The sequence below is a fragment of the Equus asinus genome, chromosome 20 (genome assembly GCF_041296235.1).
Source record: "Equus asinus isolate D_3611 breed Donkey chromosome 20, EquAss-T2T_v2, whole genome shotgun sequence".
Classification (NCBI taxonomy): Eukaryota; Metazoa; Chordata; class Mammalia; order Perissodactyla; family Equidae; genus Equus; species Equus asinus.
Window position 1 is genome coordinate 27118315 of NC_091809.1, and position 134595 is coordinate 27252909.

The 134595-nt window shown below is 61.2% G+C and overlaps 7 protein-coding genes and 2 long non-coding RNA genes across 23 annotated transcripts; 2 read left to right on the top strand and 7 right to left on the bottom strand.

Annotated features, from left to right (window-relative positions):
• The first annotated feature begins 762 nt into the window (after window positions 1–762).
• Window positions 763–3799, top strand: MISP3 (MISP family member 3). The gene is made up of 3 exons (XM_044752899.2): window positions 763–2596; window positions 3095–3168; window positions 3419–3799. The coding sequence occupies exons 1-3, from the start codon at window positions 2014–2016 to the stop codon at window positions 3434–3436; spliced, it is 675 nt and encodes a 224-aa protein (XP_044608834.2). The 5' UTR covers window positions 763–2013; the 3' UTR covers window positions 3437–3799.
• A 3065-nt stretch (window positions 3800–6864) lies between these two features.
• C20H19orf67 (chromosome 20 C19orf67 homolog) lies at window positions 6865–10117 on the bottom strand. 2 transcript variants are annotated; one of them, XM_014861696.3, is made up of 6 exons: window positions 9445–10117; window positions 8676–8820; window positions 8450–8550; window positions 8190–8375; window positions 7722–7856; window positions 6865–7260 (listed from the first exon to the last, which is right to left on the bottom strand). In XM_014861696.3, exons 1-6 carry the CDS (start codon window positions 9783–9785, stop codon window positions 7086–7088), a joined length of 1083 nt encoding a protein of 360 aa, XP_014717182.1. In that variant the 5' UTR covers window positions 9786–10117; the 3' UTR covers window positions 6865–7085. The 2 variants fall into 2 exon arrangements, with proteins under 2 accessions (XP_014717182.1, XP_014717183.1); XM_014861697.3 differs by having other exon boundaries at window positions 8676–8817; window positions 9445–10031.
• An 824-nt stretch (window positions 10118–10941) lies between these two features.
• Window positions 10942–15085, bottom strand: SAMD1 (sterile alpha motif domain containing 1). 2 transcript variants are annotated; one of them, XM_070492216.1, is made up of 6 exons: window positions 14633–15085; window positions 12883–14002; window positions 12172–12466; window positions 11986–12082; window positions 11777–11888; window positions 10942–11679 (listed from the first exon to the last, which is right to left on the bottom strand). In XM_070492216.1, exons 2-6 carry the CDS (start codon window positions 13843–13845, stop codon window positions 11521–11523), a joined length of 1626 nt encoding a protein of 541 aa, XP_070348317.1. In that variant the 5' UTR covers window positions 13846–14002; window positions 14633–15085; the 3' UTR covers window positions 10942–11520. The 2 variants fall into 2 exon arrangements, with proteins under 2 accessions (XP_070348317.1, XP_044608959.2); XM_044753024.2 differs by lacking the exon at window positions 14633–15085.
• Window positions 15086–15456: 371 nt separating this feature from the next.
• On the bottom strand, window positions 15457–31246 carry PRKACA (protein kinase cAMP-activated catalytic subunit alpha). 3 transcript variants are annotated; one of them, XM_044752397.2, is made up of 10 exons: window positions 31086–31246; window positions 23465–23526; window positions 22885–23013; window positions 21369–21467; window positions 20322–20404; window positions 19396–19522; window positions 19220–19315; window positions 19008–19130; window positions 16986–17150; window positions 15457–16580 (listed from the first exon to the last, which is right to left on the bottom strand). In XM_044752397.2, exons 1-10 carry the CDS (start codon window positions 31129–31131, stop codon window positions 16455–16457), a joined length of 1056 nt encoding a protein of 351 aa, XP_044608332.1. In that variant the 5' UTR covers window positions 31132–31246; the 3' UTR covers window positions 15457–16454. The 3 variants fall into 3 exon arrangements, with proteins under 3 accessions (XP_044608332.1, XP_044608333.1, XP_070348318.1); XM_044752398.2 differs by lacking the exon at window positions 31086–31246 and adding an exon at window positions 25688–25822; XM_070492217.1 differs by lacking the exon at window positions 31086–31246 and adding an exon at window positions 23633–23999.
• SMIM46 (small integral membrane protein 46) lies at window positions 25778–25930 on the bottom strand. Its single transcript, XM_070492218.1, has one exon. It carries the CDS (start codon window positions 25928–25930, stop codon window positions 25778–25780), a length of 153 nt encoding a protein of 50 aa, XP_070348319.1.
• Window positions 31247–33129: 1883 nt separating the features above from the next.
• ASF1B (anti-silencing function 1B histone chaperone) lies at window positions 33130–41353 on the bottom strand. The gene is made up of 4 exons (XM_014861692.3): window positions 41038–41353; window positions 36717–36832; window positions 34679–34855; window positions 33130–34303 (listed from the first exon to the last, which is right to left on the bottom strand). Exons 1-4 carry the CDS (start codon window positions 41144–41146, stop codon window positions 34097–34099), a joined length of 609 nt encoding a protein of 202 aa, XP_014717178.1. The 5' UTR covers window positions 41147–41353; the 3' UTR covers window positions 33130–34096.
• A 13152-nt stretch (window positions 41354–54505) lies between these two features.
• On the bottom strand, window positions 54506–92855 carry ADGRL1 (adhesion G protein-coupled receptor L1). 6 transcript variants are annotated; one of them, XM_044752042.2, is made up of 23 exons: window positions 92193–92855; window positions 79435–79594; window positions 76409–76622; window positions 72736–72845; window positions 65198–65998; window positions 64012–64326; window positions 63190–63293; window positions 62712–62897; window positions 62385–62423; window positions 62056–62239; window positions 61771–61893; window positions 61066–61280; window positions 60598–60768; window positions 59936–60145; window positions 59628–59848; window positions 59386–59452; window positions 58940–59031; window positions 58223–58391; window positions 56852–57007; window positions 56601–56766; window positions 56379–56507; window positions 56228–56245; window positions 54506–55790 (listed from the first exon to the last, which is right to left on the bottom strand). In XM_044752042.2, the coding sequence occupies exons 2-23, from the start codon at window positions 79502–79504 to the stop codon at window positions 55048–55050; spliced, it is 4503 nt and encodes a 1500-aa protein (XP_044607977.1). In that variant the 5' UTR covers window positions 79505–79594; window positions 92193–92855; the 3' UTR covers window positions 54506–55047. The 6 variants fall into 6 exon arrangements, with proteins under 6 accessions (XP_044607977.1, XP_070348320.1, XP_014717173.2 ...); XM_070492219.1 differs by having other exon boundaries at window positions 56601–56697; window positions 92193–92851; XM_014861687.3 differs by having other exon boundaries at window positions 56601–56697; window positions 56879–57007; window positions 92193–92845.
• A 1472-nt stretch (window positions 92856–94327) lies between these two features.
• Window positions 94328–98079, top strand: LOC139041310 (uncharacterized). The gene is made up of 3 exons (XR_011496225.1): window positions 94328–96681; window positions 96983–97112; window positions 97943–98079. It is a non-coding gene; the product is annotated as an uncharacterized lncRNA (long non-coding RNA).
• Window positions 98080–98392: 313 nt separating this feature from the next.
• LOC139041309 (uncharacterized) lies at window positions 98393–109588 on the bottom strand. Of its 6 annotated transcripts, none has more exons than XR_011496224.1 (5): window positions 109275–109588; window positions 108258–109017; window positions 101728–106879; window positions 98990–99062; window positions 98393–98528 (listed from the first exon to the last, which is right to left on the bottom strand). It is a non-coding gene; the product is annotated as an uncharacterized lncRNA (long non-coding RNA). The 6 variants fall into 6 exon arrangements; XR_011496220.1 differs by having other exon boundaries at window positions 108258–108318; window positions 108745–109588; XR_011496222.1 differs by having other exon boundaries at window positions 101728–104621; window positions 105472–106879; window positions 108258–109588.
• Between the last annotated feature and the right edge of the window lie 25007 nt (window positions 109589–134595).

The following is a 134595-nucleotide window of genomic DNA, read 5'->3' on the forward strand; positions in this document are numbered from 1 at the left end:
CCAGAACCCAGGGGAGAAGTCAGAGCGGGGATGCACGCTTGGGAGACACCGCACAGAGACGGCGTTTAGAGTGTGAGACTGGAATTCATCAGGGTGCTCTGGAACTGAGTCATTGACGAGAACTTAAGAAAGAGTCTATTTACAAAGGTGTGAGGAGCCAGTGGAGGCACAGCGCACCCCCGGGGTTAGCACCCGGGGGAACTGATAAAAGGGGAGAGACCACTCTTTCCACAAGTATAGTTTTAATCCTCATCACCTCCCAAGGGACTGGGTTCTGCGACCCCCATTTCACAGACAAGGACACGGAGCCTTGGAGAAGGCGGGGCCTGGCTCAGGTTAGGAGTGGGATCAGGTGGGCCTGATTCCAATTAGGCTAATGGAGTCAGAGGGAGGAGGGAGGTCAGATGGCCAGAGGGAGGAGGGCAGCAGCTTGAGACCGGGCTCCAGGAGAGAGGAGAATGTGAGGGGGTAAGGGGAGGGGGTCTCCAGGGGTGGCAGAGAGTTGGGTGAAGGAGTGATCAGATAGTTGGATTATGGGGGCTCCCCACTTTCTCTAGATAACTCCCGGGAACCCCATATGGTGGGAGAGGGGCGGGAGAGTGGATTTGCAGCGAGCCTGGGAGTGGAAGATGTCCGCGGGGGTGGGTGGCCGGCGTGGGGGCGTGGATCCTGCCCTTGCACGCGCGCCCTGGCCCCAGCTGCAGGGAGCCGCTCTCCCCAGGCCGAAATTCCTTTCCGGGCCTTCCCGGCTGCCGGGGCTCAAGGTGACCGCCTTTCAGCCGCAGCCGCTCGGCCGGCCCTGGGCTCGCTGCGGCCGTCCCTCCCTCTTCCCTGAAGCGGGAGCGAGTTTGGCCGCAGATGCCTCGCAGACGTTTCCCGCAGGGCTGGGGGAGGCCGCCTCCGGGCTTGGCGCGGGCCCGGCCGTCCCGCTGGGAGCCCCGCCCAGCCCAGGCGCTGAGAGGGAGACTGAGGCGGCCCCTGGCTCCCCCTCCAGCCAGAGCTGTGCGTGGCAGGGGTGGGACGTGTAGGGGACAGCCCAGAGGCCCGGGGCGTCGCTACCCGCCGGCTGGGCGGGGCTGGCAAGGCCTCGGAAAGATGGCTTCGGGGGACATCCCCACCAGAGGGCCAGCCCGGCGCGCAGCTGGGACCAAGCCTCCAGGCAATGCCGGGGGCGTGGGGCCGAAAAGGAACCCAGGTGGCGCCCAGTGAGTGGACACGGCACCCAGACTGGCCCCCCAGGTAGCTGGCAGGGTCTAGGGAAGCGCTCTTCCAAGAAGTCTGGTGCCCTGAGCTGACCTGGGGCGCGCCAGTGGCCGAAATCCGGTGCCTCGCCTGGGCGCCCCCGCCCCGAGGGCGGGGCCGGAGTCCTCCCGGCAGGTGCAGGGGGCGGTGCCCGGCCCTGCCCCCGGGGGTTGTTCTTGGAGGCCAGAGGCGGGTCAGAGAAGCGGCCGGTGCAGGCGACGCCCTGGAACCCGCGGGCGGTGACTGCGGCCACAGGTGCCGCGCAGAGCACCGTGTCCCAGCTCTGGGCATCAGAACTCCGGCGCTGGGAACTAAGGCTTCCGAGCTGCTCCCAACCCTGGACCCCAAGGCCCCGAGCCGGAGAGCGGAGCCCTGGGGTCGTCTGAAGCTCGGGGCCTCGAGCCCCCCGGGTCTGACAGCGAAGTCCCAGGGCCTGCCGCAGAGCGAGACGCCGAGGTCCCCAGGCCGGGCGGCGAAATCTCTGCACCCTCCGCAGAGCAGGGCGCGGAAACCCCTGAGCGAGAGAGCGAAGTCCTCGGGCCATCAGCGGGGCAGGACGCGGCGCGCCCCGGGCCGGCCGCCGCTGGAGGCGTGGAGAGGCCTGGGCCAGGCAGCCGCGACCCCCGGCCGTCTGAAGCCCGAAGCGCCGCGATCCTGGAGCGGTATCCCCTTCAGGGTCCCGAGACCTCCTCCTCAGAGTCAGACTCGGAAGCCCATCAGCATTTTCCATTGCGCCCCGAGATCCCCCAACAGTCCTCAGAGGAGCCGCTCATGGAGCCGCTCATGGAGACGCCCATCGAGCGCGAAATCCGCCGCAGCTGCGAACGCGAGGAGAGCCTGCGCCGGAGCCGAGGGCTGAGCCCCGGCCGTGCGCGCCGCGAACTCGTGGAGCTGCGCGTGCGGCCGGTGCTCAGCCTGCCGGGCCCCGGCCCCGCGCTCCCGCGCGCCGTGGAGCGCGCGCGGGCGGGCGCGCAGATGCAGCGGGACATCGAGCGGGAGGCTCACCGGCAGGCGGCGCTGGCGCTCCCCCCGGGCCCGGAGCCGCGCGCCCGGCAGCCGCCGCCGCCGCCGCTGGGCGAGCTCAAGCGCTTCTTCGAGGCCGCCGGCGGCGGCGGCTCCTCGCCAGCGGCGGAGGGCGGCGCGGGCCTGCAGCAGCTGCCGGAGGCCGGAAGCCGGCCGCACTCGGCGGCGCAGGGCCGGTGCCCGGTGCTGGCCCGCGCGCCCTCGCCCCTCGCGCCGTCCCTGCTGGAGCAGGAGGTGCGCGAGGTGCAGGAGCGCGAGCGAGAGCTGCAGCGCCAGCGGCTCAGCGTCTACGGCACCGCCGAGTTCCGGGACCCGGCGCCCAGCCTCACAGGTAAGTCACGGGCGGCCCGGCGCCCGGGACCCCGGGGCTCCAGCCGCCCTCACCGACTACCCGACTCCAGTGGCCCCTTTTCCGGCGCTCTGATTCTCAGGGTACGCCCTCTTGGCTCCCACCCCTTCTCGACTCTCCGTTCCTGCCCATCCCTTCTGGGCTGCCCGTCCCTGTGCTCCACCCCCGACTCGGAGTGGTCGACTCTCCGATCCACCCCCACCCAGGCTCATGGTGGGGAGGGAGGAGGACTCCGGACGTCTTTGTCGGATTCTAGGGCACCCTCCCCGGGTTTGGCGCACCTGGATCCCCTCTCTGAACTTTCTGGTTCCTACCTCCCCTCTCTGGGCTCACCTCCCTCCCCCCTCGGAATGGAGGCCTCCATGAGGAGGAGGGGGGTGGACGTCTGTGTGTGTTTAAGGGGCGCGGCCGGCCTCCTTGTCCCGGCCTCCTCCAGCTGGTGAGAGGAGGGGCAGCTGGCTGAGCGCGCCTTCCCCGCAGCGAGCAGGGGTGATGGAAAGCTGGCGGTGATCTGGCCTCCGCGCAGAAAGGCCTCGGAGAACGGCCTGGAGCAGGTGGGAGCCCCTTTCCCCCCGTGCCTCAGGCGCTTGTCGCTCCGCCCCCCGCCCCCCAACGCCGGGCGCCAGAATGCTGGGCTGGGGGAGGAGCCCCTGGGAGGTCACTCTGGGCTAGGACACGAAGCAACGGGCGCAGACCAGTGACGAAGAGGCGATGGTCTTGGGGCCCAAACTGCCCCTGCTCCTTGGTGTCACCCCGGTGCGCGGGTCCCTGAGGCCGGCCTTCCGTCTGGCCCCCTCTCCCCAGGAGGAGCGGAAGCCTTGAGGTTCGAGCCGGCTCGGACCCCCGGCCGGACGGAGCATGGCCGTTAGAGGGCCCGGGCAGGGGCGCCCGGGAGTGCCCTCGGGATGGGCCGAAGGCCTGGAGGGAGGGGCCAGCGGTCTGCGCCGGCGAAGATGACACGGAGCAGCCCATCCTTGAACTAGACTTTGTGAAACTGACCAGTCTCTTCTCTAAAACTGTCACTCCCCCTGGGACACACCACCGCCACAATCCGGCCGGAGAGACTGTCCAGCCCTTCACCTGACCGTAAGGCAAACCAGCCCCTCCCGCCGGCTCTGACCGTCGGAGGCCGGGGTCACGGCCTCGCTACCCCTACTCCCCAATAAAGCCCCTTGTTTCTGGGCAGCGCGGGCTGTTTTCTTCCGTGTCCTTTTCGTCGGGGGCGGGGGCGGCGCAGTCAGGCCCGCGGAAGGCGCAGGGCGCCGGCCGGCGCGCGGAATGCGGAACGCGCCCTGGGCGCGCGGTCCCGGGGCTGCAGCTCCCTGGCCCGGCCTGGCCCCTGGCGCCCCCTGGCGGCGCGGGCGCGAGCTGCGGCGTCCGGACCGGCCCCCCCGCGACGTCGTCGACGTTTCTGGGCGCTGGCGGGACGGAGGGGACAAGGGGTGGTTCCTGCCCTGGGGACGTAAACAAGAGCTACCAGGAAGCGGGTGGGGAGGCTGCAGGCTGCATCGTAGGGCACGCTGGGCCCTTTACCACCTGCCCCGCAGGCAAGACCCTCCCGGTCTCCGGCCGCAGGCGCTCCTTAGAGACGGAGCCGGAAGGCATGGCTGTCTCCAGGGCCTGGGGGGTTCCTGTCGGCGGTGCCACCGAGGAGTGCGCCCGGTGGTCAGGAGCTTCTGCTTTGCAAAAGCAGCTGGAAAACCAGCCTTGAAAAGAGAAATCTACTGAACTTTAGTTTATTGTGACTATTGAGAAAACTTTTAAAATGGGGGGGGGGTGGGCAGGAGGGGGCAGCAAGCAACACCCGTTTGCCATAGGGCTGTGGCTGTCAACTGGCAAGCCCTCCTGAATTTCTCTCTGTCCCAAGACAAGGGGTTCAAGGCCCTCCTGGATGGGATTCAAGGGGGTCTGTGAACACCCCAAGCTGAAAAAGCGTGTCTGTGCAGTTATGGTCTGCGGTTCGGGTGCACCAGCTTCTTAGAGGTGCACAGAGACCCAGAAAAGGCCGAGACCCAGGAAGGTTTTAGAATCACCGTTAAACTCCTCCATTTGTCCAACTCAGTATGCCCGGGCTCCAGCAACAGGCTCCACCCTTCGTGGGGACAACAAATGGCTAAAGAAGGATGAAAGAACGCTCACAACAGTATTGCGGACCAAGGACCCAACCCCTGACCCCATCAGCCACACACTGACCACGTGCTTGGCCGCGACCCCGGGTGGTCTGCAGAGAAGGCAGGAAAGAGCTAGGGCTGCCCAGGTGGGAAACGGAAACGCCCAGAGCCTGGTGGTAATTCCCAGCAGGGGAGCTGAGAACTAAGGACATAGAGTTGACAGGAGTTTGTGAGGGTAGGCCTGGATTCTCGAACTTTCCTACAAATTAAAATCACCTGAGGCACCCTTATGCCAAGTAAATCAGAATCCGACAGGGGTCTGGCATCAATACTTTGTAAAGCTCCCCAGGGGCCGGCCCGGTGGCGCAGCGGTTAGGTGCGCACGTTCCGATTCTTGGCGGCCTGGGGTTCACGGGTTCGGATCCTGGGTGCAGACATGGCACCGCTTGGCAAGCCATGCTGTGGTAGGCATCCCACATATAAAGTAGAGGAAGATGGGCACAGATGTTAGCTTAGGGCCAGTCTTCTTCGGCAAAAAGAGGAGGATTGGCAGCAGATGTTAGCTCAGGGCTAATCTTCCTAAAAAAAAAAGCTCCCCAGGTGCTTGGGACTGGGAGCCAGGTTTGAGGACCCAGATGGAGGCTCGGCCAGCAGTTCTCCCTGCAGCAGCAGCGCTTGGGAGCATGTTGGAAACACGCATTCTTGGGCTCATCCCAGACTTCAGGATCAAACCCTCCACGTGATTCTGAGGCACGCTAAAGTTGGAGACTCACGAGTAGTAGACAGTTTCTGAGCAACAGGACCCAGGAAATCAAGCCTGTTTCCTTCCTCTCTCAGTAGGGTCACCACCCACAGGAAACTTTTAGTCTTAAGTGGCCTGTGAATTTGTCTTAAGGGAGACAGTCTGAAGCTGCGTGTGGCTCATTGGAATTGAAATGCACGGGAAGTGTAAAAGGCACGAGAGATTTCAAAGACCAGCACCCCCCCAAATGCAAAATGTTAATTTCTTACATTGATCATATATTGAAATAATATTTTGGATATACTGAGTTGAATAAAAGTATCACTAAAATCAATCTGACCTTATTTCGAATGGGGTTACTGGAAAGTTTGAAATTACACATGACTCGCATTTGTGGCTCCATTTAAATTTCTGCAGGACTAGGCTACTGTTAAGCATCTCATAGCGGGTGTGTGTGTGGGGACTCACAGGGGCTACCTCCAATCAGAATTAGGGCGCTTCAGCATCCCTTGGAGGCACTCCGACCTGGCTGTGGACTAACTCACCCGTGACGCAGTCAGAGATTGTCACCAGAGGCCCCTCCCCCCTAAGGGTTTGCTGTCCACTCCCGATTGATGACACTACTACGTGCCAGGGACTACCAGGTAAGCGAGTGCTTTGCCAGAAAGCATAGAGTCAGGCTTCTAGGTCTCTCCTCCGACGCTGAAAATGCTGGGGGGAACCAAAAGGCACCCCTTGGGTTAAAGGGGATGACACCCGGCTCAGGAAGGACACCCTTCCCGTCGCAACGGACCAGCTGCACTCAGAAGGACCCAGGCGGGCCCAGGCCCCGCCACCTGCTCGCTGCAGCGCGGGGCAGGTGGGTGCACCTCCCTCAACCCCGGTCTCCTCTCCAGTCCAAGGCTGCGGTGAGGCCCAGCGATCCCAAGTTGGAGTGCTCCCCCACCGCGCCTGCGGCCCGGACACCCCGCGGGTGCAGCCCCTGCCCACTCCACCACCCCAAAGCTGTAAAAAGATCTGACCTCCGCCCCAAGGAAATTGATCTCAGACCCTTTCCTGAAGCACGCCGGGAAATGTAGTCTTTTACGGTACAAAGAAATCATTTCCGGGTTAATACATGAGCGTGGGCGTGGCTGGGGGGGGGGGTCCCTTCCCCCAGTGGGCGTTGAATTTCCCGGCTCCCCGAAACCCGCGGTTTGCTGGGTTCCGGTTGTTGACAGGAGCCGCTACTTCCCTTTTTGCTTCATGTGCGCCTCTGCGCATGCCCTGAGCTCCCGTCCGCCTGCGGGCGGGCTAGGTTTTGTAGCCAAAGACTACATTTCCCAGAAGGCCGCGCGAGTGGGCGGGGCCTACCCGCCCCCAGGGGAGGGGCGCGGCGCTCCGAGCGGACGCGGAGACTGTGACCTCTTTCTTTATTTAACACAAAACTGGTGAGTCGGCTCGCAGGGCCCCCGGCCCGACCGGCCCCGGAGCGCACCGCCCAGCTCGGCCCGGCCCAGCTCAGCCCGGCCCGGGGAAGGCGAGGCCGAGCTGCACCAGCAGAGCGAGGGAGGCCCCCCGCCCCTCTCCAGGAGTTTGCAGCTGTCAGGCGCCAGCTTTCCCCGCTCGCTCTCCGGGTTCAAGGCCCCTGCGCGGCCCACGCCGCGGGCCCGGCTGCTCTCGGGGGCCGTGCCGGGCCCGCCTGGCCCGTGAGCATCTGCACCAGCAGGTCGGTGGCCAGCGTGTGCGACGGTTCCTCGAAGCCGATGGTCAGCAGCTGCTGGTAGTCCCCAAGCGGCTGCGGGCACAAGATCCTGGGACCGGGGACAGACAGGCCGGGCCGTGAGCGCCCCCTGCTTCTCGGGAGCCCCTCCCCTCGAGTGAGAAGCTGTGGCTCAAAGAGGCTTTGTTTCAGCTGGGGGTGGGAAAAACCCTGAGGGAAAGTGGTTTCCTTGTTGATGAGAAACCTAGAGGGTAATGGCTCTGGGAGGCTGAACAACTCTAGCCCTGACCTGGTCAGCCACTCAGCTAGCTGTGTGTCCTTGGGCAGGTAACTTAACCTCTCTGAGCACCTGTTTCTTTCTTTGTAAAATGGGGCTGGGAGTATAGACCCTAATGGATTGTTACATGAGTCTGCATAAAGCACTTTCAGGGCACAATAAAATGCTATCGTTATTACCAAGGGAAACAGTGTTGGGGAGGTAGATGCTCTTTGGTGGGGTTCTGGCCCTCCCTCCAGAGCCCAAGCCCCCCTTGCCCCGGCCCTAGCTCCTACCATGAATACAGGTCATCCTCGGCGGGCTCGAGCGGCACCCATCGGCCAATGGACCACAGCTTCTGGATCTGGGGGCACGAATTGGCCGGACTTGAGCCTGTGTCTTCCCAGGTGTCCCGATAGCACAGGAAGTAGCTGGGAGGGGGAGGGACAGCGATGAAGAGCGAGCAGTTTCCGAGGGCTTTAATTTTGGAGGGGAGCTGGAAACTCATCAGAAGTTGCCCTCAGGGTCTCAGGTAGGGATGTGACCCAACACCGAGGACTTTCTCTAACTGCCAGCCTACTTTTAAGATGAGGACTTTTATTTTGATGGAAGGATGAATTTTTTTTTAAAGATGAGGATGGCCTTTCAAAGGTCCTTGGTTTCCTGCTTGCCGTTCCATGCTTTGCTGGTGGCGGTGGTTCAGAGGCCCATACTGACATTCTGCATAGAGAGGGGAGGACTTAGATTCCGGTAAGGGGACTCACTAATCCACGTAGGAGTCTTGCCCCTGGACGCTGGGCTCAGGGGTGGTTTCCAGGTTCCAGCGCATCTTCTTATACAGGTATCTGGGGAAGCGGCTGGCAGTGTAGGCGGCTGGGGCACAGTATCTGAAGATGGACACCTCGTGGGAAGGGCTGATGGCAAACCTCCCGCAGAAGAAACAAGAGATGCTGGCGGGAGATGGGAGAGGGGTGATGAGGGTGGACCCGGACTCCGGCTCCCAGCCCAGTCTCCTCCCTTTTACCTCAGGGGGTCAGTCTCCTCCAGGCCCACGAACCCAAAGGAAGCGTACATGAGGACCACCTGTTCCAGGCGAAGGGTCAGCTGTTGGGAGATCTCCAACAGCTGCAAAGAGGCACATAATGAGACGAGTTGGCCTGCCAGGAGCACCCTGTCCCCACCCCCAGCCAGGCGCCAGGTCCGAGGGATGGAGATGGGGGCCTGGGGTCTAGGAAATCGGCTGCACGCACCCCCTTGCGGAGCAGCTCCTGCAGGGCTCCATAGATGGGGGGCACGCTGCGTGCGGCCGCCTCTAGGTACAGGAAGTAGGGCTCACATATGTGCAGGAAGGTGGGCATGGCCTTCACCAGCTGGTCCTTCTGCACCCGGTCTCTGCTGAAGGGAGAACGGGGCCTTTGCCTGGGGTCCCCCCGCATTACAAGACCCCTTCGTGCCAGGACTTTGTCAGAGCATCTTCTAGACCACCTGCATCACTGTCATTTGGGACACGTTAAAATGCTGCCACCTGTGTCCCACGATGGACTTTGACTCAGACCTCCACGCAGGGTGGAGCCCAGGCATCTCGGGTTTCCACAGCCCCCCAGGGGATCCCTCCCAATGGACACTGGAACGTGGGACTCAGTCTCTCCCCTTGCCTGGCCTGGGAATCACATTATCCATTAGGATCTCAAACTGGTGGCCCACGGGCCAAGTCTGGCTCAGACAGCTTTCGTTTAGCTCACCCAGGGTTCAAAACCTCAGCCAAGCAATTCAAGACTGGGAGGAAAGTCCTAGGGATGTGGCAACCCCGGGAGCCCACATAACCACAGGTGCTCCCCGACCGCAAATTCCACACAGTCCTTACCACTCTTCCAAATTGGATTCTTAATCAGCTAGCTTCATTTGCTGTCTGCAGCTCCTAATGCTTTTGAGTTTGCAACCCCGGGGTGTGCCGCCTAGCCTGTCACCCTCTCCTCTGTCTCCCTGTCCGTGGGGACCTAGGACCCCGGCCTGCATCACCTGTAGAGCAAGTAGCTCTGGAAATCGTCCGCCTTCTTGAGCAGGTAGCGCAGCTGTTCGGTGATGGGGCTGAACATGGTGTCCAAGGGCAGGCGAGGAGGTGGGTGCCCGGGGCCCGGGGCCAGAGGCTCGGGGTAGGGCATGGAAGTAGAGGCCTCGGGCAGCTGCCCCTGGACGTCCTGGTCCTGGGGCTCCGCCTCGGGTGGGTCCCCAGGTCGGCCAGGGGGCGTGGACCACGAGAGATCTCCGCAGGGCTGTGCCCCAGATTCCAAGTCGTCAGGGGGCGGCGTCTCCCCGGGGCCCGGGGGCAGCGGTCCCACGAACCACTGCTCCGTAGCCATTGGTAGGCGGGGACCAGAGCTCTCTTAAGCCTCCGCCGCTCGCGTCGGCGCGGGTTCGACCCCGCCCCGGGAACGTCGGACTCTCCTGGGCTGGGAGCGCGGCCCCCTCCAGCTCGCCTCTGCCTCGACCTCTCTGCCGGCCGTCGCGCCGCACGGAGCGAGTTCGCGTCGTTTGAATTTCAACACGCGGCGGGGGTGGGGGACCGCCGCTCCGGTCCGCGCTGCGCGCCGCGGGGCCCCGTGCACACGCGCGCTCCCGGAACCTGGCGAGAGGGCCGCGTCCCAGCGCGGCGACCTGGGCCGGCGCTGGCGCGGCCCTGTCCTCGGGGTGCGGCCCGGGCGCCGGCGCCTTTCTCTCTCCGAGGCGGTTTGCTAGGGAGGAGGGGTCTCCACCGCGCATACAAACCCGGGGGCATAGGTCTAGAAAGGGCGGACCCCCGGGCCCCGGAATCAGTGTATTTTCTAAAAACCTCTAACGGAGTTGAGAAACTGCCTTAGAACTTAGTAGGCACTTGTGATGTAATAGCTGTTCCTACTACCACTAATAAAAATCTTGGAAAAATTTCCCATCCCATGATCTCATCTGATGGTCCAATCCCTTCTGTTCCTTTTATGGAGAGGACCTGAGGCCTGGAGACCCGACCACGGCACAGAACAGACCCCTGCCCCCAACAGAGGTAGACAGGATTCTTTGTAGCCTATGTAGTTATGTAGCCAAATAGATTAATTATGCTTAAAGACTCTGGGTAAAGAACTCAGACAGGTGTCAGACCCTGCCCTGTGTGACCCTGAGCAAGCATCTTTGCTGTTCTGAGCATTGCCTCGTCTGTAATGTGGGTTTTTGTGAGCTCTCAGTCTCATATGAGGCAGCGGAGAGAACAACCAAGAAAATGCTTGTAACGCCCAGAGTTAACAGCTAGTCACTCCACAAACATTTGAGCACCTACTGTGTGCCTGGGCACTGTTCTGGGCATGGGAGAATGACCGCTCCAAGCAAATACCCCTGCCTTCCTGGAATGGCCGCCAGGCAGCCCCATCACTGGCCTGTCTCCCTCCTCAGGCCATTCAGTCCTGGCCCCACACTCTCCCTCGAGGCTGATGTGGGTCTTCAATGCCCCTCCCCCCATTCATAAAATGGACTCCGTGGCACTTTTTTCTTTTCTTTTTTTTAAAACTTTATTTAAAAAACTTTCGGTGCAATATTAAAAAGCAATACAGCCAGCTGGAGCGACAACCAACAGAAAGAAAGAGAAAGGGTAGGTTAGGGCCAGGGACCCCACCCCAGCCACTCCCAGGGGGCTGGAGGCCAGGGGCAGACTGGGGAGGGGTATGGGTGGTGGGGGAGGGAGGAAAGACCCTCACCAAAATGAACAGGCAGAAAAAAACATTTATATAGGAAACATCTGGCTGAACTGAGGAGGATCTAGGAAGATGGGAAGCACCCCCCCCCTTTTTTTTTTTCCAAAAATGTCCTAGGCTGGGGAGAGGATTGGCCTCCTGGGGTAAAATGCGCAGGCCCTGTCCCACCCCACACTCCCCTATCCTGGAGTGCGGGATGTGCTGGGGGCCTGATGTGTGTGTTCGGGGAGACACAGGGACGAGATGTGTAGGGAGGAATGCCCCCTCACTGGAATCTGTTACGAGGGCCGAAGGTGTCCCCGTCCAGCTCCTAGACTTGGGGTCTGCAGTGAAAAGGGGGGCTGGAATGGGTCGGGGCGGGGGCCAGGCTGGGCCCTCAGCCTAGAAAGCCATCGGGGTCGTCATCCTCAAAGTGGCCTTGCTGCAGCACCTTGATGTGGTGCTCGTAGATCTTCAGGGCCGGCCCGAGGCGGATAGACAGGCCCGTCAGCACGTCTGTGCGCTGCATGAGCAGCAAGGACTTGCCATCGATTTCCTGAGGGGGAAGAGAGACAGAGAGCAAGAGAGTGGGGTCAGAGCAGACCCCCACTGAAGCCCTGGGATGAGGGGCCATGTCGAGGTGTGGGACCCACCTGCTCTTGGAAGGCTGTTGCCTGCTCTGGGAAGCCGGCCTCGGTGAAGTACTCTACCACGTCCATCACTGTCCACTCCACGGGGTCAGCCGGCTTCTCCTTGCGCCCAGAACTGTGGCAGAACAGAGGGCACGGGTGAGCAGCGATGCTCTTCCAGGTCTGTTACACACACCTGGGCAGCACCCCGTGTCTCCAACACCCCAACTTACGGACAGCCAAAGGGGGTCCCATCGGCCCCAGGTAGGGCTGGTTTTCCTGGGGGCAAAGGCACAGGAGATGGGGAGTCTGGCCCAGTGGCAGCAGAGGCTAAGAAAGAAAAAGCCTATTTTTGGACCTTTGTCTTGGGGGCTGGCTTCCTCCTCCCCAGGCCCCCTCCCACCCAGAGGAGTCCTTACCTGATCCTCCTTCCTTATTCATGGCTGCCATGGAGAACACCTGGCGGGTGCCACTGCCTGGTGCCGGCCCCCTGCCTTCATCCTGGCCCTGGTGGGGTCCGCAGGGTGTCCACTCCTTGACCCTCTCCTTGGCGCTCTGAGGGCCCCGCTCGCCATTAAGCTGGTGGTGCTGGGCACCTGCGGGACGGTCACCCTCGGGCACCTCAGAGCCCTCAGACACATCGTCCTCATCATCTTCATCTTCATCATCTTCTTCCTCCTCTTCCTTCTCAAGCACTCGCTCTTCCCCACCTCTCTGGTGCCAGGGAGAGAGGCGCGCAAGGTTAGTACCTCTTTGGCCTTGAGCCCAGTCTCTGGGATCAAGGACCAAGTACCGCACCTAACGGCCACCTTTAATACCAGCCCCGACTAACTTTTACGCAGTCACTTCGTGCCAGACTCTGTGTTCATAAAGCCCTCAACAGCCAAATCTCACTAAACTCGCTCAACAACCCCAAGGGGTCGCTACTGTTATTAAATCACATTCCACCGCGGAGGAAACTGAGGTTCGGCAGATTCAGACACTTGCCAAGGTCACCAGGCGCTGAGCCCGCAGAAGAGACGCGCAAAGCCCGGGCCGCCCGCCGCCCGGGTCCTCCGGGACTCGCGCCCCCGCCACCAACTTCGCCCGCACCTGCCCACCGCGCGGCGCCCCCTCCGCGGCGCGCTCACCTTGCTCCGCGACGCGCGGGCGCTGGCGGCCGGCGGCGCCCGTCCGGGCCTGTCCCCGCGGGGCAGCGCGAGCGCTCCGAGCCGAGTGCGCTCCGGGCGGCCCCGCGCCGCCGCCTCCTCCTCCAGCAGCCCCTGCACGCGGCCGCGGGTCAGGCGGCCGCCGGCGCCGCCGCTGCCTCCGAGGTAGCGCACGACTTCCCGCAGGCTCACGGGCCGCGCCGGGCCGCCGGCCCGCGCCGCGCCCCCCTCCGGCGGCTGCTGTGGCTGCGGCGGCGGCGGCGGCGGCTGCTGCTGCTGCTGTGGCGGCGCCGGCGGCTGTGGCGGCGGCGGCAGCGGCGGCTCCCGGGCGGCGACGGCGGGCGGGGGGGCGCGGCGCGGGCCGGCCGGGGGCGCCACCGGCGGAGGAGCGCCGGGCGCGGGCGGCGGCGCGGCCAGGGGCGCGGCCCGCTGCGCGCGGGGGCCCGGCTGCGCGGGGCCGGGCGAGGGGGGCGCTGTGGCGGCGGCAGCGGCAGCCGCGCGGGGCGCCCGGGTCGGGGCGGCGGCGGCGACGGGCGCGGGCGGTGGCGGCGGGGCGGGCGTGGGCGGCGGCGCAGCGGCGGCGGCGGCGGGGCCCCCGCGGGGGGCGCGCGGCGGGGCCGGCGGGGTGGCTCCGCGCCGGGGCGGCTGGACGCGCGCCGCGTTGCGGTACGAGATGCTCCCCTTGTAGCTGACCCGGAGCACGGCGCGCTGCTGGATCAGTTTCTCGAGCTCGGCGCGCGTGCGCTCCGGCTCCGGGCCGTGCCGCCGCCGCACCATCCGGCAGATGCGCTCCAGGTCCGGCCGCGCCTTGCGCGAGCGCAGCGAGTCGATGGTGTCCAGGATCCACTCTTGGTAGTGGGGGGAAGCAGCGGACGACGAGGCAGCGGCCGCCGTGGTGGCGGCCGCCGCCGTCTCCGGCGGGGGTAGGGCCGGGGGCCCCGCCATGCCTCCCGCCCGGCCCGGCTGCACCGTGCGCGCTGCCTCCCTCCCAGCGCGGCGCCCCCCTCCCCGGCTCCCCTCCCTCCGCCGCTGCCCGCCTCCTCCGCCTCCCCCCCCCCGGGGGGCGCAGCGCCTCGGTGGAGCGGCGGCGGCGCTGCTGTTTCTTCGCAAAAAAAAAAAAAAAAAAAAAAAGAGCGAGAGAGAGAGAGAGAGAGAAAAAACAGTGAGAGAAAGAAAAGAGAGAAAAAAATATGCACACACTCACTCACTCGCACGCACGCACACACAGACCCGCTTCTGCTGGGCGCGCGCGGGGCCGGGGATGCGAGGAGGGAGGAGGGGAGCGCGGCGCGGCCGGCCCCTCCCCGCCGCCGCCGCCGCCGCACGCGCGCCCTGCGCCCGGGACACTCCGGCCCCCCTTCCTTCCCTCCCTCCCTCCACCCCGCCGCCCGCCTTCCTCCCTCCCACCCCCACGCGCCCGCTTTTAAGGTGGAGCCCGGGCCCCCCGCCCGCCCCTTTACCCTGCGCTCTCGCTCACTCCGGCTCGCTCCGGCCCCCCCTTACAACTCCCGCGCGCTTTTTAAGGAGGCGCCGCGGAGTTGGCGCCGGGGCGGGGGCGGGGGAAAGCGGCGGGCGGGGGAGGGGGAGGGGAACGCCGGGGGGAGGGGAGAGGGGGCGGGCAGGCGGCGCTCGGCCGCCCTCCAGCCATTGGGCGCGGGACCCAGACGTCCCCGGCGCCCAGCCCCCCTCTCCACGCCTCCCCGGCGCGCTCCGCTCTCGGGACCGCACTTACCGGGAACTCGCCGCCCGCGGGCCGGGCTGCCGCGCTCGCCGGGCGCCGCGGGGACCCTTGGACCGCCGCCGCCCCCGCGCCTCTCGGGCGCGCTGGGCTCCGCACTCTGCGCCGAGGATGCGGGTGGGGGGCGCGCACCGTCTCCCCCACGCCTTGCCCCCCCTGCCACGCCCGCCCCCGCCGCCGCTCGGCCTCCCGGCGCGCCGGCCCCAGGGTCTCCCCAGAGCGCCCTCTCGGCTGGGGGCTGGACGCAGAGGGGGCGCGCCGCAGATGTGGGGGCCCGAACCTGGGGTCAAAGGGCAGCTTGGCGCCCCCTTCTCCTGCGGGGCGGGGGGAATTGGCGGAATTCCAGCTAAACCAGGTTTTAGAAGGATCAGCCGGGTCCTGATCAGCCTGGACGCTAGGGTCCGAAATTCCCTTTCCAAGCCCCTGGGGGTGTGTGGGTGGGTGACCGAAGTCGCGAACACCAGAGACTCTTTTTTTTAAACAAAACTTTATTGGTAATAGTTTTCAAATATGTTTACAACAGCACACTCTTCAAGAGGAAGTCGCGTCCTTCGCAGCACACAGGTTGAATCGCTCCCGCGCCCACCCGGGGCCCCACCCCGGCCTGAGAGCTCCCCCTGGGATGGGGAGAAGTTATGAGAGGACAAATATGCGGAGGGATGGGGTGGCTCCCCACTTTTCTGTTAAGAGAAAAAAAGCACAAATGGGGGGGGATGGACAGCTGACAGCCAGGCAGAGGAGGAGCGCCCAGGATGGGGGGCGGAGGCTGCTGGGTGAATGAAACAGGCAGCCCCTCCCAGGCAACCCTGGCCTTGATCCCGGGCCAGGAGGGGGAGGGGGCTTTGCCTCCTTTTGGGGCGGGGTTGCCTTCCCTCCTGAGTTGAGAGGAGGCGGGGCATTAAAATCTAGCTGAGAATAAAATTAAGGAGTTTGGGGGTGCTACTGGGAGGAGCGGCCCCCCGCGGCCCCTCTGTCTTTGGAGACGGCTCCTCTTTGGCAGGGAGGGGGCAGCTGCTTCGTCTGGGTACTGAAGCCCAAGGGTGAAGAGAGGTCCGTCGGGGCAGAAATGGGCAGGGGCTTCCTACAGGGGCTGAGCCCCTTCCAACCTGGGCGGGGGTCCCCGGGGGGGCAGACGGGCAGCGGGGACTAGCAGCGTGGGGCAGAGGTTGGAACCCCAGCTCCTTCCTTTACAAACTCAGTTGCCTCCCAGCCGTGTTAAAATGGATTTGGGGCATGAAAAGGATGGGGGTAGAGGAAGGAGGGAGGGAGGCACTGGTGGAACTTAAGATTGTAAATGTTTTTTTAAAAAAATTCTAGCAAGCAGCCCACTGAACATGTCACTAAAACCTCTCCCCTTCCCAGGCGGGACTGCTCCGGAGGGAAGGCTGGACTTTCGCTCACTCGCCCTTAGGAAGTGGCGCCTGAGGTTGGGGGGTGGGCCGGAGTTAAGTTTGGGCCCCTCTTTCCACACCCTGTCCCTGGATACACCAGCAAGACCTGGTCTCACTGGAATTGAGAAACTCGTTTAAAACAGGCAGAGGTGGGCTGGGCTGGGCTGGGGGCCAGGGGGAAGGGGGAAGGCAGAAGCGGTGGGGGGTTAGGAGGGCAAAGGGGGTGAGGGGGAGCAGCTGGTGTTTCTGTCCCTCCGAATATCTGGGCTTCCTGCTCCCCCTACTCTGGAGGGTGGGGTGGGGGTGAAATTAGATGCAAGGAACTCTGGGGCCCTCTGGCTGTTCAACCCACCCTCCCACCCTCCCACCCTCTGACCAAAAAAAAGAAAGAAAGAAAGAAAACCCACAGGGGCACAGGCACACCCCTAAAACTCGGAGAACTCCTTGCCACACTTCTCATTGATGGAGACTCGGATCTCTTCCTCCTCATAGTCGTCAAAGTTACTCGTGTCCCCAGGGCCTTTAAACTTTGGTATGAAGGGAGCTTCCACCTGGAGAGGGGTCAAGAACCACTCAGACCTCAGCAGCCAACGTAATCACTGTTACAACAATAAATGTGAATGGCCTAACATTCCTGAGGTAACCTACTATGACCCAACCCTGAGTTCAGCATTAGGGTATGGACACACCTTAACAACCCAAGGATCTTACAGCCAACTCACCAATGGGGAAATTACTTTCCAAAGAGGTGTATCTCCTGCCCAAGGTCACAGAGTGGCAATGACCCCACAGTCCTATTTCTAGACATCCACTGCTCTAAGCTGCCTCATTTAGATCAACCCAGAGCCCTATTTTCAAATTCTTCCTCCCTTTCCATCTCCCCATTGGCAGCCCTCCCTGGCTCTTGGCCTCCCCCCAAAACCATCTGCACACCAGGGGAGGGGAGGGGGACCCACCTTCCTCTGGTAGATGGCGATCCAGTCAGTCGTGGCAAACCACTTGTGGTTCTTGATATCATTGACCCCATTCTTGAGGTTCCCGAAGCGCTTGGTGAGGTCCACCTGCAGGAGGTTCCGCAGCAGATCCTTCAGGTCAGAGCTGAAGTGGGACGGGAACCGCACCTGGAGTGGGTAACACAGGTGGGGACTGGTCTGGAGCTTGGGGAGCCCAGAACAGTGCCTTTGCCATCCAATAGTCCTGTTGGGCAGAGGACCCCAAGCTGGAGTGTGCGTTGGAACCCCATAAGCCCTGCTGGCATTTATGACTCAGGAGGCTGGGGCGGGGCCTGAGAACCTGCATTTCTAGCCAGTTCTCGGCCATGCTGATGCTGGAGAGGGACCACTTTGAGAAGTGCCGCTCTAAGGTAAGTACTATGATGGTCTCCTTTTTAGACAATAAACTGAGGCTAGCAAGAGTTAAAGGGCTTGCCAAGGTCACGCAGAGGAGCAGGACAGTGTGGCTCCATCTTGTCTGTTGGACTCCAGAACTTTCATTCTTTTTTGTGTGTGTGAGGAAGATTGTTGCTGAGCTGACATCTGTGCCATCTTCCTCTATTTTATGTGGGATGCTGCCACAGCTTGGCTTGATGAGGGGTGCTAAGTCTGCACCTGGGATCTGAACCCGCGAACCCCGGGCTGCCAAAGAGGAGTGAGCGAACTTAACCTCTGCGCCACTGGGCCGGCCCCAGGACTTGCACTCTCAGCCACCGCTTCCCAAGGTGGCTCTGCTGGGGCATGGGGATGCAATGTTAATGCTTAGGAGAGAAAGGATCATCTTTCCCTTTCTCTCCCCACAGCTAAGGCTCTTCTGTTTTTTAAGGCTTGGTTCAACACTCCCAGAAGCTTCCCCACACATCCAAGCCTGCAGCCTTGCACGCGAGCAGTCACTGTGCTCACAGCCCGAGAGCCAGTGCCCAGCATTGCTCCGCCTTGTACACGCTGTGCGGCCTTGGCCACGGTCCCTGACCTCTCTGGGCCAGCGCCTGCCTCTGTGGCATGAGGCAGACATCCCAGCGTTGCAGGAGGGAGACAACACTGCTGGGGGTGTGTGGGAACTGTAAAATGCTACAAAGAAAAGAGTTACGTTCATCTTCTCCTCTTCCCTTTTGGAACCTTCTAGGGCTTTTTCTTTTTTTTTCCACTTGGGCCATTTTCTTGACAATTTCTCTTTTGCCTGGTGGCAAACACCTCATCTTGCCCTCTTTAGTGACCCTACTTTGCAGCTGGTGATTTCTCTCCGCCTCCCTGAGAGGCAGGCAGCTGGCTCCCCAATTCCCAGATGGGTGAGAGGAGGCTCAGAGGGGTGAATGCACTTGCCCGAGGCTGCAAAGCCAATGGGTGGCAGAGCTGGGGCTTGGAGCCAGGAGCTCTCCCACCATTTCCTGGGCCCGGGGAAGGGACGTGGGTCCTCGGAGTGTGGTGGGGGAGCAGAAGTGGAGTTCTGGCTGCTCTTGGTCCCTTTAGTGATGCTGCAGGGTGACCTCGGACCCCACAGGTCCCCTCTGTGCCCCTGAGTGCCGGGTGCCACTGCAGGGGCCTCTGGGGAGCTGCCACCCAGCCCGCGCCCTCACGGTGAGGTCTGCATTTGGGAAGAAAGTGCGGGCTGTGCACCCTGAGTACTCCAGGTGGGCTCCGGGGTGGCACCTGGGAACCTGCCACATTCGCTTTTCTGCTGGGAAACTTGTGGAACTCAGGCCAGGGGGACAGCTGGGGACAAGCAGAGCCCCACTGGGCAGGGTGGGGGCTCGGCTGAGGCCTGGGCTCTGGAAGCTCTTGAGATTTCTGCCAGGGGGTCCAGGATGAGGCAGCGAGGTTGTGCAAGGCGTTGGCCTCAGTGAGCATGGCCGGTGCGCCCGGCTTCACTGCCTGGCCTGACTTAATGAACTTCTAGACTGTTCTGACAAGGAGCAGAGCTCTGCGGTAGGAGGACAGGCGGGGAAGGGTCTGTCCAGGGGCTGTGCCCCTGCATCCGGGCCTCACCTTCCCGGAGACAATCTTCTCGTAGATCTGGATGGGCTGGTCGGCAAAGAAGGGTGGGTAGCCAGCGGCCATCTCGTAGATGAGAACCCCCAGGGCCCACCAGTCCACAGCCTTGTTGTAGCCCTACAGGGAGAGGGGGCACGGGGTGAGGGGAGGCGGGGGGACGGGGCCCGGGCCTCAGTGCGGCAGGCGGGGTCGGGGGGAGTGCCTACTTTGCTCAGGATGATTTCCGGGGCCAGGTACTCGGGGGTCCCACACAAGGTCCAGGTGCGGCCTTTCACGCGCTTGGCGAAACCGAAGTCTGTCACCTGTGGGCACAAGAAGGGGCAGTTGGCCGGGCCAGAGGGGTGTCGGGCCGGGCGGCTGGCTGCCCGCACACCCCGGGCACCTGGATGTAGCCATGCTGGTCGATGAGCAGGTTCTCCGGCTTCAGGTCCCGGTAGATGAGGTCGAGCGAGTGCAGGTACTCGAAGGTCAACACGATCTGGGCCGCATAGAAGCGGGCATGGGGCTCACTGGGGGGACAAGCGGGAGGGGCCGGGTGAGCAGGGTGGCCGCGCCCAGTGGGACCTGCCCGCCCCCACTGGTCCAGCGTGTTGGCCTCTGGAGGAAAGCGTACAGCTCAGCCATCTCAAATGCGCCAGCAGAGAAAGGGGGAGAGCCCAGACGTCCGTCAACAGAGGGCCAGAATCAGAGTGTGGCTGATACACACTGGACTCGCCCCAACACCACCTCCAGGACAACCGGGAGCTAGCTCGCTGGCGAGGCTGGACCGCCAGACTGCTGTGAGAAGCGGGAGGGGGCGCCACGGCAGGCGACCAGTGACTCTGCTTGTATCAAGTGCAGACCCAGACCAGACATGTTTGGTGTTTGAAGCCGGAAAGGACAGTGGCCTTTGTCGGCTGGTGGTGTGCAAGAAGGGCGACTGAGGGGCTCTTCTGGGGTGGCAGAAATGCTCTGTATGGTGTTTTGGGTGGTGTTACAACAAGTGTATGCGGATGTCAAAGTTCACGGAACAGAACATTGAAGACCTGTGCATTTCATTGTATGGAAAGTGCATATCTATATAAAAAAGTAAAATAAAACAATAACGTAAACTTAAAAAACCACATAAAATTGCCAGCCTACATGGTGAAACTTGTGTCCCCGTGCCTGCTTTGGGTCATGGTGGTTGAGACAGCCTGGATTCCTCAGCTCACAGGGAACAAGAAGACACAGGGACCTGGAGAGGCCATTCCGCGTCCCCAGACGGCTTGGTTATGAGCTGCCGCCTGTGGCCAGCCCCAGGCCCAGGGTGGTGGGCAGCTGGCTCACCTGAACCTTCCGATCCGCCGCAGGTGTGAGAACATCTCCCCGCCAGGCACGTACTCCATGATCATGTACAGATTCGAGTTGTCCTGCGGGAAGCAGCTGCTGATCAGGGGCCCGCTCCCCACGTCCTGGGCCCCATCAAAGGCCTGGGGTCCTCGCCCCCAGGTGTTCAGAAATCAAGTGACAACATTCTTGGCTCACTGAGCTGCTGCCTCATTTCCTTATGCCCCTAAGAATGAAGGGACGCTGTCATCCTGCTTATGGGGGTGAACGTGAGGGCTAGCTGGAGGTGTGCAAGGCACCCGGCCAGCGTGCCCGGGCTGGAGAGAGGACTCCATGGCAGCCTGTGTCTGTCTTAAGAAAGGCCGTTGGGGCCACAGTTTTGTGATCTGTAAAAGGGAACCAGGATGGCCTACAGAATTTGTGGGGTCCCCCCACCAAAATAAGTTTGAGGCCCCTTAGTAAGAAAATGATTATGAATTTCAAGACGGCAGCCACAAGGCCTTAAACCACCAAGTGCAGGGCCCTTGTGACTTCTTATGTCGCAGGCCCTCAGTGGCCCTTCCGGGTTCTCGTGGTGATGGCTTAGGATGGCACCCAAAATAGCTCACACAGGGCGCTCACGGTGTACTTGGAACTGTCATGGCAACGCCACCAGGTGGGGGCTGTTATGATCCCAATTTTACAGATGTGGAAACTGAGGCTCAGGGCAGTGAAGTCCCTGGCCAGGGTCACACGGCCAGGAAGCGTGAGCTGGGATTTGCACACAGGCTGTGGCCCTGGCCCTGTGTCAGGCTCTTGCTGTAGAGGGAGCGCTGCCTGCAAGGGATGCTGTCCAGGTCGGGTGACTTGTCCAAGGTTATGGAGCTACAGGCTGGCTCAGGAGCTGAACTTGGTCCCCCAGAGCCCCAGCTGACTCCTGCCCCACATCCCCCCGGCGGCCTCCCGTCAGTGGGCCCGCTGGCTGTCCTCGGCTCCAGTTCCAGCTCCGGGAACCCAGAGGCTGCACTGCCCAGCAGGGGCCCTGGCCCCCGGCCGCTGGGTCCCCACCTTGAAGGAGAACTCGAGTTTGACGAGGAACGGGAAGTTGACGGCTTGCAAGATGCGCTTTTCGTTCAGGGTGTGCTCGATCTGTTTCAGCTTCACCACCTGTTGGGGGGGGCGGGGAAGACGGCATGTGAGCGGGTCCTCATCTCCTCCAAGGCGGGGCTGGGCTGCTTCCGTCCAGGGCCTACGGCCTGCGGAGCCCTGAGGGCTGGGTGCTGAGGACGTGCTAAGGCAGAGGCTGCCTGTGCCTCACGGCCCACAGTTCAGGACAAGAACACAGGAGTCCGCCCAGAGGGGTCAGAGCCAGGTGAGGAAGCTCGGGGCCCGAGGATGCCCAGATTAGGCACCTGGGAAGTCTGAGGGAAGGGGTAGTCAGAGCAGGCTTCCGGTAGGAAGGGGCGGCTGAGCTGAGACCGATCAGACAAGTGGGAGCAGGCCCAAGGGTGGCGGGTGGGATATCCCTTCCCTGCTTCTGGAGCAGCCCCCCCTACCTGAGCCCCGGGCTTAGTCCTCCTCAGCCCTCAGTGGTCCCTGCAGGGGCCTAGCACCTGGTGACAGGGGCACTATGGGGTCTCCACTGTGAGCACACCAGTTTGGAAGCCCAGATGCAGAGAGGGGAAGTGACTCGCCCAAGGTCACATGCAGTGAGCCCACATGAGGCCGCTGCCCGGGCCCTCGGTCGGCTCCCAGCCACACCCCTCAGGCTGGCTCCCACGCTGTCCAGCAGCGGTCACGCTCGCCATGGCGACTGCCGAGCGCTGGGAACAGGGTGGAGCGACTGGGAGCCGAATTTACAATTTTAAGTATCTAAAGTGAAAATTTAAAAACTCATACTTGATGTGGTTACTGGGCCACTTTTAAGCCTGTTTGGAACAACTTGGGCTGCATGCTTTTTCAACTTCTCTACTGTTTTTTGTCTTTTCACTGAAAATTTAACATCCAAATGAGATGTAGGGTAAGCATAAAAGACGCTGGATTTCGAAGACTTGGGACAGGGAAAAGAACACAGAACGTCTCATTAACATCATTTTTACACTGGTTACATACATTGAAACGATAACATTGTAGATATAATGGCTTAATTACAGTATATTGTTCAAATGAATTCCACCTGTTTATTTTTACTTTCCTAATGGAGCGTCTAGAAAATCTAAAACCGTGAGTGGCTTGCGTGACATTTCTGCTGGACAGCTGCGCTAGAGCAGTGCCTGGCACGCAGTAGGACCTCAGACAGGTTCGCAGAAGGAAGGTGTGTGTAAACGCCACCTCCCCAGGAGGGCTCCCGGCTGCCTCGACACAGGCAGGTACTGACCATGCGTCCTGGGGCTTGGGTCTGCACGGTGGCCACCTGGAGGGGAAGCTGCGTGAAGGCAGCACGGTGCCCTTCTGGCCCTTGCGTCTGGCATGTCACAGGGGCTCAGGAAAGAGCTGGTGAGTGGATGGTGGAGAGAGTGCTCCGGCAGCAGGAAGAGCGCGGGCAAAGGCCTGGGGGCCGGCTGGGTGGCTGGGCTGGGCTCACCTTCTGTTTGTCGAGGATCTTCATGGCGAAGTGGTTCCCCGTCTCCTTGTGCTTCACGAGCATCACCCGCCCGAAGGAGCCCGTGCCAAGGGTCTTGATTCGTTCAAACTGATCCAAATGGGCTGTATTCTGTGGGCCGAGGGCGCAGAGACTCACGGACCCGCCCCTCCAGCCTGCTCAGCTGAGCTCTGGGGTGTCCCATTGGCCACCAGCAGAGGGGGCCCTGGGGAGGGGGGGGTGAGGGGCTAAGGATGGCGGAGGAGGGGGGGCGGAAAAACAAGATGGCGAGGTTGCATTCCTCCAGCCAGGTGGCAGGGGCCAGATCCGGCCTGGCCAGGGGCCCAGGAGCCCTGGCAGCTGCGTGGGGGGCAGGGGCCTCCGGCTGGAAGCGGTAGTGGGGTGTGGGAGCCTGGCAGTGGGCACTCTGCCTAGGAGCCCCCATGGGTGTCTTGGGAGGAAACGGGGCAGGTCTGGAGCCTTCCACAGGGCCCTACAATCCTAGCCGTGTCACAGGGCTGCAGTTGGGGGACAGGGGGCCATCAGCTCACCCCTCCCAGGGCTCTGCACCTGCGGGGCTTACCTGAGCAGGATTTTCCCATTTTTTAAGAAAATCTTCTTTGGCTTTAGCTAAGAACTCTTTCACTGAAAGGAAGAGAGGAGAGTTAGATGGAGAACCAGCTCCTCAGGGCAGGTCCAGGCTATCCTGCGGAGAGGCCCACCTGTGGAAAGCGGGGTGCCGCTGTCTCACCTGGACTGACCTCCCAGTGCCTGCAGGGGCACTGGTTGAGCGGAGGGCAGCTTGGGGGGCCCTGCTCTGGGCTGGAGCCTGGGCCCCCTTGGGCCCCCTTCACTACTGAGGGGTGGGGTCCAGCCGCAACTCCATCCAAAACGGGGTGCAGGGTGAACTGGGGGTCACTCTCAGGGGGACAGAGAGCGGCGCCCAAGCCAGCCCGCCCCCCTGTCCCAGTTCTGACCGACATTCCAGGGCCAGGGCCGCCGCCGGCTGAGGTATTTATAGCCCCGGGATTTGGCTGCTCCTCCGGCCCCTTCTCGGGGGAGGCCGGCTGGGGGAGGCCTCTGGAGCTCGGGTAGCAGGCGCCCTTGGGGGGCTCAGCTGTTGCCTTGGCCCCCAGCTGGCTGTGTTCCCGCCTTTGCCAATGGAGGGGCCCTCACTCTAGAGCTGGTTCAAAGACAGCCTCGCCCGATGCCCGCCCCCCACGGCCCCCTCAGCACCCCAAGGCGAGCATCCCCATCCCACTAACATTGAAGACTGCCCGCAGCCCCGGGGCCCACTGCTCTGTCTCCTCTACCTCATTTGCTTCACTCGCCAACTTTCCTTTTATCCCTTTTCCCAGGTGACACCCTAGGAAACTGAGGCTGGAAAACAGGCATTCCTGCCAGCGCCAAGGGGCAGGCGGCAGGGCAGTCAAGGGCCAGCACTCTGGGCCGTGACTGAGTTCAGATCCTGGCTGGGGCCCTGAGTGTTCGACCATGTCTCATCTTGCCTCTGCGGGCCTCAGTCTTCCCCATCTATAAAACGGGGCAAAGGACAGGGACGACCTGGCCAGGTGCTGGTGAGGACCGAGTGAGCTAACCTTGGCGAAGGGGACTGGACAGTGGGCGGCCCTGGGTTAGGGCCATGGGAACGCCACCCTTTCATTTTGCTTTTAAGTATTTTCCTAAATTGAGGGGGCTAAGAGACGGGTGCACTGTGCGCTCAGGTCTTCAAGGCTGATGGGTTCTTCCATGACGGCTGTGCCCATAACCAGCCCCCAGGCCAGGCCCCTGCTGTTCAGGGACTCTCCCTGTGCCGAGTGCTAGATCTCGGCTTCCTCTCTCCCCTCATGGGTGGGGCAGCTGTCACTCTCACTGTCCAGATGAGAAGACTGACCAGGCCCAAGGTGGCCTGCTGGACCCCAGTGCCCACGAGATTAACTGCTTCGCTCCTGACTGGTTGCAGTGACCAGGGTGGCCCACAAACAGAGCTGTCCTCAAGCCCCTGATGTCCCTGCGATGTTGCTACCCTGAGGGGTTCTGCACAATGGTACTTTGGTGTTGCCTGTCATCTGCCTGTCCCATCCGTACTCAATGCCGGGAATCCCACATGGCCTCATGGGTACCCCTCCACTGGTCCCCCAGGCTCTCCCTCAGCATTCGGAGAGAGGAGCCTTCTGTAGGATACAAGAGTGGCAGACAGAGGAGAGACCGCTGGGCAGGAAAGCCCCACAAAGAGTGACCGGGCAGAGAAGGGGCAGTCAAGGAATGGCCAGGAGTGCTAGGCTGGCGCCTAGCTGGGCCACCCACTGTCTGAGACCTCTCTGGGCCCAGGGGCTGCACCACATCCAAAGCTTTCACCAGCAGAATCTTTCCTGACACACAACACCTTCCTTGGGAACCTCTGAACGTCCACACTGAATTCTGGATGAAGGCGGGGGAGGGTATCCCACGGGATCTACCTTCCCTCGTTCAAGGCAGAGAGGAGCAAGCTCAGAGGAATCCAGAAGGTCTGGGCCTGCCTCCCCTTTTGCTCTCAGTGGTCCCTGAGAACTGCCATGTCCTGCTTCTCCCAGACTCGGGGGGCCTGCACCTCTGGGTACCCCACTGAAAGGCTCCACAGCACCCTGATCCTAGCACAGTCCTTCTCTGGCCTCTCAAAGTGTAGAAGGGCCCAGGCTATGTCCCCTCTGGTGCCATCAGCTTGACAGATTTGGGGATGGGGCATGGGGAGGGTAGCGCCAGGAGAAACGAGAAGACAAAGAGGGATAATGATGGGGGAACCCCAGCCAAGAGCCTCCATACTCACCTCTGCTTCCTGCCTCTTCTGGCAGAGGGTGCAGTGGGGGGTGGAGTGGGATGGGGTGATCTGGGCCCATCTGCCCCTGGCCAGGGAGGCTCAGGGTGCTGGCTGTGGCTTAGGTGCCCAGAAGGCGTGGCGCAGGTAGCTCAGGAAACGGACAGTCAGGTGGGCCCAGAGGAGCAGCTGCAGCCACAGCTGGAAGGTGGTCTCTGAGTCCCCACCCCAATCACTGCCTGACCCTGGATCCATCCCAGGCCGCCCTGGGCTCTCCCAGGAACCTTGCTTTTACAGGGGTACCAAGACTACGCAGAGCCTCTGAGCTGGCTTCCTGGGAGGGCCTCGGGGGACAGGGAGGAGCAGCTGGTTGCCAGGGAAGCCTTTAAAGGTACCTGCTCCGGGCCGGCCAAGGTTTGCAGAGGCCCTCCTTGGCAGGAGGTGGTGGGAAGATTCTCAGAGGGTGTCCCTCTCAGCTGGCCTGCCTGCCCTGGAGGCGGGGTGCTAAAGCTGACTTCCCGTTACAGGCACTTCACTGCTCCGGGGCTGCCAGGCCCTGCCCTCCTCAGTGGGGCCGCATGACTTGGAGGATGGCCCCTGACGTACCCAGGGCAGCGCCCCCTGGGCAGCGGGGAAGGGGTTAAGGCTCAGGCCCAGGCAGCAGCCAGGGGCTCCCCGGGGGCTAAAGAGGCCCAGAGCTCCGTTAATTAGCTCAAAGAGCAGCTGAAGGGAAAGGCCAGGGGGGCGAGAGCCACCCTACCTCCTCCCCCGAGGCCTCTCTGAACCTGGACCCCTCAATCCTGCTACCCCAAGAGAGAAACGGGTACATCTGGCTTTGTCTTGCTCCTGTGCAGGGGCGGAGAGGGGAACGGCATCCCGGGATGTCCTTGGCCTCTGTCAACCTTGCCCTGCGCTTGGCTCTGCTCTCACCATGAAAGTCCAAACCGGAAACAAGAGGCTAAACCCAGGGGTGGGGGAGGGGGAGGCAGCTTTGACCATCTTCCTCCTTCTTTCCAGATCCCCAAAGAAGTGGAGGATCAGTGGCAGCTTCTCCCAGGGTGCCTGGCACCTGTGGCCCCTGCTGACAACAGGAAGTGGCAAAGAAGGGACATCCAGCCAGTTGTTGGCTTGTGGAGCCTGCCACCCTGCCTATGTCTCCCACAGCGGGGGTGCCAGCCTCCGCTTTGGTCCGGCTTCCATTTGGACTCACAGAGAGAATCCCAGAAAACCCCTCGAAAAGCCCAAGCTGCAGTAGGAGGCAGGAACCCAGCGTCAGATCCCCCCAGACAACAATGTCAGGACCCTCTGCTCTCCAAAATCTGGTTGTCCTGGGAATTCTGGGGCAGGGGTGCCGAGCGTGGGCTGGGACTCTTACTTCAGGCTGGTTCATCCCTCCAGTCTAGCTTGGATCCCCTGCTCTGGGCTCGACCATCCCCCAGTCTGAGCTGGACTCCATCGCTGAGCTGGACTACTCCCCAGTCTGATGGACCCCAATTCTGTACTGGACCAGCGTCCAGCATGGCATGGACTCCATCACTGAGCTGGACCATTCCCCAGTCTGATGGACCCCAATTCTGTACTGGACCAGCGTCCAGCATGGCATGGACTCCATCACTGAGCTGGACCACTCCCCAGTCTGATGGACCCCAATTCTGTACTGGACCAGCGTCCAGCATGGCATGGACTCCGTCGCTGAGCTGGACCACTCCCCAGTCTGACGGATCACCATTCTGCAGTGGACCATCGTCCAGCGTCACGTGGACTCCAGCACTGAGATAGCCCAACCCCCACTGCGAGCTGAACCGCAGCACTGGGCTGGACGACCCGACCGCCCCACTCTGAGTGGACCATCCCCCCTGGTCTGAACTAGGCCGCCCATCGCCCCCCGGCCCCCCGCTCCTCCCCAGGCCCCCAGCCCAGGGCTGTTAGTAAGGCAGGGGTGTTCAGGGTCAGCCACGGGTCCACGGGTTCTTCTCCACCTGCTCCCCAAACCCTACTGCAGCCCCTCCCTGACTCGAGGGGGAGAGAGTGCCTGGGAAGTTGCTATAGCAACAGGCCTCAGCCTCACCATCGTTGGGGTTGGAAGCCATCACTCAGTCGTCTTCTCGAGGCTCCCGGACTACGGTGGCTGGGAAGGCTCATGAGACCTGCCGCACCAGCTCGGCTGCCCACCCCCAGAGCCCTGCCTACAGGGGGAGCCAGGGAGATGACGGGGTGGTGGCAGGAAGAGAAACGCACACTGGGGGCCAGTGGCTGCAGGGGAGGGCCAGATAGGCCCCTCGAGCTTCCGTAGGCCCAACTGCGCGAAGAGAAAAGCCGGCTCGGCAGGACCCTCTCGGGCAACTGCCCGTACAACTGCCACTGCGGTTGCCGTTTGCCCCCCGAAACTTCTGCAGGATGTTAGCGGGCGACAATTCTTCCCATCCAGAGACCTCTTGGGGGCACTTCTCTCTCAGAGCTGGGATCCGCTTGTCCCTGTGGCCTGCGGGGGGTGCCGGGGGGCTCCCTCTCGCCAGCCCTGCCCCTTCTCCCGGGGGCCAGCTCCCAGGGGTGCCTTTGGCCGTCCCCGGGGCCTCTTGGGGCCACTGCCCTCTCTCAATGCCTCCAGCTTGCTGAGAGCCTGGGGTTGGGTCTTTTTCCCCCTCCCCTCTCAGTATCCTTACCCCGGCCCCTGCCAATAGCTTGGGCACCTCTGGGTACAGATTTCCCCCCACGCCACCCCAGGGCTTGTTCTAGATCCCCACCCTCTCCAAAGGAGGCGGGGGCTGTCCCGCCCTGGCACAGAGACGGCAGCACAGGGGGCTGCAGGATGCCTAACTAACTAAAATGCCTAAGGCATTTTCCTTACCCCAGTCGGGCTGGCCTCTGGCAGATGAAATTCAGGTGCCCCCTGCAGGCTGGCCTGGCTACTGCCCCCGCCTCACGCCCCACCCCACTTACAAGAGGGCAAATTTTGTAACTCCATCCTTACAGAATCAGAGCTTTGAAGTAAAGAGGGGCTTCCTTCCTCATCCTATTTCCTTCTCTGAGAGCCCCTGCAAGAAAGACTCTGGAAGGAAGACCAGCTTAGGGCATTTTCCAAAGGTGATGTGAGTCCCGTTGGCAGGGCATGAAACGATTTTAGGTATGTTTCATTTTTCTAGTTACATTGTATTTTAACGTGTATCAGGCAGAATATAGCCGGCACAGCAAGCTCAGGATTTCATTTGTATTACTGCTTAGAACAAAGTTTACATCTGAACAAAGTGAGTCAAAGTTTTTATTTTAAATTAAAATATAAGTGAGCAGAGTAAAAATCGGGGAGGTGGCTTGAGAATGTCTGGGTTGGGAAATTCTGGGATCCAGGAAGTTGGCTGATAGGCAGATCTGGATGTGAATCCTGCCTCTGTGACATCATGGATGTCACACTAAGAGAGTTCGTTTGGAAAATTCAGGTAACAGCCCGTTATGAAAATCATTTGAGCAGACAGAGGTATGGAGACCATTCAGCCTGGCACATCCTAGATGTCCCATAAAGAGTGGCTCTGGCCTGCACTCTGAGCAAACAGCGGTTCCTTCCAGAGCCTCTGATCTTTTTCTTGGGGATCCTTTTCCCTGTGTTTCTCTCCACCCCCCACCGCATGTGTTTGATACGCCTTGAAAGTTTTCCAGGACTATGTCATCTCCCCAACTTTCAGCTGAGCCACTGCAATATCCAGCTGCCTGTCTCTACCTTCCACCTTCCAGTGGCCTCACCTGCTGGGGGCCCGGCCTTCCGCCACCCTGCCCAGTCCCCTCCAAGCTCATGCTCAGACCTTTTTTGGTCACTACCCACCTGCTCCTCTGTCATCAAGCGTTCAGCTACAGGCACTGGCCTCCCCGTCCCCCGCCCATCGGTGACATGTCAGTCCTCCCCATGGCTGCTTGGCGACTCTGAGTTCTGCCATTTGAATCAGGTGGGAATAAAGTTTCCTGGCTTCTGCGCCCAGGGCCTTCTGGGAGCGAGCACTCAGGACACTCAGATGCTGGGGTCTGTGACCAGTCATGGGGAAGAGCGTATGTGAACGTGGCTTCCTCTTCAGCTCCAACTATTTCTAAGTAACAGGAAGGGGATCCTAGCCCAGGTCTGGCTTTAGGCCTGGAGTGATGACAATTTAGGAGCTGGAGGACTGAGGAAGGGGCTCAAGGCCATTTCTGAAGGCATTTCCAGATACAGAATCTTTCTCCGGAGGACTGGAAAAGGCCAACATAATTTGGGGGCTGAGGGGAAAACAGGCCTCTCTCTGACTGATTCCTGGGAATGATCAGAATCTATTTGTTGCCTGGCAAAGCAACTCATTAGATGTCACCCGCTACTCTCCCCGACTGCCATCCCCCAAGTCCCCTGTCTCACCATCCTGGCTCAAGCTGAATGAGTGTTGCAAAACACAGACACTCTTCATCTCCCACTTTCCATCCTGAGTCAGGAGCGGGTGAAGAAGCCCAGGGGACTGGGTGCATGACGGAGCCTCAGTTGTGAAACCACCATGTATTGAGGGGCCTCCAAAGCGCCCAGAGCTCAGTGCACAGCAGGAGATGGGCGGGGGCTCTGCTGTCGCCCCCCCACCCCAACCAGGCAGAGGACGCAATGAATCCCAGCAAGATCGGCTCAAACTCAGCTCTGGAAGCACTGAAGCAGTACTCTAGGTTCATAAACAGTCTGCTACCCCAGTCAGGGACAGACGCTCGCTTGGAGGAGGGAACACAAGCAAAGAAGCAGAGTGACAGAAAGTGAAAGGCTGAGAGAGGGGCAGAGGGACCCAGAAAGATCCTGTCCCCCATGCCAAGTGACAGAGAAGGGAAAAACAATGCTGGAGGTGGCTCTGGGAAATGCTCAAGGGGCCAGAGGGGGTTTAGAAGGGGGCTGTGGGAAGGTGAAGAGGGGAAGGGCAGGAGAAAGATAGCGGGGGCTGGAGGGGGGAGGGGTGTGGTCACCAAGTGGCCAAGGTCCCCGTGGGGTGGAGGCAGACCCCACAGGACTCCCAGACTGGCAGAAGCCTGCGTCGGGGTCTGGCAGTGGGTCCCATCTGCGGAAGAGGTGAGTGAGGAAGAGGGGGAATTAGAATCTGGGGAGAGGGGCCAGGAAAGGAGGGAGTGGGGTGGTGACAGGGCCCCAAGTGGGGCCCCAGCGGTCATACGTGCCATGGTCGGCAGTGACAGCTGGGTGGGGGGGCACAATCTCTGCAGTGGGGGGCGGCCTTTGGCGAAGGGGCCCCTACGGGAGTCTTCTGGGGGCCCTGGGCCCCAACCTTGGACAGGCAGGGGGAAGGGGCGCTGAGCGGTAAGCGGAGAGAAACAGGGGGGCGCGCGGGGGGGAGGGGCCAGGCGATGATGGACAGGGCGGGGGCTGGCGGCACGGGGCCGGGATCCGGGTCACGGCCCGGGCACTCACCGCTCTCCTGCTCGCTACCCTTCTTGGCGGCGGCGGCGTTGCCCATCGCGGCGGCGGCGGCCGGGGCCGGTCCCGGAGCTGCGGCGCGGCGGGTGCTGGCGGCGGCCGGCGGCCCCGGAGCGCGCTGGGCGGCGGCGGCGGCGGCGGCCGCTCGGGTTGGCTGCGCTGGCTGCGGCGCCGCGACCCCCGCCCAGCCCCTGCTTCCCGCGTCTCTCCGCGCCCGCCCGCCCGGGAACCTCAGCCCAAGTCCGCTGCTGCTGTCCGTGACGCCCCCGCAGCCCCCCGCTCATTGGTCCAGGCCGCCCAGACTGACGGCGCCGCGCCGCCGCCCATTGGCCCTCCGGGACCCTCCCGCGCCGCCATAGGGTCTTGGCCCCGTGACGCGCGCCGCGGCCGCCCGGCCACTCGCGCGCTGGCTAGGCCTCGGCTGGGCGGGCGGGCGCGCCTGATTGGTCGAGGCTCCCGAAGGGGCCCAGGACCCGCCCAGCGAGGCCGCCCATTGGCGGAGGCGCGCCGCCCGGCCCGCCCCCCGCAGAACGTTCGGTGTCAATCCCGGGGTGAGAGGGCGGGGCGGAGGCGCAGCCTGCTGGCCGGGCCGCGGGCGGGCGGGGCGGCCGAGGCTGGCTGGCGGCCGCGCGGCGCTCTGAGGCCCAGGAGGCGGTCCCGGCGGGCGCCCGCCCCGTGTGCGCCGCAGTCCCCCGCCCCCGCTCAGTGCGGCAGCGGCCGCCGGCCAGCCGAGGTTGGCGCTGTGCTCCCCCCGGCGCAGCCGCTGTCCACCTGCCAGCGGGGGAGGGGCGCGGCCGGCGCGCGGGTCAGAGGTCGCTGGGCCGCTGGCCGTTGTCATGCACGACGCCTGGCGCAGGAGTGCGGCGGCAGGCCTGGGTCCAGGCGGGGGTGGGGGGCAGCTCCTGGGTCTCCGCTCAGCCACAGCCCGAGCTTCAGGGGGATGCTGGGCCCGGGAGCGAGGGGCACTGGGGAGGGGGCGCTCGGAGTCCCGCCCTCTGCTGGGCGCCCGCCAGCCTAAGAGCTGGCGCGCCCGGATGCTTCGCACCACGTTCCGATCCCCTGGGTACTAGGATCGTCGCTCCTGTTTTACGGAGGAGGAACGTGGGGCTCCTCCAGGCTGAGGATTCCGTCCGTCCGGGCAATGCGAAGGGAGCTGCCGCCCCCCAGCAGCGAGGTAGCAAATGCCCCTTCCTTCGGGGTGCCCTGTATGTACACCCACAGCGCGAGGACGCGCGGAGTTCCCCACCCACCGCCGCACTGCTGACATTTGCGGCGGGTCAGCCTTTGCTGGGGGGCTGTCTTGTGCACTGTAGGGTGTGTAGCAGCATCCGGTCTCTACCCACTGGACGCCAGCAGAACCTTCCTCTCCTCCACTAGTTGTGAAAACCAAAACCATCTCCAGACGTTGTTCACTGTGCCGTGCAGGCCAAACTGTCCCCAGTTGAGAACCACAGAAGCAGAGGAGGGCCCGCCTGGGAGGTGCCCAGAGGGGCAGGGGGCTGGACGAGCAGCTCTCCTAGACTCGGAGGGGCTAGCGGGGCTCAGGCCTACCAGCCTATGGGCTTACAACCTGCCCCTACCAGCAGCTGTCTGCACCCACCTTCGTAGGTCCACCACAGTCTCAGGGAGGGGAGAGTCGGGGCTCCTCCATGAATTACGGGGAAAGGTTCACCAGCCAAGCCACGCCCCTTTGGGCTGTGAGGCTACCAAGTAAGGTGAAGTAAAATGTAATAAAAGAGTTGCTCCGTGTGTGTCCCTGGAGCACACAGGTTAATTCTCTCCTGTGGGTCAAGGTCAAAGTCTGAAAAATCACAGCTTATGCTCTATCTACAGAACAGCTGGGTTGCTTAAGTTTTGAAAAAGAAAAACTCTTCCCCAAACCTTAGTCCAGAATACAACTATCCAACCAATTAAGACTAGAGTCAGAAAGCTGAGCAAGGGGACGAGGCAGGAGGCCTCCACGTCACCAGGAGAGATGGATGAAGCCGTCTCAGCCCACCTGCGCCAGAGGCGGAAACAAGTAGTCTACATCAAGTGCTTTTTATTTTTAGACCAACCAAACATATTTAATATAAAAACCCTTTAATATACAAACTGCAACCACAACAGCATCCATGTAGCAGCAAGGGGGTGGGGCGCGGCGGAGAGCATGGTGACAGGAGGGGGCTTTAGGGTCCCTGGGGCTTCCCTTGTCCGCGATCACTCTGAGAGCTTAGCAGACGGCAGACCAAGGCAGCCAGAGGGGCCTAAGGCCAACACTGGGACAGAGCGAGCACAGAAGGTCCCTCCAACATGCCATCTCCCCACAGCAGCAGCCGCCAGGGAAAGGCAGGTCCAGCTAGGACACAACTGGAGGGTACCTGTCACTGAGAAAGTCAGCCATCATTCCTCAGCATCCTGCTGATCACACTTTTGGGAACAGAGTTTTCCAGGGGCTGTTGGATTGAAAAGACCTAAAAATCATTGAGAGAATGCTGGAAATCGTGTCCAAGTCCACCTTCAAACCAAGATTCCTTGTCCCAGACTCCAGAAAGCTGGGTGGATTCTGCTCAGATGTTTGGGAAGGGAAAGGAAAGACAGAGCCTTTGGCCCAACAAGGCCAGAGCCTTGCCAGGCATTGACCAAGAAAGCCTCAAAGCAGGCCAGGGAGGTCTGTGGGAAGAGCTCCAGGTCAATGGTACTCACGGGAGCAGGGTGGCACAATGAGCTGCAGGTGGAACTGATGGTGGGTGTGGAAGACAGAAAGGACACGAGTCAGAAGGAATGAAGAAATGCAGCCCCCGCTTCTCACAGGCCTGGCAGGAGAGGTGAGACGATCCGGCTGGGCTGGGCTGGGCGACGTGAGGCCTGTTCCCTCCTCGGAGCCAAGTCTGACCAGCCTGGATGTAGCCGACGGCCCTAAGGCCTCCACATGGGACTCTCCGGGAGGCCCGGCCACCCCCTCCCAGTGAGCCAGGAGACGGGCCGCGGTGCCAGTTGGGCCGAGGCTGGGCCTGGGTCCCCAGTTAGATGCAGTCCATGGAGTTCTCGGGGAGGAGGCCAGGGATGCAGCCAGGGAGCCCCAAGCCCTTGACAGGAGTGCAGCTGAGGGCGGCACCGCAGCCCAGGGCAGGGGCCTGGTTCTCCACGGCCTCCAGCCTGTCCGTGGTGTTGTCCCAGTTGATGTGGAAGCGGGTCACCCGGGGGTTTGAGGCCAAGATGTTCCGCTGGAGCTGGGGCAGGAAGAGGAACGTCAACCCTTATCAGCGTGCCCTCTCATTATTCCCACAGAGCCAGGGCACCCCCAAACCCCTGCCCCACCCCAGGACAAGCAGACCCTGCTTATCCCGTCACCACCACAGCTACAGACGGAAGTCCAGGGAATGCCCGCGTGCCAGGGTTGAGGGCCAGGATCTATCTAATCTGGATTCAGCAAGGCATGCTTCTGAGAAACAAAGGCCTTTCTCTCTCCTGTTCTGGCCTGGTGCTGCGAGATCTGAGCACTACTTGAAAACCTTAAGAAGTGACCTTGGCTCCCAACTCCAACGACTCAACTCCCTGCTGTGCAGAGCTGGTGCCCTGGAGCAGGAGTGCAGAGCCAAGCCCACCTGAGAGAAGTCTGGCTTCAGGGGCGGGTGCTCCCGCAGCTCGGGGGTGAGGTACTCGTTGTTGACATAGTAGCCCACACGGATGAACTCCTGCCCATGGTACGTGCAGGTGATGAGCACCACGGTCACCCCCACGGCGTCGGTCTCGGGGATGAGGGACGGGTTGGGGGCATCAGCCTGGAGGAAACAACCTGGGCCTCAGCATGGGTCACCACAGTCACACTCCATCAGCAACAATGATTCTCAAGTAACAGTATCTCCTGAGCCAAAAGTACGGTACCTGCCCTCGGGAATTTTCAATCAAGTGGGGAAGACAATCAGTCCTGCAAACACCTGTCAAGTGCTGAATGTGACAGGTGCCACAAAGGAGAAGTAAATGGCACTGAGGAGGAGGGTAGCAAGCAGGGGGGAGGGTGGCATAGGCTGAGGCTGGACAGGTGGGCAGCAGGCCACCCAGGGCCTGTTGGGCAGTTAAGGGCTGGGAGAGAAGCTGCGAGAATGTTTAGCAGGAGGGCAGTGCTGCAGCTCTCCCGCGCTCTGCAAAGCCCGTGGCAGCGCGTGGTGCTGTGCGGGAGGAAGGCTCCATGGAGCCGGGAGGCAGGAGGAGGCTGCCACAGTCATTCTGGAGAGAGGACAGCGGCCCGGACCAGGCGGTGGGGAAAGAGAGGTGGCCAGATTCAAGGTGTGACGCATGGAGGGGACTGGTTGCACAACTGGTGCGAACTGAGACCAACACAAAATGAAGACCCGGGGCTCCATGTTCCAAACTTAGTACGCTTCAGCCGGCAGCGCCTGGGAGCGGCCCTGGAGGTGGGCGGGCTGGAGGGGGTGGCTGTGGACAGACGGGGGGAGGAGGTACGACAGGGCGAGGTTGCCTTGATTGGGGCGGGAGCAGCAGGGGTGAAGTAGGGAGTGGGTCTGAGCCGAGGCTTTCAAACTTAAGTGCGAGCAAGGGTCACGCTAAGTCGGCGCTTCTGATGCCCCTGGTGCTGGGGGGGGTCTACCGGCAGCCACGGCAGAGCCTCGTATCTGGGGCTTGGGATTGGTGAACCCGCCTACTCATTAAAGTGTATCTGCAACCCCAAATCAGTACTTGGGGCGCTCTTACCGTCACTCGACACGCAGAATGGGGGATCTGAGTGGCTGGATGTGCACGTCCCCAGCTGAGGCCCCACGAGGCAATGCTCTTTCTCTTGTTTCAGCTCTTACTCTAAATGAATTGTGTTCTCTTCATGGCCTATTTAGGTGTTTGTTGCATTTTTGTGCTTTTTGTTGGTGATTTTGCCCTTTAAAATGCCCCCAGCATGGTGCTGAGCACTGTCTAGTGTCCCTAAGCACAAGGAGGCTGTGCTGTGCCTCATGGAGAAATACGTGTGTTAGAGAAGCTTTGTTCAGGCACGAGCTACGTGCTGCTGGCTCAGAGTTCACTGTCAGCGATCAATACTACCACTAAATAAGGTGTCTTTAACAGAAACAGACATAAAACAAGGCTTTGTATTGATTGGCCGACAAAAATGTGACTTGCAAGAACCCTAACCCTGGATTTCCTCTAGGGGCGATGGTTCAGCATTCAAAAATTCCCTAACACAGTGTTCGCAGGGACTGCCCAGAATGTAACTACTGCAAATAACGAGAGTCAGCTGTGAATCAGTGGCTCGTGGTAAGAGCTCTGACCAAGGTGGAGGAGAGGGAGGGTGTGAAGTGCCTCGGAGAGGTCAGGTAGTTCTCGAGAGAAGAGCCAGGATTTCAGCCTGAATTTGTTTTTTTGCGAGGAAGTTGGCCCTGAGCTAACATCTGTTGCCAATCTTCCTCTATTTTATGTGAGATGCTGCCACAGCGTGGCTTGATGAGCAGTGCCAGGTCCACGCCTAGGATCTGAACCTGCAAACCCCGGGCCGCTGAAATGGAGCACACCAACTTAACCACGCCACCGGGCCAGCCCTTGAACCTGAACTTTTGACCGGTGAACCACACTGTGTGCTTTTGGGTGGAAGAGGATGTTTCTAGGTGTCAAGGCCTAAGGCTTCATCTTTCTTACCTGAAAGATGAACATGTGTCTCCCTGCTGGGACAGGGCCGACCAGCACTGAGTCTAGGATCTGGTCAAACTCCTCGCTCTCGGCTGAGCCGACGTAAATGATCTTCCACTCCAGGTCTGCAAGGACATGGGTGTTAAGGAACTGAAACAGCTCAACAAGAAGAAGACAGGGAAAGAGTCTTCTCGTGTTTTAGTTATAGACAGACGCTTCCTACAGTGAAAGATTCTTAGTCTCAAGAAACCTGACATCCACTGGGCACCAGGTGCCGGGCACCGGAGTCCTGGACACTGGGGCAGACGGGCAGCTCTGACTTCCAGTGGGAAACTTCTCACATGGGCTTAGCTTTGTCAGGCAACCTTGACTCTGCACCTCCAGGGAAACTCGGGCCTCTCAGAGCCCAAGGGTGAGCCGTGTGGCAGAGGCTGAATTAAGACCCGCGTGACAAGGCGCACCAAGGAGGGGACAGCGGGGAGTTGGGCCATTTCAGGGCCCTGCCCACTAGGTGCTGGGACAGGAAGCAGCATCCCCTTTCACACACAGGGACCAGTGCCAGCAAACTCAGGAGATCCCTCGACAACTGAGCCATGGCAGCAGATTCCAGTCCACCAGGAGAGCCAACCCACAGGAGGCAGAAGATGAGGCCACGGGGGAGCCAGCCAGACCCTTGGGCTTCCAGATCGGGCACCAAGTCACACCTGCTCATGGACATTGGGGCGACAGCAATTCAGTCAATGAAGGCAGCATCATAGGGAGGCCCCATCCTGAGTATGTTCAGTCCAGATGAAATGAAAAGTGCTTACGGAGCCCCTGCCCAGCAACCAGAGGAAATTCCCAGTGACCGCTGCCTCTCACAGGAGGTCCAAGTGTTTCAGGGCAAGGTCATGCCAGTACAGGGACGCTGGCAGGAGATCTGAAACTTATTTTAGGTTCTTCGAAATTACACAATCTACAGCTCCCGCAGCTGGGGGAAGTTTCACAAGCTGTGATTTTCACGGGAAGCAAACTCTCTTGGAAGCCGCCCTGTTCCCTGGTCCTGTGTCCCACAGGAGCACCCAACTCTGGAAGCACACTGATGCCGGGCATGACCGCGGAGGTCTGTCACCTGAGCCCCAGGCTCTTCCTTGATGCACTGGTTTCCTGCCCTCTGCAGTTTCACCTGGGCTGCCTACTCGGGATCCCTGGCAGGTCTGTGGGGTGCAGGGACTGTGGGTTTCCTGGGGCTCAGTCAAACGTCGGGCTCTTCTGGGCAGGGAGGAGTCAAGTTCATTGATTTAGTTGGTTACAAGTAGTGACACAACTAGACATAACCCATTTCTGGATGAACAGGAAAAAAGCTAGCTCTGCTCTCTAATGCGGCTCTTTATTTTGGTATTTTTCCTTCTGGCCCTCCCCACTATCAGCAGTCAGGTCACACGTGTGCATTTGACTAACGTGCTGGAAGGAGACAAGGAGACTGAGAGAGAGCAGGCCCCGGTGCCCGCCATGGGCAGCTGATGTCTAACTCTGTTTGCAAACGTAAGACTGTGGGTGCTGACCGGAGAGAGACGCACTGTGCAGGTGGCCAGGCACATGGGCGGCAATGGCTCCCTCGACGCGGGCCAGAAAGAGACCAGAGTATTAACCGAGGGCCAGAGAGAAGGACTGACATGAGAGTTAGTGGAGCTGGTAAAGTCATCTACAGAAACAGAAGATGACTGAAATAAGGAACTCCAACTTGGAATCCTCTTAAACTTGCCAAAACGCTTTAAGCCGAAGCACACCTAAGTGACCCTGTTTCTGAAGACAACCCTGCTTTAGAATTGACCACGGGATATCAGTCACCGATACGGCAGAGCCTCATTCCCATGGAACTGAGGACACGATTGCACACAGGGCAGGCATGGACCTGACCCTCTGGCGGCCTCAAGGGTAACTTGCCCGCAGTCCCCAACTCTCCGATCCCACCACTGCGCCGGACGTGCCCCACGAAGTACGCGAACGCACCCCGAACCAACGACCCGACCAAAGTTACGCAGAAAACCACTGCAGGGGAGCTGGCGGGAGAAGCTGTTCCCTGCGCTTTTTCTTCTTCAAACTTACCTAGTAGACTTTTTTCTGCTTATCACTTTCCTTTGATCACGATCGCACAGCTGAACCTTGGCCTGACCACAGTGTGTCAGCTGTGGGTCAGAACATCTGGCTCCGTGACTTAGTCAAGCAGTAACTGTTGAATTTCTCAGTGAAACGGGAAAAGCTCACCTACTGTAGCAAATGTGGACCCGCGCCTGGGAGAGTCTATTTCCAGTTGTTGAGGAGAAAAGAGGAAAAGGGGTGTGGCACCCTTGGGAATCGGTGGCGGGAACGTTGTCACACTGCCAGTTGCCAGTGTCCCAGGGCTGAGACTGGCTCTGAGACTTCCACAGCCAGACCCCCTCTGTCTGTTTGGGAGGCAGGAAACGGATTCTCTCTGCTCCGTGGGAAGAGCGCCAGGAAGAGGCAGAAAGCAAACTGGCAGGTCGGAGGCGTGGACAGCCCTGGGGGTAGGGCCGAAGAGTCCAGATTTCCAGGCCAGAGTTTGCTTTCCAACTTGAGCTTCTCTGAGCAATGCTGTCTGGGTGTAACAGCACCCCTGTGCTCTTGAGAGGGTCCTGGTGTGGAAACGAGTCCCACATCAGCCCTATTCACAAGACAGGGGCGCGTCCTTTCTTTCCCAGGTTACAGCAGAGATAAAGGATCCTGGAGCCAGAACTCAGAGACACACCCTTGCGTCAACACTGCGACAGCCTGGCTCTGTGACCTTGGAGAAGTCATTCCATCTCTCTCTATTAAAAAATAATGACCAGCAGGTGGCCTTTGGCCTTTCCTGCTCTGATTCTAGAAACAGATTAGTAAAAGAAGAGGGCAGGGGCTTCCTAGGAATGAAAGTACTAGATGGTGAGCATGCAACCAGTTTCAAATGCAAGGAGCGCAAACAGGCGGATTGAAACCCGATCTCCAGCCATTTGGGAACTGTGAATCCCTTAACCTATTAGCTCCTGATATCTCCTGGCTTTAAAATTAAATCTTATTCCACAGCGTCATTCTACACTTTGTTTACACCCTGCCTTGTTCCAGAAAGGATTTAACTGGGCTTATTCTATAGTTAGTCACAAATAGACTCCTTAATTTAAAGAGGAGAGAAACCAGGGAGAGGCTGACCACTTGGCCCAGCCCAAGCACGCACACATCTCAAGCTCTGTCAACCCCAAGCTAATCCAAGCTGGTGGCTTTGCAGGCAAATCACCCACCTGCCACAAGAGGCGTTACCTAGCACACCCTGGCCTCACAGATCTCCACCTCCTAAGCTGCTACCTCTTCTCATTTAACCACTAAGTGGAGAAATGGTCTAATGGAGCACCTTGTCCTGAAAGAGGTGCCAAGACTTCCCTGGCTGACCTTAGATTTCAAATTTTTACTTGACCTTTACTTGCAAGGTCTTTCACTCTCTGTGGCTCCCGTCTTCTCATCTATGAGAGGAGAGCCACGTCCACCTTTCCGTCACACAGATGGACAAGTGCATCCGTGAAGGCACCTTGGAAAAGATATACAAAGATTGTGGCCTTCCAGCAGATTGAAGCTGGATACCCTCACGGCTCAGCCCAAGCCGCCTACCCATTGACTAGGGCAGACGGTCAAGAGCGTTTGTGGTAAGACCTGCGGCAGCACTCTGCCAGAATCTGGCAGGCAAACCGCGGGAACGGCCAATCTCGCCTGGCGATGCCACCCCAGATTTGCGTGTGTTCATGAGGGCCCACGATCAGAGAATAGGAGGGACCAGGAGCTGGGGAGACGATGGGGCTGGAAGCGGCCAGCTTCCCAGGTGGGGCTGCAGAGTTGGGTGGGGCCAGGAATGTGCTTTGGGGAGAACACAAGCAGAAGTGGGTGGGGTGGGGTTGTGTAAATATCAGCAGGTTGAGGAGGGGATCAGTGGGAGACGGATGGGGAAATGGGGGTGAGTGAGGTCTTGCCACGGGAGAGAGGAGTCTCACGGGGGAGAAGGGAGGGACCCTGGGGGAGAGGGCTCCACAGGGAAACTGGGGGAGGGGGCTGGGGTCTCCAGAGGGAAAATGAGGGACTGGGGTGTCCATAGGGAGAATAAGACGGGGTTGGGGTCTCCATAGGGTAGAGGTGAGACGGCAGTGTCTCATCACAGCGCAGTGGGGAAGGGTGGGAAGACTGGGTGCCTGGGACGGGGGGTCTGGCCACACAGAGATGGAGGGTGGGGGTCCGGGGATGCTGAGGTCTACCCGAGGGGCAACGGGGGGGACCGTGGGGAGAGGTCCCCCCACAGGCCCAGCCTCACCGTCCGCCAGGGCCTCACTGCACTCGAAGCTGATCTCGAACCGGAAGGGGCTGTGGAAAGGGCTCGGGTTCTCCAGCACCGCCACGTTCAGCACCGACACCTTGGCCATCGCCTCGCTGGGCCGCGGCTAAGGCCAGCGCCGGGGCCGGGCCCGCCTAAAGGTCCCTCGGGTCGGCGGCGCCCCGTCAGGCAAGACGCCCCCGCCTCCTCGATCCGCGGACTGCAGCGCGTCTCCCGTCCGCGCGCCTCCTTCAAATAGCCGGCCCCGCTCTCCGGCCAATCACCGTCAACGCTCCCCGGCGGCGCGAGCGCCCCCTCAGCCAATCAGGGAGCGCCGGACGGCGCGCGCCCAGACTCCCCGGACCAATCCGCGGCGCTCCCTCTCCGGGCTGCGCGGGGGAGGCGGGACCATCTCTTGGCTCCTGCGGGTGTCCGCCGGGAACCAATCCCCAGAGTCTCCGACTCGGGCGTCAAGGGCGGGGGTGGGCGGAGTCAGAGCGCGGGGCTCCTCTCGGCCAATCCCGAGGGTTCACGCACCGGCGTGGCCGGCGCTTCGCCCCGCCCTCCCTGGAGGCGCATGCCGCGGGGAGCAGCGCTGTCAACCGCCGAGCGGTGGCGCGCGGCGCTCGCTGAAGAGGGCGGGTAGGGCGGTGCTCGCGCCCGCGGTGATTGGCGGGCAACAGTGGGGCGGGGATAAAGCCAGCTCTTTGAGATGTGACTGGCTGACTTGGCCTAGGGGGCGGGGTGAGTGAAGACTCGGCTGGGGATTGGTAGGAGAGGAGCGGAAGTCGGTCGCCGGCGCGGTTGGGGAGGGTGTGAAGACGGAGGAGGAGCGTTCGCGCCCTCGGCGTCTGTCTGCGGGTGATCGTTGCCTGTGCTGCTGTGAGGGGCTCTGGAGTCGTGAACGTTTGACTTTTCTGAGGGGAGACGGGGCGGGGGCCACGCGGCGCGCTCGGGCCGGGGCTCTGGTTCGAGTCATGCTCTCGCCTCGCGAGGGCCGCGCGGGGGGAGTTCTCTGGGAGCGCGCCGCGGACAGAGTGTGAGGGCCGCTGGGGGGACGGGGACCGCGGACGGGATGTGAGGGCCACCGGGGGGCCGGGGCCGCGGGGGGATGGGGGCCCCGGACAGGGCGCGAGGGCCGCGGGGGGACGGGGGCCGCGGACGGGGCGCCGGGCTCGGGGCGCGCTGGTCTGCCCGGTGCTCCGGAGGGGCGTGCTGTGGGCAAGCCTGTCCCTGCCCGCGCCCCGCGCTCACAGCCCGGGCGCAGAGCCGCGGAGCCCGCTGTCCCGTCCCGTCGCTCCGGCTCTGCCCGAAGCCCTGGACTCCCGGCGGCGCCCGGCCCCGGAGCGGGAGCCTGAACCTGAACTGCCGGCCTCCGCGGGGCCTCGGGCCTCTCATGCTCGGCTTTGTTTGGATCTAATTTCACGTGGTTAAAAAAACTTATTTTATGGTTCAAAAAATTGAAAGTTTTTCTCCCCTTTGAAACGATCTGGCTGCAAGAAAATCCGCATTTATGGTCGGCTGCGATTTCTTGGCAATCGTTGGGCATACTTGGGAATTTGGGGGACTGGAGGAAATCTCATTTTTGTCTCGTTTCCTGGTGTGGCTCCGTTGTTGTGAACGCCAGATTTAATGGTGGTTGAAGCTGCCGCGATGTCATGTTCTGCAGACGTTTAATTAAACCTTTATTCACTGACTCGGTGGTGTTCTTTTTGCATGTGAACCTTTTCCCTCTTGTTCCCGGCTTCAGCCGTTGCATTGCCCCTGAGACGCTCGTCAGCCCCAAGCGCTGGCTCTGTCGTGCCCATGAAGAGAGCGGCCTGTCCCTAAGGCCTCCTCCCTGCAGCTGGCGAGTCACCTGCAGTCGTAAAGCAGATCGTGTCACTGTGCTGCTTAAACCCGCACGGGCTGGTCCTACCTGGAGTGAAACCCAAGATCTTTCCTGTGGTGGAGGAGCCCTGCACCGCGGCCTCCACTGATCCCTCTGGCCTCGTCCGCCGGTCTCCCTCTGGTCACAGCTCTCCAGCCCTGCTGGCTTCACACCCGCGTTTCGTTGCGCGGATCTTGTTCCCGCTGCAAGGCTTTGCACTGCTCTCCCTCTGCCCGGAGTCTCTTTCCTTCAGACGGTTGCGTGGTCATCTCGTTCTCGTCGTCGGTGGTTCAGCTCACGTGCCTCTCAGAGAGGTCTTCCTGGACCATCCTAGGGGGGAGCAGCCCCTCCTCCGCCACCTCACCCCGCTCTGTGGCCCATTGCACCTGTCAGCACCTGTGGGTTGAACTGTGCTTATGCTCTCTCCTCGTCCCTCGGGGGATGGAAAGCTGATTGAGGGCAGAGAGCTCACCTGGCTCACGCTGACCCCTCCACATGTTTCCAGAGCTTAGCGCAGAGCCTCGAACATAAGGAGTCTTCAGGAGATGGTGTGTGTGTATGTGTGTGTGTGTGTGTGAGAGAGAGAGAGAGAGGAAGGGTGTCACTGAGCTAACGTCTGCACCGGTCTTCCTCTGTTTTATGTGGGACGCCACAGCTTGGCTAGACACACGGTGCTAGGTCTGTGCCCGGGACCCAAACCTGCGAACCCTGGGCCGCTGAAGCAGAGTGCAAACTTAACCACTGTGCCACTGGGCCGGCCCCCAGGAGATTTTTCTTAAAAAGAATAGTCTATCTAAAGTGTTTAGCATAGTGCCTGGAATGTGAAAAGCACTCAGTAAACATGAGTCATTAGTAGTATGTGGTAAGGAGGAGAGAAGTCTCCGTTCTTAGGTGCTGCTACAGGTGTGCACATGTTCAAAGAAGTGTAAGAAATGCTGTAACAGTGTAGGTTTTTACCCCCTGCTGGCTGAAGAAGTAAGTCTTCTTGAAAGGCCTGCCACACCCCTGCCTCACACCCATTCCTCTCCTGTTTCCCTCAAGTGTGACTACAGCCCTGGATGTGGTGTTTATTTTTCTGTGCGTGTTGGTGCATCTAGGTGCACGTGTCTTTAAACAATATACGGTATTGTATATCGTGTTCTACAATTTCACATAAGTGATCTGTATAAAAAAGCGTCGCCATAGCAGGCCCGAGACTGTATGCTTAGAATGGCCCCTGCTAGGTTGGCCCTTGCCTGGTGTCTGGGAACCTGGACTTCAGGAGGGCGCCTGCCAGTCCCTAAATGAGAAGAGTAGCTCTCGGGCCTGAGCTGTTGGTACACGATGTGGTTGATGGTGAACACTGCTTTCCTTCTGGAGGCGGGGAACTTGCTTCTCACCCGGCCCTGAGAGATGCCTGGGGCACCCAGTGACTAAGGAGCTCCCCGGAAGCCGCCGTTTCACACATGTTGTCACAGCTCTGCCGTGGGAGCCGAGCACGCCCTCTGTGACCCACAAGGAGAGCACTGTGGGAGGCTTGTGCCTGGTCTCCCCGGGCTGCTTTGTGCTGTGTCCTTCTCTGTAAGGAATCACGCTGTGTGTCCAACTGTCTGCTGACTCCTGCGAGTCTTCCTGGGTAGTCACCGAAGCTGGGAGGTCTTGCAGCCCCCCGACCCAGTATCCTACTGAATATATCCTGACAGGGCTAGAGCTGGTGAGGCAAGTGAGGCGCAGAATGTCAGGAGGCGCCCATGCTCAGGGCAGTGTGAGTGCCAGCCTCTACCTGCCTGGCCCCGAGGGTGCGCGCCTCCAAAAATTGCCACTCTGGACGCCTCGTGTACCCCCCTCTAGGCCCAGCCCCGCCTCTGAAACAGCGGCCACCACACTACTTTTGAGGTGCATCTCTGCTGACACGTGTGTAGCTCAAATCTGTTTCCGCTCACTGCTGGATCGCTGTGTTGTCTTACGTGGCGGGCATTAGCCACGTGTGGCTGCTGGGATTTCAGCTGGTCACAATTCCGTAAAGCGATCAGTTCACCTCCCCAGTCACACTTAGCCCCACTGCACCGTTTAATAGGCCCCTGTGGCTGGTGGTGCCGCCTTGGACGGTGTATATTGGGGACACTTCCACCTTCACGAGAGGTTTTGTTGGAGGGTGCTGACATATCTGTTTACCTCTTGCTTGATGTTTAGGTTGTTTCGGGTTTTCTGCTCTCGTGGACAGTGCTGTGGCGCTGGTTGTTGTGTGCGTCTCCTTGGGCACATGCGAGCTTCCCTGGGATCTGCGCTGAGGGTGTGTGGCTGGGTCGTGGGAGTGTTCACCTTTGCTAGATGTTGCCAGTTGGTTCTTAAAAGGATCATCCCACTTCTCACTCCCACCAGCAGTGTTGCTGTTGCTCGGTGTCCTTATTGGCACTTGGCATTGTCCGACTGTCACATTTTTGTCTTTCTGGTGGGTGTAAACTAGTGGTTTCTGTTTGCGTTGCCCTGATTACTAGTGAGGCTGAGTTGTTTTCCTCTGTTCGTTGACCATTTGCCTTTCTTCTCTGAATTGTCTGTTTATATCTTTGCCTATTTTCCTGCTGGATTGTCTTGATCATATTGAGTGCAGAAGTTCTTCTCACATCTGAGGCCTGTTCATGTGTATGGTGTCTGTTGAGGTTCAGAATTTATTATTATTATCGTTATTATTTTAATATCATTAGATGATCAGTCTACTTCTAGTTTGTGTTTTTTGTGCCTTACTTAAGAAATCTTACCCTGAGGTCAATAAGATATCCTACTGTGTTTTCTTCTGTAACTTTTACTTTTAATATTTAGCTTTTTAAAAAACAGACCTGGAATTTAGTTTTGTTTGTTATATGAGGTAAGACTGATTTGATTTTTCCACACAGATAACCACTTGTCCCAGTTCCATTTATTGAGTAGTTCGGTAGTTTTCAAAATGTGATCCCCTGAGAATCCCCAAGACCCTTTCAGGAGATCCGTGAGATAAACTGTGTTCATAATAATTCTGAGGCATTATTTGTGTTTCTCATTCACATTGTCAGTACAAAAGCAATCGTGGGTAAAACTGCTGGTGCTTTAGGCAGGAATCAATGCAGTGTCACCAAACAGAAGTAGTAGATGTCCTTGTGCCCTCATCACCACACACTCAGCGTAAAACAGGCATGTTTCACCTGAGCGTGCCCTGGAAGAGGCTGTGGGCGGTGCTAGAGCTTAGCCCTGGAGGAGGCCTAACGCTCTGCGCTGTGCGATGAGAAGTTTGCGGAGGGCACGTCTGCTGAGTGCTGGTGGAGGGTGGAGGGCAGGGCATGCGCTTACTGCCACAGCTATTGAATTGAGGTGGAACTGACGACTTTTTCATGGAATGCCGTTTTTACGTTAAAGAATGACAGACTGTGCTTATTCAGATTAGGATGTTTGGCAGATATTTTCTCAGAAATGAAGGAAGTGAGCTGATCACTTCGAGGACAACTGATGGTTTGTTGCCAATGATAAAATTTGAACTGTCAGAACTTAGACATTGGGGCCGGCCCAGTGGTGCAGTGAGTTCGCACGTTCTGCTTTGGTGGCCCGAGGTTCACCGATTTGGATCCAGGATGTGGACATGGCATCGCTTGGCAAGCCATGCTGTGGGAGGCGTCCCACATATGAAGTGGAGGAAGATGGGCACAGATGTTAGCTCAGGGCCAGTCTTCCTCAGCAAAAAGAGGAGGATTGGCAGCAGATGTTAGGGCTGATCTTCCTCAACAAAAAACAACGACAACAAACTTAGACATTTGGGAAACTTTTATTCACCACCATGAACCTGACAGCTCATATTTAAAGATTTTTCTGATGAGATCAGTGGTGATATGAACAAATAAGATTTTAAAAATATTGTATAGTGAAATGTAGTAACTAAATAGATCAGTAGCTTCCAAAAGACCAATGCATGATGTTACAAAATCCTGCATGGGTAAAAGATCAGTTAAAATTGTGAGGTAGAAGGGGCCGGCCCCGTGGTGCAGTGGTTAAGTTCACACGTTTTGCTTCAGTGGCCCGGGGATCAAGGCCTGGTTCCCGGGTGTGGACATGGCACCGCTTGTCAAGCCCTGCTGTGGCGGGCGTCCCACAATATAAAGTGGAGGAAGATGAGCATGGATGTTAGCTCAGGGCCAGTCTTCCTCAGCAAGAAAAAAAAGAGGATTGGCAGCAGATGTTAGCTCAGGGCTAACCTTCCAAAAAAAGACAAGAAAGACAATTGTGAGGTAGACCAATGGGTTTCGATGTAACAGAGTGTGGAAAGCTCCTTCACACAGTTTCATATTTCACCTTGTGACTAACTTTAACATAGCACCACTTGTTGAGTCATGGTGTAGTAACAAAGTAGAATATCCCCAATTAGTTGAAAAGGTTATAACCTCCTCTCTTTTCCAACTATGTATCTGTGTGAGGCTGGATTTTCTTCATACACTTCAACAAAACAGCGCAGTGCAGCAGACTGACTACAGAAGCTGGTGTGAGAAGCCAGCTGTCTTCCATTAAGCCAGACAGCAGGAGCCTTAGAAAATGTAAAACGATGCCATTCTTTTCACTACCTTGTTTTTAAAAAAGATAGTTATTTTCCGTAAGATAGGTTATGTTAACATTTGATTTATTAGCTAATTTAAATTAGTTAAATATTTTCTTAAATTTGTCAGTTTTAATTTCCAATTCAGTAAGTATAAATAGATATAATTCCTTTCTTTCCCCATAAACAATAGATCTTTAGAGTCCTCATTAACTTTTTAAAAAGATTTAGGTTTTTTTAGAGCAGTTTTAGGTTTACAGCAAAATTGAGAATAAGGTACACAGATTTCCCATAAATCCCCTCCCCTCCACGCATAGCCTCCCGCACCATCAACATCTTGCCAGAGTGGCACGTTTGTTGCAGCAATGGACCCACACGGATGCGTCGTGATCCCGCAGAGTCCGTAGCTGGTGTGAGGGCTCACCCCCGGTGTTGTGCGTTCCACCGGTTTGGACAAATGAATGACACGTGTCCATTATTATAGTAGCACGCAGAGTGTTTTCACTGCCCCCCAACCCTCTGTGCTCTGCCTAGCCCTGCCCCTCATTAATTCTTAGGGGGGTAAAAGGATCCCAAGACCAAACAATTTGAGATCCTCTGGATTAACCCATCCTTTCCCTGGGGATTTGTAACCCCTGTCGAGAGCAAGTTCCCATCTAGTCACAGGTCTCTTCCGTGGGCCTGCCTGTCCCTTCCCATGCTGACAGCACGTTGTCTTAAATGTTACCACCCTCTCACCAGTCTTGGCAAGGCGATTCCACCACCTTATTCTTTCTCCTTCCGGTTGTGTTAGTTATTCTTGGCCTTTGTTCTTCCACAGAAAGTAGGACACACACATACTTTTTTCTATTACAAAGGTAATATGTTTAATGGAAAAAATTTAAAAAATACGGAGTTGCAAGAAAGTAAACATTACCCACTACAGATGAACGGTCAGTATGCTGGTGTACAGTTGTATATTCTGCATGGCAGATGTCCATACACATAGGCATATATGTATGTGTGCACACATGCACAGTTTTACACATGTAGACACACACTTTTTGCTTACACTTGATAAACATATATATATGTATATGACAAAACAAAACAAAACTTGGGTCATACTTTGTCTCTTATATCCAGCTTTTTATTCGAAGTCTTACTATGAATAGATTTCCACGTCACTTAATGTTCTCTGCATCATCGTTTCTAGTGGCTGCATGGCATTCCGTCTTTATGGATGTGTATTATTTGTGCAAGGATTTTCTGTGCTGAGACTTCAGATCATTCCTTGTGTTCCACTCTCAGACGCCTGACTGCCCCAGATTTCCGTGCTGCTGTCTTCGTGCGCGTGCGTGGTTCTTTGGGTCTGCGTCCTGGGAGAGGCCTGGCTGGCTTAGAGTGAGGCCTTCAGTTGTGAGAAGCTGGGACCACTCGGACAGAGGTGGAGGGTTGTGGAGGACGGTGGACAGGACGGATGGAAAAGAGTGACAGTTTCAGGGGTTTGGGTGGAGGAGAGTCCCAATGAAGTGAGAAGTGATCTCGGTGGGGGAGGAGGAGCCAGCAGGGCCATCCTCAAAGCTGGTTGCCATGACTGCATGTGTGAAAGGCTGAGAGAGCAGCAGAACGAGCGAGCGTGGGATGTGTGAGGTGAGGGCTAGCCCCGGCCCGGCCCCTGGGCCTTCCCAGGAGCTTGTGGGAGAGAGCCAAGGCCTGTGCTTGCAGTCCTCCAGGGATCTGAAGAGTCCTCTGTATTAAGGTCCTCCCTCTGCTGGGCTCCCGCAGGCCCTCTCTGGACAGTCTCATCCCAGGTGCCAGGGTCCTCCAGGGCATGGTGTGGTTTGTGGGCGTCCCTTCTGATGCAGGGAGCCTCCCTTCTTGGGTGCCATGCAGGGCTGGCGAGCGGCGATGGCACGTGGGCAGCTGCAGCCCAGCGCAGACAGCCCTAGAAGCAGCCCTGGGTTCAGAAGGCCACGCTGGAGGCCTGTCCGCTCGCTCCTGTTAGCCGATGGATGCACATGCATCCCCTGACTGTTCTGGGCGTCAGCTTCTGCAGCTGTAAAAGGGGGCTCCATAAAACCTGCCTCTCTGGGCCGTGGAAGGGATTGAATTGGCAGCATAAGGAAAGCATCTTCAGGGTGTGCGGACGGCTTAGTAATCTTATTTGAGAAACTAATTTAATTTCATTTGTTAATCATTTAATTAATAGTCCCACTTCAGTTTCCTCATCTGATAAATAGGGATTATAATACATACCTTGTGATCATTAAATGAGGTGAAATGTAGGAAAGAGCTCTGAAATGGTAAATCTCAACATAAATGTTACTGTTCCCGGGCACGTGCGGGTGGTTGCCCCAGGTGTGGACAGGCACCACTAACAACCGCCTGTGGGTCGGAGGTGGTCAGGCCCAGCAGAGTAAGCCGTGTGTGTGGTGGAGAAGGGTATGTGTTAGGCAGCATCAAGGGCCCGAAGGCGAGAGAACGGCAGAGTTGTAGCCTCTCAGCTTATGCCAAGATTAGATTTCAGAATCGGTGTGAGGTCAAAATCACATATATTTACATTGAACTACCCTTATAGCCCCTGGACTTGCTCACAGAGCATCTCTCAGGAAGTCCAGTAGAACCAGTTCCTCTCCCAGATCAGGAGCAGGTTGCCTTTTCTTGGGTTGGGCACTAGCTAAAATACTGAGCTGCAGTTTCAGGTCCACGCTGAACGAGAGCCTTAGCATCACACAGTGAGAGACCGTGGGGACTGAGACCAGCTGAGGGAACAACCGAATCACAACTGCCAGCATTCTCAGCTCTCATCTCAGGCTCAATTCAACTCTCCATCCTTTAACAAATATTTATGATCAGCTGCTGTGTGCCAAACGCTGTGCTAGACAGTGGGGAACAGCAGTGAACAAACAGACCATCTACATTACCTTCTAGTGGTGGGGGCAGACAGTAGAAAAAAGATGGTTTGTGAGATGGGAGTACTGTGGGAGACAAACAAAGCAAGAGGGGTCAGGGGGCAGGAAGTTCTGGAGTGGCCCACTGCAGTTTCAGTGGGGCAGGGGGGAAGGCCTGCTGAGAGGCTCTGATTTTCAGAAGCCCTGCAGGAGAATAAGGAGCCCTGTGGAACAGCCAGTGCAAAGGCCCTGAGGCAGGCAGGAGGGGTCTACATGTTTATGGACAGTGAGGAGCCTAGTGTGGCTGGAGTGGAGGGAAGGAGGAGAGCTTTGGGGATGAGATCTGATGCTGTAGGGCCTTGTGGACCCTTGTGCTGACCTTGGTCTTTCATCGGGGCAAGAGAGGAGGCTGTTGGAGAGTTTTGAGCTGAAGAGGCACAAAATATGCTCACCAAGATCACTCTGGTTTCTGTGTTGAGAAAAGCCTGAGAAGGGACAAGGGAGTTAGTTAGGGGACTATTGCAGCAGTCCTGGTGAGAGACTGGTGGCTTGAACCAAGGTGGTGAGAACTAGTTAATTCTGGATGTTGTGAAGTTAGAGCCACCACTGAGTTTGCTCCAGGTTAGAGGAGGGATGAAACAAGGGGAGGAGTCTCGGCATGGCATGGACTCAGTGGGGAGGCCGGTGGGAGGAGCTGGGTGGGGGGTCAGGAGCAGCGTTTAGGATGGGTTAGGTTTGAGGTCCTACCAGACACAGACACCCAGGGCATGTGGAGGAGGAGGTCGTTGGGTGTGTATGGACCTGGAGCCCGAGGTAGAAGTTCGGGGTGAAGCTCTCTGTTTGGGAGTCGTCAGCGGATAGACAGTATTTAAAACCACCAGATGGCACGAGATCTCAGGGAGTGAGAGCAGGGAGGGAAAAGGTCCAAGGCTGGGCCCCTGGGCCCACCGACATGCAGGGGTCAGATGAGAAGGAGCCTACCAGGGACTGGGAAGGAGTCACTGGGGAGGTGGGAGGATAAATGGGAGGGTGGCCTCCTGGACACAGGTGTTGAACGCAGAGGGCTCGGGAGAGGTGCCTGCCCCATGAGTTGCCATTGTGCGTTGTGAACAGGGGCAGTTAGAGCTGAGAATGTGAAGTCCACGTGATGCAGTTCCACTGTGTTGTCGTGTTTGAAAACGTACCATTCCAGCAGCCCGCGGGAGTCGAGGAAAGGCGGTTAGAATCAGACCAGCCGGGTGGGAAGCTCCTGTGCTCTGCTCTAGTCCAGCCTGCGGACAGGTGTCCGGGCCAAGCAGGGCTTCTGAGACCCAACATGGCACAGTGGCCTGGGCCCGGGGGGCCTGGGTGTGCATCCAGGCGCTGTAAGCCTCAGTTTGCCCGTCTGTAAATGGGAGCTCTGATAACTTCCACGCTAGTGTCTGTGGATTCGCAGAGAGAGTGCCCCTGAATTGCTCAGCTAGGCCCAGGAACCTCAGAGTCCCCGAACCATTAGTGACCTGTGACTCGCCAGGCTCTGCTGCAGCTTCTCTTCACTTGGGTGCAGGTACCTCTCCATGCCAGAGCTCGGGGTGCCCTGCACGGGTCCACTCACCCGTGCCTCACCCAAAATGAGTCACACCACTCGTCATTCCAAGAAATCTTAATTTCTTTATTGTTTGATTTTTTTGACTCAACAATTTTTTTAAACTTTTTTTTTTCTGAAACGTTCTTGTTGTTATGAGCCTTTTGTTTTGTTCTCGTTAAATGCACTCGACCCAAAATTGGTTTGGCATATCGAAAAGGAGACCAAGGAGGGACTGGGGGAGTGGGGGCGGGGAGGCCCGAATGGACAGAGAAATCGAGGGTGAGAGAAGAGGAACACAGAGACGGCGAGGAAGACACAGGGAAGGAGGTGGAGACACAGAGAGAAAGGAGGGCCAGGGAAACCAAAACCAAAACCAAAACCAAACCCAGAGAAAAAGAACTAACCAGGTTTAAAAGCAAATGAATTCAGGAGCCCAAGGAAGGGAACAGGAGAGGAAACCAAGACCCTTCCTTCTCTATACCGGCCCAGCTGGGTTGGGGGTGTCAAGGCACCAGGTCTGGTTGGGGTGGGGAACACCTGGGCTCTTAAGGTGGCTTTGTGTGGGACTGCAGTGGTGTCCAGCCCCACCAGGTGACCCTGCCACGCAGCTCTGAGGCCTGGGAATCCACCTTAGTGATTCCGGCTGGAATGGGAACCAAGGGACCCTCTCTCCCCTTGATTGTCAGGTCTGGAGAGATCAAAGGAGAGCTGGGCAGGGGAGAGGGAGCAGGGCTCCATGCATGCCTCCAGTCCCTTGGGAACTCTCCCACTCCTCCCCCCCAAACCCTTTCTGCCAGCCCTCTCGCTGGTGTCAGAGGCAGCCTCCTCCGGCTCTAGCTGGGCTCCTGCCTGGGTCAGGCCAACTCCTCTCATCTCCTGCCGGCCGCCCCTCCCCACAGTGGAGCTTCTGGCCTAGCGAAGCCTAGGAAGCACACGGAGCTGTCTCCTGCTTTCCTCACAGAGCCGCCTGGGCAAGACCGTCCCCATGCTTACTTCTCATTCCTGTCCTGACTCACCTGTGGTCTTCTGGTGAAAGAGTTAAACCTTCCTACCAGAAAAAACCAGAGATGGAACCCAACCCTGCCTTCTCCACACACCTGTCCCCCTATGCAGGACAAACCACCATCTTTGGTCTGACCCCTTCTCCCCTAACTGATGGGGACAAACCAGCCCCAGCTCCCCAGGAGAAGGGAGGGGCTTTCTAGCAGCAAAAAGGGTCCCTCCAGCCACCTACCTTTCCCCCAGTTCCTCCCTAGAGCCCCTCTCCCTTAACCCAAAGAAGTTCATGGCAGCAGCAGACTTGAGACCCGAAGATGTTTGGAAACTCATGGCACTTGTGAGAAAAGAGGAAAGAGCGGAAGAGACAAGGAGGGCTCAGACCCAGCCCTGGGAAATGGCAATGACAGGCGGGGCTAGTGTGGCAATGGGACTGTGCTACCTCCAAAGAGCTGGGGGTACTGGGAAGGCCAGGCTGAGAGGGTGGGGAGGCCCAGGGGAGGTGCTCAGGAGACTGCCCAAGCCTGGAGCCTCCAGGGTCTGCAGGTTTGGGGCGGAGCCCCCAGAACGTGGGTGTCTTGACTGCAGGCCTGTATCTGGCTTTGCCTCCCTTGTGGGAGGGTGTAGGGTGGGGAAGGTGGTCTCTCACCTTTGCTCTCCTGCCCCAAGAGAAGACCATCTCACCACTCCCAGCCCCTCTCCTCAGTCATACCCACCACCATTGAACCCTGCCCCCCTCATCCTCCTCCCCCATCAACGTCTCTAGGTGGAAAACCAGCCCCTTCATCCCTAGCCCAGAGTCCCCAGGAGCAATATACAAGAAGCAGGAACTCAAAGGGACAGCACAGCCATCTTGGCAAAAGCATCTTTGGGTGTGAGGGTGCCTCCCCCGGGCCAGTGGGGAGGGGACGGGGACAGGTCCCGGTCCTGGGGCAGGCAGTGAGGTACACGCCCCAGGAGGGCTCACTGATGCCAGGAGCAGGAGGCGACAGACGGGTGCCGGGAAGGAAACGGGTTCTTTCTTTGTTTCGCTGTTGCTTCTAGATTTTGTTTTCCGTCTCTGGATTGTAAAAAGCTGCTCTGGCGGCCCGCCCACCCCGGCTGGGGATGCACATGTACACGGAGAAGTCCTGGCTGCCAGGCCCGGCGGCGCCGCTCTGCTCCGGAGAAAGCCCGGGCTGGCTGGGCCGCAGGCTCCCGGTGGCTTCAAGTGATGAGATTTTCTTTTTTTTTTTTTGTCTTTTTTTTTTCTTTTCCATTTCGTTGAAATATTTACAGCAATGGGGGAGGAGGAGGAGGAGGAGGAGAGAGGAAGGGGTAAGAGGGCCCCCTAGGGAAAGATCCAAGCCCAGGACCCACTCCCCAGGGAGATCCAGACCCAAAATCTGCTCCCCAGATAGCCGAGCCCACAGGACTGGGAACTGCCCAGATATGGCCACCCCTGTGGGCTGGGGGCCCTGCGGGGAGTTGTGCTTCATCAGGAGTCACCCCAAGGGAGGGGGTCATTGGGTGCACTTGAGGGCTGAGGGGGCAGGCTTGCTGGGGAGGCAGGGCAAAGAGCAGAAGAAAGGAGCTTCAGAGAATGTTCCACCTTTAAACCACCAGCCACAACTGCCCATTCTGCTCACCCTGGGGCTTTCTGCCAGGCCAGAGGCCACAGTCTCCAGAGAGCAGGGAGCTATAGTGCAGGAGGAACCTGTCCATCTGTCCTTCTGCTCCCACTGCTCCCTCTGGGTGCAGCTGGCAGCATTTCTGGCTACAGAGAGGAGCAGCTGACAGGTTCCATCCAGCAGGGCCTTTGGCCCAGGGAAACCAAAGCCCTCATTTCCCTCCAGGGGGTAGGAAGAGTAGGGGGAAGGGGGAGTTAAGAGTGGGCTGCACCCTTCCAATTTCTCCTTCCTCACTCCCCTGGGGACCTCTTGGCTCCTCCTCACTCTACTTCCCCCAAATCAAGCTGGTGCGCATGGCTGGTGGGAAACCCTGTCTGTGAACCTTGCACCTCAGGCCCCCATGGCAGAGTCCCCGAGGGGCCTGGAGGGCCCACGGCTGAGGGGCGCCTGGAGAGAGTGGCCCACCAGCCACTGCCTCCATCAGTCTCCCTCTCCCACCAGAGCCCGGCCCAGGGTTCCCTCCCTGGCCTGGGCCACCAGCCCCTGGTCCGTGAGGTCCCTCAGAGACTGGTGACCAGCTGCATCTGCCCATCCCCATCGGGTCCTGGCCCCTCGAGACCTGGGGCCGCCAGGTAACCCTCGTGGCTGGGCCGCCGCACCTGATAGTAGCCCTGCAGGGGGTTCCGGGCCACCAGGGCTGGTGGGCGCGAGGTGTAGTAGATTTCAGGGGGGCCAGGGGGCGCAGGTGGGGGTGGGGGCAGGGCCTCACTGGGCCCTTCGGGGCTGCTGTCCGGGTAGGAGGGCGAGTCCCGCAGGTTGGCCCCGCTGGCATAGAGGGAGTCCCGGCCCGGAGGGGAGGAGAGGGGCCGGCTGGTGGCCCCATCCTCCGCCGTGCAGCTCTCTGACTCATCCAGATCGCTCTGGTACAGCACCGACTGGGCCCGGGGCAGCAGCAGCGGCTCCTCCAGGGCTTTGTAGAGAAGTTCGATCTCTGCCCGGTCAGCACCCCCGGGCCCACCCGCCTCTTCCTCGCCACTGCCCCCCGGCGCTGGCGGCACAGGGGGCTCAGGTGGCGGAGGGCCCTTGGCGCCGCTGCCGCTGCCACGCAGGTTGTTGTGCACCAGCTCCGAGATGATCATCTTCTCGAAGGCAGCAGCGTCAGCCAGATTCCGGCCTCGGGGCGGCTCGGGGGCCCCGTCCCCTGGAGGGAAATCCCCGCTTCGCAAGGAGTAGCTGTTGTTGAAGTTACCGTTGAGTGGCAGTGTGTCCATGCCGCAGGCTTCCCGGCCGCCCAGGGGGTGCTCTGCAGGCCGAATGGGTTGCTCAGAGGCGCCGGGCAGCGAGCCCCACCGATGCGAGGAGGGGGGCTGCTTTCCCCTCGCTTTCTGGGGGCTCACCCCTGACCCCAGGGACTGGGGGCTCCTCACTGGCAGTGGGGACACCAGCTCAGCAGCAAGTTAGTGGAAGCGGGTGTGGGGACCAGTTCCCCCAGAGTCCCCTCCCAGCTGGGGTACAGTCTCAGCTGTGTGAGGAACCCTGGGCGACCAGGTCCCTTTCCTGTGCTTGGACCCTTAGCCCCTGCATTCCCCACCTGAGGCCCAAACACACACCCTCCATCAGCTGCCAGGCCAGAGACAGTGGGGGGCACTCAGTTCTCTTCCCTAAGTGAGGCCATCTGAGGGCCCACTGTGGCTTTCCCCTCCCGGTCTCGGAAATGTCACCAGAAAGAGTCCTACTTACTGGGTTCCCGGTAGCTCCCTGCAGGTGCCGGCCAGGAGGAAAAAGAGAGAAGGTGAGAGTGGGCTTGGAACACCGAGTTCAGACCCCTCGGGACGCAGCCCCCTGCTCCCCAACCTGGGCTATCGCCCTCTCCCAGCTCCAGAGTTCTCACCTGGGGAGTTGAAGACTGGGGGCGAGGAGGGATTGAAGCCCACCGACTCGGCAATGAGGGTGTTGTAGGGGCTGGTGCCCCCACGGGGCTGCAGCACGGGATTGGTCAGCAGGTGGTTCCCCATGGTACCTGCCCAGGAGGTCAGAGGTCACAAGGCAGCCGAGAGACATGGGCCTGGGAGTCTCGAGGGCCTGAAGGCAGAGGGGAGGGACGCCGCCTCACCTCGGTTCAGGGTGGGGGTGCTGTTGATGTCTCCTGCCATGAAGGAGGACTCCGTCTGTTTCCTCACGGTGTCATTCCACATCCTCCGGATTCGGCTCTGGGGACACAGCCCAGAAGTGAGGGGGCCTTGCCGCCCACCCTCCAGGACCTCTCTGAGACCACTCACCTGGGGGAACCACCAGGGACCTGGTCCCAGTGCTGCCCCGCTTCTTGAGCTCTTGGGTCCAACACTCAGCCCCAGGGAGCCCTACCTGGTGCCCTGGCCCCAGGCCGGATACCTGGGTCCCCGTGTAGTAGCGGGTGTTGCTCCGCATGGCTGAGGTCTTGAGCGAGCCGTGCGCGCCCCCCGGTGGGGAGCGGATGCAGCAGTAGGAGTGCCGCAGGCACTTGCTGTACTCCTTGTGCACCTGGGGACGAGGACAGACAGTTGGCAGCGGGCGCCCACCTCTGACGTCAGGAGCCTTACTGCGTCCTGGCTCCCATCCTTCCTTCTCCACCCCTGCCGAGTTTCCCACCCACCCATCCATCCTCTCAACAGAGCTTTGCTGAGCATCCTCCATGTGCCAGTCGTGGCTGAGGCCCCAGGGGAGCCCAGACAATTCAGACGTGAAGCCCTGCTGTGGACAGACACATAACACAGACGCAACATCAGTACGTGATGTGGACGTCTGATGGCGTCAGGCGCTGCGAAGAGAACTAGGGCCAAGAAAGGGGTTAGGCTGTGCTGTCGGGGTGGGGAGAGTTGTGATTTCAAATAGATCAGGGGAGGCCTCACTGAGAAGACAGTTCAGCAAAGACCTGAAAGAAATAAGGCAGTGGGCCCTGCTACCGTTGGGGAGAGGCAGGACACACATCCTAAGGAGGGTCCATGTCAGGTGTCGGAAAGAGCAGAGGAGAACGCGGCGGGAGGACGGAGGAGAGGAGTGGAGGGGGCCTGGGGGCTCCTGAAAGTATGTCGCTGTCACTCTGTGTGAGGTGGGGCTGTGCAAGGATGCTGCCTTTGACTGTGTGTCCTGGGGGCCATGTAAGGATGTCACTGTCCCTGGGTGTCTGATGGGGGCCAGAGGACAGCTGTGAGTAGAACAGGGATGCAGTCAGGCTTGCAGCCGGGACTCTTGTGATCGCTGCCTCCTTCACTCCCCACCTTAGCCTTACCCACCTCACTGCCCCCAGACCAACAAGGCTCTGACCAGCCCCCACTGCCTCAGGACAAAGTGTGCCCAGACTACCCTGCTGCAGTCCTGAGCCGCCCGCCTGTGTGCCCTCTCCACAGCCCTCTGCTTATCTCCTTCCTTTATTTTTTTTAAGACTCAGATTTTAACATATTTTATTTAAAAAGGAAACTTTCTGTCACCACGAAGCTCAGAGTTCATCCCATGACTTATTCAAGGGGAAGCGTGCCGTGTGGGTGGTGCTCAGAGTCCTCTGCCTCCTGGAGGGCCGCCACCACACCCTGCCCTGTGCTCTCCCTGCTAGCCAGTCCTTCCTTTCTTCTGCCTCAGGCCGCTGTGTCCTTTTCTTTTCCAGAACCCTCTTTGCCCCTGGCGGAATCCTCCCTGAGCCCGAGCCACACCCCCCTCACAGCAGACAAAGGCCCCACCCCACGCGCCTCAGCGCCTCACCTTCTTCTGTAAGGCGCAGTGAAAGACAAAGATGAAGACGCCCTGGAAGGCGTTGAAGGTGGTGAAGAGGTAGGCCATGACCACCGACTCCTTGTTGATGAAGAGGAGGCCAAAGGCCCAGGTGAGGCCCAGCAGGAAGAGCAGCGCGATGGCCCCTAGGGCCCAGGATCTGGGGGAAGGATAGGGACGTCAAGGCCCCTGCCAGCTGAGACGCCTCCCCACGGCCCTGCTGCGGCCCTCTTCGGGCGGGCCTGCACGTGGCTGCAGACCCACCTGGGGAGAGGAGGCCTCGGGGGGATGGCTGCCGGGCTGCACTTCTGCCCAGCCTGGGCCGAGGGGCAGGCAGAGGTCGGGGTTCGGGGCTTTCAGAGTGGTGAGTCGTTCCCAGCTTCCTTCATCTTTTTGGCCATGTTTCCACCCTTAAACTATCTTTTGCTGCCTGTTTCTCTTTAAGTTGCCCATGATGGACTCACCTCTGGAACTCAAGCCTTGCTCTAAGCACTTATGTCCTCTAAAGCACAGGTTGGATGTGCTAATGCCCTGTTTTCTAATACTTGTTAAGGAGATACATAACAAGCACAATAAAACACTGTCTTTGTCCTTAAAAATCACATAGTGTGACCCAAGAGGTGCGAGCCCCACGTTTTAGGAAACCCTAGGAGAGGCCGGGCTGGTGTGGGCGACTCGGGGACAGGTGTGTGGGGAGGGGGCGCTCACTTAATGTTGTCAAGGCGGCTGGAGTCAGGCTTGAGCACGGACGAGCTCCGGATCATCTTGTGCAGGGTCACCATGAGGAACACCAGGTTCACCTGAAGGGACGAGGGGAGGCGCTGGGCCAGGGTCCCTCCACCTCTCAGTGCGAGCTCCCGGCCAAGTCTCAGCTTCAACCCCTCTTCTTCAGGGCCACCTCTGCTGGGGTACCTGCCCCCAGGTGCTAGCCCCTGGTCTAACCGGCTGGTAGTGTGGCTCCCCCTGCTGGGAGGACAGGGCACCGGCCCCACACAGAGCAGGGGCTCAAATCCCAGCTCCTGGATAGACGCCTCAGTGTGGAGCTCTGCAGACCCACGGGGTTCAAGGGCTCGGGAAGAATGGGGGTCTAGGGTCAAGGCTAACCGGGATGAAGGACAGGCGGAGTACTGTGGGCATACCACCTTCCCACTTACCACGATAACGAAGGAGACGGGCCCGATGAAGCTCCAGATGAAGTAATTGTCCACTCGGAGCCAGCAGCTGTAAAGGAAGTGGGCCGGGGTAGACGGGGGCGGCGGGTCTTCCCTCCAGCCCCAGGCACCCAGGGACTCTGGGGTTGAGGCCTCGGGGCTCCGGAGGAGGGAGCCCAGTGCCCCAAGGGTCCCGGTCTAGGGGTGCTGCTGAGCAGGAGGCAAGCAGGAGGAGGGAGACTCACGCCTTCTCGGTGCCATAGCTGCGGTAGTCGATGGCGGCCGCGATGCCCACCACCAGGGCCGGGAAGCAGTAGCCGCCCAGGTAGTAGTACTTGGTGCGGGAGTACTCGCTCTCGAACACCTCCACCAGCAGCAAGTAGAGGTGCACGCCCTCCAGGCAGAGCCAGGAGAAGGCGGCCAGGAAGAAGTAGTGCAGCAAGCCAGCGAAGATGGGGCAGGCAACCTGCGGGCGGGCCGGGCGGGCGCCACAGGTGAGGGGCTGCCCTGCTGGGGGCCCCTCCCATGGCCCCCCGCCCTCGCCACAGCCCACCTCATACTGAGTCTTGTCTATCCCGACCAGGAAGAGCAGCTCGGCCAGGAAGAGGTTGATGCATAGGTTCTTGTGGATGGTGTTGCGGTCCGTCTGTAGCCCCCGCAGGAAGCAGAAGGTGGAGATACAGATGGCTAGGCAGACCAGGGAGATGACGATGCCCACCCAGGTGATGACCGACAGCAGCAGCTCATTGATGCGGCCCTGGTACTGGGGGACAGGAGCAGGGGGTGTGCTCAGCGCCTCTGGCCTCGTGCAGAGCCAGGCTCACCCTGGGCTCAGCCAGGTGCTGGCTGTGGACAAGGCCATGAGCCATGAGCTCCGTGATATGGCTCATCCGGCCTTCTGCCCGCTCCCCCCGGCCAATCTGCCGGCCCCCCACCCCACTGCAGGTGGCGCGCTCACTTCCTCATGCTCTGGAAGGCTTGTGGAGAGTTGACAAAGGTGACACCAACTTGCTTCTCTAGAGTGCCTTGGGAGAAGGTGGGACCATGACCAGGGAGAACCAGATATATGGCCTCATGCCCCGGGCAAGATTGGTGGCCCCCCCATGCCCATGAAGCTGGCTCCCTGGCACCGCCCATGCATCACGCTCTCGGCTGCCATGCAAAGCCGGGCCAGCACGCAGGCCCGCCCAGAGAGCGGAGCGCCGGCCAGCTTACGATCTCGCGGTGAGCCATGAGCACGGCAAAGTTGGTGAGGTGGCTGCAGGCACACGTGGTATGGGTCTTGTTGGACTCCACCAGGCGGCAACCCTGGGTCGACCAGTAGCCCAGCATGGAACGCTCCGAGTAGTTCCAGAAGGAGCAGTTAGCATTGAAGTGGTTCTTGGCCTGTTGTGTGATGGTGGCCAGTGGGTCAGATCCAGGGAGTCCCGTTCTAGCCCCCACACCCAGCTACAGGGATAGCGACAAGTGAGAGAGAAGTGCCTGGGGCTTCAGGCTCCAATGACAGTCAGAGATATCTGGGGACAGATAGCCCAAGCTGCTGAGGTGGGGGTTGGCAGGCTGGTGCCCCAGGAAGGGTGGTAACTTGCTCCCACGGTGGGAGGACACACAGTGGGGGGAATGCAGCCTGGGAACACGGAGGATGCTGGACCCCCAGGAGGGAGGAGGACTCCCTCGGCTCACCTCCAGGTGGGCCACGGTGAAGATGACAGGGTCCATGAGGAAGACGCGGCTGGACTCCTTGTTGATGGATGCTGCAATGACCTGCGAGTTCACCACCAGGGAGGCACCCCCTGGGCTGCCCGCGCCCGCGTCACCCGCCAGCTTCACCGTGGCATTCTCAGTGGACAGGAAGAGGCCCAGGTTGTTGTAGAGAATGAAGACGACCTTGACCACCCCTGGGGAGGACAGGCACAGTGGTATGTGCCGTCACCCCTCAGCCCCTGGGCCCTCCGAAGCCAGGCCGTGGCCCAGGTGAGCGGGGCTCAGGGAGCCCTTCCACGGCACTACTGCTCAATTCCAAATGGCAGGGCAGTGAGCCAGGACACACAGGGCTGGGTCCTCTGCCCACCTCTCACTTGCTGTGTAACCTCGAGCAAATCCCTAACCTCTCTGAACCTTAGTCTCAAACAGGACAATCCTCCCTGAGCTATGAAGATCAACTGCTACTGCCCAGGAGAGAGGCCTGCAGACAGCAATGTGTCTTAGATGCTATAGATCCTTGGAGGAACCCCATGAATCTGCTAAAATGTCACACTAGCTTGAGTGGGAGACATCTCTGTGTTGTTATGGGTCCCAACCTTTTCTCAGATTCTTCAGCCCGAGGCAAGTGGAGAACAGCCCTGCTCTGTGAGCAGGCGGGGAGGCTAGCACGCGCCAGGCACTGACCGTTTCGGCTGTTCTGCTTGATGGTGTTGGCCGACAGCTGGATGGAGTTCTCGCTTGGGTACTCCTGGGGGAACACCAGCTCCTGCACTTGGCCCTCTGTGTTGAGGACTGTGACCTCCAGGACTGTGGAGACAGGGGATGGCAGGGCACATGTGGTTGGGGTCTGTACCTGGTCCGGGGGCCTGGGCTGCAGCAAGAGGCTTGAAGTTGAGGGCCAGGGTGTCAGGACATCTTCGGGTTCAGGATTTGCACCCGGACTTGCGCCAGGGTGATTGCAGCACTCACCCACATTCTGCTTGGCGGCCAGGAAGCGGGCGGGCTCCCTGACGTTGTCGGCCAGCAGGAAGGCGCCCTCCTCTAGGACATCCAGGAGCATGGTGGCTGTGTGCACCTGCTCCGTGGCGTTCATGTCCTTCCAGGACTCGAGAGCCTCTGGCCGTAGCAGGTTGTCCACTGTCTCCACCACAGCCTGCGTGGGTGGGGGGCGGTGCCATAAGGCCCCCACATCCTCCAGGTCCTCGGGCTGGGCTCCGTGTCCCCTCCTCTCACCCGCCATCCCAGTGCCGCCAGGGGTCGGCCCACCCCCTCAGCCGGCAGGAGCCTCGGGGCCTCACCTTGATGTAGTCCTTGCAGGTTCTCTCCCGCTTGTGCATCTAGAGAAAGAGACAGAGGCCATGAGGCCCGGCCTGGCCCACTGCCGTCACCTCCACAGTTGCGCCTGGGCCCTGGGGCGCTTGCTCCTCTGCATCTGCACCGATCCGGGGCTGGGCCATGAGAAGAGCTGTTTCTAAGGCTCCCCAGCTCCCAGGACCATCCAGGGCAGGCTTGGGGTCCGTCCTTCCTCCCTCTGACCACTGTGGGGTGCAGCCCAGCTCAAAGGTAGCAGGCCAGACACTCCTGAGCCCCCAGGGCAAGGTGCCACCCCGCTGGCCCTACCCCACCTTGTTGTAGTTCTTGCCAGCCGACTCGCGTTCGATGGGCCGCAGGGCCTGCAGCTGGGCATCCAGAATGTCCAGCAACTGCTCCATGAGCTTCACGGAGGAGGACACGTCCCCCGCGTAGATGGAGCCCCGCGTGTGGCGGGCCAGCTCGCTGGCAATGTTGGCCGCATTCTCCCCGCTCTTGATCTGCATGAGGCGGGAGTGGGCCCCCACTCCGTCAGAGCCTGTCTTGCTTCCCCACGTTCCTTGTACACATGCCTGGCCTGCTTGGCCCCCTCGGCCCTCTCTCTGCTGCCCTCCCCTCCCCATCTTCCCTGCTCCCTCTGTAGGCCAGGGAGGGGACCCCACAGTCCTGGCTCCCAGACCTGCCGGCCTGTCTGTTGCCCCAGTTGCTCCACTGCCCCTGCCGTGCCCTGCGCCCGGCCGCCCGGGGCCCAAGCTCATGTGCCTGTCTGGGAGGGGTGGCGGCTGCAGGTACCTTCTGGGCCACCTGGTTGACCCAGGGGGAGGTGCAGTTGCTGAGGTCAGGGCCCCGGGGGTTCCAGAGCCCCAGAGCTGGTAGACACTGGAAGGAGGCAATTCCTGCAGGGACAGACAGACAGAAACAGAGAAGGGAGCCACAGGGAGGGAGAGACGGACAGGCCGAAGCAGGGAGAAAGTTGATGACGGAGTCGGGGATGAGTGGGTGAGGAGAGAGGTGAGGGGAACACGCAAGACCAGACATGAGGGGGCCAGACAGTCAAGAGAGGTGTCACTCGGAGGTGACGTAAGCCACCCTTCACTCCCCGTAAGCCCTCCCTCTCGGCTCCCTTCCACCTTTGCCTATCAGAATTAAATCCTTCTAGCAAAGGCCATCCTGGAAGCCCTCACTCTCCATGAAGCCTCTTCTGACCTTCCCCTTGGATCCCTGGAGATGGGGTCCTGGTCCCCCTCCCACCTCCCGCCATGGCACTTCAGCTGCTCTCTGTCCTGTTCCTAGGGCTGTTCCAACTCAGCCTGAGGCCAGGACCCATGTCACCTACTGCAGGTGCCCTGCAGGGTCTGCCCAGCACTTTGCGTGCAGCAGGCACTCCTTATCGCAGGAGGGGACAGGGGATGGGGCAGGGGGCACTAACTGATGTAGGAGCTGTGCTGGGCTCTGGGGACACAGCTGCAGAGGTCAGACGTGACCCCTGCCCAAAGCCTATGCTCTGGTGAGGGAGACGGACAGGAAAGTACATCTACGCTAACCTGAGTAGTCCCTTCCCTGGCCAGACAAGCAGTGGCCGCTCCCCCAGCCAGCCATAGCCTCTGCACTCACCTCGAGTCCCCTTGGGGCAGGGCCTCTCCACCAGCATGCCCTGCTGGGTGGCCGGCCACTGGACCCGCCGCACCTCTCGAGGTTCACAGAAGAGCTCTGGGGACACGTGCAGGTTGGGGGCCGGGGGCCGCCGGGTGCTGGGGGCTGGAGCTGTGGCCAGAGGCAAGTCGGGTCCCAGTTGGTTGATGGCACCCACGGGGTGCGTGGTGAGGGGTGCCCGGCGAAGTGGGGTGGTGGCTGCAGGTGAAGCCGTGCTGGTGAGGGGTGTGGGCCGGGCTGTGGTGGTCGTGCTGAGCGGGGGAGAAGTGGCTGGGCCTAGAAGGGAAAGGGGATACAAGACAGCGTCACCGCCGTGCTCAAGGCCCTGCCACAGCCTGGCCACGCACAGGGTCCCTGGCATCCTAGCATCTTCCTCGCATCGTGAAATGGGAAGGGGTCCTGGTCCCCACTGGGTCTGGCAGCACATCTCCCCCAGCCTCTCCGCCCACAGAGGTCCCTCACACCCACAGTTCCCTCTAACACATCAAAAGACGGGAAAAATTCACCTATGTGCACCCAGAGATCTGAGAGGGCACCCCAAGAGGACAGGCCAGGAAGGTGTGGTCTGGGGCTGCCGGACAGAGCCCCCTTCCAATCTCCTGCTCTCACTCTGCTCTCTGTAACTTGGCCGCGGCCCTTCCCTTTGGGGGCCTCCGCTGCCCCTCTCACAAATGAGGCTGGACTAGCTTGGGGAGCCCTGGGGCTGCTCAGAGCCGGCTTAGCGCAGCTGAGGGGAACAAACTGTGGAGGCTGACCTCATGCCCATCGGCAGCTCGGCTTCTTTCTATTTTAGCCGTATCGGGCTTCCACCCAAGATTTGGGATGACAAGAGCTGACAAGGGCCAGGGCTAAAAGCACACAGGCCCCTGGAACAGGCAGTGCAGCTCAGTTGTTCAGAGCCCAGAGTTCTGGGTCCAAATCCTCAAAAGAAGGAAGCAAACCCGTCACCCGTGGGTGCTTCAGTTCCCTCTGCTGTAAAATGGGGCAGGGACCATCACCATCTCACAGACTGGGAGGATCCTACGAGGCCACAACCGTGAGGGTCCTAGAGCCACCTGTCATGGCTGTGCGACCCTGACCTCCAGATCCCTAACTGCTCACGCAGCACGCCCGTCCTGGGCCCAAGGAGGAGGGGCGTGGTGCTCACCAGCACTGGGGTCGGGCGGCCCGAACTCCAGGCTGTAGCGCACCACGAAGTAATTGTTCCAGACGTAGAGCTGGTTGTCGCGGGGGTTGTAGTCCACGGAGGACACAAACTGGTAGGGGTTGGGGAAGGCCAGGCTGACTGGCTCCTCGCGGTTGGCATTGGTGTTGAAGGCGTAGTCCACGCGGTTGCCGGCCGCCTCACTGTCGTCGTCCACGTACACGGAGCGCAGTACGTAGAGGACCCCACACACCATGAAGGCGTTGGACGCCGAGCGCTTGTCGTAGCCCGTCTCCCACGTGCCCTCGAAGCGCAGCGTGTAGGGGTTGAGCTGGCTCACCACCAGCCGCCCATTGTTGCCCTCAGTGGCGTAGATGACCCACAGCCCGTTCTCGTCCACAGCCAGGTCGATGTCGGTCTTGCCCCCCCAGCGGTAGGGCGACGTGTCGTGGTAGTTGGCCGTGTTGATGACCGTCTCCCCGCTCTTGATGCGTGTGCGCAGATCGTACTTGACGATGTTGCGCGTGCGCTCCTTGTTGTAGAAGACGGCACCGTCGTAGACCACGAAGCCCGTGCCATCCACACGGTTGGGCAGGCGGTAGGTGGTGGTGTGGCGCGCAGCCACGTAGTCTTCCCACGAGGCGTACTCGGTGAGCGTGTCGGTGCGGTAGGGGATCCAGGGCATGACGTAGATGCGGTCACCCGCCTGCAACGGGTCCTTGCACCACGCGCCGGACTGGTGCTCTGACTCGTGCGTCGAGGTGGGCTCCAGCACCTTCTGTAGGGTCCCTGGGCACACGAAGACTGGGCCAGGCGGGTGGGTGGGGAGGATGTGGGGGAAGGACAAGCAGGGGCGAGGGAGGAGAGAGAGAGAGGGAGGAGAGAGAGGGAGGAGGGAGAGAGAGGGAGGAGAGAGATAAGTTGGTCACGTGGCTGGGGGGAGCCAGGCTGTCCCCTCCTGCTGCTGCAGTCACGGTTGCTTGGTAGGGCTGGTGATGGGAAGGGGGTTTCTGGGCTGGGACCCCCGCCCCGCCCAGCTGCCCCTCTCCCTGGAGATGTCAACCCTGGAGGCCATTAAGAACAGGGTTAGTGGGGGAAGGTGGTACCCCTCTTTCCTTCTCTGGCTGCTAGAGACCCCACAGGCTGGGGATAAGGGGTTTGGCAAGAACCCTCCCAGATAGTTCTGTAGGGGCCGGAAGATCTCCTCACTGCAGCTGCTGGCGCTTTGAGGTTCCAGGGACTCAGCGCCCTGCCCCTTCGCCATCGTCTCCACCCCATAATGGAAGAGCTAGGGTCGAGGGTCCCATCCTTCACCAACCACACCAGGACAGATTTTTTATTTTTAACTCCACTTTCTTCCTCCTGCAAAAATTGCAAGGTAGAATGACATTTCCGAACCCACTGAGGGTGTCAGGAGCACTCTCCTATTCCAGGGTGGGGGGGGCACCCAAGGTTTCTGATGCAGCCTGTGGCCCCCCACACCTGGCACCCACGCAATCAGTAGCCAAGGAAAGCTTTACGGAAAAGTTGAGCCCCTCCCAGAGGGCGCCCAACCCTGCCCCCAGCCGGCAGGGTCTCTCATGGGGTCTGTTCAGCAGCAGACACTGACACTGGTGCACAGGGTGCAGTGGGGGGTGGGGACATGGGGAGGGAGGGGGCTCCCCAGGAGAGTAGGGAGGGGTAAGGAGAGCTGCGTGGAGGGAAGAGAGACAAGGTGTGGGGGGGCTCGGCGAGGTCCTGGCTCCAAGGGAGGCACGCTGGAGACCACCTGGGAAGAAAGGGTTAGTGCTGGCGGAGGAGAGAGGGGTGAGCAGAGAATTCACTCCAAGGCCCAGGCCCGACCGAGGGTCCCTCGGGGGACAGTCCCAGGTCCAGCTCAGGGGGCAAGGGAGGGAACCAGGTGCTAGGATAAAGACCCAGCCCACCCCAGACAGGCCCCCCACCTCCCCTGGCCCGGACCCCGATTTACCTGCGACCATCCCCGGCTCGGGAGGAGGGACCAAGGCAGCGCTGATGTCAGAAAGGTGGGGGGCCCCGCCCCACCCCCCCATTCCCTGAAAAGGAGGAAAACCTCAACTGCATCTCCTTGGCCGCCGCTGGCCTGCCCACCCTGCCCCGTCACGCCCCAGCGCCACCTACTCCTGGCCTCCCCTTACTGACCCAGTGGGGGTCTGGACTCTCATAGTCAGTGTGGCCAGGCTCCCCTCCTCCTCCCAGAGTGGTGACGGCCAGGCACCCCTCCATCCAGGATGGTTGGGGCCTCCCTCTCACCTCCCTGCTAGCAGGACCCACAGACAGGCCAGGATGAAGGTTTGCAGTGAATTCTCTGCTCCTGCTTGGCCTCTCACCAAAGCAGCCAACCCCAAGGGGGACAGGGAGGGCTGGGACCTGCCGCCAGCTTAGGGGGCGGCCCCAGTGGCAAGAGCGGCTTGGACAGGAGCCACTCTCCACTCCCCCACATCCAGCCTCACTCTTCAGCAGGCTTAGGTGGGGGGATATCCAGCCCTCCCTTTACAGCATCAGGGACAGCTTGGCCCAAGGGTCCCCAGGCACAAAGCAGCTAGGAACAGGCCATGCTTTAGGAAGTGGAGGGGAGCCTGGGGCCCAGAGATGGGCAGGAACCACAGGGATCCTGGCTTTGACCCTGGGCTCGACCATCTCCCAGTCCCCAGTGCCTTGAGGGGTCCGTGCACCCTCTGTCCAGCACATCTGGCCTCTGCCCTTTTCCTCTGTACCCAGGTCTCCCCTCTCCCCAAGCCGAGCCCCCCTGCCAGCTCTGTGGGGCCTGAGCAGATGTATTTGAGTGGGTGAGGGGGACGGTGGGAAGTCTCAGAGCCTGACCTGGTCAGATGGGTGTGGAGGAGGAAAATGTGGTTAGAGGTTCCCCCGGGGTTAGGGGGAGAAGATGAGGAAGGGTCTGCCTGGGGCCTTTGCCAGCAAGGACCCCACCCCAGCACCAAGCTCCCAACACCTCCTCCCCCCTCTCCCCCCCCCCCCCCTTGAAGAGAAAAGATCCAGGGCTGCTGTATCCAAACCACCACCACCGGGCCTGCAAGAAGAGTGTCTGGTGCTGGGTGGGAGAGTCTCCAGGAGAGAGGGAGAGAGTGGCAGGATGCGGTGAGGGGCAGGGCTGGGGGCTGGTTGCCCAGGCCTCTCTGAGATGGGGGACGGGGGAGGGGAGCAGCTCGGAGGGACCCCGCCCCACCTCCCTCGAAGGGGATGCTCCACAGACCACCGTAATTTCAAGGCAAAAGCGATTCTGAAAGGATGTCTTACCCAGCCCTCCCCCACTGCTACCAGCCTCAGGGCTGTGCATTTCCTGAAACTTTCAGGGGAGGAAGTCAGGGGAGGAAGCAACCATCCCCAACATCCCGCCCCCCACGCCCTTCGACTGCAGCACTCCCCCCCCACCAGCTGAAGGGTAAACCCGCAAGAAATTACGGTGCTCGTGGAAGTCCCCAGACCCGGCCTGTGCCTCCCCCGCCCCTCTCCCTGGTCCTCTAACCAGAACAGCCCAGAAGGAACCCTGACTGCAGCTTTGCAAGTGTTTCCGAACCAGAGCCCACGCTCCCCCGCCCGGCGCTCCCCCCTGAGGCCCGCCGCCCGCCCCCCGCCCGGCTTGGCAGGCTGCCCTCCCAGGGCTGGGGACAGCTTCCACCCCTCCCCAGGGCTGGGCCCCCGCTGGTCGAGAATGGGGGTTGGGGGTGAGGAAAACTGGTGCTCCGTGCTCCAAAACAGCTCTGGGCCTTGGAAACGCCAAACCAGAAGGAACTTAAGCCACCAGGAGCCCGAGAGAGAGGAGGAATCTGCTCCCCAAAAGGAAAACAAAGGTGTCCCCTCCATCCCGCCTCCCCAAGCCAGACACATGTTAGGAAAGTTGGGGCAGGAAGAAGAGAGGAGAGAGATGGCTCAGCCCGGAGCCAGGCAGGGGCCCCTCCCTCCCCACCCGCCTGGAGGCTTACACACTTCTCCTGAAGGAGGCAAAAGAAGTATGAGAGAAGGCCCAGTCCCCCGCAAGGGCCAGGGACTAGGAAGGAGGGACAGGGAGAGACAGAGACAGAGAGAGCGAGAGAGAGAAGGTCCTGCCCGCGCTCACAGAGGAGCTTCCTCAGGTGTGCAGGGGGAGGCACCCGTGGCCGCGCCAGGGCTGGCCCCGCCGCAGGGACACCCGGGGTGGGGGAGAGCGACGGGACCAAGTTGGGGGTGGGGGAGAAGAAGGGGCCGAGGGGAGGGCGGGTCACATAAGTATGGCACAGGTGGAACAAAGTGTGAGTTAGGGGTTAGCATTGGTAACAGGTGCGTTTACCTTTCTGCTCCACTTCTACTTTAAGCATCGGAAGAGAGAGAGAAAACAAATTGAAAAAAAATGTGCAAGAAAAAAGAGAAAAAAAGAGATTAAATTGCTTTCGTTTCTTTTCTGGCAACACGCCCCCTTTTCCTTTCTTTCCTCACTCCTGGTTCCCCAACCCTGAAGGTAGCATCAGCTCAGCCCCCGCCCCCAAGTCCCTTCCTCTGGGGAGGATATCAGGAGACACAGGGAGGGGGACACACGTGGGAGGACAGAGACCGAGAGAGACACCGGGTGGGGGGCGTACAGGCAGGCAGGCTGACAGGGCCCTCAGATGGGAGGGGACGCCCTCTGCAGCGGGGGCGGGGGGAGCCCCAGCTGGGAGGCAGGCTCTGGTTAGGGGGCACCAGGGAGGGAGGGCCGATGAGCCGCTCAGATCTCCTGCCGCCCTGCCTGCTGCCCTCCTGCTAGAACCAGGGCCCAGGGGAGGGTTCAGTGCCTCCAGGGACCTGGGCGCCCCCAGCTGCGAGAACACACTGAACTCCTTCCCCTTCTGCCTGGCCTCGCCTGCCCGGCTCCAGCTGGGCTCCCCCAAGCCCTCACGACCCAGAAAAAGCCAACAGAGAGAGGGCGGCAGAGTCGGACACAGAATGACAAGAGGCAGACAGGCAGAGCCCCGGGCCTCAGAGAGCCAGGTGAGGGAGACAGGCCGAGAGGGAAGAGGCTGGGGTGGGGGGACGTCACAGATGGGGCAGGACAGCAGGTGGGGCCACAGACACGCTCCCACGCTCCCCTGGGGCCAGCCCAAGGCTCAGTTTCTCTGCCCAGCCCTCCCCTGGGGGCCCAGGAGCTGGGAGCTCCCGCCAGCTGCCCAGTGGGTGGGCGGCACCTGGGGGAGGAAGGGGGCAGTTAGACTGCTCAGCTGCAAGGCAAATCCAGCGTTAGTTGGGCCTGTCCGGTGTGCGTGTGTAGGAGGAATCCCACACACCCACTGCCCCCTCCCACACACCCCTGTGCCCACCCGCACCAGCACTGGGGTCACCCCAGCCTCTGAAGCCCAAGGCAGGATGGCTGCCCAGGCCGCTCCCCTCCAGGCTCGGCGTCCCTGGCCCCTCAGGAACCTGACCAGCCTGGCCCTCCTGCCCCCTCTGGAGGGGCAAGCAGAGTTCGGCGGGGCAGCCTCGGGCTCCCTTTCCAGCGCCGCACCCAGGGCCTGGCACACGGACGTGCTCAGCGAACGAACGTGGGGGACGGGTGCCCGGTTCCCGGTTCTCTGGCCTAGCTTCCGTCACCCTGCTAACTCCAGCTCCCTCCTGGGACGAGGAGCCAGCCAGCCCCCCACGCTGCCAGTCGGGGCACACACCCGCTGAGCCCCAGACACATCCAGCGTGTGAGCGTGAGCACTGCCTCCTCAGGGCGCAGGGGCTCCCACCCCGAGCTGTCCTGCCCTCCATCCCCAGAGCCCTCGGTCTGGCCAGCCAGGCCCCTGCCCACACTCGGCGGCCAACTCCAGGAGGTCTCTGGGCCCTGCCCTCCCCAGGGCCTCTTTCTCCTGCTCCTTTACCTGCGCGGCGTCCACTTGCTTCGGACTGCACTTGGACCAGGGGGGTTTTCCTGCCCTTTAGCTCACCTGCCTCAGGAGGAACTGGGTTCAGTTCATCACCTGTTGTTAGTTTGACTTTTGACTACCAACAGCAATAACGATAACTGGTAAGAACCACGACAAGCAGTCACAACAAAAGCAATGACTACCCAGCCCAGCGCTTACTAGGGACCAGGAGCCGTGCTAGGCATTTTGACAGCAATCTTTCCAGCTCCCTGTCTACAGATGGGGAAACTGAGGCTCAGTGGAGTGAAGCAACACGGCGGAGGCCACATGGCTGGCAGAAGTGGGCACTGTTTCCCTTGCACCTGTGGCTCGGGGCCCAGAAGAGCTTCACCCATGTTCTCTCTGTGACACAGGCCCGGCCAGCTGGAAGGGGACCTGGCGTTGCTGAGCACATCCTGAACCAGGCTCGGGTCTGGGCGCTGGGTGAGGACGAGGCCTCTGCCTAGGGGTAACAGCCAGCACTGCCACGGCCGGGCTCAGTGGGAGCACCAGGAGCTCCGGGGCTCCCGCTCCTCCTGCAGCCGCCCAGAGAAATCAAGTCATTTGCTCAAGTTTCAGAGCCAGGAGGTCCAAGGGCCGGGCTGGCCAAGCCCAGCCTGCCCCACCACACCCGCCCCTCGCGCCCAGTGCTGTGGGGGGCTCCGTGGACCGGACGGGCGTCCCCCGGCAGCCGCAGCCTCGGCGCTGAAAGGAAAGGGTGAGCGGTAAAGGAAGAGGGTTACGGAGGCACGCATGGCGGTCCTTCTCCCCGCGGAGGTGTCACCTGCGAGGAGAAATCAAGTGGGGGCGGCTGGGTGGGGGGAGGGAGGAGAGTCACCTGCCCTGCCCGCCGCGCAGCCCCCAGCACGGCCCCCTCCCCACTGCCCTCTGCCGCCCTCCAGGCTGCTCCGTCATGTCACGTCGGGGCAGAGAGGCAGTGACAGGGCGGGAGAGGGGGCATGTCTGGGGCGGGGGCTAAGGAGGAGACCCCTGTCCGTGTCTGCTCCCCTGGGCTCTGGCTCCCCAGATCCCTCCTCAGTGCTCTCATGGCCACGGGAGACCACCAGGAGAGGACTCTGCGGGGTGCCCTGCCTTCGCCCTCACGCCAGTGCACCAGCCGCGAGGGCGGTGCCTCTCCACAGGCATAGGGTCCAGCTTCCAGGACTTAAAGGGACACGAGTGGGGCATGTGAGGGCTGAGGGGACAAGGACAGAAGCCGTTCAGGGAGGACAGAGGGTGAGTGCGAGGGAAGGGTGGGCATGGAAGGGGCGGGACAGAATGGATGGGAGGAGAGGAGGGAGGCGGAGGGACTAGAGAGCGGGGGGGGGGGGGGGGGGGGGGGGGGGGGGGGGTGAGGAGACGGAAGTGGGCCGAGCAGAGGACGAGGGGGCGGCCTTCAAGTGTGTGCAGAGCCAGGGGCATGTGAAGACGTGGGGTGGGCAGGCCAGGGCAACACGCTCCCTGTGGATGGGGACAGTCGGTGAGGGTGGACCAGGGGAAGAGGATGTGTGAGGGAGGGGGCAGGCCTGGCCCCAGCCTGGCCACGTGCATGCACGCGCGTGTGTGTATACGTGTGTGTGTGCGTGTGTGGCGGGTCGTGTTTCCTCCTCTCTGGCTTCTGGGAGGGGAAGGGCCCGAGTGCGCACGAGAAACAAGATGACTCACTGTAGGGGACACAGTCGTACTGCACCTCCAGGTACTTGTAGGTCCCCGGACAGGGGTCGGGAAAGGCGTCGGAGCCGGCGACCACCACGCACTGGGTGCGGTTGTTACACCTGCGGAGGAGAGATGGGCAGCTGAGGAAACAGGCCTAGAACTGGGGGCGCTGCAGGGTCAGGAGAGGGATGGACACCCGGAATTGGGAAGGAGCCCTGGAGACCAAGGCCAGGGGCCTTTCCTGGGCGTTGCTCTCTCCTTCCTGTGAGCGCTCTTTCCCACCAGGCAGGGTTCTTCCACCCTCAGCCCCCGCACGGCACCACACTCAGGGCTGGGCCGGAGGTGGCGCCCCCTCGACTGCTTCCCTAGCCACCCTTCACCCCTGTCATCCCATCTGAGTGTCACTGGTGTCACTATAGCCTCGGTGTTCTTCCTGAATTGACCATAAAGCTCCTCTGTTCCCAGAAGAACAGGGCATGTGAGACCACACACGTGCAGCGCTGTCTTTGCAAACGCGCCATTAATGAAACACTCTCAGTGTCTGCTCACATCCACCTCAGACCCTGAACCAGACAGGTGCCTCTGGACAGCACTGCTGCGAGGATCTGCAGCCGGGACAGGGGCAGGGTCGCCACCTCTGTGCAGCCAGTCTCGACTCAAGAATCCAGCTAACGTGGAAAGGACACCTACTCGACAACAAGGTGTTTCTGCTGGAGCCAGCGCCGCGGCCGAGGGGTTAAGCTAACACGCTCTGCTTCGGCAGCCCCAGGGTTTCGCTGGTTTGGATCCTGGGTGCAGACATGGCACCACTCGTCAGGCCTCACTGAGGCAGCGTCCCACGTGCCACAACTAGAAGGACCCACAACTAGAACATACAACTATGTACTGGGGGGATTTGGGGAGAGAAAGCAGGAAAAAAAAAGACTGGCAACAGTTGTCCACTCAGGTGCCAATCTTTAAAAAAAAGACAAGATGTTTCTCGTCTGCCGTCCGTCCCCACTATCAGGCTCTCCGTTCCCTGGAGTGGGCGAGGTCTCAGCCGGGCAGGACAGTGACCTACGGGCCTGCAGGAAGCCACTGAGGTGGGCTTCCCAACAGGTATGAGGCAGAGGGGGCTCCTGCGTCTTCTCTTCAATCCTGCCCTTAACCGACGAGGATCCACTCATACACACCAATCCCCTTTAAAAATACAACACTGGCCTCAGGAGCTTAAGCAGAGAGGTACCTGTAACCAAGCAATTCCATCCCCAGGTATATTCCCAAAAGAACTGAAAGCAGATGTTCAATCAACTGTTTGTACACGCACATTCACAGCAGCATCACTCACACAATCACCAAGGGGTGGAAACACCCAAATGCCCACTGACAGATGCACCCATGAACACAACATGGACCATCCCTACAGTGGAATACTACTCAGCCATGAAAAGGAAGGGTGCCCTGATTCACACCAGACTGTGGACGAACCATGAAAACAGCACGTTCAGTGAAAGGACCAGGCACAATGAGCCAGGTATCCCATGATTCTATTCATGTGAAATGTCTGGAATAGGTAAATCACAGACAGAAAGTAGACTAGTGGTTGCCAGGGGGAGGGAGGACTGGCCAGTGACTGCTAACGGGGACAGTTTCCTTTTGGGGTGACAAAAAGGTTCCAGAAGTGGGTAGAGATGATGGTTGTACAGCACTGTGAATGTCCTCCATGCCACTGGATGTTCCCTTTGAAACGGTGAGTTTCCCCTCAGTGTCAGGAACACAAGAAGACCGCTGGCCTTCCTGCTGGAGACCGCGTGGCCCAGCTGGCCCGGCAGCGGAAGGCAGGACCCAGCCCCGGTGGGGAGGTGCGAGTGAGTGGCCGGGATGTGGCCTGGGCGCCAGGAGGCCCAGGATAGAAGGCAGGCGTGCCGAAGGCCTTCTTGACCCCCATCTTGTTTAGGTCACTGTTTCTATTCTGGGGTGCCTGTCGAGCAGGGAGCTGAACGCTAATACAAAGAGCCTCCACGGTTTAAGGCAGTGGAGCAGCGGCGCTCTCGGCCCGTGTCCTGTTCTAGAACCGAGAGCCGTGAGGACGGCAATTGGGCCAGGCACTGTGCTGGGGGCTGGGGAGGCCGTGGAGGACACCCCAGCCCCACACCCGGTGCTGGAGCAAGCAGCAGGGAGATCTGGAGGGGAAGGGTTCCCAGGGTGGCAGCGCGGCCCAAGCAGGGTGTTGGGAGACAGGCAGGGGAAGAGGGGCAGCGCTGCTGTAGGGGGATGGACCTTTGAGCCCACCCAGCTAAGCCACCTGACCTCTCCCGTCCCCTCCCCAAGCTCTCCAGTGACCTGGCCCAGTGACAGGTTCTGGAGTCCTCTGCCGGCATTCCCGGAGCTGCAGAGCCCGTGCCAGGCCGGCCTTTGTCTGCCTGACCCACACTGGGTCCTTGAGGGAGCCCTGCCCTCTCAGGCATTTGGCAAAACGCGGGGAGCAGCTACCGTGTATCTGGCTATGGACGTGCCAGTGACAGACAAAGCTCCCTCCCCGTGGGGCTGACGGCCCAGGGATGAAAGACATAGAATCAAGACGATCAAGAGGAAAACAGCCCACGGAACTGGGGATGGAAGTCGGGGCCAGGAGAGAGAGAGAAAGCAGAGAAGGTGCTTGGAAGCGGGGTTCTGGGATCTTAGAGAGGGTGTTCGGGCAGGCCATGCCAGTGTCAGGAAACAGCATCCCAGGCAGGGGGAACAGCCAGTGCAAAGGCCCAGAGGAGGCCCTGAGCAAGAAGATGCCTGATGTGTATGAGCAGCACGGGTAGCAGGAGAGGACTGGGCGATGGGGAGCAAGGAGGAGATGAGGGCCAGGAGAGGTGCAGGCAGCGCAGCGTGTGAGGGTTCGTGAGTCTGAGGAAGACTTGGGCTTTTGCTCCCAGTGAGGTCTGAGCAGAGGAGGGCCGGGGCCCTGGCTCCGGTGCTCACGAGCGCCCTCTGGTGACTGTGCAGGGGAGAGACTGGAGCACGCACTAGGGGCAGGGAGAGCGGGCTGGGGTCCTGCACGTGGAGTGGCGGCTGTGGTCAGCCTGGGTACAACCTGAAGGAAGCGCCAAGCAGCTCTAAATGGGCTGGCCGTGGGGGCTAGAGGCTAACCCATCTCGCACACAGGGCCTCTGCCCGGCACAGTCTTGCACTCGCACACACTTACAGACACACAGACAGCCTTGCACACTCAAGTGCTCACATGCACTTCCATCATCTGTGCTCACAGGTCCCCTCCTCAGGGAAGCCTGAGACTCTGGGCTCACCATCAGCCCCACCACGCCCTCACCTAGCCCACCACTGCCCCATGAGCAGACCCCACCACGCCCTCACCTAGCCCACCACTGACCTGCGGGCAGGCCCCCATGTGCCCAAAAATCTTGGAGTGAGCTTCTGGCAGTGTGGGGCTTGGGGCAAGCATGCAGGCTGGTCTGTGTGGGGGGGTACGGGCTGGCGGTGTGGGGCTCGTTGCGGGGCTACGGGCTGGCGGTGTGAGGCTTTTGGGGAGTTATGGGCTGGCGGGGAGGCGAGCGGGGTCTTGTGTGCTGTTGGCGGGGGCGGCACCCAGCTGGTGCTCTGGGCCCATGTGGGATGCACACGGGAGGACTGAGGCATGGTGCACCATCCCAGGTGGGGAGGCCAGGCAGGTATCAGGAGCCCGGGCCGCCCTCACCTCTGAGACATGATCTTGAAGGCGTCGGGCAGGTAGCACTGCACGTTCTCCATCTGGAAGGGGTCGGCGTCGCAGATCTTGTCATCGGTGCGCCCGTAGTTGGCGTTCTCCACCATGATGACGTCACTGCCTGGGCAGCGTAGCTCGATGGGGTAGCCTTCGCACGCCAGCTCCCGGCGCATCAGCCCGAACGGGAGCCCAGCCCGGCTCAGGCCTGCGGGAGGGAGGGCGGGCGTTATGGCCAGGCCAGACGTGGGCTACTCGGATCTCAGTTTACTCATCTGTGAAACGGGCTTCTCACTGTGCCCACCTGTGTGGTGAGGCCACTCACCTGGCCAGAGGGAGCCTGGCTGTGCCCTTGGCTCCTGGGTGTGTCCTGCCCAATAAAAGTGTCTTTGTCTATGTGGGGGCCACGCCAAACAGCTGTACCAACTGTTGCGGGCTGAATTGTGTCCCCCTCTCCCCAAAGGCATGCTGAAGTCCTAACCCCCCGCACCTGAGAGTGTGACCAGATTTGGAGAGAGGGTCCTCACAGAGGTGAGTTAAAATGAGCCCGTTCGGACGGCCCCCACCCAATGTGAATGGTGTCCTTATAAAAAGAGGATCTTTGGACACAGACATGCACAGAGGGCAGAGGGCGTGAAGCAGAGAGAGGTCGGCCAGCTCCAAGCCAAGGAGGGAGGCTGGGAGACCCCTCGCGGCCTCGGGAGGAGCCAGCCCTGCCACAGGCTCCAGCCTCCAGGACGTTTCTGCTGTTGAAGCCCCAGGCCACAAGCAGTGGCAGCTCTGGGTCACGCAGTAGCAGGTGGCCTCTGGAAGGCTGAAGGCCGAGGTCAGCTGTGTCTGCATGGTCGAGCCACAGTGAAGACTCAGGACACCGAGGCTCAGGGGAGCCCCCCCGAGGTGGCAGTACGACAGGCGTGCTGTCACCCATCCTTGCTGGGAGAGTCAGCGCTGTCCACAACGCCACTGGGAGGAGACAGCCAGAAGCTCCGTGCAAGGAACCTTCCGGGATGCTGCTCCTGGGCTGATTTCACCCGCATCTGTTCAGCTGGAATAAAGTGGAACCGGGAGCACAACGGTGTTTCTCAATTCCGTGAATCCTTCTGGCAAGCCATCACATCGGAGAGGGTCTGGGGACCCTGAACTCGCAATTGGTGTCAGAAATGACAGTGGCGCTGGGCACTTCCCTACATCACACCACCCCACACAAGGAGCAGAGGTGGCACTGGAGGGGGTGAACCCGTGTTCCAGAAGAAACCACAGAGCCTGGCTGTGCCGCTTCCCAGCTGAGAGACCAGGCATGTCTCTGAGACAGGGCTTCTCACGGGGCAGCCTGAGGATCGGCAGCACCACGGGGCAGCTGGTGCAGAATGCAGATTCTGGGGCCCCAGGCTGCCGAGTCAGAGTCTCGGGAGTAAAGCCACAAGCCCTTGGGTCCACATGCTCACTTGAGGTTCTGATGCCCACTGGAGCCACTGCTGCAGCCTCCCCAGGCCTCAGTTTCCCCATCTGTAAAATGGGCACCCACAGCCCAGGGCAAGGATTCCATGCCCTAGAGAAGGTTCCTGAAGGAAGCGGTGAGCATGGTGCCACACACGGTGAGGGCGCCACAAGGAGAAGCCTCTTGGCTGTCACCTGGGAAACCTCCCAGTGCCACGTGACAATGAAAGAACAGGCCCTGGGCAGGCCCAGCTCCGGGTGGGGTCGCCTCGTCACATGTCAGTTCCCATCCGGTGCCATGCAGGGACTGAGGGCCAGATGGCAAGGGCTTAAATCTCAGCTTGGCCACGCCCCAGCTGTTAGCCTCATCCCTGTACCCAATTCCGTCCCCAGGAGCTGACAGCCCCACCTCAGGGAACCGTCGTGAGGGTGCAGAGGGAGAGTGTGGGCACGCGGCACAGTGAGATGACAGAGGGGTCACTGCTGTCACTGGGATTCAGGCTGCCAGTCCCAGCTGCATGCCTGCTGGGCGGCCACCCTCTCAGACACATCCCAGCTAGGCTGTGCAGGGTGGCAGGGGGACGCGCAGTGTGGCCCGGACTGCCACCGTGGAGACTGTCACTCGCAGATGGAGAGGAGTTACCAGCACATGCCACCCGCAGAGCCAAACAGGCCCTTCCCTGAGACCTGGCCCCTGCGGGGCGGCTGGGGGCCCAGAGGGACAGCAGCGAGGTCCCCAGGGTTTCGTTGGGTGAGTGGAGTCCCGCTTGGGGGAAAGTTTCACATGTGTTCCTCTAGCACCATCTGCTTCCACGGCTAATTTTAGCCCTTCCCGGGCCTGGGAGGGAGGCTGGGGGTGGTGGGCTGGCTCAAATGGGTCTGGGGTGGAAGCATAGCCCTCCTGGCCCAGCTGGGGCTGTGGGGCAGGACCTGGCTAGGCAGAGCACGTGGATGCTGGGGAGCATGGGCACCAGCCGGCCGGAGCAGCGCCAGGGCCCTGGGGCACAGCTCAACAAGGCTCCCTCCACCCTGGCAGCTTTCCAGAGGGCGGGGCTGTATGAGGGGGCAGGTGCCCTCCAGACGGCTGGGAGGGGCGGGGGACGCCCCAGGGCGAGGGCCAAGGCCGGTGGCTCCTTCTTTCTTCCCCCTCTGCCCCCACCCCACCCGCCCACCCAGCCACGGGCCCCTTAGGGGAGCAGCAGGCAAGGGTGGGCGGGCATGCTCTGGGCACTAATTGTGGCGTGCGCAGGATCCCGGGCCGGCAGAGGGCCGAGCGGGTAATTAGTTGTTTTTAAATAAGCATCAGCAGGCATGCCTTAATTAAGCCTCTTCCCAGCGCGAGGCTCCGAGATGTGATCACAGACACACGCTCTCGAGACAGAAGAGCAGCGGCTCACAGGGGCGCCATCCTGTCCCTGGAGGCCACAGCGCCTGGGGTGGGGCTGGGGCCGCCATCTCCGAGTCCCCCTGGCCGGGCTCCGCCAAGGTCTGGCCGGGCTGGGGGCTGTGGTCCCGTACTGAGGGCCGGGAGGCGTTTCCACACTGTACGGCCCTCCCAAGTTGGGGGCCACAGCAGCACCTACCTTGGGTGGCCGAGGTGACCAGGACAGCGGTGACACAGAGGCTCCAGAGCGCGGCGGCCAGGCGGGCCATGGCGGAGTTCAGGTATCCGGGCTCTCAGTGGCCTGTGCAGGGGGCTTCACCCCGCACCACCAGGTGGGTACCACGGCCTGGCCCACCAGCCTGAGGAGGATAGGGAGAGTGAGCGGGCAGGGCTGGCCCCAGCGGGCCCAGGAAGAGCGCGGGTGGGCGGGTCCCCTCCTGACCGTCCGCAGCCCGGGGGCCGGTGGCCATCCAGCACTTCCCTAGAGCCAGCGCATCTGACGAAGCTGCTCCCCTGGCCGGGAGGCCGACCCCTCCAGGGCCTTGGGCTCACCCTGCTCCCGCCCGAGCCAGTGACAGGCCCACTTGTCTGGGTACCTGGGACCAAAGGCCACCTCCTGGAAGCCCCTCATGTGGTCTGACAGCCCCGCTGGGTGGCAGAGGCAGCTCACAGGATGTGACGGCTGCGAAGGCCACCTGCACCCAGGTGGTCTCAGACCCTCCTGCGTGAGGAAAGGGTCCTCTGGAAGCCCCTTCGCCATCCCGAAATCCGGATCCTGCCCGCTTGCCTCCTGGCCCCAGCCAGCTTCCTCCTGATAGCCAGGAGGCGGCTGAGGCCCAGCGTCCGGGGTGGGCACCCAGGCGCCCTGGCCCCAACTCGCAGCCCCGGCCTCCCAGGCAGGAGCCCAGGCCCAGCCCTGCTGCCCGTCCCCCGGCCCTGGCAGCTACCGAGAAGCCAGCTGGGTGGTGCCACAGATCAGGAGCAGGACAACTGAATCCCCTCTGTCCCCTCCGGGAGACCCTCCGGGTAAGCTGGAGACAGGCGGGCAGGTGGGAGCCGGGCAGCGTCCGGGGCCGGGAGGGGGCGCAGGGCCTTGCTGTCTGTGCTCGCCCGCCATCCTGCCCACCCGTGCACAGCGCGGTCTGCACAGACACAGAGCTCGGTTCTGACCCAGTTCTTCCTGGCCAACAGCCACTCCTCCTCGCCGCTCACCACCTGGTCTCCCCGGATGCTCTCAAGGCCGTGAGCCCAGATCTGCACTTCATCTGCACCCGGGCCTCCAAGTGTGCCCGCCCCAGCGGCACCGGCCTGGCCAAGAACTCTCTAGAAACACACGTTCCGGGGGGGCGGCTGCCCTCCAGTGTTCAAATCCTGATTCAGTCCTCTCCCGCTGTCACCCTAGCCTGTCCTGCAGTCTCAACACCGTCAACTGGCCAGTACTTCCCAAATCTCTTATTTCCAGTCTAGAATCTTTCAACACTCTTTTTTTCCCCCAAACCAAAGGCTTTGCAATGACCCTTCAGGCCCAGTTAGCTCCCTGACACCTCCGCTCTGGCCACTCCTGCCTCCTGTTCTCCCTCGACCACAGCAGGTTCTGCCCCAGAGCCTTTGCACATGTCACTTCCTCTGCACACATCTTCTGCCCACCAGCTATCCATGTGGTAGCTCCCTCGCCTCCTTCAGGCCTTCGCTCAAATGTGACTCTGGCCTGTATGGAATGGCCCCTGCCCAAGGCAAGGATCGCTGGACTGTTTCATGCACAGCCCTGTCCCCAGCTTCTAGAACAGGCCTGGCACAGAGCAATGGATATTTGTTGAATGAATCTCAGACGCCAAAACTAGGAATCCAACTTGATTCTTTGCCCCTCCTATCCCCTCCCCTTCATAAGCTCCATCAGCAGCTCTAAAAGTATCTGACACCCCCCACTGCCACTCCTGGCCCCCGTGCCACCCCCAGGACCAGCCATCCTGCTGCCCCTCCCGGCCTCGTGGCTCTGCATCTGCCCTCGACCAGGGCTAAAGGATTGTTTAACGGTGAAGCGCTGAGCACTGAGCTTCCCCCGGCTCTCCACTCGGGTCTCTGTTCCTCACTGGGGCCAAGAGGCTGCGTGCGCCCTGGAGCCACCCTGCTCTCCAGTCTGCCCCTGCCCGATCCCAGGACACTCGCGCTCCTTCCAGCCCGAGCCTTTGCCTGGGCCGCTCCCTCTGCCTGGACCGCTCTCCCAGGATGTCTGCACGGCTGCCGCGGCCCCTCGCCACTCAGGGTTCCACCCCGAGGTCACCCCGCAGAGCGACCGCTGCACTGCCACAGCCCTCACCCATCATCCTTACAACTCGCAGCTTTCACCCGCACCTGAGGTGACCTGCTCGTGTCAGCAGGTCGGCTGTCAGCCGTCCCACCGGACCCCGAGCGCTGGAGGGCATGATGGGCACAGCCTCCGAGAAACAAAGGTCAGCGCGAGGCTCAGGGCAAGACAGCCCCAGGCCTCGGGAAACGGGGGAGGACTCGCACAGGGCCCCATGCCTCCGCCACGGCTGAGCACGGGCGGCCGGAGCACAGGCGGCTGTCACCCAGCTTCTCCAGCTCAGGGACCCCTCCCCGGCTCTCCCTGAGGGAGCTCAACTGGTGGGCGGCTGCTCCCTGCCGGAGAGGCGGCTGGAGGCCGGGCCCTGGGCAGCCGACAGACAGAGTCTAGAGCCCACCTCGGCTGCTCCGGGCCGCGTGACCATGAGCCCGTCCCTCGCAGCCGTCCCCCAGCTCCTCGCACTCGCAGGACAGGTGGCCGAGGACAGCAGTCTGCACACACGGCTGCTGGGGGAGTCCCGGACCTCTCCCCACCCACAGCCCCTCTGGGGGGCCCAGCCAGCCCTGGGACTTGGGACACCGTCCACGCCACAACAACTGCCACCTTTGAGCCCCAGCCCGGCCCCTCTCCTCACTGTCTCCACCTCCAGCGGTGTCTCCATGGCCCCTTCAGCCAACCCATCCAAAATCAGCCCCCATATCAACCCCGGCTGCAGCGGCCTCCAGGTCCTCAGGCCAAGCTCTGCAGTCAAACTCCTGGCTCCTTCCCTCACCCCCACCCCAGGTGGGAGGGAGCCCTGGCTCTGGACCCCCCCGAGCACGCCCACGTCCACCCACCCGCCCATCCTCCACAGCTACCCCTCCAGCCGGGCACTGCTGTCCCCTCAGACGGCCCTGACCTCTTCCCAAAGCTCTGCAGGCTCCCCACCCCTGCAGCATAGCCCCCTCGGCAGCCAGAGGGACCTTTAACAAGGTCATGGTACACTGTCTGTAACATTTATCACTTTAACCATTTTTAAGTGTACAATTCAGTGGCATTAACTATGTTCCCAATTCTGTGCCACCACCACCATCTATTTCCAAACTTTTTATCACCCCAAACAGAAACCCTGCCCCCACCGCGCAGGGGCCCTGCTCGTCTGCGTCTGTCTCTGGACGTGCCTGCCCCGCACATTTTGGGTCAATGGTGTTACACGCCACGTGGCCTTTTGTGATGGCGGCTTGCATCGAGCGTCAGGTTTCCAAGGTCCACCCGCGGTGCCACCTGTGTCAGGGCCTCCTTCTGGTTGGTGGCTGAACTGTGTCCCACTGTGTGCATGTGTCTTATTTTGTGTATCTGTCCCCTGCTAACGGACACTGAGGTTGTCCCCACAGACGTGTCCTTTTAAGGACAACATCGACATGCTGCACCCTGCTGCACCCCCGCGACGCTCCCGCTCACGGTCCACGAGCTGTGCACACCCGACTCCTACCCCTCCCCTGCTCCCACCACCCAGCCTTGGCCTGTGTCCCCACCTCCGTGTCCCTTACATCTCAGCCCAGAAGTGCCCCCCTCAGAGACGCTGGTGGGCTCCGACACCCTGTACCGCAGACCCCCGCAGTTGGCGCCTGCATCCCAGCCTCCCCGCCTCCGGCCTGCCATCGCGCAACTGCTGCATCCCCGGTTCGTCTCTGTAAGATGGAGATGCCTCACGAGGGAGGTGTGCAACGAGATGGATTCACACATGTGAGACACTCGGGGCCACGCCTGGCAGGTAGTGACTGCAGTGTCCCCTGTCCCCACCGTCCTGTCTCTGCTCCGAGACCTGACACGCGTGGATGCACCAGGAGGAGGGGTGGCTCCACACACGGTACTTCCTGAAGGCAGGTGGGCAGGCCAGCCTGAGCGCACGGGTACCACGGCCTCAGGGCGCCGAAAGGACTGAAGCCCCGCCCGGGGTCAGCTCCCCCAGGAGGCTCCAGGTGCCCCCGAACTGGCCCAGCTCAAGAGCCGGGCGCTGTGGCTCGGTGCCCTCCCTGTCTGACTGCGTGTCCGCTGACCAGGGAGCATTTCGCCTGCCACCTGATGTCCCCCTAGGTGGACAGGCAAGGCATGGTCGGTGGGAGCCATTGGGAGCCCCAGGCCTGACCACGCCCGAGGCCTTGGGAGAGGAGCGTTATGGACTCAATTGTGTCTCTCCAAAAAGCTATGCTGGAGTCCTGCCCCCAGGACCCCAGACTGGGACCTTATTCAGAGAGAGTCTTTAAAAGAGGGATCTGAGTTGAAACGAGGTCATTACGGTGGCCTCTCATCCAATGCGATGGTGGTCTTATAATAAGGGGATATTTACACACAGACCCGCGCAGAGGGAGAGCCCCCATGGAGATGAAGGCAGAGATGGGGCTGAGGCGTCTATAGGCCAAGGAGCGCCGAGGACGGCCAGCAGCTACCAGGAGCCGGGCGAGGCCAGGCGTCCCCTTCAGAGCCCGGGGGGCCCATGCCTGGCCCCGGCCCCCTGTGCTTAAAGCTGCCAGCCTGGGAGGCTCTGTGCCAGCAAACACACATGGCGTGAGGACACGGGGTGGGAGGCAGAGCTGGGGGCAGGGCCCTGAGCCACACACCCTCAGGGACCTTGCACAAACTCCAGGGTTGGGGTGCTGCTGGGGTCTGCCTGCAAGGCCGGGCCAACAGCCACCACCTCCACACCTGTCCTGGGCCCTGCACACACGGATCTCATTTAAGCCTCAGGAGGACTCAGTGAGGGGGCACGGGCCCACATTTTGCAGATGAGCAAAGTGAGGGCCCAGGGCACCTCGCTGGGAAGGGGGCCTTGAACCCAGGCAGGCTGGCCCCCCAGCTGGACACGGGAGCTGGGGGGACCCAGGGCCCTGTCGCATCTGCGTGTCAGAGCATCCTGAGTGCTGGACTTGCCCGGGCTTCTGCCCCCACCAGGCCAGGTGAGCCCACACCTGCGTCTGTCCCCGCCTCGAGCCTCAGTGGACATGGGGGACCCCATCACAGCCCTGGGAAACAGGGCTGCCGCCCTCATGCCGAGATGGGGGCTGGACTGCGGCGTGTCGGAAGCCCGGCTGTGGGCTGTCCCCCCCCGGCCCGGCCGCCTCTGTGTTTGCACCCGAGCCCCAGTCTCCAGTCGAGGCGGGTGCAGTGGGTCCCAACCCAGCTCTGCCCTCAGCTGCCCGGGACAGGGCAGGCAGGGTGACAGGAGCAGAGGGCAGCTGGAGGAGAGGGGCGCCTCCAGCCTGCCCTGGGGCATGGTTGCTACGGCAACCCTCCGCTGGACTGAGCAGGAGTCTGGAGTGCCTGGGGGGCACCCACAAGGCACTCTTGACCCCTCACACCCCACCCCAAACAAGACTCCTACTTTTTGCTCTCACCCTAGCAGCCTAAGGGCCCAGCCACACAGGCCTGCTGCCTCTGGGAAGCCCTCAGGCATGGCAGAGTTGGGAAGTGGCAAGCCCTCGGTAAGTACAAGAACTTGGCTCCTGGCTCTGAATCTGCTGTGTGGCCTCAGGCTGGGCTCTTGGCCTCTCTGAGCCCACTTCCCCATCTTTCCTGGGGGACTATCAGATCTACCTTGGAGAGATGGAGCCAGCACCCAGGGTGCCCGGCACATGACCCCCCTCTGGAAAGGGGCCTATGGGGTCAGGAAGGGCAGGGCCTGCCATGACCTTCAGCACCACCTCTCCAGGCGCTCTCCGCTGCTCACCCCACAGCCAAGCCTGCAGCTCCTGTGGCCCCGCAGAGTCTGCCCGCCTCTCCACTGGGCAGCCGTCACCCCCCTTGGACCTGCTCTGTCACCTCCTCCGTCACCTCCTCCCTGGCCCCGGCTCTGCCCAGTCTGTTCCCCCCGCAGCAGCCAGAGGGCGCCGTGAGCACCAGGGTCAGGTCAGGTCCCTGCTCTGCTGAGACCCCTGTGGCTCCCACCTCTCCCAGCCCCACCTCCTCTGGCTCCCTCTCACTCATGCAGCTCCCGCCCTCCTGGAGGAAAAGCCCGCACCGGCCCCACCCCAGGGCCTTGACACAGGCTGTGCCCTCCCTGCTTGGGGAAGCCCACTGCCCACCACGTCCACGGCCCTCGTGGCGAGCACACCGGCCATGCGGTCGACTTCTTTGCTCACGATCTCTCTCCCACCAGATGGTGGCCTCGCATGGGGGTCTGTCTGTCGCATGAGTTTTAAGGGTCACTCTGCAGGGCCCTTCACAGCGTCCCCTTTCCCCGATGCCTCCCCCCTCCGGTCTTCCCCATCCAGCTGCTGCTCCTGCCCCGTCCCTGGCCACCCAGTGGCTACAGCGATCTTTGCAAAATGTAACACCCACTCGTGTCCCTCCCTGCCTACAACCGTCCGTGGCTCCCTACCACCTCCAGTGCCCTAACATGGCATCTCAGCCCAGGCCTCCTGCCACCTTCTCCTCAGCTTGTCTGCTCCGGCCTTCCAAGGTGCACTCCCCCGCCATATACACACTCATACACACATATGCATGTGTGTGCACACGCCAGGGCTCCCGCCCCCTGCTCCCCCCAAGGCTCTGCTGCCAGGCCTGCGCTGGTGTCTCCCGCAGCCGCCCTCGCGCCGCAGGCCTCTGCTGGCTCCCTGCACTGGCCCTGGGTTCTGCTGCTGAGCCGCTGCCTTTCCTGCCACTGGGGACCCGCAGGGAAAGTTCCACTGTGGGCCAGCCTGGCTCTGGACAAGGAGCGGGTACTTGTAACTTCATTTAAGGAACGAAAACGAAACAGATACAGGGAATAGGCCGTCCACTCAGCGGATAGTTACCCAGTTCCCAGCTGGTCCCAGTGCTCTGGAGAAAAATAGGCCTGAAGGGGAGAACGTGGGGGGGGGGACGGCATTCAGGTGTGGACAGGGTGGGTGGGGAGCCCCTGGCCCAGAAGCTAACATTTCTGCAGAAGTCTCGAGGAGGCGACCATCTAGGCGTCAGAGAAAGAGTATCCCAGGCTGCAGAAACAGCATGTACAAAGGCCCCGAGGCAGGAATGTGCTGGAGTGCGGCTGCAGCCAGTGAGCGAGGGGGAGTGCGAAGAAGCGAGGGCAGGTGTACAGGGCAGATGAGCAGGGCCTGAGGGCGAGGACAGGACTTGGCCTTCTCCTCGAGTGCGGGAGGAGGCACGGGGCCCCGCGTAGAGCATGGCGGGCGCACCCCATCCCCCCCCTTCTTTTCTCCCTGTCCACCCAGCGGCCAAAGCCAGCACCCTGCAGTCTCTGCCTCGCCACTGCCCTCTGCCCTCCGCTCCCTCTCAGGTCTCAAGGCCCCACTGGAACCCTCCCCTCAACAGCCGGGGCTCCCCTCCCTCGGGCCTCCACTGTCCCCTCCCTGCAGCGGCGCAGCTGGGGCGCTCGTGCTGAGTGTCCCCACCCGTCCCTGTCCTGACGCCCACAGGCCTGCCCACCCCTGGGACAACAGCAGCGCCAGCTCACAAGCAGCCCTTGGGTGCCGAGACTAGCCCGCAGCCTCTGTCCTCTTCCCTCGGGCCACGGCCTTCCTTCTGACCCCAAGGCGGCCCCTCCACCTGATCCCCTCCCCGCCTCCTCCAGGAAGCCTGCCCTGCCTCCTCGGTGGCTCTCTGGGCGCTGCCCACCGGGCGGGTTGATGCCGGTGGCCTGTGGTGCGGCCCTGGGCCATGAGCGCTCGGGCCGCAGCAGAGCGGAGCTGGGACCAGTCACGGGAGCCCGGGCCCGGGCCTCCAGCCGGGCAGTGAGGGGCGGGTGGGCGCGGCAGGAAAGAGGCCCCGGGCCAGCGGCCTGAGCCCAGGCTGCTGGGTTGAAGCCCGGCTGCCTGCTCCTCCCCAGGCCAGACGGGGCCTCCATGTGGCTGAGGGCCTTAGAGACGGTGCTCAGCGATTCCACGCAGCCTTCCTAGAGCACCTACTGTGCGCCGGGTGCCGCTCCGCGTGCTGGAGAGACAGCCACGGGCAGCCAGATACGAGCAGCACCGAGCACGTGGAGGAAAGGGACCAAGTGGGTGTGTGTGCACTTGCACGTGTGTGTGTGGGGGAGAGATCTGGTGAGGCCGGACTCCTCAGCAAGGCCCTGCGCCAGCGAGGGAGAAGCCATGTAGGTGCCCAAGAAGGAGAAGAGCATGCCAGGCAGAGTGCACAGCCGTGCAAAGGCCCTGGGACTGGCCCGGGCCTGCACTCTTGTGGCCCAGTGAGAAATCCGGCATGATGGGTGGGGCATGGGGGGAGCACGAGGAAGTGGGAGGAGGTGAGAACACAGAAGGGACAGGACACATGGCACCGGACTCACCATGTCCTTAGCGCACAGGCGTGCCCAGATGGGGCCGCCCGTCTGCTGATGGGAGTGCACCTGTGGTACCCCAACACCACCACCAGGGACACCTGGGGGCGCTCCAGTGCGGCAGTTGGCCAGCACTGGCCGCCACCTGTGTTTGCACAGCCAGTGAGCTCAGTGGTCCTGCCCCTCGAAACGGGCAGGGAGGCAGAGGCGGAGGAGGGCGGGGCCAGATCAGAGGGTCTCAATGGGGGCGGTGAGCTCACCCCCACCCCTGCCATCGGCGACATCTGTAGATGGTTCCAGGTGTCACACGGGGAGCTGGGGCGCTGTGGCCTCTGGGGGACGGAGAGCAGTGCTGCTGAGGGTGGGCCCACAGTGCGCAGGACGGTCCCCCAGTGTCGCGGCCTGGGCTCCAGCCCGATGGCCCCACCTGGCTCCCGGCGCCCAGGCCTGACTCGCTGGGTGTTTCAGTCTCCAAGGGAGGGCCCGCTATTCCCAGCTTTGGGGGCGCGGCAGCGCTATTTCCAGCCTCCACAGCAATTTCTTGAGATTTTTATCTTCCCCAAATTTTGGAGTTGGGGGAAGGCGAGGCGGGCGCTCTGCTCAGCCAGCTCCCCCTGCCAGGGTCCCACGCCCCTGAGAGCGAGACTGGGTCAGTGCCCTTGGGAGGAGGGGCTGCTCCGGCCTTGACCCTGGGGCTCCCCCCAACCCTGGCCCAGGGCAGCCCTCCATCCCCCAGGGCACCCGGGCTGTGAGGAGCCCTCGCTGTGCACAGCCAGGGAGGCACTGGCATCTCCGGTCCTTTGAGAGGCCCCTCTCGTTCACTGAGGCAGGACTTCTCCAGCACCTACTGGGGCCAGGCCCCAGGCACCCAAAAACAGACCGAGTATCGTGCTCCCTGAGCGCCTGGGTCCCGCCGCAAAGCTGGCTGATTACCACACAGACATGACATGTCAGGAAATCCCAGAGCGTGTGAAAGTCCATCCTGACGGCAAGTCGGGACGCGGGCAGCTGCACGCGGTAGAGGTCACCGGGGAGGGAACACTTGAAGCGGGTGAAGGAGCAAAAGCCTTGCAGACATGTGGCTGAGGGTCTCAGGGAGAAGGATGAGCCAGCGCAAAGGCCCTGGGGTAGAATCGTGCTCAGCGTGTTGGAGGAGCGGCAAAGGTTCGGGGGGGCGAGGAGGAAGACTGCAGGGCTGGCCTGGGAGGCCCCGTGCTGGGTGCTGCAGCAGGGCTAGGACGCAGGGGCTGCCCCCAAGCGGGGACCCTGGCTGCCTTGGACAGGGAGGCACAAGCCACCTCCCTACTTCCTGTGAGGTGAGCCCGTGACTGAAAACACCCGCGCGTGGCTGGACTGACCTTCCTGAGGACAGGCCGGGTGCCGTCCCCAGCCGCAAGGCGTCTAGCGGAGAAGACACTGGCTGGGCGTCACAGCCTGCTCCGAGAATGCACCCAGGCACGCCCGCACCCATGTGGAGCCACATGGACACACGCACGCCGGCCCCTCCACAGAACTCAGGGACACCAGCACACAGCGACAACCGGTGAGACGCGGGGCCACACGCAGGCCGGGCCGGGTCACTGTGCAAACCACACACAGAATGGGTATACGCAGGTGCGCACAGACCTCTAAGCTCAGCAAGGACTCCAGTCCAGGGGCGGGGACCCCCATCCCATTCTCAGTTTAGCACCTCCTCCCACCCCAGGAAGAAGGCTGGCTGGCCCCGGTGCCTCCAGGGTCACTGAGGCGGGTCCCAGGTCCAGGCGGGGAACCCCACCTCGGGAGCCCTCCCCTCCTCCCCACGGAGGAGCCTGGAGGGGGGAAATGTCTGGCGGCTGGAAATCGCATCCTCGAGAGGAGCCCACATGGAAACCAGAGCTCTCCGTCCTTGGCCACACGTCTGGCTGGAGAGGCGGGAGGGGGCAGAGACCCGGGCTCCGGCTCCCAGCGGCCAGCGGGTGGCGACGGTGGGAATGGGTCCTCCTGGTCCCCAAGAGGGGACCTACCCTGAGGCCGGGCAGCACAGCCTCCTGGGAGCTGCACGCCGCCCCGATGCCCGCGCTGGGCCGCTCTCCCGCCAGCCTGGGCCGGCAGCGAGGACGCGGACGCAGACGCCGGACGCAGGGGGAGCCGCCGGCCAGGAAGCCAGCCCACTGGGCGCAGACTCCGGAGCTGCCGGGGCACCTGCTGGCCCCGCCCCCCGCGCCCCTGGAGAAGGGGCTCCCCAGGGCGGGCCGGGAATAGCAAGCCGCCTGCCACCTCCTCCCCGCAGGCCCTGCGGCCAGGTGCGCCGGCTCTGCTCCGCGCCCCCGACCGCGCGCCCTCTGCGCCCGAGGGCTGGCATCCGCGGGGGGACGGGGACGTGCTTTCGCCAGCTCCCCACGAGCGGGGCCCGGGACGGCGCCCATGGAGGGGGGTCTGGCGGGCCTCGGAGCGGGGGCGCCCAGCCTGCTGGGGGTCGGGGAGCGGAGGCAGCTGCCCCGCCAGCGGGAGCGCCGGCGCGCAAGGGGCGCGCGCACGTCTGGGGCTCGGCGCACGGGTGCCGCTGCCTCCCGCCAGGGATGGAATTGGTTCCCTTTTCCGCTCTCAGATGATTTTTCATCTCTGTAATTAATGGGCAAGTCACTTCTGAACGGCATGGCAGGCAAATTACTAGTTAGGAAAATCACGGATAATTTTCTCGATATGATAATGAAGGTTGTATTCCTTCTCTTATTCTCCCTGTTTTCATCCTACTTTTAAGTAATAAATTCGGCATTAGTGGGAGGGGAGTGGGGAAGAAGGAGGAGTCACCTGCCCCGACAGCCGGAGCCCGACCTAGGCCCACGCCGAGTCCTCCGCCCCTGGCCGCGGGCAGATGGAGAGGATGAGAGATGGGGACCCTCTGTGGGGCCCCCCGACACCCCAGTGACCAGTGCAGGGCAGCGGGCCTAGGAGAGTAGGTGGAGGGCAGGGAGCCCCCAGGCTGTCGCGGGGGAAGGGGCTGGGTCGGGTTACGAGCTCACGCCGGCCCCTGGGGCGCCGGAGGCGCGCGGACAGCAGGGCCTCCCCGCAAACAGCATCGCGGTCAACAGGCCAGAGCGCACACGCACCCTCAGAGCTGCCCACACCCGTCCCCGCTCCGTCCAAGCCCCTGGCCGAGGTGACTCCGCAGCAGCTAAAGGAACAAGGCGAGCAGAGGGAAGAAGGAGAAACAGAAGAGGAGAGAGGCGGAGAGGCGACCAGCCATCTTGGCAGCCATTTTGAACCCCTCCCCCTGCTCCCCCCGGCACACCACATGTTTGGATGTGGGCAGACAAACCTAGGCTCGGGGTCTGGCAGAAGCCAGGAGGAAAGGGGGCCCTGCCCCAGGGCTAGGGTGGAGAAACCCCCACGCAGCTGGGGGGTATAGGGGAGGCGGGGGGGGGGGGGGGGGCGGACCCGGAGGTACAGTGAGATGCTGGGCGGGGATGGCGCTGGGGGCCGACCTACACTGGAAGAGCAGGGACAGGGATGTGCGCGGGGGCTGTGTGCAGGCCGGGGGCTGTCTTCAGATGAATGCCAGGGGGGCGCAGGAGCAATGCCTGTGGGGGCATTTTCTGGCCACACCTGAAGCACACAGCGCTCCCCACCCTCCTCCAGCCCAGACCCCTCTCCCAGGACCCTCAGGTGGCAGGATGAGAATTGAAACCCCATGGCTCTACCCGTTGAACACCTGGGGGAGGGGGACGGTTCTAGCCCTCAAAGCCCGAAACCGGGTGGCTCAAACCCGACAGTTCCCACGCTTAACCGGGTACCACCGAGAGAAGACGCCGCCAGGCTGCAGCCTCCTCCTCCTGACAGCGGCGCCCCGCAGGCTGCGGCCGCCCGACACCCAGACAGCCCCTCCCCATCCCCCGCGCCTCCGCCTCGCAGAGAAAAACCACCCCCAACCCAGCATCCTGCGGTGCCAGCCCCCCACACAGCTCCTTCGGGGCCCGGGCCCGCGCGCGGCGCGCACACGCAGCCCCTCCGCTCCCACCCAAACACCTACACAAACAGGGCGCCCAGCACCCGCGCGCACCCGCACCGGGGACACGCAGCCACCGCCGCGCCGCTTCCCCACAAAGACGGGCGCGCGCGCGGGCACACGCAACCACGCGCGGGCACACTCGCGGGCCCCTCCCCGCGCCAAGCACCCCGCGGCCGTCCATCCGCACCCCGGAACCCCGGGCGCTCCATGAGGGCCGCCCCTCTCGGCTCCCTCGCCCGCGGGGGTGAGGTGCAGGCCGCCCCCGACCGCCCTCCCGCTCAGGTGCGGGGACCAGCATCCCATCCCCCCGCGCGGCCGGGACAGGGCCCCGCTCGCAGCCTCCCCCCACCTCGGCCCGCACACCTGGCCCAGGTGCGGCGTCCCCGTCGCTGCGGGCCCGCAGACACTCACCTGTCCAACGCCGCTCTGGGGTCGGCCCTGCGCGTTTCTCCTGCGGCTCGGCGAACCCGGACCCCCCGCCCGGCACATCTCCCGGAACCGGGGCGGGGGGGGAAACGGGTGAGGGGTGGCGGACGAGGGAGGCCTCCGTGTCCCCTCCTTCCCCGGGCCCAGCACCGCCGCCACCAGCCAAAAATTTACAAACAAAAAAAAAAAAGGTGGATCACCCAGGTCCAAAGGCGGCCCCCTCGCGGCGGCAGAGGCTGGGGGCTGGGGGCGAGCGGGTCCGCGCCCCTCCGGGGGAGGGAGGCGGCGGCGGCGGCGGGGCGGGGGCGGCGTCAGAGCTCGGGGGGCTGGGGCGAGGCGGAGCCCCCCAAGGCGGCGCCGGCGGCGGCCCGCATCTCCCCCGCAGCTCCGCGGCCCCGACGGGGGCGGCACGTGTGCGCCCAGGCGACTTCCCAGCCCCCTCCGACGGCGGCCGAGGGGTTAACGCGGCAGCCGGGGCGCCCCTGCAGCCCCCCGCCGCCCGGCGGCGCCGCTCTGGGGTCCGCGCGGCCCCATCGGCCGGGGCCCCTTCGGCAGACAGCGGGCGGGGGCGCCGCAGCGCCGACAGCTCCCGGGCCGACGGCTCGGGATCCTGCAGTAGGCGCGGGGGCTGGGGGGCGGCGCGCGGCCCGGGGGGCGCGGCTGGAGGCGGGCGCGGCGGCGGGGCGCCCCCGGGGCGGCCGGGGGGACGCGGGGCCGGGCCGTGGGCACCGCAGGACGCGGGCGACCGGCGCCGGGCACCAGCAATGACAAGCCGCCTGCTCGCCCGCTCCGGGCGCAGCCGCTCTGGGAGGGGGAGGCGGGGCGCGCGCAAAACCCGGCCTGGAGCCGCCGCCCGGACCGGCGCCGCAGCCTGGCCCGGCGCTCGTGGCCGGCCCGAAAACCCGAGCTGGATTCGTCGCCCTCCGCTTCCTCGGGGCCTCTCTGGAAAAGCGGGGAGCGGGAAGGCGACGCACTAGATCCCCGAGTCGGAACGGGAGTGGGGGAGGGGGCGGGCGCACGGAAGACCCGGAGAGGATCTTGCGGGCCGGGAAGGCAAGGCGAGGCAAGGCAAGGCGCCGGGCCGGCGTGGAGCACGGGGGGGCATATGGAAGGGGTTTGCAAAGCCCGGGTTGGATCAAACGGAGACGGGAGGCGCGGGGGGAGCTGCGACAGGGCCAGATGCACCCCGGGCACGCAAATTTCGGGCCGGGTCCTTCCTCGGGAGACGGAGTAATGCGTCATGCCTAATACAGTGGGAACGAACAAGACCTGGCCTAGAGCTCCCGGACCTGGGCTCGGGGGGCTCGGGGCGGGGGCTCTGAGCGGCGTCGGCTGCCCCGTCCTCCCGGCAGCGACGTGCGAGGGGGAGGGGCAACAGGCGGGCCGGGCTCGGACGGCGGGCGCGGCGCGCGGGCTGAACCGCGGGCAGGTACCGCGGCCCGGGATGCAGGGGCGCGGCGACGGGGATGCGCCGCGGAGGCCGCTGCCCGGGGAGACCAGACCCACAATGCAGGCGAGGGAAGCCGCAAAGCCAGGACTGGAGTCCGCGGGGCGGGACGGGACCCCCGCGGAGTAGCCCGGACCGCCGGACAAGGGCTTGGAGCGGACCGGGCAGCAAGGGCGGAGGGGAGTTTTAGGGGAGGTTAGTATCTATAAACGCCTCAAGCGTCTCGCTTTGTGCGGCGGGAGGGGCGAAGAAAGAGAGAAAAAAATTGAATTTTTGTTTCTCGGCGAAAGCAAAAACCCGGTACGGACTCCCACAGCCTAGCAGCTACGGTGCCGCCGGCCGACTTGAAGAAGTAGGGCAAGGAGCCGGCGGGTTCCTAGGCATCTGGCCGAGTGAGGCGAGGGGCAGGTTTCAGGCTGAAGCTGCAGAGGGAGCCCGGCACCCCCTTCCCGGGTGGGGAAGGCTGGCCGACCTGGCTTGGATCCCCGGAGCCAGAGCTGTGACTGCCAAGACCGAGGGGGCGGGGTATAACACCGGGCCTCAGGCCAAAAATAGGCACTTAAGCAGAACAGACAGCTCCGTGAAGGGTGGGGGCTGGGGGGAAATGGGGGGGGGGGGCAGAATCCTGCGGGAGAGGGGAGGGGGAGTCCGGAGAGGTAAGATCCGGGGAGGATCTGGGGAGTCCGGACCTGGAAGCCGGGCTGCTGGCTCCATTTTACAAAAGAGGGGTGCCGCTCCGAGACTGATGGGTGGGGAGGAGCAAATCCCGGGGTTGGATCCTCGGGGAACGACGTCCCTCCCGCGAGGCTAGGCGGTAAAGCAGTGAGCGTATGCGAGTCCACACTCCGGGCTGAATCTTGGCGGACTCGAGCCCGGACTCGAGCCGGCAGTAGTCGGGTGTGGGAGGCAGTGAAGCAGACCGATCCGGATCTGGATTCTAGAGGAAGGGGACGTGCCGAGGACAGGGAGGGAGGCAAACCCTGGCTCTGTTTCCGGGGAAGAGAATGCATTGCCACCCAAGCTTGGCTCTGCAGAACGCGTGAGGAATAGAGCATGGAAGCGGTGGGGTGGGAAATACACAGAACTTGGGGCCGACTGGAAGGGGAACTGAGTTTTTAAAACAGCTGAAATTGGACATCTGCAAGTGAATTAACCTGGCCTCAGAGAAGCCCTTTCGAGAAGCATGTCCTGGTGGCGGAACTTGGGGAAAGGCAGGCACCAGACTTCCAGGCTGGTTGGGGGACCAGGAGCCATCTCTCTGGCAACCCAGCGCCCTCCGCCCCCTGTGTGGACAGCCTTCGTTTCAGGACTGGGCAGGGGTTCTCATAGCCCTGAACCCAGGCCAGATCCGGGCCGAACTCCCGGTGGAGAGGGTAGGTGGGCCACCTTGTCTCCCTTCACGCCCGGGTTCCGTGGCTGCAGACTTCTTGCCTGGAATCCGGGTGAGCAGCCCCGACACTGGATCTGAGGACCAAATAAGAACGAAGCAGAGGTTGTGGGGGCAGCAAGATTCCATCCATCCGCGGTCGACTGCAGATCTATTGGGCATGGGGGCTGGCCTCTCCACACGTCAGTTTCCCACTCTGAAATATATGGACAGTACCTGGCAGGCCCCGTGGAAGTCTTCCAGGTGCTGGCGAGTGGGTGTGGTGTCTCAGGGGGCAACCGGGACGCCCTCCCCCACATCCAGACAGCCAGCTTTCCTTAAACCCAGCAGGACTGACGGGGGAGAGAACGTGGAGCCGCGGAAAGCTGGGCACGTCCGGAGCTCTCTGGCTGCACGCCTCCGCCCACCCCCCACCCTCGGCCCTGAGCAGCCCACCCACCTTCCCGTGACCTAGGAGCCTGCCCACGGGGTGGTCCTAACCTGCCTTCCCCAGAGGCTGCGAGAAGGGGTGGCCTTTACATACTTAGATGAGGAGAGGGGGTTTCCAGCTCAGCTTGGAAAAATCCGGCCGGACCCCCTCCCAGCCCCTCCTCTTTCTCCCAAAGCCCGTGGTCCGCGGAGCGCCCGTGGACGCGACCGGAATCCGTTGGCCAGCCTCCATTCCATCCGGGTCTTCTGGGCTCACGGGCGGGCGAGGGGCTCAGAGGCAGAGGATGGGGAGCAGGTGGGGGCGCGAAGAGCTCGGGCGCCCCTTCTCCTCGCCCCAGACCCCGAGCTGCGCAGCCGCAGTGGAGGTCGCGCCAGCAGCCGGGCTCCGGGAACGGGCGCGTCGCACGCAGCCTCGCCCGGGTGCCTGGTGGCCGGCGCTGCGCGGTCGGTCCCCGCGCCTCGGACGCCCCACTCCTCGCTCCCAGCATCCCACCTTGCGCCTCGGGACTCCCACCCGAGTGTGCCCCGAGCTTCCGATACCCCACGTGCTGTGCACCCTGCGCGCTGGCCCCCCCTTCTCAGCACCCCATGTCAGAACACCCCCACGCCCAGGGCGTCCCGCCCTTGGTACACCCCTCGTCTGATCTCCCCGCGTCGCGGGGACTCTCTGTGGACCCAGCACCTCGGGCGTCCCGACCTCGGACAGGGCTGGGCTCCCTGTGCCCTCTGCCCCCGCCCTGCGCTCCGTGTGCTGCGCCCGCTGCCTGGGGTCCCCACGCTGACCGTCCTGGGTGCTGTGCTCCTCCACCCTCCCCTGTCCCTAGTGCTCTGCGTCCTTGGCCTCAGGCCTATGCCCTCGGTCCTGGGGGTCCTGCCTCAGGTTCTTTAGGTCCTGCGTTTGGCGCCAGACCTTGTAACACGTGCGGGGAGGGGGGCACAAGGGTAGGGATGAAACACGTTCCTGGCCTCGGCAGACCAGGGCAACGCCCAGACCAGCACCACCCACCAGGTGCCCCCAGCCGGCTGATCTAGAGCCCACTCTGCCCAGGGTGCATGACCCTGCTGGGCATTTCATTATTCGGTTCACGTGTTCCCTCCTTCACGGATTCTTCAGACACAGAGCCCCTCCCGGACCTGAGTGGGGCGCTGCCAGGTGCTGAGGGTGCCCTGGTGCCTGAGAACACAGAAGCCAGCTCGCCTGGTTCCAGAGGGTAAGACAGACACCGAAGGCAATAGGGCACTGGCCCTGGAAAGGGAGCAGGGAGCTGGGGGGAAGGGGGGCGCGTGGGGAACTTGAGTGAGCTCGGGGGCTGGGCCAGCAGGGTTCTGTGTGCCTCTGGGACTCTTGGAGGCCCCAGGACCCCCACCTTGGGCAATGCCTGAGCCCCATGCCACCCTACACCCTCACCCAGTGCAAAGGCTGGGGGGATCCAGTGGGGGATTAACTGCAACTGCTGTCTTTGGGGGTGTATTCAGTCAGTCAACATTTACTGAGCACCTCCTGGGTGCCAGGGACTCTGCTAGGTCTGGGAACACAGCGATGAACAAAGCAGGCAAGATCCTCTGTTCTCGGGACTGACAGTCTAATCGAGAAGAGAGAAGAGAAATCAGACAACTGAAAGATCCCGGATGTCAGATGATGGTAAGCGCTATGGAAGAAAATTGAGGGAGGTGGATGGAGGGCGTGGTGGCAGCTGCAATTCTAGATGAGGTAAGTCGGGAAGCCCGACTGAGAAGGTATAGAGACCTGAGGAGATGAGGGAGGAATCATGGGGGAATCTGGGGGAAGGGAGTTCCAGGCAGAGGGAACAGCAAAGGTCCTGAGGCAGAAACATGCTGGGTGTTCAAAGGCTCCCCGAGAGGACCTGTGTGGCTAGAGGGAGGGAGTGAGGGGAACAGATGGAGGAGGTGAGGGCAGGGAGGTGCTGGGGCAGACAGTGCTGGCCTTGCATGGTTGGGGACGACTTTGGGTCTTGCTCTGAGCAAGCTGGGAGCCACAGAGGGTTCTGAGCAGAAGAGGGCCATGCTCTGACTCAGGTGCTCACAGGCGCCCTCTGGCCACTGTGGGGATCAGTGTGGGGCTCAAGAACAGAAGCTGGGAGGCCAGGGAGGAGGCGACCACACTGGTCCAGGTGATCGATGCTGGGAGTGGGAGCAGGAAGGTTACAATGGAGGTGAGCAGCGGGCAGGTTCTGGGTGTACCTGAGGGTGAGCAGATAGACTGGAAGTGGGATGCGGCGGAAATAGGCAGGTTGTGGCCCGAGCGCCTGGAGGATGGGGACCATGGAGGGAGGGCAGTTTGCAGGGTCCGTGTAGGCGTCACATTTGGTTTAATGGATCTGCAAGTGGAGGTGTCGTGTTGGGGCCTGGGGACAGCCAGGCTGACTGAGAGCCTGCCTGAGTTGACATCAATAGTCTCATTTACTCTTTTTGAATACCTGGGGAGGTAGGTAATTTCTCCCCATGTTACAGAATGGGAAACTGACGCTGCATAACTCGCCCAAGTAGTTAAAAAATGGAATCAGTTCTGAATCAGGCCTGTGTGATGCAAGGACCTCGCCTGGAGCCACCGCCCTGGAGCCACCGCCTGCCTGTGCAGGGGACAAGGGGAGGGGCTACAAGGCCCCAGCTTCCCTCTGGCCCAGTGAGCCCCGGCCCCAGGGCAGGACGCAAAAAATGGAGTAATCAAGAGAAGTAAGATTGCAATGCAATATTTAAGAAACCTGAAATTTATGCAAAATATCCATGGTGACCAAAATAATCAACGTTTTAAAGGCAGGGTCAGTCAGAAAGCTGTGAGGAGCCTGAGGGATAGAGAAAGGGGGACACTGATGCTGTCCTTTTCTTGAAGATTTCGACGTTTTGTTCACCATGGATTTTTTTTTTTGCATGAATTTTTATTTTTTAAAATAGAATTTATCTTGGTGGCTACTTTGCTTCATGCACCTCACTCTGGTCCTGACCCGGGTTCCAGGCCCTGTTCTGGAAGCTGCGGTGTGACGGTGACTGAGAGACACAAAGGCACCGGCCTCCTGGAGCTGCGACTTCGTCAGGGAGGCTGAAAATTCACCAGGAACAGGAAGAAAATTTCAGAGTGCCGACGAACTTAGGAAGGCTAAAACAATGACGAGTCACGACAAGGCAGGGTGCAGGCGCCTATGATTTAGGCTAAGGGGCCCCAGGGGAGCCTCTCTGAGCAGGAGAGATTTGAGCTGAGACCTGATGGTTGAGAAGGAGCCCATCGTGTGTGAGGCAGGAAGAGGGAACGGCAGGTGCAAAGGCTCTATGGTTGGAGCAGGCAGGACTCTCTGAAGAGCGTGAGGGCCAACGTGGTGTGACCCGAGGGCTCAGCCTCCGAGGCCATGGGAGGGTCTGGATTAGGTTCTCTGTGGGAGGGGGGAGCCCAGGGAGGGCTTTGGGGCGGGGGGGGATGTGATCTTATTTGTACATTTAGAGATTGTAAGGGCGGTTCGACAGAGAATTACTGTGTGACCCACAATTCCCCTCCTAGGCATATACCTAAAAGAATTGAAAACAGGGACTCAGATAGATACTTGCACTCTGGTGTTCACAGCAGCATTATTCACAAAAGCTGGAAAACAGAAACAACCCAAATGTCCATCAGTGGATGAACAGATAAACGGTGCCAAACATATTCACGCAACGGAACATTACTGAGCAGTCAAAAGGAAGCGCTGATACACACGGCATGGATGAACCTTGAAAAACTATGCTGCTTGAAAGTCAGACATAAAAGGCCACGTGCCTGTGATCCCATTGACATGAAATGTCCACAACAGGCAAGTCCAGAGACACAGACGCACATCAGGGGGGCGCCAGGGCTGGGGTAGGGGTGGGGAGTGACTGCCACTCGGGGCAGGTTTCCTTTGTGAGGTGGTGAAAATGTCTCGGAACTAGACACTAAATGTGAATATGCCGAATGCCACTGAATTACCCGCTCGAAAATGGTTAGTAGTTCATGTTATGTTATGTGAATATCACCCCAATTAAAATGAAATTATGGGGGGAATTGAGAAGGAGCCAGGAGACTGGGGAGGTGGCTGCCGCCGTCAATCCAGGTGACAGGCGACCCAGGCCTGGGACAGGATGCTGGGGAGGGGGGTCCGAGTCGGGGCATGTCCTGGAAGCGGACCGACAGGACCCCTTCCCCATTGCACCCCCATCGGGACCACACCCTGAACCCGAACCCAGCAAACACCCACCCTCCTGCTCCCGGAAGCGAGAGTCCGTGCCAGCAGGCAGGGACGCCATGGGGCCCAGTTGGGGCCTGAGTAGGGAAGTCAGAGGGCTGTGCTGCCCTCCTGGCCTAGAGGGGCGGATGCCCCCTGCTCCTGGCCCCCAGGTGCGGAGGCCCCGCCCCTTCCCCCAGGTGTGGGCGTGGAGAAGAGGCCAGGAGGGGGGGAGTGGGGGGGGAGGGGACGAGGGGGGGAGGGAGAGAGCTGGGGGAAATGGGGGAGGGGACGATTGGAGAGGGAGAGAGGGGGGATGGGGGAGGGGATGAGGGGGAAGGGAGTGGGGAGAGAAGTGGGGGGAGAGGACGAGGGGGAGGGAAAGAGGGGCGAGAAGGGGGAAGGGGATGGGGGGGAGGGAGAGAGGTGGGGGAGCAGGGAGGGAGAGAGTGGGGAGTGTGGGGAGGGAACGAGGGGGCAGGGAGGGGGAGGAAATGGGGGAGAGGGCACCAGGGGGGAGGGAGAGAGCTGGGAGGAATAGGGGGAGGGGACTAGGGGAGAGGGAGAGAGCTGGGGGAATGGGGGGAGGGATGAGGGGGGAGGGAGAGAGCAGGGGGAGAGGGGGGAAGGGGATGAGGGGGGAGGGAGAGAGCAGGGGGAGTGGGGGGGAGGGGACGAGGGGGGAGGGAGAGAGCAGGGGGAGAGGGGGGAAGGGGATGAGGGGGGAGGGAGAGAGCAGGGGGAGTGGGGGGAGGGGACGAGGGGGGAGGGAGAGAGCAGGGGGAGAGGGGGGAAGGGGATGAGGGGGGAGGGAGAGAGCAGGGGGAATGGGGGAAGGGGATGAGGGGGGAGGGAGAGAGGTGGGGGGAGCAGGGAGGGAGAGAGCGGGGGAGTTGGGGGAGGGCTGCTAAGGGCACAGAGGAAAGGGCCCTGGCCCTGGCGACCTTGGAGGTGAGGAGAGAGCAAGCGGGCCCCAGCGGAGGGCTTGAGAGAGGAGGGGGGAGGAAACCTCTGAGGGCAAAGCTGAGGGGAAGACTGGGGAGCAGGTGCGGAGTCAGAGAGAGTCCTGGAGATGAAGGGTGCCTGTTGGGGCCACTTGGACAGTGCGTGGGGACAGCTGGGACTGTTGGGGCGTGGGCCTGGCCTGTGGGGACTTAAGGACCCCAGGAAGGGCCTGTGCTCTTCCCGCCTTGGCCGGGACTTTGGGGCCTGCAGGAGAGGCCTAGTTCTCAGGCCCCCTCCCTTGGGAGGAGGTGGGCCTGCCCTGCTTGTCCTAGGGGCTGGTCCTGGGGGTCACGTGGCTTCTGCAGAGGTGCGGCCAGCTAGGCGGGTCTACCGGCCTGGCTGTCCCTCCATCTGCAGGCCCCAGGGCCTGTCTTCACCGTGCAGGAGCTGGGGGTGGGCAGAAGGCAGTGAAGGAGGTTGGGGCAGTCCCGCCGGCAGGGGGCTGGGGGCCATCAGTGCCTGAGGCGTGGAAGACAGGGCAGGGCTGTGGATGAGCAAAGCTGGGAGGCCAGCAGGGCCAGGGGGCTCAGAAGAGAATGCCCCCCAGGGGAAGTGAACTCCATGCGCAGGTGGTCTGGGCCGGAGAGCCGGTTCAGGGGAAGCCGCCAAGAGAAAGGTCTGCAGAGCCCAGGCTGCAGCAGGATAGGGAGCAGGGGGGCCTGAGGCAACCTGGAAATGCCTGCCAGGTCCGAAGGGGCTGCAGGCTCTGTGAGATGGAGTGGAGCTGGGGAGTGATCGAGCAGGGAGGGGAGGGTCCCCGGAAGTCAAGGCCATGGCCACAGGGAGGTAGAAGCTAATTCCCGACCTTGCGACCTTGCGTGGGCCCAGGACAGGGGCTGCAGAGCCAGATGCCAACCAGGGAACAAAAATGCAGAATTGGGGCAGCTGTGAGGCAGTGAGTGGGGAGGGGGGCAGCCGTGGGGAGCTGGAGGTGCACCCCCTTTTAAGGCGGCAGCTGCTGGCTACTGCTCAGCTCAGGCCGAGAGCGATCATGTGAAAAGTCAGGCTCAGAGTCGCCAGAAGGGACTCGTCAAGAGAAGTCAGGGTTTTGTGCAAACTTGCCTGAGCTCGGCCTCTCGCACACCCATGTGCCACGTTCAGTTGCTACAATCTAGCACTTCCATCCCTCAGTTGCCCCTCAGTGGGAACAGGCACCAGGTCCACAAAAAACACCTGCACGACATTCGTAGCAGCTTCCTCGTCACTGCCAGACGCGGGACAGCAGCAGCGTAGCTGGCCCGGCAAACGGAAGACAGGCTGGGGCATCTTCTCGCCGTGGAGGATGACGCCACGTGAGAAGGAGCCAGTACCGTGCGCGGTGAGTCTCGAGACAACACTGAACAAGAGCACAGAACACGAATAGGACTGGCGCGGGCTCCTGTTCCCGTGGCATCCAGGACGCGCAGGAGCCGGCTGTGGAGTCGGCCGAGGTCCCTCACGGTGGACACTGACCCGGGGCTGGAGCTTCCGTGCTGTGGGGCTTCCTGGGCCTCGGAGGAAGCTGATAAGCATCCCTGGCCTCTCCCTCCGGGTGCCAGCAGCATGTCTCCAGTTGTGACGCATGTCCCTTGTGGGGGGCACAGTCACCTTCAGGAGAGGACCTCTGGGAAAATGATCCTCTGGGAGGGGACACCCCCTGGCCAGTGGCCTTAGGAGCTTCCAGGGGTCTGGAATATTCCATATCTTGAGCCAGGTGGTGGTGACAAGGATGGGTCATATTTTAAAAACCCACAGAGCTGTATTCTTAAGAGGTACGTGCTTCACAATAGGAGAATTAACCCTGTGACATGATGAACCCCCAAAACATCACGCTGAGTGAAAGGGCCAGACACAGAAGGCCGCGGAGTGAGTGACTCAGTTGACGTGCAAGTCCAGGACAGGCACGTCCACAGAGACACCTGCAGGTCAGCATGCGCCAGGGGCCGCGGTGGAGGGAGGAGCAATGGGGAGTGAATGCTAATGGGGACGGTTTCCTTCGGGGTGGTGAGAATGTTCTGGAATTAGGGACTGGCGATGGTGGCACAACACTTGAATATGCAAAACTGCACCAAATTGTACACTTTAAAATGGTAGACCTTACATGAGGCGAATTTCACCTCAAAAAGAAATTATTAGAAAACAAAAAAGAGTTGACCCTCACCAGCTCCACGAGCCCGACCCAGCCAGCCTGGCCATGGTGCACTTGGGTCGGGGTGGGGGGGGGGGGGGGGGAGGGAACGCCCGAAAGGGAGGCGGCTCCACAGGCTGGCGGGAGCCAGGGCCACCTTGGCAAGCGGAGGGCTGAAGCCACGTGGAGGCAGAGAAAGATGTCTGTGCTGGGAGAGTGCACTTTGGATCCAAGGGTCAGCCCTGCGAGGAGCCGGCGGAGGTCAGAGGCCAGCCGCAGATGGGCAGGGAGCGGGGCGTTCTGACGTGGACGCGGAATGACAACTGCTCAGCGGCCATGGAGGGAGGAGGACACGATGCTGGTCCAGCTGGAGGAGGGGCTCCCGCGTTTCCCCGGCTGCCCACAGGGGCGTGGGCTTCCTGAGGCTCGGCCTGCGTGGGAGACTGAGGGCCGTGAGGTGGCATTTGGGCCTCGGCCTCCCCGAGCCCCGCAGGGAAGCTGCCCCACCCCCGGGTCAGGGCTGGGCTGTGGGCCTGTCGTGGGCCGAGTGGTGGCCCCCACAAGATATGTCTGCCTAGACCTGTGAGTGTGACTTTACATGGGAACGGGGTCTTTGCAGAAGTAATTAAGTTCAGGATCTTGGATGAGCTCCTCCTGGATTGCGGGGCCTGAACCCAGTGACAAGTGTCCTGAGAAGAGAGGAGAGGGGGCAGGGAGACTGGAGGGACGTGGCCATAAGCCCAGGACCACCCGCAGCTGGAGGAGGTGAGGAAGGGCCCCCCGGGCCTCGGCAGGGCACGGCCCTGCCGATGCCTGGGTCTCAACTCTGTCCTCCAGAGCAGTGAAGGGATAAACTGCTGCCTACTCATGGCCCTTCATTAGGGCTGCCAGAGGACACTAGCACGGCCCTGCGACATCCGGAGCCCTGGGGGGCTAGTGGGACAGGGACAGGCAGCCGCAGAATGGGCCATCCCAGTGCGCTGGAGGAGGGCATCGAGGGACTATCAGCAAGTAACAAACACGCCAAGCAGCCAAGTCTAGAACACCAACTGCGTCAGCAATGGCACACGTGACCTTCAGCGTCAGTGTCAGGGAGACAGTAAGGAGTGGTGGGGACTGTGGTGAGGGACAGTGAGAATTGTCAGCATCTGTCAGCACTTGCTAAGCCCTTTCCTTACACAGCATTAACTTGCTGATCCTCGCAGCAGCTTTAGAAGCAGATGCTCCCATTATCCCCGTTCCCCGGGGGTTAACTTTGGGATGGGGCCGTATCAGCCAGGGCCCCATGAAAACAGGTGCTACTTTCCGATTGGGTCATTTGAGCAGAGCTCAATGAAGGGACAAATGTACGAAGTGTGGCAGACGTAGGGAACCTCAGGGTATCATGCCGAGCCATGAGCCAGGAAACATGGGGGCCATTAGCACCCGTAGGTCTGGGAGGCGAGAGGAGGGGCAGTTACCAGAACCTGGAGAGGTCACAGGCTGCGTGGATGGTGTGGACCCGTGACCTCTGACAGGGATGCAGCCGACCCTCAGGGGCCACAGGTGAAGGGGCCAAGCTGGGGAATGAATGTCCCCACTCCCCGTCCTATGCAGGGGTCCTCACAGGACAAACCCAACCTGAGCCAGAGGACCCAGGAGCCGGTGGGTGGGGTCCACACAGTCCCGCTCCCAGGACACCAGGCGAGGGGGAGAGGCGGAAGATTCCAGAACAGGAACATTGAGTGATTGCAACCCAGGCAGTCTGGGTCCAGAGTAGCCCTAACCACTCACCACTCGAGAACTGGCAGCACTGTGCCCTGGCCGGGCAGCCTGTGGGAGTGTGGCCTCCACTTTACGGAGCCTGCGTCTGTCAACGGAAAGCCAGGGATCCAGATTTTTAATCCCCTGATATTTCAAAGCTAGCAACTCATTACCATTTTTTAAACCCCTGCATGGGCAGATCAAATCACATCTGTGGGCTGGATTGGGCTCTGAACCGTCAAGCCCACACTCAGGAGGTGGACATGGAGCACCAGGGCAGCCAGGGGCACCATGGTGGGGGGGAGGCACCCCAGAGGGGCCTGCGGATTCGACCAGAAGGTGCTGGGGCCGGGGCAGGTGCGGGGTGTCGGGTCAGGAACTGAAGAGATGTTTTGGGTCTAGGTGGGGAAGGGCCGCTGGGAGCCAGGCGAACAGGCCTCCCCTTTGAAGGAGAGAAGCCACCGGTGGCTTTGGCACAGACAGGTGACTCGGTCGTGTCGTCCCCTCTCCCCGCCGCGAGGCTGGCAGTGGGTCTGGCTTTCCTCAGGGGGTGGAAGGACCCGGATCCCTAAACGAGTGAGGGCGGAACAGCGCCTCCCTCAGCACGCTCACAGCTTGGTGCGAGGGTGGGGGCCAGACGATGACGCCGGGATGTGTAGTAATGGTGGGCCAGCCCACATCCGAGGGGGGGCCCGGTGATGCCCTGTGCTCAGCACCTGGGGTGCAGGGGCAGCACATGGCCCTGCCTTCGAGGGAAGGGACAACCGAAGGGGGAGGACAGAGGGGAGAGGAAGATCCCAGGTGCTGAGAAGAAGATGCAGACATTGAAAGGATGTGACTGGGGGAAGGGGCCCCGGGCAGGCGGCCACCGCCCAGGAGATGGCAGTAGGCAGGGGAATGGGTCCTGGTGGGTCCCAAGCCACCCCTCGCCCCCAGGACGCAGCCGCCTGGCCCACCTCCTGCCAGAGTCGCCCCCATCACACCACCAGGAACAAACCCCCGGCTGACACGGATTGCTGCCTCGGAGCCGAGCAGGGAAGAGGAGCGAAGCCATCTGCTCTCCCTGATGGGATGTGATTCCCCTCCGCCCACGTCCTCCGGCAGCCGCCACACTGGATAAATCGTTGCAAATGGGTTTTCCCGGCCAGTCACTGGGCTGTTTTAATAACGGTTCATTTTCTGCCCCGGGGAAAAAATATTCCATCAAGAAATCGGGGATAGGGCCGGGTGGAGGAGGGGGGGATGGCTCATTCTGTGCGTGTGTGTGTGCGTGCACGGTGTCCCTGGCACCTCAGAGAAGATTCCGGAATGTCCTGCTGAGACACCAAGTGACCTGTCTGGGGGTGGGTCATGCCCAGCACATCCCATCACCTGACGAAGGACATCCCCAGCTACATTTGTGGAGCGCCTACTAGGTGCCAGTCCGAGCTGGGTGCAAGGGGACATAGTGGCCTCCAGGCAGCGCCCTCCCCGGGCTTATTCTAGAAGGGAGAGAGTGACACTAAAAAGTAGTGTGCAAAGCTATGTGCTTACGATGATGGAAACTGTTAGATCTGAGCATCACCAAGCCCCACCGCCGGGAAGGCACCCTCAAGCTGAAATGTGGGGGACAGACGACAGAGTTGCGGGGGGAAAGGTCGTGCGCATGGAGGGAACTTCCTGGACAAACATCCAGAGGCTTGAAAGACAGGCTCAGACCTAGGGGAGAAGCCTGGCACCCGTGTGAATGAGGGCCGGTCGGGGCACCGAGGAATGGCTCTGTCTCGGGCCCGGGTCAGCGGCCAGAGACCTGGGGGCCCTCCCCGTGTGTGGGCAGAGAGGACTCCTCCTGCCTGGACGTGGCCGCACCGTCCCGGGCATATTCACCCCTTTGGTCTCAAGGCCAACCGGCCATTGCTTCGCTGATTCGGAAACAGCAGCTCTGGGAGGTCACGTGGCTTGTCGAGGTCACCCTCCATCCCTCCCTGTCCCCACCCCTGTTCCTCTCCTCCTTGTAGTGGGTCCAACGGTGGCCCCCCAGAAAGATATGTCCACACCCGAGCCACCAGAACCTGTGACTGTGACCTTATTTGGAGAAACGGTGATTGGAAATGTCATTAAATTAAGAATCTCGACATGAGATCATCCTGGATTAGGATGAGCTCTGAATCCATTGACAAACGTCCTTGGAGAGAAGAGAAAGGGAGACAGACACACAGACAGAAGGAAGAAGGCCACACGGAGATGGAGGCAGAGAGGGCAGGGACACAGCCACAAGCCAAGGGACGCTGCGGCCTCCAGAAGCCTGGGACATTCTCCCGAGTCTGCAGTGGGATGCCCTGCTGTCGGCCCTGTGATGCTGATTTGGACGTCTGGCCTCCAGAGCTGTGAGACAGTAAATGTCTATGGGTTTGTTTTGTTTTCTGTTGTTTTTGAGCCACCCAGTTTGGGGCTGTTTGTTACAGAAGCCACAGGAACCTGTGCTAACTCTCTCAGCGAATCACCTGAGACTGCCTGGGTGTGTCCTCTGCCTCTCTGCATCCCTCTTCCCACCCCTCACCCGCATCCCTCTTCCCTCCCTCTCCCGCATCCCTCTTCCCTCCCTCTCCCGCATCCCTCCTCCCACCCCTCTCCCGCATCCCTCTTCCCACCCCTCTCCCGCATCCCTCTTCCCTCCCTCTCCCGCATCCCTCTTCCCATCCCTCTCCCACATCCCTCTCCCACTGGGCTCTTTTCCCCGCCCGCCAGGGAGAGGCTCCATCCTGCCAGGTCCTGCGGTCCATTCTCAGCCTCCAGGACGCTGTGCTCTCCGAGTTCCCCTCTCGCCTCCCAGCTGCCCCCTCGCGGTCTCTTCCGCTGACTCCTCCTCATCTCTGGGCCTTAATGCTGGAGACAGAGCCCTGAGCTGGCCCTCTGCTCTCCTGCGGCTACACTCACGGCCCTGGGGATTGCAACCAGCCTTGAGAATTTAAATGCCACTTAGACCTGACAATGACCTCTCCCAGTGACATCTTCTGCTCAGGCCTCTCTGCCAACCTTCAGGCGGCTGCACTTGGAAACCTCATGGGCAGGCCCAAGCATCAGGTGGGAGACAGAATTCTCTACCCCACCGCTGTCCCCGGATTTGCACCCTGCCCTGTCTGCCCCATCACCCCGTCTGCCCGTCTCCCTGTCTCCCCGTCTCTGTCAGCAGCAGCCATGGCCCCTGGGTGTGGGGGTGGGTAATGCCCCCAGCATGTTCCTGTGCACCTGGGACCCTGGAATGTGACCTTCTTTGGAAATAGGTCCTTGCAGATGTCACCAGCTAAGGCTGTCGAGATGGTCTCTTGCTGGATCTAGGGTGGGCCCTAAATCCTGTGATGGGCGGCCTTCTAAGAGGACGTACATCCGTATACCTGCGCCCACCTGCACGGCCACCAGCCCAGGCCAAGCTATCCTTGTCTCCCACTTTCACAAAAGCAAGGGTCTCCCCGCGGCCCCCAGTCCCCACCCAGCTGCTTCTCTGTGGCCAGAGAGGCCTTTCGAACCAGAGCAGACCCCAGCTGGCAGGTGCTCAGTGAGGAAGCAGTGAGCTCTGGTGGCGTCAGGCTGGCCGGGGTCCCTATCACAAGCTGGGGCAGCCCTGTCCCTCCCAGCACGCCCAGAAGAAAGGAAATGATTGCAGGGGGAGCTCCCCTGGGCCCTGGGGCAGCTCGCTGGCCTCCACCTTCCTCCCTGCGTATTCAGGCCGGGGCCACCTGCCATCCGTGGGAGCCACACTCACGAAGCACAAACTGTGTGCGCCCGACTTCTCAGTACCTCACAGGCACGGTCTCATTTAATGCCTGAAATGAGCAAGAGAGACCCTGAGAGAGAAGCGCAGAGCTGGAGGCGGCCCCCCTCCCGGTTTCAAACCCTGTGACAAAGCCGTCGTCTAACCAAACGGCCTGGGCCTGGCGGAAGGACAGACATGGGCACCAGCGGGACAGAACCGAGAGCCCAGAAACAGGCCCAGGCATGACCGTCAGCTAATGTTTGACAAGGGAGCCAGGAAGGCTCAGGGCAGAAAGGACAGTCTCCCAGTAACGGTGCCCGGTAACGGCATATTCGGATGTACAAGGATGACACTAGTCCCCTTCTCACACCACTCACAAAAGTTAACTCGAGATGGACTAAAGGTCTAATCCTTGAGAGGCGCCACGATGTAGGACTGTCATGGTCCCCACTTTAGACTCAGGGAAACTGAGGCACAGAGCAACAAAGCCGCTTGCCTAAGGGTGACTCAGCCAGTCCCCGGCAGGGCTGGGATTCGAACCCAGGCAGTTTCAGCACCAGCGCTGGGGTCTTCACTGAGATTCGGCTCACGTGTCCCCCGTGTGAAATCTCTCGCTTCTGGCCAGCCGGGTCGCACACTCGGCCTCGTCCAGAGAGCAGTGCTGTCTTGGACAGATGGGGGCCCTTCCCGCCCTCGGGGAGGCTCCTCCCAGCCGGGGAGACAGGGAATGGGTGACCTGCAAACCCCCTGATGACACGGCCACCTCGACCTGCAACGGAGGGCGCCCGGGATGTGACAGCTCCACCCAGGAGATCCTGGAAGGGCTGCCGGGCCTACGGAGTGATGCTGCGCCCATGGCCAAGCACCCCCATCGCCCGTCTTTGTGCCCTGGGCCTGCACAGGGTGCCGAGTATGCCAAAGCCGGGGGTGGGCACTGGCACTCCAGTCAGGAGTGAGCCACCCACTCTGTGTCTGGCTGCCCTCAGCTCTCCCGCGCCCTTTCCTCGGGCCGCCGTGACACCGTACCTCGGACCGGGGCTCAAAGCCGCAGGACCGTGTCCTCTCACATTCTCGAGGCCAGAGGTCTGAGTCGCGGTGTGGGCAGGACCTCGCTCGCTCTGAAGGCTCTGGGGGGGTCCTCCCTCGCTCTTCCAGCTCGCCGGGGCTCCAGCCACCCTCAGCGCCTCGGCCTGTACACGTGTCACGCCCGTCTCTGCCTCCGCCGTCCCGTGGTCGTCTCCCCTCGCGCATCTGCGTCTGCATCTCTTTCCTAGAATAAACTTATACTCCAGTCGTGTTGGTTTCAGGTCCCACCCGACTCCAGTGTAACCTCATCTTAACTAAACACATTTGCAACAACCCTATTTCCAAATAAGGTCACATTCTGAGCCATCGGCGGTTACACAATTCCCCCCATAACGCTCTCCCTCTCTTTGTCCACAGTCTCTTGTCGCCTCTCCCTGGGCTGTCCCATTAAGCGCATCCATGCTCTCATGTGGGTTTTTCTTAAAGGCTGACTTTTTTTAGAGAGATTGGCACCTGAGCTAACTACTCTTGCCAATCTTTTGTGTTGTTGCTGCTTTTTGGAGTTTTTTTTTTGTTTTTTATTCTTCTCCCCAAAGCCCGCAGACACACAGCTGTATATTCTAGTTGTGGGTCCTTCTAGTGGTGGCGTGTGGGACGCCGCCTCAGCGTGGCCTGACGAGCGGTGCCATGTCCGCACCCAGGATCCAAACCGGAGAAACCCTGCTTTACAGAGGCAGCAACTGAGGCTCGGATCGTGACACACCCAGAAGCAAGGCCAGCTGGGAGGCGAGGGCCAAGGGGGCACACAGCCACCCGACGGGCAGGCGGGCACGCTGTGTGCAAGGAGAAGGCGAGAATGAGTGTTGGGGGCGGTAACGTGTGTCCCCCATCATTCCCGCCGCCCCGCATCGAGAGGGCCCTGGAAGGGTGAGGCATCGTGCTATGGGCTCAGCATGAACTTGCTCTGGAAATCGGAGCAGCAGCATTGCCCCCGTGGAGTCTTTTCCATCCGGCAGGCGCAGGCTGTTACCGCCCCATTTTACAGATGAGGAAACTGAGGCTCAGACAGGCCCAGCGGCACCTTCTTGAGTCACTCATTCGTCAAATATTCATTGAGCGTCTCCTGTGTGCCAGGCCAGGCAGGCACTGAGGGAGCAACAGTGAGTAAAGCGAGTACTTCCCTGGAGTATCGGCCCTCAGGACGGCTTCCTTCTAGCTGGGGGAGGGGGAGGGCACCCGGGAACCTACCGACAGTGTTAGTTCTGGGAATAACAGCAGGTGCGGGCCAGGCGCTGTTCTGAGGGCCCTCCATTCATGAGGTCACTTGTTCGTCCCAACCGCTGCCTGAGGTAGTTTTTATTACCATCCTCATTTTATAAACGAAGCTACTGAAGCTCAGAGAAGGTAAGTCACACGCCCAAGGTCACACAGCCAATAACTATGGAGCCAGGGTTTGAACCTAGGCCTCTCGGGCTCCAGAGCCTGAGCTCAGGAGAGCAACGTAATGTCAGAGGCCATAGGACAGGTGACGGGGCTAAGTGGCCAGGGAAGGCCCGTCCACGGAGGTGACCTATGAGCAGAGACGTGAAGCAAGGGAGGAGGGAGCTGCGGGGATCTCTAGAAGGAACAGCCCGTGGGCAGCCTGGAGGTGAGCCCAGTGTGTCTGGGGCTCGGGGAGGGGCCGATGCGGCTGCAGCAACAGGACGAAGATGTTGTACCCCCTTTGACGCACGACGTCCTTTCAACCTCGTGAAAGTCTCCTGACACATGTTTTCGTAATTATTCTCATTTGACAGATGGGGAGACTGAGGCTCACGGCCATCAACTGAGCTGCCAGGGGGCACACAGCTTGGATCAGATCCCATTGCCCAACCCCAAGAGAAACAGCAGGGAGCAAATGGCAGCAGGCTGGGAGGGCTGCCTGGAGGAGGCGGAGGTCACCAGGACCTGCAGGGATGGGAGGAGCAGGGGGGTGGAGGGAAGGTGCCCCACGTGGCAGGGGCTACATTCCTGGGGGCAGTTCCCCGAGGAGGACAGAGTGCCAGGCACCGCCCGGCCTGAGGTCCCCAGGCCGGCTCTGCCCAGAGGGCAGGCAGCCCGGGAGCTTCCTTGTTAGTGCCTGGGCGCCCCAGCAGCCGGGGATGAAAAGGGCCTGGAGGGGAGCCGTCCTAATTTTGGCACACCTGGCAGGGGGCCCGGGGCGGCTGAAAGGGAAGCAGCTGGGGCCTGCCCCATCATTGTTCCAGCTGGGTCCACTGTCTGGGCTTCAAATGCAAGACCAGAGCACAGGGGGGTGGGGGGCGCTGGCCTCTGCTCCTCCTCTAATAGACCAAAGGGCCCTGGCGGCTCAGCTCTTTTTCCTAATTTAAAGATATTTTCAGGCATCTGGGAGCTCCCCTATGGTGAAGCAGGAAGGTTGGAATGGGGGGCCTTGAAACTCTCATCGTGGTTGTCAACGGGAGGACAGAATAGGCCAGAAGGAGGGGGGAATGAAGTTGCTTTGGGGCCAAGGGTGGGACACGGGGAGTAAGGAGACCTCTACTGTCTTCTCGGCTCTCCTCTGCCTCAGTTTCCCCTCTTTGGAACCTCTGCAACCCTCTCCGGAAGGTAGGACCCATGCAGGTGTACCCAAACATGCGCCCCTGCTAAGGAAAAGGGGGCTCTTCGGGGTCAACTCTGGCGGCCTGGAGTTGGGGGACAGTGGGCGTCTTGCCTCATGCCAGCCCCCGGACAGGGCAGCCTGGCCGCGCGGGGCGGGGTGCGGCTTCTCAGAGGCCGAGAAGCTAAGGGGGAGGGACGAGGCTGCCCCGGCCCAGGGGGCTGGTTCGCTCTGGGTTCGGCAGCCCTGGGGCCGGGGCGGAAAGTCAGGCCAGAGGGGCGCACCGCCTCCCTGTCGGGGGACGGTGCCCAGGACCCGGGATCGAGCGGGCCAGCGACCCCGGCTGGAGCGGCTGGAGCTCACGGACGGCTGGGGGTCCCCCCGTCCCGGCTCCCCTCACTGCTGGTTCCTCCCCTTTCCCTCTCCCCCCTTCCCCGCCCCCCCAGCTCTCCATCCATCGGGGCCTCCGCCTTTCCCTTCCCTCCCCCCGCCCGCCCTCCTCCCTCTGACTGGCTCCCGCCCCCGCCTCTCCGTCCTCCCAGCCCGCTCTTCCCTCCCTCCCCGCTTCCTTCCTCCATCCCGGCCTCTCTTCCACCTTCCCCAGCGGGAGAGGGGGCCGCACTCCCCGCTCCCCGGGCCGCTCCGCCATCTTGCAGGGGCCGGGGAGGCGCGGCGCGCACGAGGCGTCTTCTATGAAGCCCCCCATCCTGCGTCCACGCGGCGCCCGTTCCCGCGGAGCCCAGCAGCCGCGCCCCCCAGCCGGGGACCCCGCAGTGGAGGCCCCCCGCACGATCCGGGGACCCCGCAGGGGCGGCCCCCCACCCCCGATCCGGGGACCCCGCAGGGCCGGCCCACCACCCCCCGATCCGGGGACCCCGCAGGGGCGGCCCCCACCCCCGATCCAGAGACCCCGCAGGGGCGGCCCCCCACCCCACGATCCGAGGACCCCGCAGGGGCCCGGGGCCCCGGCTCCCAGGAGGAGCGGTCGGGGCGCACGGCTTTCCAGTAAGTCCGCGGCGAGGGCGCCCCGCAAGCCCCTCAGCGGCCTCGCAACGGCCAGAAAGGGCTCAGGGGACCCTAGGCCCCGCGCTGCTCATTCCCCTCTGCGCTTCCATCTTGGCCTCCTCGCCCTTCGCGGTCCCTCCCTGCCCACGGCCCCCCGCGAGAAGGCCCGGGGTGGAGGGGGCGCCGCCGCCCCTGTTTCCGGGGAGCCGCTCGCCACCCAGGGGCGACGCTGCAGCGACTGGGGAGGAGGATCACACGGGATCCAGGCAGCACACACGCTCACACTCACACACTCACGTACACACTGGGGACCATCGGGGCTCCCGGCTCTCCTGAGGGCCCACACCCGGCCTCTCTCTCGCTGGGCCCTGTTGGGGACACGGGGTCCAGGCTAGTGTGGGGCGGCTCCAGGATGTCTCTCCGCTCGGTCTCAGTTCACACTGCAGCCTGCCACTTGCCTGCCCTGCGGCCCAGGGACAGGTAGGGACCCCCATAGGGACAGGTGGATTTTCTGGGTTTGCAGGCCCCTCCCCCTATTACCCCACTAGCACCCTGGAGCCCCCCATCTCTAAATTTCCTGAGGTCACGCTGCCCATAACATGACACCTTTTGTGTGATTGAAAGAAGGTCAGAATTTGATTTTCTGGCCTTCTGTCATTTTCCAGCTGTGTGATCTTGGGCAAGTCACTTAACTTCTCTGAGATTCAGGCCCCTCTAAGTTGAGGATGACAACCGTCTTCAAATAGAACCTGAATTCGCCCACTTCTTCCCCTTTCTGTGGCCCCCACCCTGAGCCTGGGTCACTGTGGTTGCCTTGCCCACTTCTGCCCTCGCCCCACAGTCCTGAGCACCCCCGAGAGGGGCCTTTGATGAGACAAGAAAGTTCCCGTTGTCCCTCCGTTCAGAAGGCTGCAGCCCATCCCATGGCTCTTAAATTCCATCCACGTCCCTCACTCAGCATCTTCGGGGTCCCTCTCCACATTGCTTACTGCACTCCAGCTACCCTGAGCCTCCACAGGGCTCTTCCCCCTTCCAGCAACACCCTTCCTTCTGAATCTCCCTTGCCGGCTCTGCCTCCTTCAAGCCCAGCTCCCCCGTCACTTCCTCCTGGGATCTTCCCCAGTCCCTCCCCGCCCCCACCTTCCCAGCATGCACCGTCTGATGGTACCTCGTTCTTTGTTTTCGTGTTTTCCGTCTGCCTCACCACCCACCACAGGAACACAGACTCCTTCTAGACCTTGCCTCGTGTTCTCAGGGTCCCACGATATCTGCCGTTATTAGAGTTTCAAATATGTGTTGAATTAGTGAGTTAAATCAATAAGAATGTTGGGACTATTTATGGACGTGACTGATGTGAAGTCCTTGGCATGTCACACGCATTCGAGAAGCCAGGCTTTCTTCATGAAGATGGAGCCAGAAAAGAATAACCTGCAGCTGTTTGCTCTCATACCCACTCCCAGCCCACACCTGGGGAGATCATTTGGTATAGGAAATATTCCCTCCGGAGGAAGATATTTGCAACAGGTATATCTGACAAGGACTCATATCCAGAATATATAAAGAGCTCCTACAAATCAATAAGAAAAAGACACAACCAAATTTAGAAAATGATGGAAGCCTCGAACAGTTAACAGAAGAGAATATCAAAATGGCTAATAGGCACATGAAAAGATGCTCAGCATCAGCAGTCACCAGAGAAATGCAAATAAAGCCACAGGGAGATCCTAGGGCACACCCACCAGAATGGCTAAAGCAAGCAAGACCGATAATATCAAGTGTTGGCAGGGATGTGGAGCAACTGGGAATGGAAATACACTGCTGGTGGGAATGGAAAATGGTACACCTGCTTTGGAAAGCTTTTTGGGAGTATATCCTAACACTGCACATACACGTGCCCTGTGAGCTGGCACATTCCAGTCCCAGGTTTTGACCCAACACCTTTGTGACCTTGTGTTCACTGCAAGAGTGTTCACAGCAGCTTTATTCACAACAACCAACCACAACTTAAATATCCATCGACAGTAGGATAAGTAAGCAAATTGCAGTACCTCCCTACAATGGAATATTAGACAGCAAAGAAAAAGGTCAGACTGATAATATTCGCTACAGAAAGGATGATTCCCACAGGTTTAACGAAAGATGCCAGACACAGAAGAGGACGAGTGGTACGACCCGTTTATGTGAAGTCCAAGGACAGGCAAGACGGAGCCTTGATGACGACGTCAGACTGGGACATAGTGACCTCCAGGAGGGGGCATAGGGAGCTCTCAGGAGGGACAGACACGTTCCCTCTGGGTGGTGGAGGTGCAGGTTTGTACATAGAGCTGAAACTTAGGATCTGTGCACTGTGTCTTATGCAAATTATGCCTCATTCAAAGAAAAAAAAGGAAGCAGAGAAAAGCAAACATGCCCTACAGCCACGTGTGACCCGGAGGCCGTGCCATCCTGCCGTTTCCCTCCTCGGTGGCTTCCCAGCGGTCTTCCAGGGCGGACAACAGCTGCCGCACACTCAGGCTGGAGGTCAAAGGGTGGGGGTGCCCCTCCCCCGGCACACATGGTGCCCAGGCCGCCAGCCTCGCCTGGCCCCGGGGTGTGGGCGGTGTGGCCGCAGAGCAAGGTCGTGCCCTTGAGGTCTCCTGCCAGCCCTCAGCCCTGCGTCCCCTTCTGGCCTCAGCTGCGGCCCACGCGGCTCCTGCACCAGAAACCGCTCCAGTCTGGTTGCTATGGCGATGGGGCTGCAGCCCCCAGGCCCTGCTGCTCCGTCTCCTCCCCCTTGAAAGTGGAGTGGAAGTCGGGGTGGGGGGACCCCCTTCCTCTGATCCTGAAGGAGATGCTCCCTCCATCAGCTTTGCCCCAAATGCCCCTGGTTTGGAGAGGAGGGTCTGAGTGGACCCCAGACGGTGGTTAAGGATGGAGAGGGGAGGGGTTCCTGCTCCCGGGGTTATACCAGCCCTCCTCGGGGCTCCTGGGTCCCCCAAAAGCCCAGGAAAACATAGTCTGTCTCCAGCTCTGACTTTCCCCAGTGTTCATCCATTTTCTCACAGGAGGCGTGAGGTGGTGGGCAGAGAGCGCAGGGCGGTCCGAGTCAGAAGGGAAGGAAGGCCACGGGTCTAGCAGCCTCGCTGTGTGGCCTCAGCTCGCTCCTCAACCTTCCTGTTTCCTCTCTCACAAAATCGAGACTGTAAGGGCTCCTACTTTGTGGCGTTATTGTGAGGACTTCAGCGGATCAACGCATACAACAAGCGCTTAAAGCGACTTCCGCATACAGCTGGCGCTTAACCTCCTCCGTTATGGGCTTTCGGCGCCAGGTCCTGTGTCGGCATCTTCCTGCATCGCAGCGTGCGAACCCTCCCCACAGCCTGGGGGACCGCCATCACCAGGTCCCTTCCACGGACTGGGTGACTGAGGCCCGCGTGGCCTCACAGAGGAGCGGGGTCTCCAGCCTCCCCGCCCGAGAGCTGCCGCGAGCCCTCAGCTCAGCTGCCAAATAGGCTGTGGGCTCCCTGCCTGGAGCGAGCAGACAGGAGCTGCCCGCCTGTCCTCGCCTCCCTTCTTCCTGCTTCCTGTGCGTGCAAGTCCCAGCTGCTGTAGGGCCAATGTCCCCACAGGTCTCCATGGCTTCCTGCCCCTGCCCCTCCCTCTTTTACGCCCCACAGAGGATGCAGGAAACCCCTCCCGGTGGTGACAAAAATCCAGATATTAAAGATGAACCCTGGGGCCCACCCGGTGGTGCAGCAGTTAAGTGCACACATTCCGCTTCTCAGCAGCCCGGGATTCGCTGGTTCGGATCCTGGGTGCGGACATGGCACTGCTTGGCAGGCCATGCTGTAGTAGGCATCCCACATATAAAGTAGAGGAAGATGGGCACGGATGTGAGCTCAGGGCCAGTCTTCCTCAGAAAAAAAAAAAGAGAGGAGGATTGGCAGATGTTAGCTCAGGGCTAATCTTCCTCGGAAAAAAAAAAAAATAAGTAAAGATGAACCCTCCCAACCCCTATCCCAGCTCCCTCTTTAGGGGACCCATTGTTGTCTGTTTGGGGTGTATCCTTACAGATCTTTTTCTGAACATTCACATACACCTATCCACACCTAGATAAGTACTGTATTGATTCGTGTGATGGCTTTGGGTTCCCTCAAAGGCAAAGACCCCGAGGCAAGCCAGGATTTGGGGGCCAGCTGTTGGTCTGAGAGGCGGTCCCAGGAGACAGCTGCAGGGGATGGGAGAAGCCAAGAAGGAGGGGGAGGTGGTACTTTTCAAAGATGGCCACCCCTCCCATTTCTCCACAGCATGTGGCGCTCCTCCCAAGGGAGGCGGGGTCTGGCTGGCTCCCCTGAGCCTGGTGACCCCACCGCTGGAGGATGCTGAGGCCAGGTCGGGAGGTCAGAGGGCGTCTGCACGCTCTCTCCTCCCTGCCCCCTCCCCTCCCCTCCCTCCTCTCTGTCTCTCTAAGTTCCTCCCCTCGGACCCCAGCCGCCATATGTAAGGAGCCCAGGCCACTCAGGGGGCCACATGTTCCAGGACAGCGTGCCAGCCCTCAGCCAGCAGCCCGCGACAGCCGCCAGGCCCTCGAGAGTGAGTGGCCCCTGGGTGACCCCCGCTGCAGCCCTCGGGGCTCCCCGCTGAGGCCTCAGCGCTTAGGGAGCAGCCACATGCTGTGCCACTCGTGCCCAGCGGAACTCCTGCTCCTCAGAAACACGGGAGATTGTAAGTGATCGTGTGTTTTGAGCCGCTGAGTTGTGGGTGGTTTGTTAAGCAGGATCAGACAATTAATACGACAGGGAGGGGAGGAAGCTGACAGGGAGGGGAGGAAGCCGCCCGGGCATTAGGAGCAAATAACCCCTGTGGGCGCGTGGCCCTGTGTCCTGCTGGGCCTCTGGGGGACTCTGTGTGTAGACTGTGCATCTCAGAGTTGTCTCTGCCAGGTGAGGGAGCAGGAAACCCACCAGCAACCACCCCTCTCTGATTGAGGCTGCTTCTGGGGGTGGTAAGGGCCTCGGCACCCTCCCAGGTGGGGATGCAGCTGCTGGGGTGGGATGCTGGGAACCTCTATGGGAACTGCCTGCTGGAGCTTCAGATGGCCCCAGGGCAATGGGCATTGACCACACTGCTCCACACAGTTCTTTCTTTCTTTCCTTCCTTTTTTTTTTTTTTTTCTTGCTGAGGAAGATTGACCCTGAGTTAACATCTGTGCCCGTCTTCCTCTATTTTATATGTGGGTCACTGTCACAGCCTGGCTGACAAGTGGTGTAGATCCACGCCCCAGGATCTGAACCTGGGAACCCAGGCTGCCGAAGAGGAGCATGAAAATTTAACCACTAGGCCAGGGGGCTGCCCTCCCCCATGCGCTTTTCGACATAAATTATACCATCCTGCACAAATTGTTCGGAAGCTTGCCTTTGTCACTGCATTACTGTCCTGTGGCTGTTGAAATGTGGGGCCACAACCTGGGTGGCCTAACACACAGAGACGTCTTCTCTTGCCGTCTGAGGCCAGAAGTCTGAAAGGAAGGGCCGCAGGGCTGTGCTCCCTCCGGAGGCTCAGGGGAGGGGCCTTCCTCACCTCTTCCAGCTTCCAGGGGGCTCCTGGCCTTCCTCCTTCCTCCCCAGGTACCCCAAATCTGCTCCTCCTGTCTCCACAAGGATGCCAGCCGCTGGGTGCGGGGCCCACCCTCTCCAGATGCATAACGAGCTACGGCTGCAAAGCCCCCTTTCCAAGTCAGGCCACGTTCCCAGGTGCGGGGATCAGGGCCTGGACCTGTGTTTTTGGGGGACACAATTCCCCCACTACCATCCCAGCGGACCTCCAAGCTTTTCCATCTCTTTTTCTTTCTGCCTCGTTCTCCACAGTCCGGACCATAAATCCTCCAGCTTGGGCCCAACCTTAGATGGTTTCCAGCTCTCTGTTCTGCCGAAGCCTGTGTCTGTACCATCGTGTGCGGGAGAGCGTTTCCTCCAGAAGGCGCGCCCACCGGTGGGAGGACTGCTGGGTGTGACCCTCGGCTGCAGGGGGAGGAGCAGGGAGCCCCCATACGCCGTCTTTCTGGCCCTCCTGCCCCCGACTCAGGGCGGGCGGCTCTCGGCTTCCTGGTCCCCTGGCTCCCAGCGGGTTCAGCCCACCGGGAGGTGCCGGGAGGAGGTGTGGGACAGGAGGGGAGCTGGGTCGGCTCTGAGCCTCCCCTGCCCGCCGGCCACTCGCCTGGCCAGGGCCACAGCACCTCGGGGTGGCACCGGACCCCCAGCCTCACAGGCCCAGGGTCGCATGGGGCAACTTTTTCTCTAGCTCAGACCTCAGGTCACCCACTCAGACGGCAGAGTGGGCCTCCCATGGGGACCCTGACCAAAAAAGGTTCTCCGTCTTTCCTATATTTGGGGAGAAGTTTTAAATATTTAGCTTTTTTTTTTTTTCCTATTACAGACAGGAAACAGTGGGTGATATATCTTGCGGAGAGGGACCAGGCACAGCCTCCGGGGGCGGGCTCCCTGCCATCCCTCGCCTTCTGCAGGCCCTCGCTTCCCCTGGGCAGCTCCCTGTGCCCGTTTGGCACGGCCCGTCTTGTTATTGCTGTGTCTGGACCACGAGTTGATGGACGATAAGTGAGGGCCGGAAGCATCAGCCAGCTCGACTCCTCAGGAGCGCGCGGACCCTAGCCACACGCCAACCTCATCATCTCAGCGTTGCTGGGACCCCGTCTTGCTGGAGCTCGCGGACCTTCTGGTCACACGCTTTCGCCGATGTGTGCACTTTGGTGCACAGGGTTTTCCCCACATCTGGATGTGCAGCTGAGTCCAGGCGGTTAAGCCAGACAGACGCCTGGGGGACAACACGGGATGTTATTCACCTTGTGTGGGAGTCGGGGGGTGGGGAGAAGCAATGGAAACCAGTCCAGAAGGTTCAGGGCACAAGCTCTTGATTTCCCAGATTCATCATTTGCTTGGGGAGTGACCTTGGACAAGCCCCTCATTTCCCCGTGCCTCAGTTTCTCCATCTGCAAAGCAGACCTCGTGATAGCAACCTGCCTCCTAGAACCGTAGCAGGAACTCAGCCAGCCACTGGCGCACAGCAAGCACTCAGTAGGTGACAGCGACGGGAGCCACTGGAGGCAGGACCCAGATTCCAGCCTTCAGGGCTGGCCCAGAGGAGCCAGGGGCGGCCCACCCCCAGCCCGCAGCCCAGCAAGCCTGTTAATTACCTCTGGGCCGGGTGTTAATGAGCCGGGGAGGGCTCCCGGCAGCCCCGTGTCTGTCGATCTCATCTAATCTCCAAATCCTCCTTAACCCTCGATTCCTGCCTTTCCGGGCCAGGAGGCCCCAGGCAGGGCTTAGCTCCTGCGAACGAGGTTGGGAGGCAGAGCGCCCTGGGGGACATCCAGCCTCCCAATCATCCGATCATCTCTTCGGAGGAGGGGCAGTGTGGTCGCTCTCCCTGCCCACCCCCCAGCCTGCCGACGCCAGCACACCCGTCTCTCCCGTCTCTCTCCCCTGGCTGGTAACCCCCCTGTGGCAACAGAACCCCAGGAAATGGCCCCTCCGGCAGCGCGGCCTCCCAGGGCCGCATCCGCGAGGGGGACTCGGCCTGGTGGCTGCTCTGCCCTGCTGCCCTCCCTCCCTCCCTCTCTCCCTCCTCAAGAAGCCAAAGCAGCTGCTGAGCGCCTGCCCCGGGCTGTGCTCCGCTGGGTGACCTGGCTGTGTCCCAGGGGGCACAGGGGCTTTACCTGGAGAGGCCTGCGCTTTTCGGGACCTTGGGCGACATCGACTGTTGGGGGCGGGGGGCTCCTCAGCTCTCATCTTTGAAGTGAGCCCTCCGCGATGGGGCAGCCAGGGCCCCCACACAGAGGCAGCCTCAGAGGGGCAGCTTGGTGACATTTGGAAGCTCTGAAGACAGGGCGGCCTGGGTTCAAATCCTGCCCTTGCCACTTTCCACTGGGAGACCCCGAGCAGGTGACTTTGCCTCTCGGAGCCTGTCCCCTCAGCTTGCAGTCCCCGCCTCTGTTTGGGTGAAGAACTGAATGAGCAAGAGGGTTGGAGCCAGTGCTCCTCCCAGCCAAGAGGAGAGGATGCAACCAATGGGGCGGGACGAGGAGGGGTGGCTCCCACCTGCGGTGGGCCTGGGCTGCAGGCTGGGGCTGACGCAGGACTTGCCTGGTCCAGGTGGCCTGCCTGGCCCGGGGTGGGGTCTCTGTGTGTGGGGTGCCTGTGGGCCCAGGGCTGGAGGGCAGGCAGGCTCCAGCCCACCCCTCCCTCTCCAAATGCGTGACAGAGCCCTGGGGTCTTGTCGGAGCTCAGGGTCGGGCATGCCAGGACTTGTGCCTCAGTGACTGGATGTGCATAGCACACACCTGGGGCACACCCGGAACACACCTGGAGCACGCCTGGAACATACCTGGGGCACACCTGGAGCATACCTGGAACACACCTGGGGCACACCTGGAACATACCTGGAGCACACTTGGAACACATCTGGAGCACACCCGGAACATACCTGAGCACGCTTCCCAGGCTTCCAGCCACTGGCCCATCTTGGTCCTGCTCAGCCGGTGTCTGAGCGAGGTGTCTTTTCCTGATGAAACATGAAATGGGAACGTGGAAAGAGCACTCACCACGGGCCGGTCGCTGTCCTAGCTTTTGCCTTCCTTCCCTCCCTCAGTTCTCGGGACAGGTGTCAGCTGTGGGCCGGGTACTTCCTGCCCCTCCTGCGCACAGTGGACGGGGCTTCCTCCCACCCCATGGGGGGCGAGGTCACGTGGCTCCCACCAATGAGCTGTGGGTGGAACTGACACCTCATCCCCCTGCTGAAGCACTTAATCGCCCGTGTGAGACCCTCCAGAGCCCTTTCTCCTTCTGGCACGACAGCCAGCGGTGTACCGGAATGTTCCAGAATGCGACTGCTCTGCCAGTGACTACTATGAGCAAAGCCCCCCTCGGATGAGAGACGCCGTGTGATTTTCAGCCACTGAGAGGCTGGGTTTCTTGGTTTCTGCAGCCTCGCCTAACCATTGGAAATCACCCCCATTTTACAGCTGAGGAAACTGAGGTGCAGACAAAGCAAGTCGCCGGCCTCTGTGAGGGCCGCCGTCAGAACCAGAATCTGGGCGGTCTGACCCCAGACTCCTGCTCTTGTTTCTAAACTGTCTGTGGCGGGACACAGTCCTGCCGGGGCGCGGAGACCATGGATCCTGGGGGGGGTGGCTTCTGCCATCCTGTCCCCTCCTGTGTTTAGGGCTTTTTCCTTCTTTTTTCCTGAAGTGCTGGCTCTCCTGGAAGGTTTCCCTCTGTCGCTGCCCAGGGGGAGACCCGGAGGCTGGGGTAGGCCCAGGGGGCCCCCGCCTCCCCCAACCCTCCCGGAAGGTTTGGCGCGTTCAGCTCCGAGGAGGGGCCTGTCCCTCGTCCCAGCAGAAGTCGGCCCCCGCTGGCCTCAGTGCCGGAGCCCCCTCCCCTACTGCAGCCCGGGGAGCCCTCTCCCCACCGCGGCCCTGGAGCTGGGTGGGTGGCACAGGGAGAGAACCGCTGAGGCGGAGAGTGGAGAGGACGCAGACACGCCTCCCTCTTCTCGGGGCTGCGTGCTCTCCTCCTGCAGGTCTTGGCGGCCCCCCTGCAGCCCCGGAGAGAGCAGCCCCGGCCCCCCTGCCCTCAGAGGCGCCCGGGACCCCAGCCAGGCCGGGCTCAGCACGCCGCCCCGCCCCGGCCCTCGGCTCCCCTGCCCTGACCAGTCACCTCCACACTTACTCTGCATTAAATACCAATTGGGCCAATTTTCTGCTGTAATTAAAACCTCGGCAGGCAGCCATGTTCCCTGCTCCGGGGATGGGTGCATTAACCTCTGGTTCTAGAGGAACGTGAGGCGGGCGAGTGGGACAGACCAGGGCTCGCCCTGGGCCTGGGAGGGCCCCACGGGGAGGCCGGTGTGGAACCGTCCTGTCTCCACATCTGGCTCTGGGAGGGGACAGGCGGCCGTGTTTGCAGAAGTGTCGGTATCTGCCTTTGCTGCTCCTGCGGTGGACACTCAGACATACCCCCCACGCTGGCCTGCTGTGAGCCCAGGCCTGCCGTTCAGCACCGAGCGCCATCCGAGAGCCCCATTTTCCAGATTAGTGCCCAGCAGCACGTCCTGGTCCTGGAAACACAGCCTCTTCTAGCTCAGCAATCCAGGCTGGTTTGTTACGTAGCACAAGCCAGGCCGTCCTGACTGCTACGTGTTGTAGCTCCACTTAGAGGCAGTGAAACTGAGGCCTAGTCTGCTCACTGATCCAGCGGACACCACGACGGTTCTGGCGAGGGAGCCCAGATCCTGGAGAGACCCCCAAGGTTGGCAGGGGGAGCCAGCTGGGCTGGTCCCAGGTCCCTCCAAGTCAGAGGGTCGTGGCTCCAGCCAGCTGCCCCCATGGCAGCTCAGGCGGTCAGCTCTCTGTGCGTCCGAGAGCCCGCAGCTTGGAGCATGATCCAGCCCCAAGAAGCCACTCTGCTTTTTTTTGACTCGATAGATTTTATATCTTAGAGCAGTATGAGATTCACAGAATTGTACAGATAGTGCAGACAAGTTCCCTATACCGCTCTGATTTCTCCTGTTATTAACATCTTTAGTTAACGTGTTACCATCAGTCTCCAAACATCATCATTAACTGATGTCCACAGTTTCTGTCCCGGTTCACTCTTGATGCTGCGTGTCCCATGGGTTTTGACAGCTGCCGGATTTCACAGATCCACCTGTCTTGGGTGTGTGGAGTGGGGTCTGGCCCCACCGGGGTTCAGGGTCACTTCCTCCCGCCAGCATGTCCGCCTGCCCCAAACTCTTCTGGCCACCATCTCCGGGTCTCACTTTTGGGGTGTGCTGCAGTGTCCGCGTATCTCTGCACCCTGGGCCTCCGTGTCCAGGACTTGGTGTCCGCAGGGCTGTAGGGTGGAGCCTACAGCCGAGAAGCACTCAGACAAGATCCATCAGGCAGACAAGAAACATGCGCTGCTGTGGTTCCTGTCGACGGTGGGCAGGAACGCAGGACTTGGCCAATAATGGTTGTGAGGTTTGCCTGGCACCTTCCGGACATTGTCCTGCAAACCGGCCACTGGGAGGCCGAGGGCAGGAGTGGAGGTCATCGGCAGTTACCCTTGGTGGCTCCCGTGCGCTGTCTTCTTGGCCACTGGTCTGACTCCCTCCGGCCTCCCGCTGGGTCCGCAGGCTTCAATTCCCTGAGTTAAATTCCTTCCCATCGAGACACCTGCAGTGGCCTCTGGCCTGAGCCGAACCCCAGCAATGGATTCTGGGAGGACAGGCTTCCAGGCTCCGGAGGGAGGATCTCAGCTGGCTGTGTGGATGCTCCCTTCCCGCCTCTCAGTTCCTGGCCTGCACCCGGCCTCTGCCTGTGGGAGCCGCCAGACGGACGCTCTGAGAGGCCCCCGAGGCCCCCGAGTCCTACTTCAGGGCCTTCTGATGGGCCGTTACCCACTCGCCCACTGCATGTTGGGGGGCTCGCCACCCCACTCCGGACCCCTCACCCCCGGTGGGGCGTCATGCCTGCTGTTCCCCACGTATTTCTGGTCCCCTTCCTGGGCAGAGCCACACCTCCTCGCCCCCTCGTGTCTCACTGGGGCCGAATGATGAGTCCTGGCCAATGAATTCTGAGCAGAACTAACACGCATCACTTCTGGGCCAGATGGTGCCGATGCCTCACTCCCTCTTCTAAGGACACTTGTCATGGGATGTGGAGCCACCCAGGTCACCCAGGAGGACTCAGCTCGGGATCCCCAACCTACTGACATCCGCAAAGACCCTCTTTCCAAATAGGGTCACATTCACAGGTCCCAGCTATAAGGACAGGGACGTACTTCTTCTTTTTTTTTTTTTCGTATTGGCACCTGAGCTAACAACTGTGGCCAATCTTTTTTTTTTTCTGTTTTATCTCCCCAAATCCCCCCGGTACACAGTTGTATATCTTAGTTGCAGGTCCTTCTAGTTGTGAGATGTGGGACGCCGCCTCAATGTGGCCTGACGAGCGGTGCCATGTCCATGCCCAGGATCCGAACCCTGGACCGCCTCAGTGGAGCGCGTGAATTTAACCACTCAGCCATGGGGCAGGCCCTGAGACATACCTTTTTTGGGGCCACTATCCAACATACTATTATTATCCCACTTTCCAGGTGAAGAAAGAGGGGCAGAGAAAGTCCGAGCGTCTTGTCCAACATCACACAGCCTGCGAGAGGGGAGGGTGGGCTGCAGCTCGGTCAGTCTGCTCCAAAGCCTGGGCTTAGAACCCGCTTCCTGTCAAAGGCAAAGCAGAACAGAACCCCACTCCCAACAGATTGTGAATTCTGGTGGAGGAGATGAAAACAAATAAACAAATAAATGGATATATGGCAGCGTCAGGGAGAGCTGTGAAGACAAACCGGGCAGGGTAACGGGCATAAGGAAAGGACTCTCTCCTTTCTTGGGACGATCAGGGAAGGCTTCCTGGAGGAGGCGGCACTGGCAGAAACCTGAATGAAGCATCAGAGCAAGCCACGTGCATATGTGGGTGGAGGGGCAACTCAGAGACAATAAAGCAACGAGTGAACCAGGAACGGGCCTTTCTCGGTCTCCTCTATGCCCCCCGCACCAACAGCAGGGCCTGGCACCCAGAGGGCACTGGACAAATGTTTGTTGACTGAATAAATGAAAGTGTGAAGGCTTTTCCACAGGCCGAATATCATTCCTTTAGCCTTGCCCCCCAGAGAACACGATCTAGAGATGAGAGCCTTAGAGCAGCACCTGCAGCAGGACTTCCTGTGAGGGCGGGAACGGTCACCTTCCAGGCTGTGTGGCAGAGTGGCTGCCAGGCGTGGCCACACGCAGCCACTGAGCTCTTGAAACATGGCCAGCGTGACTGAGGGACTAGATGTCTAACTACGTTTCCTGCAAATGAGTTTGAACGTGAGCAGCCACGTGTGTCTAGCGGCTGCCATCCTGGGCGGTCCGGCTGGGACCAGAGGTGGCAACCTGGGACCCCGCCTCAGCCCAAACCCCGCGGGCCACCTGGTTTTGTGAATAAAGTTTTATTGGCACACAGACACCCCTCCCTTTCCGCGTCGTCCGCGCTGCTTTCACTGCGATGGCCAGGCTGTAACAGAGGATGCGCGGCTGCAAGGCTGGAAACATTTGCTCTCCGGCCCCTCACAGAAAACTCCCACCTGCTCTAGACTCACGGTGGTTCCGTGACTAACAAGCTGGCTTTCCGACCTTCAGCCCAGGCCTCCTTCCTCTGAGCCTGTTTCCTCATCAGTAACACGGGCCAGTGGCTCCTCCCTACTGTGCGAGCTTGCTGGGCAACAGAATTGGGCGCCATGGGGGTAGTGGCTTTGAAAGGGGGCCGGCCCCTGTCGGTGCCCCTGCCAGGTTGTGGCATCAAGACCCCCAGGCGCCCCCTCGCCTTTCTCAGTGCTGCCCCTAATTTCTCGGAGGGCCATTGTCCTTTCCTTCTCCCTCCTGGCCCCCCTTCCCCTCTGTTCTCGCCTCGGTCCGGGAGCATGCTCTTCTCCTGCTCTCCTCCACATTTTTTTTTCTTTTTTGAGGAAGATAAGGCCTGAGCTAACATCCGTGCCCATCTTCCTCTACTTTATATGTGGGACGCCTACCACAGCATGGCGTGCCAAGCGGTGCCATGTCCGCACCCAGGATCCGAACTGGCAAACCCTGGGCTGCCAAAGTGGAACGTGTGTACTTAACCGCTGTGCCACCTGGCCGGCCCCTCTCCTCCACTTTCCTGCCAAAGATGTGGGACGGGAGAAAGTCCTGGCAGCAATTGCAATCTCCTCTCCTCTCCTGCGGCTCCTTGATAAGACAGTGAAACTCCGATTTTCAGCAATTTGCTTCATTGGTGAGCTCCCCACGTCTGCCTTCCTCCCCCGGCACCAGCTCTGCAGAACCGCCTGGCGGAGTGGACATTTTTAACCACTGAGTGGTCAGAGGAGGTTCGTAAGAAGTTTTGGGAGGAACCGGCCCAGCCGTGCAGGGGGCCCCTTACGGGGTGAGTGGAGGGGCCTCTGGGGAGGGACGCAGGCTGAGGGAACCAGCTGGGCAGGAAGGGGCACGAGATGGACCAGGTTCCTGGGACGAGAGGGCGAGCGGCCCCTCCCCGCTCCTGCTGGTGCCTCCCGCTGGCTCAGTTCAACCGGGACCAGAGGGCCGGGACCCGGGCTGTGGGCCGGAGGCCAGCTCGCAGGGCACAGAGCAGGGCGGCCAAGGGCCCTGGGCTCCGAGCGCACAGAGAAGGACGGCCCAGATCCCTACGCTGTCTTCCCCACACAGCTTACTTCTCGCCCCAGAAGCCAGTTGGGGGATAGGCTTCCTGTCTGACAACAAAAGAGACCCCAAAGGAGCCTCCCCAGCCGCCAGGAGCAAACATCTATTGAGCACCTACTGCGCACCAGCACAGGCTAGGCGCTTTGCGTGCATTCCAGTGGGATCCAGTGGAGGAGACAGCACTCCTCTTTGGTGGGTGCGAGGTCAGGCAAGTGTCAGGCTGCCCCAACGACAAGGCCCCAAAGGCAGGTGCCCCCCGCTCCCCGCCCCCGCTCACTGTGCGCTATTTGGAAAATGCAGCTGGGCGAGCCCAGAGGCAGTGGCATGGGGGCGCAGGCCGGCCCTGCCTCGCAGCAGCCCTCGCTGGGCGCCATCTGTGGCCACAGGGCCTGTCTCCCCAGGGCGTGGGCAGGCTGCGAGTATGTCGCAGAGGCAGCGCCTTAGTCGGTCCGGCTGCCATGACAGAACTGGAGGCTTGTGGCTCACCCATGGCGGACACTGATCACCCGCCGTTCTGGGGGCTGGAGTCCACCAGCAAGGGGCCCGCAGATCCACGTCTGGCAAGGGCTCGGTTCCTGGCTCCCGGCATCCTCACACGGTGGGAGGGCGAGGGGCCCGCTGGGTCCCTTTATAAGGGCGCTGGTCCCATTCAGGGGGGCTCTGCCCTCGTGACCTCTTCACCTCCTGGAGGCCCCGCCTCCTAACCCAGCACCCTGGGGGTCAGGCTTCGACACGTGAGCTGGGGGGACACACAGTCAGGCTACAGCTGCAGGCCCCCTAAATGTTCTGTCCCTGCATAACTGGGGCCACCTGCTTCCCAGCCTGTCATATCTGAGTCCTCAGCAGCTGCCCACCTGTTGGGTGATGCCCCATATGTCAGATTCTATCACCAATTCTGCATTCGGTGCGATTTCGTTCTGGCTGCTGGAACAGAAACCCAGCATCCCCGAGGCTCCAAGGGGAGACGCCTTTATTCCACACTCAGGGACACGCTGTGTGGACCGTCCAGGGCTGGGATGGCAGCTACATCGTGGTGGGGGCCTAAGCTTCTGTTCTACCATCTCTAGGGGGGACCAAGATGAGCCCCCATCTAGTCCACCCTCCAGCCAGCGGGAGAGGAAAGGTCAGAGGGCCACTCTGCTCCTCCCCTTTGAGGGCGTAGCCCAGAAGGTGTGCAAGGCACTGCTGCTCACGTGCCATTGGCCAGAACACAGTCACGTGGCTGTAGCTTCAAGGAACACTGGGAAATGTAGTCTTTTTCCTGGGTGGCCATGCACTCAGCTTAAAAATGGAGGTGTTCTACTAATACAAAAGGTGAGGGAAAAGGGAAACGGAGAGCGGCCTCTTAGGGTGTGTGGAATTTCCACTGAGAGGGATGAAAATGTTCTGGAACTAGACGGTGGTGATGGTTGCACAACATTGGGAATGTACTGAATGTACTAAAATTTTATGTTGTGTGTATTTTATCACACTAAAAAGTAATTGCTTACAAAAAAAAAAAAAGACAAGGAAACAGGATATTGGGAGAGAGTCTATGCCCCAAGCAGAAACCTGAGTGAAGAGAGAGAGCAAGACATGCAAATGCCAGGGGGAAGATTTTACCTGGTGGGAGGAAAAGCATATGCAAAGGTCCTGAGGTTAGAACTTACTTGATGTGTTTGAGAAACATCTAGGAGGCTGGAGAGAGGTGAGGGAGGGGGACTGTGGTAAGAGATGAGAGCAGAGGAATGATGTGGGCTTACTGGCTGTGTGGAGGAGCCCAGATTTTTTCCTAAGAGTGATGAGAAGCCAGTGGAGGGTTTTGAGCACGAGTGACCAGGTCATTGCTGGGCAGAGGCCACAGCCAGTGCGGGGCACCTGGCCTGCTCTGAGCCCCGCACCTGAGTCTGACAGGTCTCGGAAGTGGGGTGCACAGAGGATGCTGTGAGAGCAATTCCTCCGAGGGGGCTGGGTGGCGAGCCTCAAGCTTCCTCTCAAGTGAAAGGGGCCGGGCAGGGTGCCCCTCACCTCCGGCCAGTGGGGAAGACCATCAGCGGGGCCTGGAGAATCTGCTGTGGGTCCCCTGGACTCTGGGGGCCTGGGGAGGGCAGGAGAAAGGGGCTGGCAATGGCTCTGGTGGGTCAGACTTCCAGGAGGGCTTCCTGGAAGAGGTGTCGGGACTCCAACAGCAAGCAGAGGACTGGCTTCCGTGGGGAGCGAGTCGGGCTGAGAGGGGAGCAGGGCCACGTTCGAGGGTCCCTGCACAGCACAGCAGGCAGGGCTCCCCTCCAAGTGCGAGCTCCGTGGGCCCTGAGAGGCGGCGTCCGCTGACGGCAGCACTGGCTCCCTGGGACCTTCTGAGCTGGTTCCTGCGGCCGCCGGCACAGACAAGACAGCGAGTCTCTCAGTCTGGAGGCCAAGCCAGAAATCTCAGTGTCTCCACAGGCCCCGGGGGTCCTTCCTTGTTCTTCCCGCTCCCGTGACTCCAGGCTCGTGGCGGGTGACGGGAGCTCTGCCCTGTCCTCGCCCGGCCCTCCCTGTGTGCCTGTCCTTCCTCTTCCGTCTGTCGTAAGGACAGGCGTCACGGACTGACACCCACCCAGACGCTCCTCCAGGTTCTCAACTGAGCCTCACCCTCAAAGACTCTTTTTCCAAGTGAGGTCACAGCCACAGGCCCCAGGGGTCAGGACGAGGCGCATCTTCTGGGGCCCCCATTCCCCTCCCTCCCAGGGCACAGACCCGGGGTGGGACGAAGGCTCTGCTGAGCAGCCTCTGCTCCTGCCACTCGGCCTGACCGCCGGCGCCTCTGTGTCCTTCCTTAGAGAATCCAGTTTAAGGCAGAGCCCCGCACCCAGAAGTTTCCTGCCGGGGACGCCCTGCCCACCGCCCACCCTGGTCCCTGCTGTGACCCTGCGCCCCTGCGGCCCGCGAACTGAGCCGGCTGCCCCGGGCTCTCGCTTCCTCTTCCCCACCTTGATGTCTATCGGCTCTGGTTTTCTTCAGGAGGAAGACAGGACAGGCCGGGGAGGGAGGAGAGCAGGACGGGCCACTCGGGGCCCCAGAGCCTGGCCCTGGGGACGAGGAGGACGTTTCCATCTCACCCCATTTCAGGCTGCCCCGGCCTTCTCCTTCTGAATCCTGCCCCAGCGGCCAGCGGCCTCGGGTGACCCCGGGGGCGTCCGTGGCCTGAGAGGGCCTGAAGGTCAGGAGGTCAGGGGGCTGCGAGCTTGTCCGGTGGGGAGATGCCCCCCGCCAGAGAGCAGGTGGTGGGCAGCAGGAAGCCAAACCACATCACTGCCGGCCGATCCCACCCCACAGGGAAGATCTGCTCCCTGCTGGTTCACCGTCTTCACAGCGTCCTCTTGACCCCCAGGATTCTTCTGGAAGTTCTTTGCTCTGCCTCCGTCACACTGACCCCTCTCCTTCTACCCCTCCTGCCTTCCAAGGGGCCCCTGAGTCCTCATCCGTCCGGGGGCCCTGCCTGCTTGCCCTCCATTCACTGCACAAACACTTACTGAGCCCCCACTGTGTGCAGAGGCTGGGGCGGGTGAGGGCAGCGTGGACTCAGGAGGGAACAGCTTCCACAAGGAATGTCCCTGGTGGAGCTGGCATTCGGGTGGGGAGACAGCGAGGGATGAGAGGAACAAGGAGACGCCCCCTGGTATGTCCCAGGGTGGTGAGTGCAAACGGGGAAGAATCGAGCAGTGATGGGGGTGGAAACAGGGAAGGGGGTGTCAGGGAAGGCTCCCTGGGGAGGGGACATGGGGGCTGGGCGAGGTGAGGGAGGAGGGCTGCAGACATCCCGGAGGGATGACCCAGGCTGACAGGACGGCCTATGCAAAGGCCCTGAGGCAGGAAAGTGCCTGGTGAACTCTGAGACCAGAGAGGAGGCTGGGTGGCAGGCGGGGGGTGACGGGAGGGGGGACACGGAGGTGGCGCAGCAGAGCGTGCAGGGCCTGGGGTCCTCGGGCCAGCCCCTCCAGACCCCGCTCGCCCGGGGCTGCCGATCCGGCATCTTCACTCGCTTCTCCGTAACCGAGTTATCCTGGCGCTGCCTCATGGCCGCCTGCAACACCAGGGATAGGAGGGCCCGGGGTCGCAGCGCGGTATTAAACCATCAATTACTCGCCCGCCACCCCGCCACCTGGGACCCTCTGCCGGGGCCCTCAGTGAGCAGGCCTGCAGGTCCCCCTGCAGGGTGGGACCTCGGAGGATCACAGAACCGCCCACCGGGTCACAGACAGACGGCCCAGGTTCAAATCCAGGAGCTGCCTCTTGCCAACTGGGCGAGCCGCTTGATCGCTCTGTGCCTCAGTTTCCCCAGCTGTAAAATGTGGCTAGCGTTTCCCATATCATCAGGGTTCCTCATGGGGATGACACGAGAGAACCTGGTGGCAATACAGACCTCATAGTAGGTCCTCTCCACGACCTGCTGCTCTGACTATTGTCCTGGTCCTGGCACACGCTGGGGGGTCACTGACTGATCATAGAGGGACCTGAGACCTCTGGCTTTGGGGAGGACTTAATAGGGGACAGGCCTGTGCCATCTCCCAGCTGGTGCCTTGGCCAAGTGGGAATTGGAAATTAAAAAAACAAAAAGACTCTGGCAGAACCTTAACTGGGGCACAGCTGCCCATGTTACAGGCGCTCGTGTCAGATAACAAGGCTCAGCGCTCCGCACGGCTGTTCCCTCTGCCTGGATGCCCTTCCCCGCATCGCTGTGTGTCTCCTCTGCCTGCTGCAGGGCTTTACCCGAACGCTGCCTCCTCCTCGCGGTCCAGAACTTCTCATTACTCCAAAAGGAGACCTGTACCCCCGAGGTCACTCCCCAGTCTTCCCCTTCCTGCCGGCCCCTGGCAATCAGCAATGTGCTTTCCGTCTCGAGAGAGTTACTCATTCTGGACACTTCCTATCACTGGAATCACATGCTATGTGACCTTTTGTGACTGGCCTCTTTCACCGAGCGTAATGTTTTCAGGGTTCATCCCTGTCCTAGCGCATCAGTGCCCTTTTCATGACTGAGTAATAGTCCATCATATGGATGGACCACATCTGTTTATCTGTTCATCTGTTGATGGACATTTGGATTGTTTCCACTGCTTTAGTGTGGATCTTTAAATGGCAACTCTTCCTGTGGGCAGATGCAAGTTGTCATGAGGGGAACAGATGATATCAGCCCTTGCTCCCGCCTCTGTCACACACTCTTGTGCAGTGAGCAACCTACACAGCTGTTCTTGGCAGCCCCACCTGCGTGAACACCTCCTGAGCTGCTCAGGAGGTGGGGCCACCACAAAGACCAAGCAGTCAGGGGATGGGCCTCCTCACCTAAACTTTCAGACTGCCACACCCCAACCTCCGGGGACCCTGCCAAGGAGGTGGGCCGCTCTGCGTGGTACTCTAAGCACCTGCCTCCTGCTGCCCGGCTATGCCTCCCCTGCCCCTCCAGACTTGGGCCATCACTGGTCCCAGCCGCCCGCCCTGCCTCCCCCTGCACAGGTCTCCTCCTGCCAGGAGTCCCACACCAGCGGCTCCCCCGGGCTTCTGTCTCTACAGCACAGCCGCTATTTTTATTTTCCCTTCTTATTAAATTTCCAACTTCTGCAAACACCGCAGCCCCTGCCTCGCGCCCCCTCCTTCCCTCCGAGCGGATTCGATTCACTTGCGTTTTATTAACAGATGAAAAAAAAAAAAAGGACGCAGCTGCCGCCACGCTGCTGCGCCGTCTCCGCTGTCTTGGAGGTTCAGGGAGACTAGAGGGAGGGAGGCAGGCTGCAGGCTCCCCCGGGATTTGAACCCCCTCCTCCCACCCCAGGATGTCTAGACCTTTCCATCACCACCTGAAGCGGGAGGTGCGGGGAGGGGCTGGGATGTGAGGTGGGCCCCGTCCTGGGTTGGGGGGACTCTGATGCTGTCAAGCCAGTGCCCTGTCCCGAGGCGGAAGTGGAAACCGGAAAAAAAAAGAAAAGGAATCAGCCGGGAGGCCCAGCCCGAGCAGCGCTCAGAGTTGAAACCCCACCCTCTCTCCCTCCGGATGGCTTTGGGGCCACAGAAGGTTCCAGGCTCCGGACGCCACCTGCCCTGGCCGGCTCTCTCCACTTTTTCCTCCCCAAGAGGGTCTGATCCCCGTTTTCCCCAACCCCCTGCCTCCCAAAGCCCAGAGCAGGTTGCTTCTTCAGGCTCTGGGGGTGTTCTCCCCTCAAATTCCTTTTGGCAGTCGCCATGGCAACCAAGAACCCAGCTGCACGTTATTTCCTCCGGATACAGGATGAGGGGCGGGCATGGGGACGTCAACTGGGACGTTTCAGCTGGGACCTTCCTACCATCCTCCTCCCCCGTCTCCTGTTCCCCTACCTGTCCCCCACAGGGCCTGGGCCAGGCTGTCTGTCTGAGTTCCCCTCCCTGGGTCCCTCATCAGTTTAAGGAAGGTTCCTTATCTGGCCAGAGGGCCAAGTTTAAATAGTAACCTGGCTCCTGGCGGGATCTCTCTCCCCTTCTTTTTCTTTTCCCTTTTCCTCTCCCATTCCCTAATCATGGTGGGTTGGTGTGGTTGCACAGGTCGGACACTGCACAAGAGGGCACTGAGTGGGCTCACACCAGGCTGTAAGTGCCCATTTCTGCTTTGCTCAGGAGAACCCTATGGACTGACCTCTGCCCTGCTGTAGCTGGCACCGACTCTCAGTTCACTATTGGGTTCACAATTAATTCAATTAAAAAAATTCGTTTCTGGTCACACCCCAAAGCAAAGGAGGAAGGGAAGCCTTGTCAGGAGTTTGGGGGTTTGAACAGCTCAAGCCACAGATCTTTCAGGACTTGAAGACAGCTGACACGAGCAGGAGGCAATCCTAAAAGGGCCAGGCCTGGGGTCAAGGACGGCAGGCTGTCCAGGGTAGGGAACCAGAGAGGGACACAGTCACTAGCCGAGGCCCCCAGATGAGCACCGAGCTGGCGCGTACCCACGGCTCCGCTGCACCGGCTCTGCGCCCCACCACGTGCGCTTGCGGCCTCCGCACGCGGCAGCTCCTCCCATGGGGCGGGGCCTATCCCCACGCCCCCTTGACCTGGGCTGGTCTCACGACCAGCTTTCATCAATTAGAGGCGGCGGAGTGCAGGCAGGTGTGAAGCCGGCCCTCAGGGCTGCTGTTGCGTCCGCTATGGGCGGGAGCCCGACCAGCCCACTGGAGCACCGGGGACCGCGGAGCCACCCAGTCCGCCCCGCCCACGCCAGCCTCGCCTACACCAGCCCACACCGGCCCCGCCCACACCAGCCTGGCCCCGCCCACACCAGCAGGCCCCCGCCCACACCAGCAGGCCCCGCCCACACCAGCCCGGACCCGCCCACACCAGCAGGCCCCCCCCTACACCAGCACGGCCACGCCCACACCCGCCCGGACCCGCCCACACCCGCCCGGACCCGCCCACACCATCCCGGACCCGCCCACACCAGCCCCGCCCACACCAGTCTGGCCCCGCCCA

Bases quoted from the DNA above. Each gene is read 5' to 3' on its own strand.
- ASF1B (XM_014861692.3), bottom strand. From the start codon at position 41,146: ATGGCCAAGGTGTCGGTGCTGAACGTGGCGGTGCTGGAGAACCCGAGC. The intron at 34,856-36,716 runs GTAAGAAAGATG...TGTTTCCTCCAG, and splicing joins GACACATGTTCATCTTTCAG to GCTGATGCCCCCAACCCGTC. The intron at 34,304-34,678 runs GTGGGCTTGGCT...TTCCTGCCCCAG, and splicing joins TGAAGCCAGACTTCTCTCAG to CTCCAGCGGAACATCTTGGC.
- PRKACA (XM_070492217.1), bottom strand. From the start codon at position 23,864: ATGTCGGTCAGAACTGGGACAGGGGGGCGGGCTGGCTTGGGCGCCGCT. The intron at 19,316-19,395 runs GTGCCCGGGGTG...TTGTGCCCACAG, and splicing joins ACCAGCATGGCTACATCCAG to GTGACAGACTTCGGTTTCGC. The intron at 16,581-16,985 runs GTGGGTCCCCCT...ACCCCTCTCCAG, and splicing joins TCGCCATCTACCAGAGGAAG to GTGGAAGCTCCCTTCATACC.
- SMIM46 (XM_070492218.1), bottom strand. From the start codon at position 25,930: ATGGATCCAGGGTCAGGCAGTGATTGGGGTGGGGACTCAGAGACCACC.
- C20H19orf67 (XM_014861696.3), bottom strand. From the start codon at position 9,785: ATGGCTACGGAGCAGTGGTTCGTGGGACCGCTGCCCCCGGGCCCCGGG. The intron at 8,821-9,444 runs GTGATGCAGGCC...TTCTCCCTTCAG, and splicing joins CAGAGCTACTTGCTCTACAG to CAGAGACCGGGTGCAGAAGG. The intron at 7,261-7,721 runs GTAGGAGCTAGG...CCCCGGTCCCAG, and splicing joins GAGGATGACCTGTATTCATG to GATCTTGTGCCCGCAGCCGC.
- MISP3 (XM_044752899.2), top strand. From the start codon at position 2,014: ATGGAGCCGCTCATGGAGACGCCCATCGAGCGCGAAATCCGCCGCAGC. The intron at 2,597-3,094 runs GTAAGTCACGGG...CCTTCCCCGCAG, and splicing joins CCCGGCGCCCAGCCTCACAG to CGAGCAGGGGTGATGGAAAG.
- SAMD1 (XM_070492216.1), bottom strand. From the start codon at position 13,845: ATGGCGGGGCCCCCGGCCCTACCCCCGCCGGAGACGGCGGCGGCCGCC. The intron at 12,467-12,882 runs GTGAGCGCGCCG...CCCTGGCACCAG, and splicing joins CCCGCGCGTCGCGGAGCAAG to AGAGGTGGGGAAGAGCGAGT. The intron at 11,680-11,776 runs GTGGGTCCCACA...CTTCCCCCTCAG, and splicing joins CAACAGCCTTCCAAGAGCAG to GAAATCGATGGCAAGTCCTT.
- ADGRL1 (XM_044752042.2), bottom strand. From the start codon at position 79,504: ATGGCCCGCCTGGCCGCCGCGCTCTGGAGCCTCTGTGTCACCGCTGTC. The intron at 63,294-64,011 runs GTGAGTGCAGAG...CTGTCCCTGCAG, and splicing joins CTGCCCCAAGGGGACTCGAG to GAATTGCCTCCTTCCAGTGT. The intron at 61,281-61,770 runs GTCAGTGCCTGG...TGTCCTCCCCAG, and splicing joins CAAGCAGAACAGCCGAAACG to GGGTGGTCAAGGTCGTCTTC.